General features: G+C 43.4%; 10 protein-coding genes and 1 pseudogene across 19 annotated transcripts; 4 read left to right on the forward strand and 7 right to left on the reverse strand.

Annotated features, from left to right (window-relative positions):
• The window catches only part of LOC121575814, a 25,183-nt pseudogene extending 21,819 nt beyond the window's left edge, over positions 1-3,364 (reverse strand).
• A 3,799-nt stretch (positions 3,365-7,163) lies between these two features.
• nprl2 (NPR2 like, GATOR1 complex subunit) lies at positions 7,164-14,967 on the reverse strand. Its single transcript, XM_041887492.2, has 11 exons — positions 14,282-14,967; positions 11,186-11,277; positions 10,925-11,093; positions 10,708-10,816; positions 10,487-10,623; positions 10,179-10,276; positions 8,835-8,871; positions 8,629-8,722; positions 8,424-8,541; positions 8,072-8,214; positions 7,164-7,908 (listed from the first exon to the last, which is right to left on the reverse strand). Exons 1-11 carry the CDS (start codon positions 14,354-14,356, stop codon positions 7,841-7,843), a joined length of 1,140 nt encoding a protein of 379 aa, XP_041743426.1. The 5' UTR covers positions 14,357-14,967; the 3' UTR covers positions 7,164-7,840.
• Positions 14,968-16,157: 1,190 nt separating this feature from the next.
• On the forward strand, positions 16,158-36,475 carry hemk1 (HemK methyltransferase family member 1). 2 transcript variants are annotated; one of them, XM_041887487.1, is made up of 12 exons: positions 16,158-16,473; positions 16,621-16,794; positions 16,912-17,003; positions 17,145-17,238; positions 17,771-17,908; positions 18,032-18,096; positions 18,217-18,266; positions 18,388-18,493; positions 18,613-18,708; positions 19,109-19,219; positions 19,335-19,406; positions 36,255-36,475. In XM_041887487.1, exons 1-11 carry the CDS (start codon positions 16,393-16,395, stop codon positions 19,396-19,398), a joined length of 1,071 nt encoding a protein of 356 aa, XP_041743421.1. In that variant the 5' UTR covers positions 16,158-16,392; the 3' UTR covers positions 19,399-19,406; positions 36,255-36,475. The 2 variants fall into 2 exon arrangements, with proteins under 2 accessions (XP_041743421.1, XP_041743420.1); XM_041887486.2 differs by lacking the exon at positions 36,255-36,475 and having other exon boundaries at positions 19,335-20,048.
• On the reverse strand, positions 20,084-39,597 carry cish (cytokine inducible SH2-containing protein). 2 transcript variants are annotated; one of them, XM_041887489.2, is made up of 9 exons: positions 38,890-39,597; positions 31,215-31,310; positions 30,984-31,087; positions 28,443-28,568; positions 28,123-28,273; positions 27,854-27,969; positions 22,811-25,803; positions 21,250-21,410; positions 20,084-21,047 (listed from the first exon to the last, which is right to left on the reverse strand). In XM_041887489.2, the coding sequence occupies exons 7-9, from the start codon at positions 22,828-22,830 to the stop codon at positions 20,551-20,553; spliced, it is 678 nt and encodes a 225-aa protein (XP_041743423.1). In that variant the 5' UTR covers positions 22,831-25,803; positions 27,854-27,969; positions 28,123-28,273; positions 28,443-28,568; positions 30,984-31,087; positions 31,215-31,310; positions 38,890-39,597; the 3' UTR covers positions 20,084-20,550. The 2 variants fall into 2 exon arrangements, with proteins under 2 accessions (XP_041743423.1, XP_041743424.1); XM_041887490.1 differs by lacking the exon at positions 38,890-39,597 and adding an exon at positions 36,305-36,376.
• A 2,624-nt stretch (positions 39,598-42,221) lies between these two features.
• Positions 42,222-46,340, reverse strand: LOC121574853 (WD repeat-containing protein 82). Its single transcript, XM_041887488.2, has 9 exons — positions 45,975-46,340; positions 45,424-45,521; positions 44,952-45,018; positions 44,727-44,826; positions 43,444-43,560; positions 43,109-43,264; positions 42,867-42,936; positions 42,509-42,651; positions 42,222-42,429 (listed from the first exon to the last, which is right to left on the reverse strand). The coding sequence occupies exons 1-9, from the start codon at positions 46,133-46,135 to the stop codon at positions 42,400-42,402; spliced, it is 942 nt and encodes a 313-aa protein (XP_041743422.1). The 5' UTR covers positions 46,136-46,340; the 3' UTR covers positions 42,222-42,399.
• Positions 46,341-46,458: 118 nt separating this feature from the next.
• On the forward strand, positions 46,459-50,807 carry glyctk (glycerate kinase). 2 transcript variants are annotated; one of them, XM_041887485.2, is made up of 5 exons: positions 46,459-46,599; positions 48,684-49,062; positions 49,154-49,305; positions 49,398-49,573; positions 49,700-50,807. In XM_041887485.2, the coding sequence occupies exons 2-5, from the start codon at positions 48,707-48,709 to the stop codon at positions 50,594-50,596; spliced, it is 1,581 nt and encodes a 526-aa protein (XP_041743419.2). In that variant the 5' UTR covers positions 46,459-46,599; positions 48,684-48,706; the 3' UTR covers positions 50,597-50,807. The 2 variants fall into 2 exon arrangements, with proteins under 2 accessions (XP_041743419.2, XP_045078787.1); XM_045222852.1 differs by lacking the exon at positions 46,459-46,599 and adding an exon at positions 48,017-48,420.
• Positions 50,808-56,251: 5,444 nt separating this feature from the next.
• On the reverse strand, positions 56,252-58,817 carry LOC121574849 (T-cell leukemia translocation-altered gene protein homolog). The gene is made up of 3 exons (XM_041887484.1): positions 58,293-58,817; positions 58,109-58,163; positions 56,252-56,816 (listed from the first exon to the last, which is right to left on the reverse strand). Exons 1-3 carry the CDS (start codon positions 58,501-58,503, stop codon positions 56,774-56,776), a joined length of 309 nt encoding a protein of 102 aa, XP_041743418.1. The 5' UTR covers positions 58,504-58,817; the 3' UTR covers positions 56,252-56,773.
• Positions 58,818-59,081: 264 nt separating this feature from the next.
• Positions 59,082-65,091, forward strand: LOC121574848 (vacuolar fusion protein MON1 homolog B-like). Of its 3 annotated transcripts, none has more exons than XM_041887481.2 (6): positions 59,082-59,213; positions 60,474-60,574; positions 60,758-61,339; positions 61,485-62,277; positions 63,175-63,322; positions 63,715-65,091. In XM_041887481.2, exons 2-6 carry the CDS (start codon positions 60,490-60,492, stop codon positions 63,934-63,936), a joined length of 1,830 nt encoding a protein of 609 aa, XP_041743415.1. In that variant the 5' UTR covers positions 59,082-59,213; positions 60,474-60,489; the 3' UTR covers positions 63,937-65,091. The 3 variants fall into 3 exon arrangements, with proteins under 3 accessions (XP_041743415.1, XP_041743416.1, XP_041743417.1); XM_041887482.2 differs by having other exon boundaries at positions 59,082-59,208; XM_041887483.1 differs by lacking the exon at positions 59,082-59,213 and adding an exon at positions 60,210-60,244.
• A 1,498-nt stretch (positions 65,092-66,589) lies between these two features.
• Positions 66,590-81,123, reverse strand: LOC121574847 (bromodomain and PHD finger-containing protein 3). 5 transcript variants are annotated; one of them, XM_041887478.2, is made up of 13 exons: positions 80,799-81,123; positions 71,725-73,288; positions 71,341-71,497; positions 71,101-71,232; positions 70,777-70,905; positions 70,345-70,657; positions 69,872-70,150; positions 69,153-69,713; positions 68,907-68,979; positions 68,660-68,799; positions 68,420-68,517; positions 67,980-68,134; positions 66,590-67,831 (listed from the first exon to the last, which is right to left on the reverse strand). In XM_041887478.2, exons 2-13 carry the CDS (start codon positions 73,239-73,241, stop codon positions 67,636-67,638), a joined length of 3,750 nt encoding a protein of 1,249 aa, XP_041743412.2. In that variant the 5' UTR covers positions 73,242-73,288; positions 80,799-81,123; the 3' UTR covers positions 66,590-67,635. The 5 variants fall into 5 exon arrangements, with proteins under 5 accessions (XP_041743412.2, XP_041743414.2, XP_041743410.2 ...); XM_041887480.2 differs by having other exon boundaries at positions 68,723-68,799; positions 68,907-69,027; XM_041887476.2 differs by having other exon boundaries at positions 68,420-68,550; positions 68,723-68,799; positions 68,907-69,027.
• Positions 81,124-81,919: 796 nt separating this feature from the next.
• LOC121574845 (glutamate receptor U1) lies at positions 81,920-86,760 on the forward strand. Its single transcript, XM_041887474.1, has 10 exons — positions 81,920-82,037; positions 82,218-82,303; positions 84,060-84,091; positions 84,219-84,398; positions 84,585-84,808; positions 84,921-85,018; positions 85,130-85,347; positions 85,515-85,734; positions 85,928-86,172; positions 86,290-86,760. Exons 2-10 carry the CDS (start codon positions 82,234-82,236, stop codon positions 86,392-86,394), a joined length of 1,392 nt encoding a protein of 463 aa, XP_041743408.1. The 5' UTR covers positions 81,920-82,037; positions 82,218-82,233; the 3' UTR covers positions 86,395-86,760.
• A 2,950-nt stretch (positions 86,761-89,710) lies between these two features.
• On the reverse strand, positions 89,711-106,559 carry LOC121575763 (1-phosphatidylinositol 4,5-bisphosphate phosphodiesterase eta-2-like). Its single transcript, XM_045223216.1, is given in 16 exon segments — positions 89,711-89,782; positions 90,036-90,115; positions 90,306-90,452; positions 92,594-92,678; positions 92,798-92,922; positions 93,284-93,392; positions 93,542-93,713; positions 93,866-93,964; positions 94,139-94,251; positions 94,854-94,928; positions 95,697-95,813; positions 95,983-96,154; positions 98,386-98,506; positions 98,651-98,690; positions 103,651-103,919; positions 106,433-106,559. Coding segments are annotated over 16 exon segments (1,923 nt in total).
• Positions 106,560-123,868: the final 17,309 nt, after the last annotated feature.

A 123,868-nucleotide genomic window follows, 5' to 3' on the forward strand; every position in this document is an offset into this window, starting at 1 on the left:
TGATACAGATGTAAGATCTTAATTTGAGCCAGTTTGCTACAACAGGAAATGTGAATTATTTTGTGGATTAGAATTCATGGAAATGTTTGTAGGAGTTCAGAAGCTTTTTTAAACCTCAAATACACTACACGTTTTACATTTCCTGCATTGGAAGAAAGTTATCCTGCAACAGGGTGACCAAATTAAGATCTTACATGTGACTCTCCCACCTGTCAGTATGATCAGTGATGTAACGCAGGACAGACAGAGCCTTGAGGGAAATTTCAAACTCTAGTGCTGCATTCTGCCCCTGCAAATCCTGCATCAGACACACAGCACAACAGAACATTTACAATCCACACCACCGACCAAAGCAACTACACTATCCTGACTTGCAATGGCCTGCCTATGTTGTAGTAACTGGAACCCAGACAGCTCCTGTAAAGAGGAATCCATCCTGTACCTGTACAGAGGATGAGTCCCCACTCTCTGTGTGACTGAGTCTGTCCTGGGTTGGAGTGTCATCCCTGGATGCTCTGCTGGCCGGGAGGGTAAGTTTGCGGTGGCAGTAGTCCACCATGTCCAGGACTGAGTCGTCTGCTGCCTCACAGGAGTCCTGTAACCAACACACATAGTCAAAAACTGTATTCAGGCCCTAACTATATGAGGACAGACCGGACCTCGGTAAATGTTTCTAATAAAAACATTTAAAAGATTTTGTACACAATAAACAAAATCAATTACGGGTCAGCATCTTAATATTGCTCCCAGCGTTGATCAAAGCTCAGAACGCTTATATTATTGATCTGACTGAGTTCGAATCGTGCCTTCCTCTTTGCAAACCAGTGGAATCATGAACAGCGGTTTGTTCGTTATGTTCGCCTGCGTCCCCAAGATTAGCCTTTTAAACAGCACATTCACCACTCTCTCAAACGGCTAACTCCGCCCTCTCACGGCACAGGCTGAGGGCCTGAGACGTAAAACAAACTACCCCAGCTCGCTGTTGGCAACTAGAGACTGCTGACAGTGTGTTTGCGAGATACCGGACAAAATGTTATTTTAAAACTGTCCTGTGACTCCTGCCGTGTCTACAGACATCCCCAAACAAACAAAAACCGACTCTCTGAGAATGACTGCACAACTGGTAAATAGTCGCTTATAGATATGTCAGTCAGTCAGGTGGCTAGCTTGCAGTAACGTTGAAGGGCTCTGGCAGGTATTACTTAGCAAGCTAGAAGGATGAAGTAAGAAGCTAAAGTTAAACAGTCCTTGCTATCCGAGATCCTTAGGATGTCCCCGCCCCATTGAAGTTGAAATTTTAAATGGTTAAGGTAAGAGTTATGGTTAGGTTAGGGGTAAAGGTTTATGGTAGGGATGTCCCAAGGATTCCGGATAGCACTGACCAACGTTAAACGGAGCCTACCTCAGCAGAAGCAAAAAATAGGCTACTAAATTCTGATAATAACTTTTCTTTACAGAGAGTAGGCTACTGAGACAGACAGTGATGTGACCCTCAGTGGTGAGGCTGGCAGGCTGCAATGCATGCAGGAGCAAGCAGAGGAGACAGAGAGAGAGGTTAGTACAGTGGTTCCCAAACTTGGGGTCGGGTCCCCTGAGAAAATCTGTATTAATCTTAGCAAACAAGTTAGTAAAAAAAAAATGTTTCAATATGAACATCTTCCCTATAGGCCTACATTGAAATGCAATAAAAATGCAAACAATACAGTTAAAAATATTTGTATACGTTTTTGTTTAAATAGGTGGTTGTTCGTCTTATCTCGATCGCCCACTGGAGTTTATAGTTTACCAATTGCCCACTTTTTTTTTACCATTACATCACTGATATTAATACAGAATCGTAAGTAACATTCTAATAATTCATGTGATAATACGATCATTTGTGTGCTCAATTGATATCTGTTTGTGCGGAGCTTGATTAGTGATGCCCTAGGAATACAAATTTGAATGCTATGTAATTTGAGAAAATAAATATATGTAAAGAGTTGATGATTTTATGCCATTCATCATTACGACTTACTGAACAGTCGCTGATGCTACGTGTCAGTGTGAATCATTTCTCATATTTCCCCCCTTTCATGGGGTATAACATTACAATTGTATAGCTAATAGGCTATGTGTTTGTAGATCGACTGAGGTGATAATGGTTGGGGCATTTTTGCTTGTTTTTGCTGTTCTCCAAATAGTATTTTAAAAAGTGTTTTAATTGTATAGAAATGCAGTAAATTAGCTTAAACTTTTAAGAAATGTCCTTCTGGACCTCACTAACTCAAACCCTGGTTACGCCGTTGACTGTATTTAGGACAAACTGTAGCCTATGTGATGTCTGAGACAGACACTGCAAACAGATTAATGGTGCTGGTACTGAGGCAAGGGTACAAATACGTTCTCACCTTGTGAAACATAATTGTCTCAAGCAGGTTAATGATTGTAGCCTCATGGTGAATCTGCAGATGAGAGGCGGAGATTAGATGGAAACTTCTAGGGAGTACAGGTACAACAAGCACTGCAGTATATCACCAGTTGAAATGTAACATTGTTGCCAATTATGCACTCATCACCATGTACATAGGAAAGGTGCTCTTCGGGTTGAAGTCCTGGAGCTGACAGAGAACAGGAAACACCTTCTGTTTCCAAAGCTCCACCAGAATCATCTCATGGACCAGGGTGGGGATCTAGGGTGAAGAAAACAGACAATGAATTACCTGTTTACATGTGCAGTAGCCTGCCCTGTATCTTTTTGGTCTACAAAAAAACGGAGCATGTAACAGTAACATACCTATACAGGTGACTTCACAGATACGTCATAAGACACTGTTATTACCTTTCCCAGTGACACAAGGAGCTCCTTGATAAACTCTTCCTGAGTGGCTGAAGCGTTCATTATCGCCTGCATGTTGAGTTTCTCTATGTCAGGGTTCTTCAATTCCGGTCCTGGAGGGCCGAAACACCTCTGTTTTTCATCCTCTCCTTCTAATCAGGGGCTAATTCAGACCTGGGACACCAGGTGAGTGCAATTAACTACCAGGCAGAAATAAAAAACAGAAGTGTTTCGGCCCTCCAGGACCGGAATTGAAGAACCCTGCTCTATGTAGTCATGTTGTCTGAACCACCTGTCAATCAAATAAGAAGCAACGAATGGAACACTGCAGCCACGAATCTGCTGTAGCGCGAGCTAGCTTGCAACTTTTGGCTAGCTCAGAGGATATTTGTTACCATGGTTAGCTACCTAGCTACAGTAAGTTAGCTAGCTAATGTAAGCTCCTAGACAGACATACCTTGGAGGGCCAATGTTCCTGAGTGAGAATGTTTCCAGATTTTGGACATATGCTTCAGCCTCTCCAGGAAAAATAACAGAGGTTTCCATATCCACGACAATCAATGTTTGTACCAAAAAAACACTGAGTTGAGAGAAACTGTGGAGACTGAGGCACAGTTTGAGGTGCTCACTCACTTTACAAACTGTTACAGAGTGGCGCAGTGGTCTAAGGCACTGCATCGCAGTGCTAGCTGTGCCACTAGAGATCCTGGTTCGAATCCAGGCTCTGTCGTAGCCGGCCGCGACCGGGAGACCCATGCGACGGCGCACAATTGGCCCAGGGTAGGGGAGGGAATGGCCGGCAGGGATGTAGCTCAGTTGGTAGAGTATGGCGTTTGCAACGCCAGGGTTGTGGGTTCGATTCCCACGGGGGGCCAGTATGAAAAAAATAAATAATAATAATAATAATGAATGCACTCACTAACTGTAAGTCGCTCTGGATAAGAGCGTCTGCTAAATGACTAAAATGTAAATGTTACCCGCGGTTGGCATGGTTACTGGATACACACGCATGAGCATTATAGGCAGCATGATCTACGGCACAGAGTGTTGCCAACTAATTTTCAGGGGAAGTTGCTAGAGGCAGGTCAATTTGTTGCTAAAAGTTGCTAAACGTCATTGCGTGATGACGTCAATGTGTAATAATGTAAAACTGCATCATTACGTAGAATACGCATTAACGTTACTGAAATTGACTGGCCATCTCGGCGACAAATATGATTTGACATTTGTTAGTTTAGATTTGTTTGTTTATTATCACATATTTTTATTTGTAAAGTAATATAAACACAACACATTTTATAAGATCAGATATATATTTTTTAAACACAACACATTTAATTATTGAACAATTACACATTACACATTATTGAACAATTACATTTTATTTATTGTCTTATTAACTAGTAAACCTACACATTCTGAACAATTATAGTTTTAAGCAGTGTATTGGTAGTTAGTTAACATGCTACCTAACTGATCAACAATTATAGGTACAAGCTAATAACAAGGTATATATGATATCTCCTCCCGAGTGGCGCAGTGATCTAAGGCACTGCATTGCAGTGCTAGCTGTGCCACTAGAGATCCTGGTTCGAATCCAGGCTCTGTCGTAGCCGGCCGTGACCGGGAGACCCATGGGGCGGCGCACAATTGGCCCAGCGTCGTCCAGGGTAGGGGAGGGAATGGCCGGCAGGGATGTAGCTCAGTTGGTAGAGCATGGTGTTTGCAACGCCAGGGTTGTGGGTTCGATTCCCACGGGGGGACAGTATAAAAAATAATGTATGCACTCACTAACTGTAAGTCGCTCTGGATAAGAGCGTCTGCTAAATGACTTAAATGTAAATGTAATATCTTATTGAACAAGCAACTTAACTGAAATAATGATGTGTGCGCTAGTCATCTCTCTCCAGCTCTCTCTAGGTTGTTGTGCTGCTTGGCTGGCCTGCTGGTGCACGAGCTGAGCGCCTGCTGCTGACATCACTCACAATGCACTTTTGCAGCCAGCAGCGTTTTTGTGTCATTTAGAGGGACAATGCGTGCATTTTAGCGTTTAAGTCAATTTTCAAAAGTTGCTAAAAGTTCCAAATACATTTTTAAAAGTAGCTAAATCTGTTGCTAGGTGCTGTTTGAAAAGAAAGTTGCCAGGGTAGTCTGAAAAGTTGCTAAATCTAGCAACAAAATTGCTAAATTGGCATCACTGGGTACAAAGACCCCTGTGGTAATCCTCCAGTGCATTCAGAAAGTATTCACACCCCTCGACCTTTTCCACATTTTGTTGTGTTAGTCTGAATTTAAATGTTTGTCACTGGCCTAAACACAATACACTATAATGTAAAAGTGAAATGATGTTTTTCGAAATGTTTACAAATTAATAAAAAATGAAATGCTGAAATGTCTTGAGTCAATAAGTATTCAACCCCTTTGTTTTGGCAAGCCTAAATAAGTTCAGGAGTAAAAATGTGCTTAAGAAGTCACATAATAAGTTGCATGGACTATGTGTGCAATAATAGTGTTTAAAATGATTTTTTGAATGACTACCTCAGCTGTACCCCACAAATACAATTTAATTATCTGTAAGGTCCCTCAGTCGAGCAGTGAATTTCAAACACAGATTCAACCACAAAGACCAGGGAGGTTGTCCAATGCCTTGCAAAGAAGGGCACTTATTGGTAGATGGGTAATAAATAAATAAAAAAGCTGACATTGAATATCCCTTTGAACATGGTGAAGTTATTAATTATAGAGGCGAAAGAAACGCACACCTATTTAGGCGAGGTGCTGGCTAACGGAGTAAAACACTTGAAAAAGAAAAGGAAAGCCGCACACTCTAGGAGCTCAGATGCAATAATTTAATATCCTAATAACCAACGTTTCGACAGACAAGCTGTCTTCATCAGGGTATAATGACAAACACTGCGGGTCACTAGTTTATATAGTGTCAAAGGACACACACATGTGTCTATAATCATGGCTGGGTGTAGCCTAACAGCATTGGTTAATTCACAGATAAATAGAACATACAAAAAACATGGATAGCATATGATCATATATACAACTTGGCTACATAGGCCCACAAACATTTACAATGAATAGCAAAATCACAATAATGGCTTCAAATCAAAGTCTAAGTTGAGACCGAAGGGAGGAAGGGTCTTTAAATTAAAGATCCAGGCAGCCTCTCGTTTTAACAATAAGTTGTCGAGGTCATTAATTACACTTTGGATGGTGTATCAATACACCCAGTCACTACAAAGATACAGGCTTTCTTCCTAACTCAGTTGCCAGAGAGGAAAGAAACTGCTTAGGGATTTTACCATGGGGCCAAAGGTGACATTAAAACAGTTACAGAGTTTAATGGCTGTGATAAGAGAAAACTGAGGATGGATCAACAAAATTGTAGTCACTCCACAATACTAACCTAAATGACGAAGCCTGTACAGAATAAAACATATTACAGGCACAAAAGTAAAACTGCAAAGAATGTGGCGAAGAAATTAACTTTATGTCTTGAATACAAAGTGTTACGTTTGGGGCAAATCCATCACAACACATCACTGAGTACCCCCTTCATATTTTCAAGCATGGTGGTAGCTGCATAATGTTATGAGTATACTTATCATCGGCAAGGACTAGGGAGTTTTTTAGTATAAAAAGAAACGGGATAGAGCTAAGCACAGGCTAAATCCTAGAGGAAAACCTGGTTGTCTGCTTTCCAACAGACACTGGGAGACAAATTCACCTTTCCGCAGAACAATAACATAAAACACAAGGAGTTGCTTACCAAGACGACATTGAATGTTCCTGAGTGGCCTAGTTAGTTTTGACTTAAATCGGCTTGAAAATCTATGGCAAGACTTGAAAATGGCTGTTTAGCAATGATCAACAACCAACTTGACAGAGCTTGAAGAATTTAAAAAAGAATGTGCAAATATTGTACAATCCAGTCTTAGAGACTTACCCAGAAAGAATCACAGCTGTAATCACTGCCAAAGGTGATTCTAACATGTATTGACTCAGGGGTGTGAATACTTATGTAAATGAGATACTGTATTTCTGCATTTCAATGTCAATAAATTAGCTAACATTTCCAAAAACATGTTTTCACTCACATTACAGGGTTAAGAGCAGTCTTACCGGATAATGTGAGTGAAAACATGTTTTGGGAAATGTTAGCAAATGTATTTGAAAAACACAGACAGTGTGTAGATGGGTGAGAAACAAAATAAATTCAATCCATTATGAATTCAGACTGTAATATAACAAAATGTGGAATAAGTCAAGGGGTATGAATACTTTCTGAAGGCACTGTAGGTGAAGTGAGCAAGATACACAGTCAGACAGTGGGTCATTCAAATCGACACAGCATCTTTATTATTGCAAGTTGGAGTTGGTATTAATATAATTTTTTGCACATTAATAAGCACATTTGAGTCATTTAGCAGACGCTCTTATCCAGAGCGACTTACAAGAGCAATTAGGGTTAGGTACCTTGCTCAAGGGCACATCGGCAGATGTTTTACCTAGTCTGCACGAGGGTTTGAACTAGCGACCTTTCGGTTACTGGCCCAATGCTCTTAACCACTAGGCTACCTGCCACTTTCCTTGTTTTTGTGGTCTTTATGAATTCCTCCATTCATTGTTCTGAATGAAACTATTACACAATGATTGATTCAAAGTCTGGATGGAAAACCTGAGGAAGATAACAGGTGACATTGGTGACATACTAGTAGTATAGAAATTCCTACATGTCTCAGCCTTTGAATACACAGATAATTTCCAGAACATTTCAGATGAAGTCCACAGACAACAATAGAGATAGGAAGAAGTCAGTTTAAGGCATCTTTGGCCGGGGTTGATCCACATTGTCTCTCCTGGACATCAGGCTGTTGTGTGGGTCAGATGAGACGAGCAGGAGGCCTCTGTTTCAGTACAATGGGAACCTCATGTGTCTCTGTCTGTCTTTGTTAGAGAGATGGCTTGCTCTGCATCAAAGTCAGTGTGGTTGCTGATTAAGCCAGGGTATCACTTCCAGCACACAATTATGTTGGGGTCATTGTCCAAGCGCTCGTCCAGCTCTTTGTAGCTCATTCCTGCAAAGACAGGGAAGGGCGCTGCCGTGAGGGATCACAGAGTATAGAATGATTTCTCAAAATACTTATCCAGCCCTCTGTAATTTTTAATCTTCCTAGACACATTCGTCATCACTATAAAACCAGTAATGTGTCTGGCCATCATAAACGCCTTGAAACCTACCCGTCTTGCAGCAGATTTCGTCATAACTATGGCAACCAGTGTAAAGGCGTGGTGGGCGGCTCCTCTCGTCTCGGGTCACCTTAACAGGATACTTCTGCAGACGGCGAATGAGAGCCTTCATCAGTCCATACTGGATCAGCCTCCTGTTGAGCATCACATGATATCAACAACAACAACACTATTCTCTAGACTTCTCCGCGTAGATGAAGATTAGCTATCTAGCTAAATCTGGTGCAATGGCATATTGTATATGGTCCCTGACAAATAAACAAATAAATAAATAGATATGCACTTTGAGGTCCATGCCAACCACTTAAACATCATGAGTCAACATGGAGGATTGGTGACTCACCTCTCATCCACCCTCTGCAGCTGCTGTGAGTAGCGGGAGCAAAGATCTCGAACGGTGGTGCCTGGAGTCAGACCGCAGTAAAGCTGGAACACATCCCTTAAACAGGCTCTCTTCTGTCCTGAAACACACAGACCGCAGAACTTATCATTCACTGACTGTAACAAATTCAAACTTTCTGACTACAACTTTCCAAACTGACTTTTACCTTGCTTGGTGACATAGCTGAGACACTCCTCCTGAATGGACCTGTCATCTATCAGGCTCTGGACTGTAGGGGTTGTGCAGTACACATTGGAGTACTGGAGAGATACAACATACAGTGTGTAAACAGGACTGTACACACACACACACCACATTTCAGATGAAGATTACATTTTGTAAAGAAGGTATTGTTACTGAGGGTTTCATTACCTGAAATATTGATACCAAGGTTACAACACCGTAATACCTGTGAAAAATAATGTTCTCTTAGAATCTACTCCATGGTTTCATAGGGCAATGTTACATCATAAAGAATGTTCTCTTAGAATATATTCCATGGTTTCATAGGGCAATGTTACATCATAAAGAATGTTCTCTTAGAATATATTCCATGGTTTCATAGGGCAATGTTACATCATAAAGAATGTTCTCTTAGAATATATTCCATGGTTTCATAGGGCAATGTTACATCATAAAGAATGTTCTCTTAGAATATATTCCATGGTTTCATAGGGCAATGTTACATCATAAAGAATGTTCTCTTAGAATATATTCCATGGTTTCATAGGGCAATGTTACATCATAAAGAATGTTCTCTTAGAATATATTCCATGGTTTCATAGGGCAATGTTACATCATAAAGAATGTTCTCTTAGAATATATTCCATGGTTTCATAGGGCAATGTTACATCATAAAGAATGTTCTCCTAGAATATATTCCACGGTTTCATAGGGCAATGTTACATCATAAAGAATGTTCTCTTAGAATATATTCCATGGTTTCATAGGGCAATGTTACATCATAAAGAATGTTCTCTTAGAATATATTCCATGGTTTCATAGGGCAATGTTACATCATAAAGAATGTTCTCTTAGAATATATTCCATGGTTTCATAGGGCAATGTTACATCATAAAGAATGTTCTCTTAGAATATATTCCATGGTTTCATAGGGCAATGTTACATCATAAAGAATGTTCTCCTAGAATATATTCCATGGTTTCATAGGGCAATGTTACATCATAAAGAATGTTCTCTCAGAATATATTCCATGGTTTCATAGGGCAATGTTACATCATAAAGAATGTTCTCTTAGAATATATTCCATGGTTTCATAGGGCAATGTTACATCATAAAGAATGTTCTCTTAGAATATATTCCATGGTTTCATAGGGCAATGTTACATCATAAAGAATGTTCTCCTAGAATATATTCCATGGTTTCATAGGGCAATGTTACATCATAAAGAATGTTCTCTTAGAATATATTCCATGGTTTCATAGGGCAATGTTACATCATAAAGAATGTTCTCTTAGAATATATTCCATGGTTTCATAGGGCAATGTTACATCATAAAGAATGTTCTCTTAGAATATATTCCATGGTTTCATAGAGCAATGTTACATCATAAAGAATGTTCTCTTAGAATCTATTCCATGGTTTCATAGGGCAATGTGGCATCATAAAGCATGTTCTCTTAGTATCTATTCCATGGTTTCATAGGGAAATGTTTCATTATCTGTTGCATCATATTACCAGTTTCAAAGTACTCACAGTAAATTCTGTACGGCGATCCGGACTAGATTAAGTTCAACATCCGCTTCTGCAGATATCTTCTGGATATGCCTGAACCCATCAATGTAGGCCAGGATCTACAACAGAATTCAACACATTTCTAACATCATTTTCATCAGCGCTTTAATCTGAGACAGGTGCATGATGACATTGCACTAAGTATAGACAAATCATTGTTTCTCTGAAACCCTTGATGGGATGTCAGCCACACTGTAGGTATGCTTCCGGTATGGATGAGCCGTGGGTTCTATCTGTGTGAGCCACTGTCGGTGTGGTGGAAGGCCTACCTGTTGAGTGGTGAGATCCCACTGGGATTTGATGAAGTGGTCCTTGCACTGAGTGAAGACAGGGACGTCGTACTCCTGCACGATTAGAGGGTCCCTGCGCTGCTCAATCAGCTTCAGGTTGATTGTATTGGACTCATCTAAATAAGAGGGAGGGAGCAAATGGTGTATGAGAGAAAAATAAAAGAGTCTTGACACATTGCTGAGTGCAAATGCACACATACCGATGGGTAAGGTGCAGGCTCCAGTAGCATTGAGCTCCTCTAACAATGTGGACATTATAGGTAGCAGTTTCTGTTTGCTCTCCTCGTTCGATATGAACCCACTCTCCAGCTGCAAAATAAAGAGAAATATGAACACTTTGACCTATATATCCCATAAGACATTCAGATCTTGTGATGTTTTGATAAAGAGCACTAGCCTCAAGGGAGATCCTTTTACCTCCAGCGTTGTGAGGTACCCAGACAGCTTCTTGACAATCGGTTCAAGGGCACAGGTCTTGGTCCGTGCATCGCATACAAGGCCCAGGTTAAAGAGCAGAGCATTACGGCTGTACTTCTTGTGCTCGATGCACACCGGACAACCAATTAACTTCTTCCCCATGGCCGTTCTACATCAATCAAAGAGGAGAGAGAAAAATACCTGTTCTTAAACTTGTCCATGAATAAGGATATCCTAATGTAAATGCCCAAGTGTACGTACACAGTTATGAGTTTGTTCTGCAGTTCTGGTTTGGTAATGATGTACACCTGTACTGTGTCAAAGAGCTCCCGGGATATGTACTCCTCTGGAACCTGGAGAGGATAGAACACAGCACAAAGATGGGAAAAGATAGAACACAGCCCCAACAGATCCACAGATGACGCAATCTCTATTGCACTCCACACTGCCCTCTCCCACCTGAATGCTGTTCATTGACAACAGCTCAGCGTTCAACACCATTGTGCCCTCAAAGCTCATCACTAAGCTAAGGAGTCTGAAACTGAACACCTCCCTATGAAACTGGATCCTGGACTTCCAGATAACCCGCCCCCAGGTGGTGAGGGTAGGCAATAACACATCAGCCACGCTGACCCGCAACACGGGGGCACCTCAGAGGTGCGTGCTTAGTCCCCTCCTGTACTCCCTGTTCACCCACGACTGCATGGCCACGCACAACTCCAACATCATCACTAAGTTTGCCGACGACCCAACGGTGGTAGGCCTGATCACCGACGACAATGAGACAGCTTATAGGGAGGTCAGAGACCTGGCAGTGTGGTTCCAGGAAAACAACCTCTCCCTCAATGTCAGCAAGACAAAGGAGCTGATCGTGGGCTACAGGAAACGGAGGGGCGAGCACGCTCCCATCCACATCGACAGGGCTGTAGTGGAGTAGGTTGAGAGCTTCAAGTTCCTCAGTGTCCACATCACTAAGGATCTATCATGGTCCAGACACACCAACACAGTCGTGAAGAGGGCACGACATCGCCTCTTCCCCCTCAGGAGGCTGAAATGATTTGACATAGGCCCTCAGATCCTCAAAAAGTTATACAGCTGCACCATCGAGAGCATCTTGACTGGTTGCATCACCAGTATGGTAACTGCTTGACATCCGACCACAAGGCGCTATAGTACTGTGCAGAGCTTCGTGCCATCCAGGACCTCTATACCAGGCGGTGTCAGAGGAAGGCCCAAAAAACTGTCAAAGCCTCCAGGCACCCAAGCCACAGACTGTTCTAGCTGCTACCGCACAGCAAGCGGTACGAATGCACCAAGTCTGGAACCAACAGGACCATGAACAGCTTCTACCCCCAAGCCATAAGACTTCTAATCAAATGGCTACCCGGATTACCTGCATTGACCTTTTTTGGCACAAACTCTTTTGCAGTGACTCATTGCACACACACTGGACTCTACCCACACACACTTACTGACACCCCCGACACACACACGCAAACTGACGCCACGCACACACACACTTTCATACTCACCACATAGGCTGCTGCTAGTCACTTCACCCCTACCTATACAGTGCATTCGGAAAGTATTCAGACCCCTTGACTTTTTCCACATTTGTTACGTTACAGCCTTATTCTAAAATTGATTCAATTCAATGTTTTCCTCAATATACACAAAATACCCCATAACGACAAAGTGAAAACAGGTTTTTAGAAATGTTTGCAAATGTATTAAAACTAAAAAACAGAAATACCTTATTTACATAAGTATTCAGACCCTTTGCTATGAGGCTCAAAATTGAGCTCAGGTGCATCCTGTTTCCATTGATCATCCTTGACATGTTTCTACAACTTGATTGGAGTCCACCTGTAGTAAATGTCAGAGCAAAAACCAAGCCATGAGGTTGAAGGAATTGTCTGTAGGGCTACGAGACAGGATTTTGTCGAGGCACAGATCTGGGGAAGGGTACCAAAAGATTTCTGCAGCTTTAAAGGTCCCCAAGAACACAGTGGCCTCCATCTTTCTTAAATGGAAGAAGTTTGGAACCACCAAGACTCTCCCTAGAGCTGGCCGCCCGGCCAAACTGAGCAATCGGGGGAGAAGGGCCTTGGTCAGGGAGGTGACCAAGAACCCGATGGTCACTCTGACAGAGCTCCAGAGTTCCTCTGTGGGGATGGGAGAAACTTCCAGAAGGACAACCATCTCTGCAGCACTACACCAATCAGGACTTAATTGTAGAGTGCCCAGACGGAAGCTACTCCTCAGTAAAAGGCATATGACAGCCCGCATGGAGTTTGCCAAAAGGCACCTAAAGGACTCGCAGACCATGAGAAACAAGATTCTCTGGTCTGATGAAACCAAGATTGAACTCTTTGGCCTGAATGCCAAGCGTCACGTCTTGAGGAAAACTGGCACCATCCCTAAGGTGAAGCATGGTGGTGGCAGCATCATGCTGTGGGGATGTTTTTCAGCGGCAGGGACTGGGAGACTAGTCAGGATTGAGGGAAAGATGAACGGAGCAAAGTACAGAGAGATCCTTGACGAAAACCTGCTCCAGAGCGCTCAGGACCTCAGACCGGGGCTAAATTTCACCTTCCAACAGGACAACGAACCTAAGCACACAGCCAAGACAACGCAGGAGTGGCTTCGGGACAAGTCTCTGAATGTCCTTGAGTGGCCCAGCCAGAACCCGACTTGAACCAGATTGAATATCACTAGAGACCTGAAAATAGCTGTGCAGCAACGCTCCCCATCCAACCTGACAGAGCTTGAGAGGATCTGCAGAGAAGAATGGAAGAAACTCCTGTGCCAAGCTTGTAGCGTCATACCCAAGAAGACTCAAGGCTGTAATCGCTGCCAAAGGTGCTTCAATGTGATATTTTAGTTATTTCTATTTTGATAAATTTGCACCAAAAAATCTAAAAACCTGTTTTTACTTTGTCATTATGGGGTATTTAATGTAGCTTGATGAGGGTAAAAAACAATGTAATCCATTTTAGAATAAGGCTGTAACGTAACAAAATGTTGAAAAAGTCAAGGGGTCTGAATACTTTCCGAATGCACAGTACAGTACATACCTACCTCAATTACCTCGTGACCCTGCACATTGATTCGGTACTGGTACTCCCTGTATAAGCCATGTTATTTTCTACCCTCTATATATAGCCATGTTATATTTCCTCGTTATTCACTGTGTCACTATTTCTATTTTTGATCTTATCTTTAACTCTGCATTGTTGGAAAAGGACCCCTAAGTAAGCAGTTCACTGTTGGTCTAATAAAATGCTATTTGATTAGGAAGTTAGCTTGGCACTCGTTGCAAAAACGGTCAAAAAATATACTGTACTGTACACCTACCTGGTAGGTAATCTTTGGTCCCAGTGTGGGGTGAAACTCACTAAAGAATATACACTCTATTCGACTCATCCCCATGACGTTGTAAAAGGACTTTAAAGAAAGAAAGCAACTCCAACTGCGTCAATCTCTCACCCAGTTCCCAGAAAATGTGAATGCTCAATTGAAGATCAGTATTTTTGAAGACCTGCAGTAGCTATGTTATCTAGTAGTTGTAAGTCACTCTGTTGTTACTGTAACTAGCTAGTAGCTATATGATGACTCCCAATTCCTGACAGAGCAGGGAAGGGAAGGGAAGGGTTGTTGTTGTTGTTGACGACAGTCTACTCTAGCTAGCTAGTCCTGCTATATCTAGCTAACTTAGCTCTCTGGCTAATGTGTAAGGCTACAACTGGATTCTCTTGTATTTCCTTGCTAATGACGACCTATCTGTTTAAATGTCATGCAAAAAAATATACCACCGCGTAGAGCGTAAACACAATTGAACAAGTTGTATGCTAGCTAGCTATGTGGCGAACAACAACCTTGCGCTATCGATGAAACATGGTGGTGTTCCCGAACATCATATCTTCTTCTTCTTCAGTGGGATTTATTGGTGATTACCGCCACCTACTGTACTGGAGTGTGGGCCAGCGAAAGGGAGAAACAAAATCCTACCTGCTAGCCCCGTTTCTCTTAAAAAAGATAACAACATATTTGAGACTATATCTAATTACGTTCTACTCAATGTACTCTTTAAACTAATTTACTGTATCCCCTTCTCCCTCATTCTAGATCTCATCCTCTCTCTTTCCCTCTGATACTTCCCACACTGTAGCAATACATGCTCCACGGTCTCTGTTTCCTGACAATAATCACATTTTCCTTGGATGCTTTCCCATCACATTTAATGTGTTTTTCAACTGGCTGTGTCCCACCCTTAATCTTGTAAAAAAAAATAGCCTCCTCTCTTGTCCCTTCCTGCCGTCATCCCCTCCCCGACTTTCATTTTACATTTACATTTTAGTCATTTAGCAGACGCTCTTATCCAGAGCGACACAGTTAGTGAGTGTATACATTTTTCATACAGGCCCCACGTGGGAAACGAACTCACAACCCTGGCGTTGCATGCGCCATGCTCTACCAACTCAGCTACACTTTCCTCTGTACTTGAAATAAATGCCTTCCCTTATTATCTCTATTCCACTGCTACTGCCATCTCTGCACCATCACTGTATATATCAGTCTTTTTGCATCTGCCTTGCTCATTGAAACTTCAACATCAACATCCCCACTACTAATTCTTGTTTAGCCGTATATACAGCCAGATGATCTGTAATACGTTTCCTGACTTCTACCCCACAATCCTGCACTACAAATGCTGACCCAGTACGTCCTGTACTTAGATGTTTTGAACCATCTGTGTAAATGGCCACAAAATCCTGATACACCGTTTCCAGACGTCTCTTAAAGAAATCAGCTAGATCAACACCCTCCCTATCTTTCTGTAGTCTCTCCAACACTTCTAAATCAACTACTGAAGGCGGGAGTAGCCATGGTGGATTTACAGGAATAACAACCAAGGGGACTAAACTCCCTTCCATACAGTCCCATCTCCTTCGCCCCGATCATCATTTACCCGTGCTGCGCATTACTAATAAGTACGTTCCAGGACACGCCAAACAAGTTGATGGAGGTCAGATTTGGGAAATTAAATCTTTATAGTAAATGTTAAATATATGTAGATGCAGTATGAATTAATCTGATGCATGTGATGCAATTTGCTTCTTAAATGAATTTAACGTCATTCTTATTTTATGGATCGACATAATATAGTTAACTTTTATTCTGGAAAGATTTATGAATTAATCTGATGCACTTTTATTCTGAAAAAGTGAACGATGCCCGGAAGTGAATACCCCTAACGAATGATTGAAATTGTTTTTTTATTTTGTATTTAATAGTTAGTACAGTCAATTTACTTAAACCACATTAAGCTGGTTTTACATAATATTCATTAATATAGAGAAAAGATTATACCGGAGTTTCACATTAGCTACAATCTTTTTTTTTTGTACCTTCTTTATGTCAACTGCTGCAAGTGTTGGTATTGTGTCAAGAGAAAGTGGAATATCATGTGGATAAGATTACGAAGACCATTGAATGAGGTTTATAACTGCTTTAAACCACTTAAAGACCGATTTATTGGACACAAGGTAAATGAAGATGACCTTTCCTAGAAAGTGTTGCACGTGGATTGCAGGGAAAGGACGTCGTTTACAGTATAACCACAACTGGAATGATTTATTGAATGAAGGATAGTAGCCTCGTAATATTCTCTGTCTCTCCCTCCCTTCCTCCAGTGGCTGTGCACGTCTCCGGGTTTGGCTGAATGCCTCCCAGCCTTACCTACAGCTAGCAGACTCACGGTGCAGCAAGCGGTCAAGTTATGGACAGGCCATTTCCAGCAGAGAGGTGTCTCAGAGCCACATCTCTCCAGCCAGTACATAATTGCACATTTGCTTGGTGCTAAAACAGTGAGTTTCTGAACCCAAAAAGGTTCACCTTTCCACCTTTTATCCTTCTCAGTGTATCGGTCTCGCGCAGAAGGAATTGTTGCCCTTCATCTAACCTTCAACCTCTTCCCCTCCCAGTTAGAGGGCATTGGACAGGACAGGCTGGCTGAATTCCTGACACAAGAACAGACAGAGCAGACATGGGAGCTCTGTTCCAGACGTCTCACCAGGTACATACAGGCTTAGTCTTAACGTGCTACAGTCAGTGATGGTGCACTTGACCTATTCTTCTGTCTCTGTGAAACGCTAAGAATTCCATTGGAAAGTGTAGCCTACATTGCATTAACATGTGAAATGTGATGTGTGTTCAGAATGCCAGTGCAGTATGTGATTGAAGAGTGGGACTTTAGAGATCTGACGCTGAAGATGAGACCTCCCGTGTTTATCCCTCGGCCTGAAACTGAGGTGCGGGAGAGTACACACACACACACACTTACACACGCATGCATGCACACACACACACACACACACACACACACACACACACACACACACACACACACACACACACACACACACGTGTTATTTCACAGTTTTGATGTCTTCACTATTATTCTACAATGTAGAAAATACTAAAAATAAAGAAAAACCCTTGAATGAGTAGGTGTTCTAAAACTTATGACTGGTAGTCCCCTGTAGCTCAGTTGGTAGATAGAGCATGGCGCTTGCAACGCCAGGGTTGTGGGTTCGTTTCCCACGGGGGGCCAGTATGAAAATGTATGCACTAACTAACTGTAAGTCGCTCTGGATAAGAGCGTCTGCTAAATGACTAAAATATTGTGTACTATAAAACAAGTTGTTTGAAATACAAGGGACCATAATATCTTGTAATAATAAGAGTGCATTTGAATATCTTTCATTCTGTGACTGTCATCAGAATTTCCATTGCAGAGACATGACCTTGTATCAAGCTGTGGTTGCACGTCTGTCTGTGCAGGAGCTGGTTGGCCTAGTGCTTACAGATCTCCAGATGATGCAGGGGACTGGATTAAGTGAGGAGACCAGCTTCAGGTGCCTGGAAGTGGGCTGTGGCTCTGGTGCCATCTCCCTCAGTCTACTCAAGAGCCTCCCGCAAGTGAGCTCTCTTACTCTTTTACTTTCTCCCTTTCTTTCATATCATGTTCCTTGATCTCTGAGCCCCTTCACTCAAACAACACTAACATTTTAGTTTCTCTCGCTCTCTCACTCTCTCTCTCAGCTCAGAGCGATTGCTTTTGATAAAAACAAGGATGCTGTGAATCTGACAAGAGAAAACTCACACAGGTAATCATGAAAACACAGGATATCAATTTAACTTTGATTAGCTGACTTTGATTAGCAACATTAATTTAGATGTTATGTTTTGTGAATATGTGTGCAAACCTGATTGGCTGTATGTTACAGTTTGGGGCTCCAGGACAGACTTGAGGTTCACCATATGGATGTGATGAGAGGTAAGGTCAATAGGAACAGTGGGGGGAGGGATATTATACAGTCGATAAAGAAAGATAAACCATACAGATATTACATTCATATTGGCCAATTTCAAGGGTGTGATTTCATGTTATGTTCTAGATGCAGACATGATTGTGAGCATGTGCAGTCCAGTCTCAGTTTTGGTCAGCAACCCACCGTACCTGTTCTCAGAGGATATGACATCACTTGAACCTGAAATCCTCAGGTGAGACGAGCAGTCGCACGCACACACACAAACGCACACACTTTGTTCCTCTATTTTCTTAAGTCTCAGAGTTCAAACGGAGGTATATGAACTAAAGTGTTCTATGTTGACATCCTCAGGTTTGAGGACCATGCTGCTCTGGATGGGGGGAAAGATGGCATGCAGGTGATGAGGCACATTCTGACTCTGGCTCCAAAGCTCTTATCAAACCATGGGTAAGGCACTGGGTGTATTGTCTGCATCTAGAACATAATATAAAATCACACCCTTGAAATTGGCCAATATGAATGTAATATTGCTATCTGTATAATATCCCTCCCCCCATTTTTCCTGTTGACCTTACCTCTCATCACATCCATATGGTGAACCTCAAGTCGGTCCTGGATCCCTAAACTGTATTGTGTGTGTTTATGCAGGCCACAGTGTGTTTTTAAGGGAACAGTCACAGTAGGCCTATATTATTTTAGATGGACCATTTTATGGCGCACACTAAGGTTTCTGTCTAGTCACTCTGGTGGATCTATTGTAAAGCAGGTCTCACCACTTCAATCTCTGTTTTACAATGGTTTGAGAAGTCTCACTTTACTATGTTTTCGTTTTTTTCCTGTCTTGCAGTCGCATATACTTGGAAGTAGACCCACGTCATCCACATCTCATCCAGCAGTGGGTAGAGGGAAGTGTAGAAGGGTTACAATACTTGCACACGCATCGTGACATCACTGACAGGTCAGGAGTAAATCAGACTGCTATATCTTTGTTAGATAACTCCATTTACAAAATCTTTGATCAAGGAATGTATTAACATTGAACGCCCAATTCATATTCTCTCTGTCCCTTATAGGCCTCGTTTCTGCATCCTTCAAAAAAGGGAGTGCGGCACAGATCAAGACCAGGACCAGCGTTGAGAGACTGTGTGAGATATGGAGCCTGTTTCACTGGCTTCAGGCCAGCCTGCTACAGCCCTAACACCCCCATCCATCTGCCACGTACTGTACACACTACTGATCTCGAATAATGTATACATTCACAAACGCGCACAAATACATATCGTAGATAGGCTACATTTATACCTGAGGACATTGTAGGCGCTAATGTGTGTTTGTGTGGCAATAAGGGAGGGTGAGTGTGATAGTGACAGAGCGAGCAGTAGGCTGAAGGTAATTACTGAGAGGCTTTTCTTAGAACCCTCCCTCTCAGAATTTCACCCTCCCAGAAGGCATTCAGTAGTTCTACGAATCAAGGGATTCGCCCTCCCCTCCCTGCTGACTCAGATTCACTCTTACACAAAAACACATTTAATCCAGCCTCTACTGCCTTGTCGATTCTGCTGTGTACACACTTATACCTGAGGGGGAGGGGGTTTAGTCGCTTTGTTATAAAGAGAACTTCAGATAACAACCGAGATTAGGCACACTGCCCACACAACCCTTTTTTTTTTTTCTGTGGATGTAGGCTATAAAGCTCTTTGTGGCATTTGACCCACAAAAAGACAACGGGACATTGAAGACAGAAGCAGTACGACTCATGTTGAATATTAAAGACAGAAGCAGTACGACTCATGTTGAATATTGAAGACAGAAGCAGTACGACTCATGTTGAATATTGTTTTAATAGAAAAAGGGATATGTACAGAGTTGGGGGGTAAAAAATGACAATGTTGACTAAACAAAAAAAGTAAACATTGAAAATACATCTGACTGAAAAACAATTCACTGCTCAGAAACAGAAAAAAAACCAGTATCCCTCATAGCACGAGGATACACTACAGTTAGCACCACATTGTGTTTTCCAGTGAATCACCTCTGCGAAGTGGGGTGGTACGCAGAATTCCATTTCCCTCTGAGAAATCCAAAACCAGGCACCATTTTCTGGAAGGTTCTTTCCCAAACATGGTCTCATGACCAACCATATGTCTGATGTGGCTCCATTAGTGGCCAGTGCAGTGATGTGGTTTCCAGCTGCCAGGGACCTCTTTCTGACAGCGCTGCTCAAGGTTTAGTTGAACTGTTTCGTTTAATTCAGCTCTGCCTTCCATGGGAGTGTAGACCAGAGGACGCTCACACATGGTAGGGGTAGTCCTGCAGGTAGCGCACCAGTGGGCGTGGTAGTGGCAACTGGTCGGGACAGCATGTGCTGCAGTTGATGGTGAGGCGTGTGAGGTGCTGGAGGGAGGGGAAGGCCTGGGGCTTGTGCACAGCCCGCTTGAGCTTCAGCACTACTGTGCTCTCCTGAACTGTCCTCTGGGCAGGCTGGGCGCCATGAGTCTCCTCCATCTTGCCCTGCTGCACCTTACTCGTTGTTCCCACGTAGTACTGCACCATGCTAGGCACGTCAGGAAAGGACAAAAGGCTGGGTCGGGCTGGCGAGCTGGAGTCTAGCAGAAACCGGGCTCCACTATACTGGATGCGTATGCTGGTGGGGCCACGGGCAGTCCTAACAGACAGGGTCAGCATGTACAGGGGATGGCTGCTGTCTCGAATCAGAAAGGCCCCTTCTGACGCTGCCTGGAGAACTGCATGGGCCTGACCTGCTGTGATGGCTCCCCAGTACCAGCCTGCAGAGAGAGATAGATCAAAGGTTATTAATTTATTCAATGGTTTAGATTTGAGTAATAATCCTGTAGTAAACAGTCAGCTGGAGGAATTGAAACGCAAGTAGCTCTTGTTTTACGAAAAACATTAAAACAAGAAACAATGACAGGGTTTCAGGGAGCCTGTTGGACTGAGTTCACAGTTTGAATATTCCATTTGCATTACCTGAGGTATCAAGGTAGAAGAAGTTGTTGGCGATGGTGCGCAGGTCTTTCGTGGGGTCCCACTGTGGAGGGGTGCTGTGAAGGCAGTGAGGGGAGGAGATGCTCCCTGTCCGCATGCCCAGGGGGCCCTCTGTGGGGCTGCCAGACAGCAGTGGTCTGGGGCTGTAAACAAGAGACTACAACAATGAGTACAGGAGAAGTGTAGGAGACCGTATGGAACAACCAGGTGAACCTTTCATTACATTACGGACTATTGTGTTAAAGGATAAGTCCTAACACTGTCATAGGCCAATTAATCAGGGGCGGACTGGGACCAGAAATCGGCCCTGGCATGGCTAACACACCGGCCCATTTTTTCCCCCCACGCCCCCACACCAGCCCATTATTTCCTGGAGGTCCCCACTATTAGCCAAATAATTGTCTGAAATGTCAGATGGCCAGTCCACCCTTGGCCTTAATGTTTTGTTGGGGGGAAAAGTTTTTGCAGGAACAAAGCTCATAATTTGGGAGTGGTGGCTTTACAAGACCTCAAGTCTCAACATTAAATCTCGGATGGCTCCCTTCCTTGAACATTGGCCAGACAAAGAGCCCTGACATCAAGCAGTGTCACTGACTGTTAGTGTGAATTGATTCAGATGCTCAGTAACGGGTTAGACTGTCACAATTGGAAGTATTACAATATGAGTTCACATCAGGGTTGGGGTCGATTCCAATTTAATTTGAAATTCCAATTTAATTATTGAATTCACGCATGAAGTGGAGAATCTGTTGAATTCAATTAGAATTTAAACAATCTTCAAGTTATGGATTTAGAATTTAATTGGAATTGTGAAAACATTTCATCTTTGGAATTTAATTGGAATTAAATATTTGTACATTTCCCAGTTGGGAATTTAATTGGAATTAATTAACCTAGTAACAAATGTATTGCAGGATTTGTTTTAAATCATTTCAACTCCCAGTATAGCTAGGCTATCTGCACAGCAGAATTTGTGGCATTGTTTTTTTTGTGTGTGTGTGTCTTATCCAGAGCGACTTACAGGAGCAATTAGGGTTAAGTGCCTTGCTCAAGGGCACATCAACAGATTGTTCACCTAGTCAGCTCGGGGATTAGAACCAGCGACCTTTCGGTTACTGGCACAACACTCTTAACCATTAAGCTACCTGCCGCCCCTGTTAGTGATAATATTGAATTGGGAATTGAGTTCTTGGAATGTACCTAACATTGGAATTGACAGAAATAGAATTATCTCTGAATTCAAATAATGACCTGGAATTTTAATTGAATTAAATTGAATTTACAGGGAGAGGGGATTGAATTGCATTTGTGGAATTAACCCCAACCCTGATTCACATAAGTACATAAAACAACTTCCTATGACAACATCACAAATAGCCACCCACACGTATCATATGGTTGATATTCTACAGTATTGTAAAATTAATTATTTTAGGTCACTAAGATAAAACACTACTTTTGTCTTTTCCATTTGGTTTTAAATATCAGGATCAAAGCATGATGAACTGTTACATCAAACAGGGACAAAAGAATGTGAACTTACCCTTGAACACAAAGAATCATGATGGCGAGTCTTCAATATCTCTAGAATAATTCCACAGCGGTTTTTGCGAAAATATAGCCGGTCGATACGAAGGAATGTTCTTATTTTATTCCAATTAATGTCCCACGCAACTGTTCAGTGAATAGAGACGCATCCGAATATCCCCTATGTTAATAAACTAATAATCTCATTCAAAAGCACAAAAATAAATGTGAAATGTAGAAAAAGAGGATACAGAGCAGCAGATGAGTGTTGTCTCTAAAAATGGGTTCATAGCATGTGCGGGAGGGTGTGTGGGTTCGGCTTTTAAAATGAACCAATTCCAAGAATTCTACTCTGATTCCATTCTAAGAACTGTTCAGTACACCAGAGCTTCTGACGTCATGCGCACCGCCACCGAGCCTGTCCACATTTTATTATTTGAAATCTGTTACTGTGAATGCCAGTGTAAAAAAACAACTAATTGCTCATTCCTGGTGAGTCTAAATTAATCATAGTAATTCAGTCTTGCTGCTCTGCCAGGAATCAGACCGTACCACTATACCTTCCCCCTAGTCACTTGGCACGAATTCTGATGCGATTATCTCCGCCCACTAGACCTGCAGCCAGCTCTCTACACATTCTGGGAATTGAGTCACTAGAATAATGGGTATGCGGAACGAATAGGGTTTTTCCAAATAATCTTCGTCAGCTGAAAATACTTATGAAAGTGGATTTAATTTCTTACCGCTACGGGACATCCAAGTGCGCGCACGCATTTTTTGAATACTACAAAAAATACAGGGTAGCCTACTCTGCTGACACTGACAAACAGATCAATAAAAACGATGTTGTCTGATCCATATATAATTGGCCTACGAAAAGGGGAGACACAAATACAATATGACGTCCATCTAACCTGGAGGAGGAAATTATTGTCCAAAAACAAACAAAAGTGGCACTGACCCAATGACAAAGTAATTAGGCATACACTAGCCTGAATTTATGCATCCACGGTTGTCCACGCGCGCCTCGGTCTCGGCCACTCATCTCTGCCTTGGCAACATGTAAGTGTTCTCCTCAAACCACAACTCAATTTGGAGGGTATACCACCTGGTTTCCAGTCAATTCGCTAATTTTTCATACGGTGACACGAAGTAATGTTAAATAATGGTGTAAAAGCCTATAGTGTTTTGGGCATGTTGTATTAATTGTGATAGGCTTACGTTTTACAGGTATGGCGTACCCCACTATGTATTTTGCCGGGACGTCGTACCGGACTATACTGCCTTACGTTCACCCCTGATTATAAACAAATGTGATGTTAGGTGTGGTGTGTGGTAGCCTAACATTCATTTGCCACAGTAAAATGGCTCGTTATTTGTATGACAGACTCGTTCGGTAGAGTAAGGCAAGCTTTCAAACAAACTGTTGAAAAGGTTATTGAATTCGTCTTCCAGCTGGTCTGACCTGGCTGGGAACCAACTGTTGTACAGGCTTTTGTCCCTGACCAGCACTAATACACCTGTTTCAATTAATCAAGGGCTTGATGATTGAATCAGGCCAGTAGCAGTACTAAACTGGAACTGTGTGTCCCAATGGGACCAGCATTAAATTACAATACACTGTTGAAGAAGTGTAATGTGCAATATGTCATCATGTGATATGGCTTTTTGGGGTGCCTTTACCTTATGTTAGTCTAAACGTGTAAACAGTGTCTGTCATCAGATGTTTTAATGAACCTGCTCTCAAAGGCATGTGGGCTAATAGGCTACTCACTAATTCAATTAAGAAGGAATTCCTTACAGATCTTAATTAACAGGGACTCAGCTCTGTTGTAATTATGCATGGCTGCCTGCGCATGTTGACAATCTGTGCTTACAGTATGTTAAAAGATGGCCATTTGCTCCCTCAACAGGCCAGTCAGTGCTGCAGCCTTCACGAGTCTAGTCAGAAGTGTCCTCCCTGTCCCCTCTGTGTGTCCTTCAATAGCTGCCACAGGAGACTTTCTCTTGTAATGATGCATCATCGGTCCCATGCAGTTTGTGCTGTTTTCTTTAACTTATAATTTCAGTGATAAGAAAAAGACACAACATACACAAAAAAAACTACATTTTATTTGGAATTCCTCTCGTTAGTATCATCTGTTTTTACAAACATGTTTGATACAAAACATTTAGTGGCAACAGGCAAGATATGGACAACTAGGGTAGCAAAATTCCGGTAACATTCCCCAAATTTCTTGGATTTCCAGAAAAACTGGTTGGAAGATTCCTAGAGTTACAAGGGAATAAGCAGGAAATCCTCTAACCAGGATTTCTGGAAAAACTGAATTTGGGGAAAGTTACTTGAATTTTGCAACCCTATGACAACACATCAGATGGACAGGCTTCTTCTGTATGCCAATGTGACATTAGCAATAGAGAAGTTTGGCTGAGGTATCTGTAAGACCACCCATTGGTCTTTCATTTTTGTCAGTCCATCTGTCTGTCCATCTGTGTGTGTATGAGAGCGTCTGCTAAATGACTAAAATGTAAAATGTAAATGTATGTTTAATGTTTTTAAGAGAGAGAATGAGAGAAACACATGGATTTCCTTCATTTTATCCTATAGTTGATGTTCATGAATAGCATGTACAGTAATGACACTTTGTTAAAACACAAGCAAAGGGGGGTGAAAATAAAAATGCCAGGAGAAATCCATGTTCTTCTCCTTTTCCTTCCTCGTGGCCAAACAAGCTGCCAGATGCCATGGCAACAGGAGGAGGAGGTTTGAGGGCAGGGCTGGGGCAGGCTGGGGATGGCTTGGGCTGGGGTGACGACAACGCTCTTTCCCTCTCTCTATTTCTCCGGCCTGCCCTCCCCATCCGCTGGGCTCTTGATGAGGAGCATACTGCCTCTCTTCCCTGCTGGTCCACGAGGCTTGGCGAAGGCCTACTGCAAGGCATGCTGTTTAGGATGAACCTCATCATACACAAACTCCTCTGTCAACTCATCCCCATTGTCAATTTCCATCTGCACACAGACACAATAACACAGAGTAATCACACAGAGTAGATACAACACACAGAGAAGATACACTACACAGAGTAAATACAATAACACAGATTAATAATACAGAGTAAATACAATAACACAGAGTAAATACAGTCATACAGAGTAATAATACAGAGTAAATACAACAACACAGTAAATACAATACACAGAGTAAAATAAGAGAGTAAATACAATAACAGAGTAAATACAACACACAGTAAATGCAATAACACAGAGTAAATACAATAACACAGAGTACATACAATAACACAGAGTAAATACAATACACATAGTAAATACAACAATACAGAGTAAATACAATTACACATAGTAATAACACAGTGTAAATACAATAGCACACAGTAAATACAATACACAGAGTAAATATAATAACACAGTAAACACAATAACACAGAGTAAATACAATAATTCACAGTAATAATAAAAGAGTAAATACAATGACACAGAGTAAATAAACTCAGCAAAAGAAGAAACGTCCCTTTTTCAGGACCCTGTCTTTCAAAGATAATTTGTAAAAATCAAAATAACTTCACAGATCTTCATTGTAAAGGTTTCCAATGCTTGTTCAATGAACCATAAACAATTAATGAACATGCACCTGTGGAACGGTCGTTAAGACACTAACAGCTTACAGATGGCAATTAAGGTCACAGTTATGAAAACTTAGGACACTAAAGAGGCCTTTCTACTGACTCTGAAAAACACAAAAAGAAAGATGCCCAGGGTCCCTGCTCATCTGTGTGAACGTGCCTTAGGCATGCTGCAAGAAGGCATGAGGACTGCAGATGTGGCCAGGGAAATAAATTGCAATGTCCGTACTGTGAGACGCCGAAGACAGCGCTACAGGGAGACAGGACGGACAGCTGATCATCCTCGCAGTGGCAGACCACGTGCAACAACACCTGCACAGGATCGGTACATCCGAACATCACACCTGCGGGACAGGTACAGGATGGCAACAACAACTGCCTGAGTTACACCAGGAATGCACAATCCCTCCATCAGTGCTCAGACTGTCCGCAATAGGCTGAGAGAGGCTGGACTGAGGGCTTGTAGGCCTGTTGTAAGGCAGGTCCTCACCAGACATCACCGGCAACAATGTCGCCTATGGGCACAAACCCACCGTCGCTGGACCAGACAGGACTGGCAAAAAGTGCTCTTCACTGACGATACACGGTTTTGTGATGGTCGGATTCGCGTTTATCGTAGAAGGAATGAGCGTTACACCGAGGCCTGTACTCTGGAGCGGGATCGATTTGGAGGTGGAGGGTCCGTCATGGTCTGGGGCGGTGTGTCACAGCATCATCGGACTGAGCTTGTTGTCATTGTAGGCAATCTCAACGCTGTGCGTTACAGGGAAGACATCCTCCTCCCTCATGTGGTACCCTTCCTGCAGGCTCATCCTGACATGACCCTCCAGCATGACAATGCCACCAGCCATACTGCTCGTTCTGTGTGTGATTTCCTGCAAGACAGGAATGTCAGTGTTCTGCCATGGCCAGCGAAGAGCCCGGATCTGGGACCTGTTGGATCAGAGGGTGAGGGCTAGGGCCATTCCCCCCAGAAATGTCTGGGAACTTGCAGGTGCCTTGGTGGAAGAGTGCGGTAACATCTCACAGCAAGAACTGGCAAATCTGGTGCAGTCCATGAGGAGGAGATGCACTGCAGTACTTAATGCAGCTGGTGGCCACACCAGATACTGACTGTTACTTTTGATTTTGCCCCCCCCCTTTTGTTCAGGGACACATTATTCAATTTCTGTTAGTCACATGTCTGTGGAACTTGTTCAGTTTATGTTTCAGTTGTTGAATGTTGTTAGGTTCATACAAATATTTACACATGTTAAGTTTGCTGAAAATAAACGCAGTTGACAGTGAGAGGACGTTTCTTTTTATGCTGAGTTTACAATAACACAGAGTAAATGTGCACTTCCACTCAGGCACAGAGCAATATTGTAAAAACACAAAGACCACATTGTGTATGCAATATCTGAATTTCAGTGGATTACCTTCTTGGCAACTTCCAGATCTTTCTCCACCTCATCCAGCAGTCGACTCTTACAACTGGAGTACAGCATCCGCTCTTTAATGCTACAGCTGTACCCGGGCATGGAGTAGATGAACACTGAGAGGAAGAGAAAGAGAGGGGGTTGGACCTGCTGCTCTTTGTTCAGTATTTATAACATTATAATAGTGCACCATTATATTTTAATGTAATTGAATGAAGGGAGAGAGAGAGTAGAATGATTAGGGCAGAAAATCAATGACTGAGACTGACCCACAGATTCCAAGTAGTCCCCTTCATGGGAGTGTTTATAGAGGAAGAAGTTGTATCTGGGCGTATCCGTGGGAACCCTGCAAGGCATCTCATGGGCCTATGTCGGGTCGGAATGGACCAGCTCTATCGTCTCTCGCTCTGTGTCCAACTTCTGCAACACACAAATATTACACACTAACCACTGATATGACTGTGTATGGCTCAGTCAGTGTGCTTTGGGTCAGAATACATTGGTCAGTCATGGCTATTATCTCTGAGATTGTGGCCGCTAGAGATATCAATCATTTTTATTTGGCTAATGGCATTTCTATATGGCTCACCAGGTGTATGTAGTTGATGTGTTTCTGTGCAAGTTGTTGTAGAACCCGTTTGGCGTCCTCCTGCAGTGGGAAAGCAAGGCCCTGCAGTGCTTGGCGCTTACTCGCTACGCTGGTCTCTGTTTTCACCTGCATGGGGCAGCATATACACAGACACAATATGACACACACATTATTACTTAAAGGGATACTACAGGATTTAGGCAATGATGCCCTTTATCTACTTCCCCAGAGTCAGATGAACTCTTGGATACCATTTTTATGTATCTGTGTCCAGTAGGAAGGATGTTAGAAGTAGTTTCATGAGCCAATGCTAACTAGCAATTTAGCTAGCGCTAGTTAGCAACTTCCTTCAAAATGCACGCAGAGACATAAAAATGGTATCCACGAGTTCATCTGACTCTGGGGAAGTAGATAAAGGGCTTCATTGCCAAAAAACGAAGTAACCATTTAAAAGAAAATGCAGAAGGGTGACTGACCAGGGTCAGACACAGAATAAAATAAAATGAAAATGTGTATATGGTAGTGTTCACACAGGTACATACAGTGAGGGAAAAAAGTATTTGATCCCCTGCTGATTTTGTACGTTTGCCCACTGACAAAGAAATTATCAGTCTATAATTTTAATGGTAGGTTTATTTGAACAGTGAAAGACAGAATAACAACAAAAAAATCCAGAAAAACGCATGTCAAAAATGTTATAAATTGATTTGCATTTTAATGAGGGAAATAAGTATTTGACCCCCTCTCAATCAGAAAGATTTCTGGCTCCCAGGTGTCTTTTATACAGGTAACGAGCTGAGATTAGGAGCACACTCTTAAAGGGAGTGCTCTTAATCTCAGTTTGTTACCTGTATAAAAGACACCTGTCCAGAGAAGCAATCAATCAATCAGATTCCAAACTCTCCACCATGGCCAAGACCAAAGAGCTCTCCAAGGATGTCAGGGACAAGATTGTAGACCTACACAAGGCTGGAATGGGCTACAAGACCATCGCCAAGCAGCTTGGTGAGAAGGTGACAACAGTTGGTGCGATATTTCGCAAATGGAAGAAACACAAAAGAACTGTCAATCTCCCTCGGCCTGGGGCTCCATCCAAGATCTCACCTCATGGAGTTGCAATGATCATGAGAACGGTGAGGAATCAGCCCAGAACTACACGGGAGGATCTTGTCAATGACCTCAAGGCAGCTGGGACCATAGTCACCAAGAAAACAATTGGTAACACACTACGCCGTGAAGGACTGAAATCCTGCAGCGCCCGCAAGGTCCCCCTGCTCAAGAAAGCACATATACAGGGCCGTCTAAAGTTTGCCAATGAACATCTGAATGATTCAGAGGAGAACTGGGTGAAAGTGTTGTGGTCAGATGAGACCAAAATCGAGCTCTTTGGCATCAACTCAACTCGCCGAGTTTGGAGGAGGAGGAATGCTGCCTATGACCCCAAGAACACCATCCCCACCATCAAACACGGAGGTAGAAACATTATGCTTTAGGGGTGTTTTTCTGCTAAGGGGACAGGACAACTTCACTGCATCAAAGGGACGATGGATGGGGCCATGTACCGTCAAATCTTGGGTGAGAACCTCCTTCCCTCAGCCAGAGCATTGAAAATGGGTCGTGGATGGTATTCCTGCATGACAATGACCAAAAACACACGGCCAAGGCAACAAAGGAGTGGCTCAAGAAGAAGCACATTAAGGTCCTGGAGTGGCCTAGCCAGTCTCCAGACCTTAATCCCATAGAAAATCTGTGGAGGGAGCTGAAGGTTCGAGTTGCCAAACGTCAGCCTCGAAACCTTAATGACTTGGAGAAGATCTGCAAAGAGGAGTGGAACAAAATCCCTCCTGAGATGTGTGCAAACCTGGTGGCCAACTACAAGAAACGGCTGACCTCTGTGATGGCCAAAAAGGGTTTTGCCACCAAGTACTAAGTCATGTTTTGCAGAGGGGTCAAATACTTATTTCCCTCATTAAAATGCAAATCAATTTATAACATTTTTGACATGCGTTTTTCTGGATTTTTGTTGTTGTTATTCTGTCTCGCACTGTTCAAATAAACCTACCATAAAAATTATAGACTGATCATGTCTTTGTCAGTGGGCAAACGTACAAAATCAGCAGGGGATCAAATACTTTTTTCCCTCACTGTACACCACACACAGGTGTGCAGTGTGCACAGACACATTTATGCACATTTTCTATGCTCTCTCACTTACACTCTCTCTCTAGACAGTGCAAGTGACTGCGGTTCAAAGAGGAGAGTTATTAATTCCCCTCGAATAATGAATAAAAAGCATGGTCATTATTTGAGGTAAATGTGTGAGCCTCCTTATCTTAGTTGATGAGGGATTCCACCATTCTGTCATCCGTATGTGAAAACACACATACACGATAATAATTAACCTGCTTAACCCTGCCCTGGAAAGGCGGCAACAACAAAGTTATAAACTGAAACTGAAACTGCACAAAAACACTGAGACATTGGGTGAATAATGTACACATACGCAGCAATAATCCCTGTAGTCGATGCTTGTCCTCTCACCTTTTCATTTTGATTCTCCGCAACTCCTGTTCAGCAGCTGTGAGTGGGGCAGTGCAGGAGCTGGAGGACACATGGCGCTGGTACCCTTCCAGACAGATGTCCTCCTAGTGAGAGAAAACAAGAGGTCAGCCATTTAGGGAAGGCTGAGAACCAATAGGTCTAGCCCCATCATTAGTCAGGTGAGAGAATAACCAGAGTACGTCAGAGGGGTTTAAATGGCTTCTACTGTACCTCCACTGTGCCAAACATCTCGTCCTTCACATGACCACCACCAAACTCCTTCTTCACTGTGGCTCGGGTGGCAGAGTACAGCATCTTCTGTCTCACCTGTAGTGAACATGAATGGGTGAATGAGACATGGATCTGAGTAAAATGTGTTTGCTGTGAACATGAGAGTATGTGTGTGTTGCACACAAGGTCATTATAGTTTTGTGATTTAATATTCGTTTTTATTTCTATTAGTTTATAGATTTTTATTTGAAATTCTGTTTAGTTTGTTAGTTTTCAGACTTTATTTGCTAGTTTTTATTTAGTTTCAGTTTGATAAAAACATTTCTATTTTGTTTTTATATTATTTAATTTTAGTTTTAGTGTTAGGGACAGGAAGTAGCCTATGCGTGGGACAGGAAGTAGCCTATGCGTGGGAGCCTATTATGCATTGTAGGTGTATAGTTATTTTTTGGGGAATGTCCCTTCTTGCCACTGGGGGGTAGTAATACATGGGCCAGGACCATAGACTTGGATAGACATAACATCTCTGTATCTGTGTCATGATGGCGTCTTTGAAAGCATGGGCAGCACCATTGAGGCCATCTCCATCTTGAAATAGTCCATTTTCTTCTTCACAAGTAAAATTCATTGGCTGATCCCTCCTAATGACCCAGCTACAGTATCATGACTCCAACCGGGTCATCAGGTCATGCCAACTGGGTCATCAGGAGGGATCAGCCAATGAAGTTGGAAGTCCCGCCCAGTTGACTAAATCAAAATGGCGAGTCCTCAATGGCGCTGCCCATGCTAACACAGGTTTTTGGCCACTAGAGGCCTCCATACAACTCCATGGCCAGGACATAGGTTTGGTTAAGTTTAAATTATAAATCAATCCTAATTTGACTTGGATTTAAAGGATAAGCGCCTAGACTGGTACAAGAAATATGGTGGAAGGAAACTCTCTTGTCCATCTTTATACCAATCCAATGCTTTTTTATCTTTAGTAAAAGTACCTTTATCTGACAGAAAGAGATAGGAAAAAACAACAAATGAAGTCATGGCACATTTGACATGTTATGTTTATGTAGCTCGCCCCCATCCACATCGATGGGGCTGTAGCGGAGTGGGTTAGAGTGGGTCGTGTTTACCCATGACTGCGTGGCTTTGCACGACTCCAACATAATCATTAAGTTTGCCGATGACACGACGGTGGTAGGACTGATCACCGACGACAATGGAGGTCAGAGACCTGGCAGTGTGGTTCCAGGACAACAACCTCTTCCTCAACGTCAGCAAGACAAAGGAGTTGATCGTGGACTACAGGAAACGGAAGGCCAAGCACACCCCCATTCATATCGACAGGGCTGTAGCGGAGCGGGTCGAGAGCTTCAAGTTCCTCGGTGTCCACATCACTAAGGAATTATCATGGTCCACACACACCAACACACAGTGTGCAAAGCTGTCATCAAGGCAAAGGGTGGATACTTCAAAAATATATTTTGATTTGTTTAACACTTTTTTGGTTACTACATGATTCCATATGTGTTAGTTTTGATGTCTTCACTATTATTCTACAATGTAGAAAATAGTAAAAATAAAGAAAAACCCTGGAATGGTAGGTGTGTCCAAACGTTTGACTGGTACTGTATATCACTGACTAACCCCTTCAAATAGGGTTAATGAAAACAGCTGCAACAGCAAAAACATAAGCAATACAACATTTCTTCACAAATCTATCAGTTCACAGCCAGCCAGCTTGTGTGTGTGTGTTTGTGTTTTTGTTCAACCAAACAAGATTTTCTGGTTTATCTTCAAGAAGACTCTGCGTTCCAGAGAGGTGGTCGTTCTGTTTCTCAAGCCTGATGACAGTTGTCCACAGACAGAGAATATTGTCTCAATGAACGCTTGGGATGCAGGGGTAGAAACCAGATCCAGTGCCACAGGGCACAGCTTTGGATAAACAGCTATCCTGCCAGAACTGGTACTGTCCCCCCTTTACCTCTTCCAGGTATTTCTGCAGCTCACACGGGGCACTTAATGCCCAGCCAGGTTGACCCGCAGGCTGGACAGTGACCTCAGACACAATCTTCGATGTGAGAAAGCTATTGTTCTGAAGCACTGTGGTCGAGATGCTTGCAGGATTCATCGTGCTGGCATCTTCCTGGGGCCCTGCTGCTTCACAGCTGTACTATCTGATTTGCTGATGTACAAAAAACTCTGCTTCCCTCATCAGTGGCTACATCTCTGTTGAGCGAAGTGCCAGAGACACACTTGGGTCCATCAGGCAAGCTGCTGCAGGGGTTGTATCATAGTTGGCTGCCAGATAATTCAGTATGCATGCGAAGCTTTCACGCAGTGACTTCAGGAGGACCTGTGCCAACTGTTTTGCAACAGAAGTTGACTGCAATTGTGCCTCAAGGTTGAGAAGGCACGGCACCACATCAGACAGCGACTGGCTGTCAGATTGAAGTTGGTCGGTGTGGATTACGAACGGGTCCAGCAACTTCAGAAGCTGTTCTAGCTTGGCCCAGTCATGCTCCATGCTCACCCTTGGATTTCTTCCCTGTTAGCTAGTGATAGTGATGCACAAGCAAGGCCCATTTGAAACATTGGCATCTACTGGCAGCATTTACCCGCCAGATTATTATTATTATTATTATTTATTATTATTATTAGATTCAGAAGCTCAAAAACTCAATTAGAAAAAAAAGCTTGAAAACCCCATTCGATTTTTGCCCAAAGTTTAGAAGAAAAAAAACTACAACTAAACATACAGTGGGGAAAAAAAGTATTTAGTCAGCCACCAATTGTGCAAGTTCTCCCACTTAAAAGGATGAGAGAGGCCTGTAATTTTCATCATAGGTACACGTCAACTATGACAGACAAAATGAGGAAAAAAAATCCAGAAAATCCCATTGTAGGATTTTTTATGAATTTATTTGCAAATGATGGTGGAAAATAAGTATTTGGTCAATAACAAAAGTTTCTCAATACTTTGTTATATACCCTTTGTTGGCAATGACACATGTCAAACATTTTCTGTAAGTCTTCACAAGGTTTTCACACACTGTTGCTGGTATTTTGGCCCATTCCTCCATGCAGATCTCCTCTAGAGCAGTGATGTTTTGGGGCTGTCGCTGGGCAACACAGACTTTCAACTCCCTCCAAAGATGTTCTATGGGGTTGAGATCTGGAGACTGGCTAGGCCACTCCAGGACCTTGAAATGCTTCTTACGAAGCCACTCCTTCGTTGCCCGGGCGGTGTGTTTGGGATCATTGTCATGCTGAAAGACCCAGCCACGTTTCATCTTCAATGCCCTTGCTGATGGAAGGAGGTTTTCACTCAAAATCTCACGATACATGGCCCCATTCATTCTTTCCTTTACACGGATCAGTCGTCCTGGTCCCTTTGCAGAAAAACAGCCCCAAAGCATGATGTTTCCACCCCATGCTTCACAGTAGGTATGGTGTTCTTTGGATGCAACTCAGCATTCTTTGTCCTCCAAACACGACGAGTTGAGTTTTTACCAAAAAGTTATATTTTGGTTTCATCTGACCATATGACATTCTCCCAATCCTCTTCTGGATCATCCAAATGCACTCTAGCAAACTTCAGACGGGCCTGGACATGTACTGGCTTAAGCAGGGGGACACGTCTGGCACTGCAGGATTTGAGTCCCTGGCGGCGTAGTGTGTTACTGATGGTAGGCTTTGTTACTTTGGTCCCAGCTCTCTGCAGGCCAATCACTAGGTCCCCCCGTGTGGTTCTGGGATTTTTGCTCACCGTTCTTGTGATCATTTTGACCCCACGGGGTGAGATCTTGCGTGGAGCCCCAGATCGAGGGAGATTATCAGTGGTCTTGTATGTCTTCCATTTCCTAATAATTGCTCCCACAGTTGATTTCTTCAAACCAAGCTGCTTACCTATTGCAGATTCAGTCTTCCCAGCCTGGTGCAGGTCTACAATTGTGTTTCTGGTGTCCTTTGACAGCTCTTTGGTCTTGGCCATAGTGGAGTTTGGAGTGTGACTGTTTGAGGTTGTGGACAGGTGTCTTTTATACTGATAACAAGTTCAAACAGGTGCCATTAATACAGGTAACGAGTGGAGGACAGAGGAGCCTCTTAAAGAAGAAGTTACAGGTATGTGAGAGCCAGAAATCTTGCTTGTTTGTAGGTGACCGAATACTTATTTTCCACCATAATTTGCAAATAAATTCATTAAAAATCCTACAATGTGATTTTCTGGATTTTTTTTCCTCAAATTGTCTGTCATAGTTGACGTGTACCTATGATGAAAATTACAGGCCTCTCTCATCTTTTTAAGTGGGAGAACTTGCACAATTGGTGGCTGACTAAATACTTTTTTCCCCCACTGTAATTTATTATGGTTTTTATTTTATTTTAGTTAGTTTTGCTTTCAAAGATAGTTTCAATATAGTCTTATTTTTTATATTTTATTTTTAAAATTTTTATTTTATCTTTTGGGGGGAATGGATCAGCTTAATATTGCAGATAGATTGTATCTTCTATCAATGTAATTGTCTGCATCACTTCCAATCCCCCATGTTTTTTTATTTATTTTTATATATATATATACTCCCCTTTATTACTTTTCAACCCCACCATCCTTTCCCTACTTGGAGTAAATTAATGAACAACAATGCCCAGGCCTCTACTTCCGGTCTATACTTACTATCTACACCTTATGGACAGAGTTAATTTTACAATAATTCTATTATATATATATATTTTATTTATTATTTATTTTTTGCTCCTGAACTTCTTCTACTCTCAACCTCTCCGATCATTTTCATGATGTCCATCCGGTTTGCTTCTATATGCCATATCTTTCTAACTGTGCTCTTTCCCAAAAGCTCCCAACATACAACCTATATACTTATTATGGACACAGTATGCTTACATTATTAGCTATCTTTGTTATTATTTGTTGTTATTTGTTATTAGTCCCATCCTTCAACTCTATTCAATACCTCCCTAGTTTTTTGTTTTAATTTTTATTTCAGTTTACTAAATTGTTTTTCAATTATTTTTCTGTTTCAGTTTTCATGTACTATAATAACCTTGGTTGCACAGTTACAACTTGCACATACTGAAGATTGGTCAGGAGACCAGGAGATGAAGATCCACTCGTATCCCTGTGCATTCTGGGAGTCGAGTCAAACTGGCCGTGGTGGAGTCGAGAAGGCCCACAAGATGTCCCAAACAAGATGTAAACATCCCAGATGTACTTCATTAAATATCTGTATAACCTCACAGGCCAACCTGTTGTCTCATGGTCTGTTTCACACATGCATAGTTTGACACATAGAGGAAGATAAATCATGATATCTAATGAATGTTAGACTTATTTTGTGTGACACCTCAGCTCATGGATGGACCTATGAACATTACAGTGTGTGATAGTTCTGGCCATTTGAGTGTTATGCCTGAGCCTGATTCCCGAGACACCTGGATGAACTCTCCGCAGTGGTTTAATGCATGTAGCTGGCTGGTTATTGTTGTGGTAATCTAAGTGTGTCTTATATTGAAAAGCTACCCTGAAAGGATTATCAGAAAATAAGAAGCCCCCTTGTATCTAATCATGTTATGTGAACTGACTGTAAAGTGAGTTTCTGCTACAGGTGCTGTCAGCGACTCATAAGGCGCAATCAACAGTCAGGTTTTGTCATGATGAGTATCATTAGACAGTGAGTCCAGTGAGAGCTCAGATTATATTTTCCACTAACCCTTCTGAATGGGAGTTTAATGTAACTTGATATCTCGACTGGATCATATACAGTGCCTTGCAAAAGTATTCAGACCCCTTGGATTTCTTCACATTTTGTGTTACAAAGTGCTATTAAAATGGATTTAATTGACATTTTATGTCAACAATCTACACAAAATACTCTGTAATGTCAAAGTGAAAGAAAAAGTTTTATTTTTTATAAAAACTATTCTGAACTAAAATAGTCGTTGTATAAGTATTCAGTCCCTTTGTATACGCAAGCCTAAATTAGTTCAGTAGTAAAATTTGGTTTAGAAAATCACATAAATTACATGGACTGACTCTGTGTGAAATAATAGGGGTTGACATGATTTTTGAATGACTAACCTCTCCTCTGTCCCCCATACATACAACATCTGTAAGGTCCCCCAGTCAAGTATTGAATTTCACGCACAGATTCAACTACAAAGACCAGGGTGCTTTTTGAAAGCCTCAAAAAGAAGGGCAGTGATTGGTAGATGGGTAACAATAACAAATCAGACATTTAATATATCTTTAAGCATGGTCAAAATTAATTATTATGCTGTGGATTATGTATTAAACCACCCGGACACAAAGATACAGTCATCCTTCTGAACTGAGCTGCAGGACAGGAATGAAACGGCCCATGAGGCCGTTTCATTAAAACAGCTACAGAGTTCAATGGCTGTGATGGTAGAAAACTGAGGATGGATCAACAACACTGTAGTGACTCACAATAATGACCTAAATGAGAGAGTGAAAATAATACAAATATACAGAATAAAACATGCCTCTTTTATGCGACAAGGCACTAAAGTAATACTGCAAAATACATCATAGGAATACACTTTTTGGCCTAAATGTGAAGCTTTATGTTTGGGGCAAATCCAACACAACACATCACTGAGTAACTGCCTTCCTTATTTTCAAGCATGATGGTGGCTGCATCATGGTATGGGTATACTTGACATTGGCATATACTGGGGAGTTTTTCAGGATGAAAAGAAACGGGATGGCGCTACTGTAAGCTCTGGCAAAATCCTAGAGGAAAACCTGCTTTACACCAGAGACTGGGAGAGGAATTCACCTTTCAGCAGGACAATAACTTACAACACAAAGACAAATCTACACTGGAGTTGCTTACCAAGAAGACAGTGAATGTTCCTGAGTGGCCAAGTTACAGTTTTGACTTAAATCTGCTTGATCATCTATGGCAAGTTTTGAAAATTGCTGTCCAGCCATGATCCCCAACATCTTGACAGAGATTGAAGAATTTTGAAATGAATAATGGGCAAATATTCCACAATCCAGGTGTGCAAAGCTCTTAGAGACTTATCCAAGAAGACTCACAGCTGTAATCGATGCCAAAGGTGTTTTATTTATTTATTTCACCTTTATTTAACCAGGTAAGCCAGTTGAGAACAAGTTCTCATTTCTAACATGTATTGACTCAGGGAGCTGAATACTTATGCAATGACTATATTTTAGTTATTACATTTTTATTAATCTTTTTTTTAAAGTATATGTTTTCTTCCACTTTGACAGTAGAGTATTTTGTGTTGATTGTTGACAAAAAATGACAATTAAATCCATTTTAATCTCACTTTGTAACACAATAAAATGTCTGAATACTTTTGCAAGGCACTGTAAACCTTGACAACTTGCCCACCATCACAAAGTTGAGTAAAGCAGTCAGTCTCTCTTGCAATCCCTTTCAACAGACTGAATGCATCATCTGACCAAACATTGTGAAATGTTTGTTTTTATTCAACTCAATGACATCTCCACCAGCAATCAAGTGACTGTACAGCAGAACAACAAACATGGATAACTCACATCATCATACAACACACACAGTTTGATCAGTTTAATCACTTAACACTGGAGATTCAGGAGAAATCATTCAAGACATCAAATTAATATAAATCTTATGTCGCGCTGCCTTACCAAGACCCCTCCCGTCTTAGATCCCTCCACCGCTGTCCCCTGGGTCACTCACTGTCCTGGATCCGCACCTGGATGAGGCGAACAGCTCCATCCCTTGCCCTGTCCAAGAACTCTCTTAGTTCCGGCGTCACGATGAGAACTAGAAACATGTCGGTTCAGCACAAAGTCTGTTCCGCCTGCCGTGTGCTGTAGGGGGTTGGGGGAGGGGGTTGAGAGACAGGGACGGTAGAGCCAAGCCAAGTCCCAGAGCAGACGGTGGAGATTCAGCCCAGCCAAAAAAGAGACACTATGGGGTAACCTGCAGCAATAACTGCACTAATAAAGCCTGTGTGACTAAGCACTGGTCTGAGAGTGACAGTATGAGAGGGGGACACAGCTCGGGTAACTCAGGCAGGATCATGTGTGTTCAGAGGGAACCTGATCCCCTCTCTCCCAAATGTAGCTGCTACTGACTGTCCAGCCTTGGGTATCTTCCTCCCCACCCCCAGCCCACCAGGGTCTGCTTGAGAGATTAATTAGTGACCGGAAAACCTTATAAACACACTCACCTGAGCCTCTGACCCAGTCACATTTCTGTTAAACTGTTTTCAACAGTGTTTGATTGTAATTTGGTGCACTGTTCAGTGGTGGAGATAAGTAAATGGAGGACTGAAGACTATTGACAAAGACATGTGTTTAATGGACGTGTATGGCACACGGTCTGTCACAAGGGAACATTTGTGTAAATGCACAGTTACCAACAATGAAGAATAACAATGGTCCAAGTATTGAACCTAGCAGCATCAGCTGATTGAACTTAATACCCTCTTTTGTAACACTGATTTCTATTATTATTCAGAAAACCAATTCCAAGGTCTTTGTGCAAACCCAAGCATTTTAGTTTATCTAAGAGAATGAGAGGGTCAATTAGATCAAAGGCCTTGGTAAAAAAAATCAATATGGCCCCTGTGACATAAACAGTTTAGCTGAGTTCAGCTGTGGCAGGCCATTCCCTGGTGCGTGTTTGTCTGATACCGAAAGGAATTCAGATCAAACAACAATCCCATGCTTCTTGCACAATGAGTATTAACTGCATTCAATCCCAGTTTACTTGCTACTAATGTATGTCCAGGGGACAGTTTTTAAATATGTTTAATCCAGATCAAAACAACCACGTGTTGAGTGAAATCCTGTTCATCAATTGGATTCTGTTTCCCCATAATTGTAAACTTTACGACATACTTTTTTTCTGGACATATTGTGCGTGCTATTAGGATTTAACTAGACATCCTCTACTAGTCTAGCAAATTCGCACACGCACATCTCTTGAACGAGCCAGGAAGGATTTTGTTTTTGAATGACCGTTTCTTTTGTGTTGGCATCAAACAGAAGTCAAGTAGTTGTAATATGACCTACTGTAGGCTGACAGATTTTGATGACAGTATATTTTCTTAGGAACATTGAGATCATGTACTTCATGGACTACTTTTTTGATTTGAATAGAAGTAATTAGTTTTTATAAATTAGGAAGAATATAGGTATTTTTGTGAAAATAACAACTTGGCTGTAGTGACCTATTGTTGTCAAAATCTAATTAGGGACACAGTAATAAACACAACACTGGAACATTTTCATCCTAATCCAATGTTCTGAGAAACTGTCCCACAGTTAAATCTATTTCAAGAACGCTATGTTTGAATTCCCTGAAATGCCTCAGACTACCATTACTCCTAATGCAATTCCAGAATTAGGAACCAAGCGCCTTTTTGTGTTCCTTGTAAATGGTAATTTCTCTTTCCAAGAATTGCATGACTGCTTCAATCACGGACCTCTTCCTAGTTTGTTGCAGCTAACAACTAACTAATTTCCTCATCTGTGACTTCAAGCAGCAGGTTTCAGAGTATTGCTGCCAATTGACCTTGTTCAGAGGTAGACATGCTCCTTTCCAAGAAGACAGTGGTAATGCAGTCTAAAGTAAATATTTTGGTTTTATCACCACTGGAAAGGTTGAATTTTACTGTGGACACGTGCTTACTTGTTGAATCGGACCTCTGGCCTAGTAGCCTTGCTTCAGGGGCTTTCAGTAGATGTTTATGACATATTTCCATCTTCATTAAATGCATGTTAACCTTTATTTAGACAGGGAGTCCCATTGAGACCAATGTCTCTTTTGCAAGGGATCCCTGCATGACTTGGTTGGTCAATCATTCCCATGTTGCTGCTTGCCTTGTCATAATTCTTCCATAACTTCAGTAATGTGCACTGTCCTTTGAGTGGCTGGGCAAGTATTAAGGGAGGGGGTCGGGAGAGCTACTGAATGTCAAGAGGAAAAGGGTATACTCCAAAATCTTTCCACGAAAGTAAGACCACTAAGTGAGGAATTTTTGTATGGAAGTCAACGAGTGTCGAATTTGGTCAACAAAAAATGTAATTGCTCATTTGCTACGTGAGGCTTATTGAATATACGTTTCATAATAATGGTCAGGTTGTTACGAATGCACAGATATAAATTGGATGCACGTGGCATTTCGGCAAAAAAAATTAACTTCTCTCTGCCCTTTCATTGGCTAGAATGGTCCCACCTGATCTCGCATCCTCCTGCCTGCCTTACATTTTTGAGGACGTGTATTTCCATTGTTAGAGCGGTCACGCGACGATCTTGTCAATATAATAGATCATATTTGATAATGTGTAACCCTAAGATTTTTAACCCACAGGTCAGGTAGAAATTGATGTGTGCCAGAGGTTAGGCATACATACACAGATAACACTTCACCAGCTGAACACACCCTCCTGTTGATATTAACCCATCAGTTGAGACGAGTCTACAAATTTCCCATTAGGAATGCACTGTGGTAGTACATTATAAAATCACCAGGGGTGTATTCACTAGGAACCAAACTATTCAAACAGAACATTTTTACATTTACATTTTTTGTCATTTAGCAGACGCTCTTATCCAGAGCGACTTACATTATTTGTATTTATTTATTTATTTTATGTTTCATACTGGCCCCCCGTGGGAATCGAACCCACAACCCTGGCATTGCAAACGCCATGCTCTACCAACTAAGCTACATCCCGAAATAGGTAGGGACCTACCTGAATTTGTCCAATTGAAACTCTGGTTTTTGTTGCAAAAACAATTTCAGTTTGGAGTAAAAAGTCTCAGTTGCGAAACGTTTTGCTATGGTCTTGGTCTGAATAAATACACCCCAGCTGTCCCAGAATAGGCTAGACTAGCCTGCTAGTGCTAATGATGCTGTGTGGTTCACTGACTGGGTGTAGGTAAACAACCTCTGATTAGGAATAGACACACATATCAACATTCACACATAGAAGTCCAACACTTGTTAGAAAATGAAAACATTTAATGTTACAAAAATCTGACAATGTATATTCCTGAAGTCCTACATATTTACAATCAACTTGAATTGGCCACACACACACAGAGCTGGATGTGCCTACACCTGCTGGTTTTAAATGGGATCTCACGTTGCCAGTGGCCTCCATAGCATCTCTCTCTCTCAATCAATCATCAATAGTGGGGAGCCAGAATGCCTGCAGAGGACAAAATACTTACTGAGCATTCATGTACTGTATGTGAGATTGCGTGTGTGTTCAACACAACTAATCTTACCATGTTTGAACAGGCACTAGAAAAAGTCATGAATTTGGGGTTGAACTGAAGGCAGGTGACGGGACCCGTGTGCTTCCCATCCAGAACCGCCACCTTCATCCCACCCTCTGCATTCCACACGTGGATCTTCCCATCCTCAGAGCCTGAGAGACAACCACCCGTCAGACCACGGGAAAATGAGAGGGAGCTGAACTACTGTTTTAGTGTGTAATGTTTCCAGGTTAGGTTTAATTTGCAGTTTCAAATTATTACTACCAAATTATTCTGTGGTAGAATGGGAAGACAATTGGAACTGTCCTGTCTTACTTTACAGAACATAGAGCATGTTACCTCACCTTCCCAGTCTCTGTGGACTTACCGATCATAATAAACTGAGAATCAGGAGTGAAGGAGGCCTCCAGCGTCACAGCTTTGCTGTTGTTGTAGCCCTGTAGGATAAAGTAGAGTGTCTATAAGTATAGGCCTATCATTTCACTTATTGTGCAACTTGCTCGTTGTGAAATGTATGTCAGTTCAAGAGTCTTTGCATTAAGTATCAAGAGTATTCAACAGTGTCCGTCTAGGTTTTAAGTGTCTGCATGAATGTGTATGATCTCTCACCCCAAAGGAATGCATCACAGCTCCCTTGAAAGCATCGAGGAGGCGGAGAGCACCCCCATTGGTTGAGACAAGGATGAGCTTCCCATCGTTGCTGAACTTGAGTCCTGTCCACTCACACGTACGGTCGTATTGTAGCTTGAAGGTAGCAAAAGGACCCTAAAGAGAACCCAACAAGAAAAGTTAATCTGAAGACAACCATCTACCACTGACCCGCATTCACAGCTCTCAATACACATGCAACTATAATACAGAAAGCAGAGAAAACACTACAATCTGTACCACATCCTACATCCTTTCCTGAAAAGTCCAAAGTCAGCCCTGAAAATTACTGTTACCTTGTCAAAGGATCGCAGGTCATACAGTTTGACCATCTCGGAGTTCACTCCAGCAGCAAAGATCAGACCCTCAGGATCAAAGGAGCAAACTGGCTTCCCCTGGAGGTGCATCAGGCCCTGGTAGTGACAGAGACAGTCACAGACAGAGCAAAGGCACATCTAGAACAGGGACGCGAACTGGCAAGGGTCCAAAATGAAGACTTTTTTTGTGTGTGCATATAATTTGCATATTTTCTGAGAATGTTCAAATATGTATTATTTATTTGTTAATCTCAATACTCTGGAAACATGTATATGGTGGGCTGGCATTGCTTAAATGATTACGTGGGTCAAATTTAATCCACAGAAGTGTATTGTGCCATATCATAACGTGTTGCTGTACTCATGAGCGGCATGATTTTCCATGTCTGAAGCAGGCCTTTAGGCCTATTTGTTTGGCAAGACAGCTGTGCATGGCTGCATCTCACTGTAGTAGGCTGTGTTTTGGTTATCTGGATCTCCATTCACCTTTTGTTTACAGCGTTTGTTTAACATTAATGCAACTAGCCTAAATATAGATGGTGTCATGCCTTTATCGATGGGATATTTTGTTTACTAGGCCAACTTGGTACCGCTGTTTTGTTCTGTTTGCATTCGCAGTTGTCAGTATTCTATGCCAAACTGCTATCCATTGGAAGAGAAAGCCAGAGGTCCCGCCCATCTGACCTTATCCTCCAATGGGTTTTGAGAAGGAGGCGAGGAGAGAGGACGTGAGCAGTATGCAATTGAGATTCTCCCAGGGAGAAGATTTGTTTGCACCTCTTTTATAGCTCAATGGGTGATACACTGTGTCTGTGCACTGTCAACCCACCCCCTCCATTTTTTTTTTTTACGGATCTACAAGATTCACATGGATTACCTATTTTGAGATCAAAACGGCAAATATCACGGAAAGTGGCAAGCGTGCATCCCTGATCTAGAGTCAATTGATCATCAATGTCAAGGAGAAGTAAAGGTAGACAGCAATATGACGTAGATGCAGAAAGTAAACAGCATAGTGGGTACATTTCCGCATTAACTAAGAGCGTTGAAGCACAAGGCTAAAATTGTCCGCTGTTTTGGTCCCGTGGCTACCACATTGTTAAAGCGTGAAGCGAACCCATGCACATGTGCAGATACTGTGTGTGACTGTGTGAAAGCAAAGTTGTGCATCTCGTCCATCGCAATATCTGCAGTGCTACTCGTGGCAGCATCATTTTGCTGAGTCAACCTTTAACAAGACCTAGTGAGTGAAGGGAACCCACCTGGCAGTTTGGAGACCGCAGGTCCCATAGCCGAATTGTCTTGTCTAAAGATCCTGAGATAAACGTGTCATCCACAGGGGACATGGAGAGAGCCGTCACTCTGAAACATTAATGTTAAAGGTATAAAAACATCTACCTTGATGAGAGACAATACTCAAGTAATAGTACAGTAATGTAGCCTAAACTACCCCTCAGCCAATTGTGTTTCTCTGACTCAGTCCTCACCTTTTGTTGTGTCCGGGGAAGTACCGGATGTACTTGTTGTCATGGAGGGAGAGGTACCGGATAGTGTCTGCAATTATCATAAAGGCATGGGGTTATGGGCAGAAGACAGCATGGCATTCCCATTCATCACCGCATCAGACAACTAGAGAGCAAGTAGAGCTTCCGATCCTGGAGGCGATGGGCACTGGAAAGGTCGGATGAGCAGACCCCACCCTAGGCAAGGCAGTGGCTTGTACAGTTAGCTCCTGTATCGGGCAGAATCACGGACCCTCAAACTGTACAAACAACTACCTCAGACCAGAGTGAGCATGGTCGACCGCCCCAGGCTGAGGTTAACGCATTCAGACTCTGTCAGGAAATCCCTATGAACAATCTGAAAGGTGCCAGGCAAGAGTTACATGGACAACTACTTATTGGCAGGTATAGGCCTACTGATTACAAATCGCCTCTTTGCCTTTAAGCACTAACATACCATCAATTTTGTTGGAGCTGTAGACCACGGTGTTGGCTGCATGTGTGTACCTGATCAGATCCACTCCATACTTCTTACTGTAGAGGGTCCGCTTGGGTCTGGACCAGCACAGGATGGGGGAAAAAAATTAAGCAACCATGTTAGATTGCTGGCACAGAAACTTCTAGCAAAGCCAACTGCCTCTGAAATCTCAACAACGTAATCATAATCAGGACGGTTACAGCAGCCACATATAGGGCTAACCTAGACTAGCACATACAATTGTTATATATTGTTATTTATTTTACCTCCACAATACACTAACTACACCCTTGTGTGAAATTAGATGAAATACAAGTTATAGTTTTGTTATCCAACTAACAAGCCAGACCTGCATCCGCTCAAACTCCGCTAGTGTCTTAACTCGAGACCGAGGATTTTGCATACCGCAGTAGGCCTCACTAGTACTACTAACGGAGCAGATGCTAGTTACAGCGCGGGGGTCGGCCTACCCTAATAGCATGCAGTGCGGAAAAAACAGTCGATTAATATTAATTGAATGTATGTCTTACTTTCCCTCCTGGCAGTCGTATAAAACCAGGGAGTCATCGTCGCTGCTAGAAATTATGGTTTCGCCGTTTGAACTGAAATCAAAACAGTTGATTTTGTCTGAATTTTCTCGGAAAACCTTTGCAACCCTGAAGCTCCGCAGCACATTGTCCGTCAGCTTCATGATGGGCTCTTTGAGGGGGCGCAGACCCTCGTTTTCTACTTGAATTTATTATATGATAATCTAGTTCTGTGCTTTTTAAAATAGGAGCTTTACTACTTTGTAAAAATATAACTTTGTGTTTCAAAAACTGTAAAGAAAGCCCGCCTGGGATACTTCTTATACGAGTCATGTAAAACCACTGCCTTCGATACATCCGCTACCCACAAGTTCCACAGACACGCGCATTAACTCTCGCGATACATACAACAACTATCGCGGTACAGTCAGTTAATGTTTTGCGCACAACCATCAGAGCACAGAATAAAAACAAGGAAGACGCATTTATAACGCTTTTGGATACATACAAAAAGGGAGCAGAGCAACCTTTTTCAATCCGCACGTTTACAATAATTGTAACTACTTATCAGACATACAATAACACGTGCTCTGACTGTCAAGAAAGAATAACCGAAGTAGCAATGCAGGTGAGTTTGCAGTCATTGGTTTCTATAAATCGACCCCTAGCCCTGGGGTGTATACATTACGCCAATTGTTGCAAAACGTTTCGTCTGTTGCAACCGCTTACTCTAAACGCTGAGTTCTGTTTTGTTAAACGGAAGTTGTAGTTCAGCCATGTCTCTCTTTAAAAAAATAAGTGTCTGAAAGTAGTTGGAAGGAACCCCGGGGACTCCACTCCACTTTAGAGCAGGGAAGCATTTTGCAACAGATGAAACAATTGCAACCGAATCGGCGTAATGAATACACCCCAGGGCAAAATCCACCTATCCAATCAGAGGGCAGGGTGGGGTGATTACCATAATATCTATCCAATCAGTACCTATACATTTTTTGTTTTTTAGTTGTGGTAGTTGTCACTCAGAAAGAGAGACATTTACCTTTCCATCACATTACCAGCTTGCAGGTTATAGCCTACCCAAGGACAGATGATGAGCACATGGAAAAAATGAGTGTGCTTCCCATCTTACATTTACGTCATTTAGCAGACGCTCTTATCCAGAGCGACTTACAGTTTGTGAGTGCATACATTCCTTTTACATACTGGCCCCCCGTGGGAATCAAACCTACAACCCTGGCATTGCAAACACCATGCTCTACCAACTGAGCTACATCCCTGCCGGCCATTCCCTCCCCTACCCTGGACGACGCTGGGCCAATTGTGCGCCGCCCCATGGGTCTCCCGGTCGCGGCCGGCTACGACAGAGCCTGGATTCGAACCAGGATCTCTAGTGGCACAGCTAGCACTGCGATGCAGTGCCTTAGACCACTGCGCCACTCGGGAGACACCCGCAGGGCTTGGAGCACGAGCACAGGGGCTGGACACTGATGTCTTCCTCGTCAACAATGATTCCTTCACCTTCTTTTCACGCCTGTCTGGTGGGCAGCGGCTGCTCCTAATCTTGACGTTAGCAATGTACAAGTAACTGCCAAAATAAATGAAACACTTGAGTAAATGATGGATACAAACTATATTGAAAGCAGGTGCTTCCACACAGGTGTGGCTCCCATGAGTTCATTAAGCAATCATCATGCTATATTGAAATGCCCAGTTGCCCATTATTTTGGTTTCCATGGTTGAATAAACTTAACTTGAAGAAGTGATCTCATTTACTTTAAAAGAGTGGTCTCAAATGAACAAATGGGGTTTAGAGGGTGGGTGTGTGTCTCAAGTCACCAGATCTCAACCCAATTGAACACTTATGGGAGATTCTGGAGCGGCGCCAAGACAGCGTTTTCCACCACCATCAACAAAACACCAAATTATGGAATTTCTCATGGAAGAATGGTGTCGCATCCCTCCAATAGTTCTAGACACTTGTAGAATCTATGCCAAGGCACCTTGAAGCTGTTCTGGCAGCTCGTGGTGGCCCAACACCCTATTAAGAAACGTTATGTTGGTGTTTCCTTTATTTTGGCATTTAGCTGTATGTGAGTGAGAGAGGTTTGAATATTCAGCACTCATCCATCCACCCTGCCACAAGGTGGATCTGTCCTCATTCCAGTCAATATGTTTTATACCTATTCGCTCAAATTGAATATTACTGTGTGTTTTGACCCTGGGTAGTAGCTGATTGTACATCTGAAGACACAAACACGCAGACTGCTCACTTTTCCTGCCCTATGGTCAAGCTTGAGTCAATCATTACACAGAGGGTACACATTCAACTTGAGTTGAGCTCTGTCCAGATTTTGCCACACTGCCTTAGCGCTGATCCTGACTCTGCAAGTACACAGCTCTCACACGGAGCACGGAGGAAATCCAGAGGTTCCCCATACCCTGTGTACAGGTAGGCAACCTCTGTAGGATTCAGTCATAATGACTTGTCAACTAAATGCAGAAAGACTATGGGTTTATCCGATGTGTTGTGTGGGCATCTCAAGGCAAGTGACAGAAGGTCAACTAGTAGGCCCCTTTCTATCTGGATTATCTTGGGTGTGTCCCTTTTGGTAAATAACCAGTAAAATCAGAACAGCAGAAACGTCAAAGGGGGTGGTCGTAATTGACAGGACATCCTGTGATCCATAAACATGGCCTTTCTCCTTGCCCCAGGTGCTCCCTGTAAGGACAGCCTGATGGCTCGTGTTGTGTCCCTGTTCCGGCCTTTATCTTTACTGGCCCCTGTGGGGGTGAGGCGAGCCACAGTTTGCAGAATGTCACTGGACATGCGAGCACGGGAGGTGTTTTCTACAGCTATCGAAGCTGTGCAACCAGACATTGTGGTGCGGCAGGGTCTGGAGCGTACAGGAGACGCCCTCCTAGTGAATGGACACAGCTTCACGCTAAAAAACAACCTTCACCTGGTAGGCTTTGGCAAAGCTGTGCTGGGCATGGCTGCCGAGGCGGAGAGGATTGTGGGGGACCACTTGGTGAGAGGAGTGATCAGTGTGCCACACGGCATTCAGGAGACACTACGGCAGCATGGAAAAGAGTAAGCAACTAGAACCAAATTGTTTGTGGGTGGGATCGGGTTGGTGGGTTGGTTGGTGGGTTGGTAAATTAATTGCTCAATTCCTCCTCAGCCAGATGTTGTTGAAGGATGGAAGTCACATCACAGTGATGGAGGGCGCTAAACACAACCTGCCAGATGCTGATGCCCAGAGGGCAGCTGACTGTATCAAGGAGCTGGCCAGCACACTGACAGAGAATGACCTGTTGCTTGTACTCATCTCAGGTAAACTGATACCTAACTACTAAATAATGTAATTATGTCAAACAAACTAGGTTGTCCGTAAATATTTACATACTTATTCGGTGTGTGTATAGGAGGAGGATCTGCACTCTTGCCTGCACCAGTCCCACCAATCTCTCTTCACGAGAAGCAGGATGTTACACGCAGACTGGCTGGTGCTGGTGCCACCATTCAGGAGCTTAACTCTGTACGCCGTGCCCTGTCGTTATTGAAAGGAGGAGGACTTGCACACTGTGCTCACCCTGCTCAGGTAAGAACACAACTGTACTAGCTCATTATAGAGTTTTCACCCAAAGACCTGAACTTCTTGCACATTAGCTTTACATTCTGGTCGTATTTGGTAAAATAAAATGTTCCTGTTTACATTTTCTAATAGGTGGTGGCCCTGGTTCTGTCTGATGTAATCGGAGATCCCCTGGACTTGATAGCCAGTGGCCCCACAGTGTGGACGGAGGTGTGGCCTGAGGAGATTTGGTCGGTCCTAGAACGTTACGGGCTGTCCTCCTCTCTCCCTGTCTCAGTGAAAGAGGTCCTTGGACGCTCAGCTCCACGATGGAAGGAGGCTGGAGAGCAGTCAGACAGGGCGGCACATGTTCTCAATGCTGTGATTGGCTCCAATAGCATTGCTCTGGAATGTGCAGGGAGACGTGCGCGGGAGCTCGGATTCCGTCCAGTTGTGCTGTCGCCAGGGGTGTGTGGAGACGTACAGTCTGTCGCCCGCCTTTATGGTCTACTTGCTCGCTTTGCCTGCTCCCGTGATGAGCCCCCTCCTGAGTTGCCTGCTGAGATTCTGAAGCTGGGGCCAGAGACAGGCGTGGAAAGCTGGGACTTGTGCCGTGCAATGCAAGTGCTTGGTGAGGGACGTGGGGAGGGCTGGGGAGCCACCTGTCTGCTGGCTGGGGGAGAGCCCACTGTGCAGTTGACAGGCAAGGGGCGTGGTGGGCGGAACCAGGAGCTGGCCCTGCGAGTAGGGCTTGAGCTGGGAGGCATGGAGCTCCCTCCGAAGGGTCCCCTGTTCCTGAGTGGTGGGACCGATGGTCAGGACGGGCCAACTGTGGCAGCAGGGGCGGTAACAGACGCAGGGCTTGGAGAAGAAGCACGAGCACAGGGGCTGGACACTGATGTCTTCCTCGTCAACAATGATTCCTTCACCTTCTTTTCACGCCTGTCTGATGGGCAGCGGCTGCTCCTACCAGGGTTAACGGGGACCAATGTGATGGATGTGCACATCCTGCTCATCCCACCAATCCCCATAGTCGTATCTGGTCGTTGATGAAGACGAGGGCATGAAAGCCGTTAATTACACATTTCAGTATGAATCCATACAGAGTAGCCCATGAGTATATTCATAGAGCTGCTTTTCAAAGCTGACCATGCCCATGATACCTTTTCCATCAAGCCCTTCTGGAAATCCATGTTTAATTTAAAAAGCAGCAGTCAGTTATGGCTATGATAAATAAGAATAAATAATACAGTAAATTGTTTACTTTTGTGTTATTTGTGAAGAGATTGTTTCTGTACAGAGCAGTTAGAGTCCAGCGGATAAGAACCATATACCCAAGATCGTTCCACTTTATGATACAAGTATCAAACATAGTACACTAATACTAGATACCTTAAGGAACATTTTTGAAGATTGGATGCAGTCTGGGAAGCATGTAAGTCAACCATTCGGATTTCCTGTTAGAAGAAAATAGGGTAAAATCATTCCAAACAATATCAAAATGACTTTGTAACGTTATCTACCCACTAAATAAACCCCACAGATAATATAGACGACAAAATACTCTTAAGACCTTCAAGGGGGTTATATTGAGGTCATTTTGACCATAGTCCAATGACTACGGGAAAACGTTTTGGACTTTTTGATAGAGCCACAAAATTTCACACAGCTGGGGCATGTCTAAAGAAGTATTCTTGGCTATAGTGCCATCACAGATTTGGTCCACTACCCCCCTGGCTACCATTTCCCATATGACCACCAACCAGCTGCATGGGGCCATATTGGACAGGATTCACTTGGCCATATCGCCATAAATAAGTGGTACTTACAGCCCAATGATAACTTAAAATGTTTGAGGGGGTCTGGAAAACAAATTGGCCCACAAACGCCATATATACTTATCCTTTAAACTTGTAGCAGAAAAGTGGTGAAAACGTGTGCCAAATGAATGTTTTCATGACTAGTTCCAATAGTTTTACATGTAAACACTCTAAAAAGTAATATGGGTGTTCCCTGAAGTCTACTGACTGCAATGATATATAATATGACATTCTGTTTTGTGTCAATTTTAAAAAGAAAAATGACAGGAAACCTGCCCTGTACACGTCACTTTAGGTAAAACCCCATAGGAATGCATTATGTCCAGCAGAGAGACAGGTAACCCATTATGATGAGACCTTTCAGTTTTTACACAAAGTGAGTAAAAGTCTACACAAAGACGTCTAGCTATTTTGCCATTGCAGATTTAACCTATTATACTCAGTGGTGTAGTGATATATTTTGAGGTGCCGGAGGCCCCCCCAAAAAATTACATAGTAATTTCTCAATCAACATTTGCACCATAGCCTGTTAAATAATATCCATTTATATGCATAAAACACACCATCACCATTTTTTTTTTTTTTTTTTTGGAGATATGGCCATGTGAATCCTGTCCAATTAGAACCAATGTAGCTGGTTGGCGGTCATTTTGGAAAACTGGTATTTTAGAGTATAATAGGTTATGAAATCTGCAATGGCACTGTAGCTAGACATGTGTATGTAGTAGTTGACTCACTTTGTGTAAACACTGAAAGGTCTCATCATAATGGTTTACCTGTCTCTGCTGTAAACTGTAAAGTGGCACACATTTTCTATTAACATTTGAAAGGATACATATATATGGCATCTTTGGGCCATTGTGTTTACCAGACCCCCTCAAACATTTTAAGCCATTATTGGGCTGTATGTACCAATTATTTATGAAGATATGGCCATGTGAATCATGTCCAATACGGCCCCATGCAGTTGGTTGGCAGCTGTACAAAAGCCCTCTGTGGAGCAGCTTACTGCCACAGATTATCCATTATATTGACCAGATACTCAAGTGGCTGCTCTAACAATGAAAATAAATGTCTTCAAAAATGTAAGGCAGTCGGCAGGAGGCAAGATCAGGTGTGACCATTCTAGCCAATGAGAGGGCAGATACGCGCATGAACAACAGGCACAACTCTGATATAAAGTGGTATTTCTCAAAGTTGCTAGGATGTCATGTGTCCTACCTATATCAGCACACTCGTAACAACCTAAGCATTACGAAACTTCTATTTGATCAAATAAGCCTCACGTAGCAAATGAGCCATTGTTATCCTGGCCGTGTGGTGCCAGGATAACAACCTCTCCCTCAACGTGATCAAGACAAAGGAGATGATTGTGGACTACAGGAAAGAAAAGAGGACTGAGCACGCCCCCATTCTCATTGACGTGGCTGTAGTGGAACAGGTTGAGCGATTCAAGTTCCTTGGTGTCCACATCACCAACAAACTATCATGGTCCAAACACTCCAAGACAGTTGTGAAGAGGGCACCACAAAGCCTATTCCCCCTCAGAAGACTGAAAAGATTTAGCATGGGTCCTCAGATCCTCAAAAAGTTATACAGATGCACCAACGAGAGCATCCTGACTGGTTGCATCACCGCCTGGTATGGCAACTGCTCGGCCTCCGACCGCAAGTCACTACAGAGGGTAGTGTGTACGGCCCAGTACATCACTGGGGCCAAGCTTCCTGCCATCCAGGACCTCTATACCAGGCGGTGTCAGAGGAAGGCCCTAAAAATGATCAAAGACTCCAGCCACCCTAGTCATAGACTGTTCTCTCTGATACCGCACGGCAAGCGGTACCGGAGCACCAAGTCTAGGTCCAAAAGGCTTCTTAACAGCTTCTACCCCCAAGCCATAAGACTCCTGAACAGCTAATCATGGCTACCCAGACTATTTACATTGCCCCCCCACCCCACCCCCCTCTTTTACGCTGCTGCTACTCTGTTTATTATTTATGCATAGTCACTTTAACTCTACCCACATGTACATATTACCTCAATTACCTCGACTAACCGGTGCCCCCGCACATTGACTCTGTACCGGTACACCCTGTATATATAGCCTCCCTACTGTTATTTTATTTTACTGCTGCTCTATTTTTTTACTTAACACTTTTTAAAAATGTTTTCAAAAACTGCATTGTTGATTAAGGGCTTGTAAGTAAGCATTTCACTGTAATGTCTACACCTGTTGTATTCGGCGCATGTAGCAAATACAACTTGATTTGAAGCCATTCATTTTTTTGTTGACCAAATTCTACACTCTCATTGACCTCCATACAAAAATTCCTTGCTTGGTGAGAGAAACAATATAAAAACGCCTGCACTTTGGATCTTCTTCCTCTCTGATACTACTGAGATGAATTTAATCAACCAAGTTAATTTTCACCTGTTGACTCTCTCTCTCTCAATGCCACACACTTGTCACTAATTCTCAGGACTGCCCTGATAGGATTTAAATACAAACTGAAGGTGTGAATGTGCCTGTCAAGCCATTCCTCAGTTTCTTTCCAGTAGTGTGTTAAAAGTACGATTCCCATTTCCATGTATATTTTAGTTAAGTAATAATTTTCCTTATTTGAGATATATTGGTTTAATATATTCGTCCTTATCACCTTTAATGTTATGCAACCTGCTTATTGTTCATAGAATGTCTAAGCAAACAGCTGGAGGCAGGGCTTTCTCCTATAGAGCTTCATTTTTATGGAATGGTCTGCCGATCCATGTGAGAGATGCAGACTTGGTCTCAACCTTTAAGAACTGACGATTCATCTCTTCAGTAGGTTCTATGATGGAGTGTAGTCTGCCCCAAGGGTGCGAACGGCAAGGTACTGGAGTGACAAACCACCGTTGCCATCTCTGCCTGGCCGGCTCCCCTATCTCCACTGGGATTATGTGCCTCTGACCCTATTACGGGGGCTGAGTCACTGGCTTGCTCACACTCTTCCATCCTTCCGGTCCTCGAGCTCGTGCGGTAGGGTGATCTTTGTGGGCTATACTCGGCCTTGTCTCAGGGTAGTAAGTTAGTGGCCCGTTGATGTCCCTTTAGTGGTGTGGGGTTTGTGCTTTGCCAAAGTGGGTAGGGTTATATCCTGCCTGGTTTCCCCTGTCCGGGAGTAACTTTGGACAGGGCCACAGTGTCCCCCGATCCCCCTGTCTGTCTCCTGTATCTATGCTGCAATAGTCTATGTGCCGAGGGGCTAGGGTCAGTCATTTATATCTGGTGTAATTCTCCTGTATTAACTGGTGTCCTGTGTGATCTTAGATATGCTCCCATCTCTCGCTTTCCCCTCCCGGAGGACCTGAGCCCTAGGACCATGCCTCAGGACTACATGGCCTGACTACTCCGGTCTGTCCCTGTCCGACCCTGCTGGCTTCTATCAATGTTTGAACATCTTGAAGAACAATCTGGCCTTAATGGCCACATACTCTTATAATCCCCACCCGGCACAGCCAGAAGAGGACTGGCCACCCCTCAGAGCCTGGTTCCTCTCTTGGTTTCTTCCTAGGTTCCTGCCTTTCTAGGGAGTTTTTCCTAGCCACCGTGCCTCTACATCTGCATTGTTTGCTCTCTGGGGTTTTAGGCTCGGTTTCTGTATAAGCACTTTGTGACAAAAGGGCTGTATCAATACATTTGATTGATTGATACCCCTGGTGACATCTATCCAACCAGTTACCTATCTTCGGTTTCTTAGCCTATTTTTCAGCGGCCATATTGGAAATGACCGCCAGGGGTGTGTAATTTACTAAATCTGCGTTGGCACTATAGCCAAAATTACTTATTTAGACATGCCGTAGCTGTGTGTGAAATTTGGTGGCTCTATCACACATTTTTTCACGTAGCCTCTGGACTATGGTCAAAATGACCCCTATTAAGGCCATACAAGTACTTTATGATCAGAATTATTGTCTATATTATCTGTGGAGTAATATAGTGGGTAGATATCAATTACAAAGTCATTTTTTTATATTATTTGGAATGATTTTACCCTATTTTCTTCTAACAGGTAATCCAGATGGCAGCCATTTTATTAAAATGGCCACCCTAGTTGACTGACAGACTCCCCAGACTGCCTAAACTTAAAAATGCTCCTTAAGGTATATACTTGTATCATAAAATGGAACAATTATTTCATCTATCTGCTGGACTAAGTTGTGTGCTAGACATCGTTTTAGACAATGGAAAAAAAATACATTAGGAAATAAGTACCAATCAATTGCACAAGACCCTAACTTAAATGTACAACCAATTTGCCTACTCCATTGGACTGCTACAGGTACTAACATGTACCTGAGACAATAAAAAGCGTTATTGGACTTCACTGTTTAATATTTTCACAGCAATCAGAAGACAGGGCTGCGTGCAGTGCAAAACAAACATACTCCAATGTTCAAATAAATGGAAATGGTGCTGTTCTGAACGACCTGTTCAAAAACGGGGAGGGGTTGTGGAAGGCTGTCAGCATGGCCGCTTCCCTTAAAATACGTCACTCACTTGCTTCAAGCCTCACCCCGTCACACCCACCAAACCTACCTCAACGTCTGTCCAAGAAAGTTGAAGAATGTTTTGGGGAAACGTGTCGTTCAGCACAGATACACAATGTAGCAAACATTAAATCAAACTGAACGCACCCCAGTCTTCACTGTTTTACATTTTCATAACAATCAAAAGATGGTCATAGAGGGCTCAGGCTGTCAAGAATAAGAAATATAAGTTTGAGGAAAGCTGCTGTTTGATGTAAGGCCTCTATCTCTGACCATTCTCTCCACAGTAGCCTTGCTCCAGCGCAATCTTCATGGATTACTATGTAGCCTTGCACCAGCGGAAATAAAAACAGAAACCATCTCCTTTCTGAACAGCTCCTTATTCATACAATGTTTTTAACATAACTGCAGTCACAACCACCCACAACTCTCAGAGCATACAGTTGTTGAGTCTCTCCAGATTCTGTCTCCAGATTAGAATAACATTTCATTTCAATCTACATCCAATCAGTGGATTTGGAGCCAGACGTATATTTTAATGTCTCACCAATCAAAGGAGCTAAAAATTAACATGAGCCAGAGGAGCTAAATTAAAAAATATATGATATTTAAAAAGATATGGCATATGAGAGAATATCTTAGCATATCACATGGTGTTTATGTGTGGACGCAAACTGAGCCTAATAACGTTATATTGTCATGAAAACCGACCAGGAGAAACTTCTTCAGCTCTGAGTAAGGAAGCCTCCACAGGCCCACATCATCAATGAACTCCAGTCCATTTGAAAAGGCACAACATTAGCAAGTCTGTATCCACTCAGCAACCCTGTCTGATAAGACAGAGAGCAAGTCCTATGTAGTCCAACTTGTTATGTCCTGTCTGTCACTCACGATGTGTCTTGAGGTTGTCTCCTGCCGCACTCTCCCTGACAGATAGAAAACATTATCACAACCACTCACTGATGAGACAAGGAAAGGTTCACACCTACAGTTTATTTAAGTGATAATACCCAATAAGCCTGTGAATACCGGCTTCGAGGGCATTATCACTTTTATACAACGGGTTACCAACATATTCAAATAATGATTGGCATATTTTCATTAAAAACTTTATTTTGATTAATTTTTTTGTACTATTTCTTCCTTCCACAAGATATAGTCCCGACACAAATCTAGGGTTGCTAGAGACGCCACCCAGTCGTTCGTTTTTTTTGTTCTGTATCTATGGACGCGAGCTACCCAGTCGTTCGTTCTAAATGTTCCATTGCCATACTGGCTGGCAACATTCTTATCTCTTGCTTGCTAGCTAGCCAACTACGGCTAATTTACAGTCACGTCAAAAAGTTTCGCCAGGATAACAGCAAAGAAGCCGCATTTGCATTTGTTTAAGCTGTTTTCTAGTGACATTTATTTGGATACATCCATAACAATGAGCTACTGAGGCGCGATTTCGCCTGGCATAGAGAATGTGCTTACTCGTCAGGACACTGTTGTTCAGAGGAGCTAGCCAACAACACAGCTACAGTAACACAATCACTTCAAACGGAAGCTGGAAAGACTGCAGATTAGCTGCGTTTCGTTTGACCTTTTTTCAATAGACTTTAAAATTGTTTTTTTTATATATCCATAAAAATGATGCCAACTGTTTAATGATTTCGACCGGCTGAGATACGCTGCCTGTCTGTCTCGTCCCTTCTCCCGACACGTTCAATACTATGGGACAGCAGGAGATCGAATTTGAATAATGAAACAATGTTGCAAATGTCGGAGACAGACAGCAAAGTTTAAACAAATCTCCCATGTTGAAAACTAATGTTAGTCTAAAAGAAATGTGAGATAATGTCTAGATGCTTTTTATAGTGGAGATCAAGTTTATAAAGTGCCTGACTGGGCTGATGAGACAGTGCATTGCGCAGTCAGATGGAGCAGTGTAAATAGGCATTTTAACGTCATAGATTTAGCTGGTGGTAACTCGTGGAATAGACACAGGCTGGAATGCGGTTTTAACCAATCAGCATTCAGGATTAGACCCACCCGTTGTATAAAACAGTAGGAAGCACACATCATAACGATTAACCAACCATATTCAGAATGGACAAATAAAATATATGTCCAATCCAGTTAGCTAAAGAAAACGAGACTGTATAGTGACTGGGGAGAATAACAGTCAGTATTTCGGGGTACCTGGAGGGAGACACAAGGATGCTTGGACACCTACCATCCGCTCCGGTGAGGTGCAGTGTCAGGTGTGCCTCCATTCTTTCCACCAGTACCTTAAACGTTAGAGGACAACAATACAAGTTAGCTAGCTAGCACTTCATGGCAGCATGCCTTTCAGACATAGCTAGCTAACGTTATAGAAATAAACGTGATGATGAATAACTAGCTAGTTTAACACTCACCTTGTCGGTAATACATATCGTTCACAGTGTTTCCGTAAATTTTCCAAGCGAAATGGATGGCAATGAGACTGACAACGAGCCAGCTAAACAATATCTTGAATATTGACACTCTCATATCATTAGCCAGCCAGTCATCAACAAATTCGGAAAGAAACGACACAAACCCGTCCACAATGCGGGATAAAAACTCGAAATCCCAGGGCTCTTCCATTTTATAAAACACCCAAAGTGTATGCTTTGTCAAAAAACATATTTTTTCTAAACCAGCTAGTTAACGTTAGGTAATATGATCAAGGCTGAGTAACTGTCTAAACCACTGAGGTTTACTATAGCTAGCTAACGTAAATGAACCGCGGCTAAACGCGTAGCAGCTAGCCAACGGGTGATGCGCTGACTTTTTCAATTCACCCCATTCGTCAAACAGACTGAGGAGGAAACTTTCATAGTCACAGATGAAATAATCTTTGCTTTTGTGTTATGTCATGAAATACTTTTCAATTAAAATAACCATACTATTATAATGACACTAACCTTATCTCATATAGCTAGCTCTTGGTGCAGTTAGCTACCTATTTTTGGGGAATAGAATCCTCCGTGTCAAATCTGAAAGTATATTTTTTGGTCTAGGTTTTAGGGAATCGTGTCTGTATATGGTTGCGCATTGACGGCAACCAGCACGACTCGTAAAATAAATAAAAAGAACGCTAAAAACGCGCCCTGGAACGTACCCTGTGTGTGGGGGAGGGAGTTTCTCCCCTCATTGGTTTATTACTTGCTCCATCTAAATTACTATTGGACACCATTGGGATTCTGGATGCGCTGTTGTGAGTGAAAAAAACTTGTTTACCAGTTAGTTATATGGCCTAAATTTACGTTATACCTTTCCCCCGATGATTTAACAACGGAATATCCAAACGTAAGGTTTGTTTTTTTGTACATTATTTTAAGTTGTCTCAGTGTTGTAGCTACATTGATAAAGTTAGCTATTTGCTAAAGCGACTATAGTTAGCTGGCTGCTTTATTGTGTGCAGCAAAACTGGGGGTTGTGGAGTACTGGAATGGATTTAGCTGGATGTTATGTAGTGAGGGTAGCCTGCAATAAAAAACAAGAAAAGCTAAATCAACTAGCTAGTTAGCTAATTTTATTTGTTCGCTAGATAGGTAACGTTAACTCATTAGCCAGCTAATCGGATTAATCCAGTTAGCTAGATAAAGGCGTTTTAATTTATTATATTATTATTTATTAATGTAGAGCTAACGTTAGCTGTGATGTGTTCTGTATAGCGATGCATATTGGCTTCAGTTGTTTTAGGAAATTAACTTAGCTAGTTAAGTTGAAGTTCAAAGCGTAGTAAATAAAGCTAACGTTGCCAGTAACAAACGGCTACTTAAATATGTTCTTACTGATCAAGATGCCGGTCAGTGAGTGTTTGCTACCAAAGCTAAAGCCACATACACTGAGTGTACAAAAAAATGACGTAGACTGACCAAAGCTATGATCCCTTATTGATGTCACCTGTTAAATCCACTTCAATCAGCGTAGATGAAGGGGAGGAGGCAGGTTAAAGAAAGATACATGGATTGTGTATATGTGCTATTCAGAGGGTGAATGGGCAAGACAAAATATTTAAGTGACTTTGAACGGGGTATGATAGTAGGTGCCAGGCGCACTGATTTGAGTGTGTCAAGAACTGCAACTCTCAATTGTAAAAAATAAATAAAAAAGAACTACAACGCTGCTGGGTTTTTTACGCTCAACAGTTTCCTGTGTGTATCAAGAATGGTCCATCACCCAAAGGACGTCCAGTCAACTTGACACAACTGTGGGAAGCATTGGAGTCAACATGGGCCAGCATCCCGGTGAAACGCTTTTGACACCTTGTAGAGTCCATGCCCCGACTAATTGAGGCTGTTCTGAGGGCAAATTGGGTGCGCAACTCAATATTAGGAAGGTATTCCTAATGTTTTGTTCACTCTGTATATCCTCTGACACTCTCCATAATGACCCATTTTAGGCTTGTCATCTATCTAGGGCGTTAGCTACTTGCATTACATGTTTGTGGCTAGCTGCGTAGCTCGATCTCTAGTGGTGTGCTGTTGTATGATAACTGTTACTGTTAACTGAATATCAAATGAATTACTAGTATGTCAATGAATGCTTCCTTTTTCTGTGATTTCCAGTGTCTGTGATGTCAACATGGAGAGAGATGACGATCAAGAAAAGGGAGAGATGGAGATAAAGAGTTGTGAGATTCCATCCTCTGACTGCACGCTGTCAACTGGTAATGAAATGCCTTTCTAATGGCGTGATATCTAATCTATAATGAAAGTTAGGTCATCTTTAATGACATCCAACTGATCTTGACATGCCTTCACTCAGTAAAGTAAAGGGATCTGCAGTGTTTGTGATCCTGAGTTAATTTCTGCTGATCTCACTCCTGCTCTGCCCTCTGAAAATCACACAGTTCCTGGGCCTGCTGGGCCAGTGGGAGGAGACAACAACACCAATGTGACTTTAGAGGAGCCTAAGAATCCACCTCCATCAGATACTATGGGCGAGGAGGAGACCCTGGAACTAGAAGCGGCCCCTGACCAGGAACTAGACCTGGCCCCTGTCCAGGTAAAAGAGGAAGAGACTGATGAGTGCAGTACGACGGAATTTCAGAACAGTTCAGGTAGTCAACCAGAGACTGTGCCAGAAGAGGCTTCAGCTTCAGCTGAGAATGGGCAGGATGACTCAGGGGAGTTTGTGGTCACTATGTTGGCCAGAGGTAAACTGGAGGAACAAGGTGTGGGAGTGAAGGGGAAGTCCTCTCCACTGTCAGAGACTGGCACCCCAGAGGCCCCCCCATCCCACCGTGAGGAAGACGTGACAGCTGAGAGCTGGAGGCAGCACAGGAAGCATGTGTTTGTCCTGAGTGAAGCAGGGAAACCCATCTACTCCCGCTATGGCAGTGAAGAGGCCCTGTCGTCCACCATGGGAGTCATGATGGCACTGGTGTCCTTTGTCCAGAGTAGTGACAACATGATCCGCTCTGTCTACTCAGGTGAGAATTTCTAGAATTTCCTTACATTCTTGACCATGACAATAAGTTACTATAGATGTTTTTGCATCATACTTTGCTCCCTCTGTACAGCTTTACATCATATTGTTTCACTGTGTGTCTACTCTCTACCTCTCCTCTCCCTCAGATGGGCACACGGTGGTGTTCATGCAGAAGGGTCCTCTGGTGCTGGTGTCTGTGTCGAGCAGCCGTCAGTCAGAGCAGCAGCTGCGTGGTGAGCTACTCTACGTCTACTACCAGATCATCAGCATGCTCACCCAGGCCAGCATCGCACGCATATTCGAACACAAGAAGAACTATGACCTGCGGCGACTGCTGGCCGGCTCCGAGAAGATCCTGGACGGCCTCCTCAACCTGGTGGACACAGACCCCAGCTTCCTGCTGGGAGCGGTGCACTGCCTGCCCCTTACTTCCTCTCTCAGGGACTCCCTCAGCCAGATCCTACAGAAGGCCATCACCCCCAACCTGGTCTTCTCCATCCTCATCGCCAAGAACCAGCTGCTCACCATCGTCCAGGAGAAGACTGTGATTGAGGACGCCAGGCTGGAGCCTGCTGACGTCCACCTGCTACTCAACCTCATTGGGGCCTCCTCTGCCTTCCAGGCCGGAGAGATCTGGACTCCCATCTGCCTGCCTCTCTTTAACCCTGACTGTTACTTCTATGCCTACATCTCCTACCTGGACCCTCCAGAATGCACTGTGTGTCTGCTGCTGCTCTCCACGGATAAGGAGGCCTTTTATGCGGTGGCAGAGTGTAAGAGGAGGATAGAGGAGGCCATGCTGGCTCAGAGCTCCCTGAGCCTCATAGCCAAGGCCCACTCCTACAGCGTGAGCCAGGTGGGTGTCTCAGACCTCAGGCACTTCATGTACAAGCCCTTTGATGTCCCAGACAACCACAAGCAGCTCACCCAGTTCACCAGGTAGGTGGTATATTTTTGTTGTTGTGCCTGTGTAACCTTCACCCAGTGAATGATTATGAATGATTCACGTCTTTGTCATTTGACTACTTTCTTGCATGTTTTAACTTAATAGTGGTTCTGCATTTTTGTGTTAATGTGTAGAAAGAAAGATTAGCCTACAAACATAATTACTCCAAAAAGGAATGTCAAAGGGGAAATGTGTAGCACAGGAGGCTGCTGAGGGGAGGAGGGCTCATAATAATGGCTGGAACGAAGCGATTGGAATGGCATCAAACACATGGAAACCATGTTCTAAGTATTTGATGCCATTCCACTGATTCCACTCCAGCCATTACCAGGAGCCCATCCTCCCCAATTAAGGTGCCACCAACCTCCTGTGGTGTGTAGTACATTCAAATATGTGCCTAATCAGGTCAGATCACATGCATCCTCCAGTAGGCCTATTGCTTATGATTGCCATATTAATATTACGGAATCATAGAAATTGAAAGTGCATGATATCCATGATGAAACTGATAAGATTGTATCACTCACTGTAAGCGAAGCATGCCAAGTGACTTCAATTATTTCTTATTTATCTTGATTGCTATCTTTTGAGTTTCTTATTAGACGAGCTGTACCAGTGAGCACAAACTTGCAAAATCTAATAAAACTGGGAAAATAAATACTCACCATGCAACGCTGCCTCTTGCAAACTCCGAGTTATCGAAAGGCTAACAGTCTGACTTACTTTAGAGGAGCATGATCAAAGTGGGAAAAGCAAACATGTTTATTTAGCTAAAAACACTGTTCTATGGCTATTTCTTTCTGATGTATACAATTGGCCGATATGCACTGCATAATGTCAGGTCTTGCTCTGTCCTTGTTTAAAGACGTTTGATGTGCTGTTGATTTCAGCCCAGAAATGGAGGCTCCCTACAGCACCGAGGAGGAGAGGATGAGGCTACTGGACCTGTACCGCTACATGCACGGTCGCATCCACAGCTCCTCCCGGCCCCTCAAGCTCATCTACCACGTAGCAGAGAGGGAAACCCTGCTGGCCTGGGTATGTCACTCCCACTGGGAATACACGTAGAAGTGTTACTATGGGCAGCTCTCTTTACTGGATCCTGTTTTAATCTGGAGGCTAGGTCTCACCAACCTGCATTCTGTTGTAGATATGAAGTTCAAGGGTTTACATTGCAGTATGTGAGCTATGTTGGATTGTTGCTAGCGTTCATGTTGCATACTTTTCAGCTCAATTGAACACAACAGTAATTTCAAAGAATTTGAAACTGTTATATTTAAGGTTTAGTTTATTGTTATGATGTACAACATTGGCAGCTAAGAGCTGAATTGCAGTATACAGTCCATACCTAAATGAATAGACAGATAATAATAGTTGAAATGGACCTGCTAAGTCAACTAATTGCATGCTCTCTGTCTATTTCTCTATAGGTCACAAGTAAATTTGAGTTGTACACTTGCTTCAGCCCCCTGGTGACTAAGGCCCGTGCCATTAACGCCATAACCAAGCTTCTACGTTGGATCAAGAAGGAGGAGGACCGTCTCTTTATCCGATACCCACCCAAGTATTCAACCACCCCCAACCCCAGCAAAAGCTCCCGCAAGTCTAACCAGCAGGACTCCACAGATAATGGCTTCATGTCTCTCCTATAGAGCTGCTCTAGCCCTGGCTATTCCACTCTGTCAACATAGTTTATACACTGGTTCTACTAGAAGAGGTGTTTGGCACTGGCCACATCCTACATCTTTTTGGACTTCATTGAACTTTGACCACTGGACCATTGAAGGATGACTTGCCTTCTTGAAACTTTGACTCTAGTATTACTTCTGTACCTTTATAAGAAAGCATGTACAGTAATTGCGTTAGTGCTTTTAGATTACAGTTGAACAAGTTGGTCTGGAAAACTGTAAGGAGAAAGCAAACATTTTAAAATTGGCTAGTGGTGGAATTTTCAATGATATCGAATTGTTTTTATATTGTTTTATTCTATTGTAACAAAGGTGAGCGCTCTTCTTGAAGGCATCATATCAGACTCGTTACATACAACTATTGCAATTCAAGCTTTCATGGGCATTGACACTGTAGCACATGACAAAAATGAATGGAAGGATTACCTAGAACTACTCCTGAATATATTTTCAACTGCCTTGCCACCATACGTATTGCTAGAAACCTTAGATGTTGACAGGCTGGCAAATAGGAAATTAATAAAAAAAAGTTTGGTTATTGGTGGGATAAACAGAAAATTAAAATGTATCAATGTCTGATTTTGAAATCGCATCCTCTAGAATAGGAAGGGTTACCAATTGTATGGATAGTCCATGACATGACCTCTACGTGTGAATTGTTCTCAGTTGATACAATTGCTCAACAATTGTTTTACTGGCATGTTATCTTTGCAGTTTAGATTGTAAATAGTGTCAGTGTTCATACTAAGTTGTTTAATTATGCTCTGGTAATATAAACACAGTTACATTTTCTATCCTTCGTAAAAAAATCTGTATTGCTGGGAGCCACATTTTCCCCTAGTACCGGTAATCCTCAAATAATGAATATTAAAGTACCTGATGGTTAAATGCTTTGTCCAGCCCACAGAGATCCTACATTAAGAGTTCTAATTTGTGGAGTTGTTTAAAGTCACCTGCTGCAAATTCTCCCAGCGGATACCGGGATCTACTATGATGGACTGATGTGTGATTTCATGAGTGGTGGCGGTTCAGTCTTACCTGATTTGACTGTTAGGAATATTTTATCCAGAGTGTTAATGTTCATTGAGTTCCTAAATAAATCACAGGTTGCACAAACCACCTAATGTGTCATTATTTTATAACTGCATGTTAGATTGAGACTGAAAACAAACAACAGTTTTAAACAATATTTATTTGAGAAAATATTGTTTCAGACAGATTTTAGATCTTGTGGTAGAATTAAAATGACAAGATCCAGAACTCCTCTGTGCCACCTAATAAAAAGTGTAGTAGGCCAGTGCACTTATGCCTAGACAACTACAGGGTGTTGTGCCAACTGACCACTAGGACACATTATCTGATACAAAGAGCTACAGAGCTTCCTACATCTTTTTCAATATTTATTTTTTAAATAACAGACTCAATTATTGTCACAATATAAATTAAAATCTAATATTTTGATTTTTTTTGCATTCCTTAAATTACTTAGTGTATTATAAACACAGACATTTACATATATACAAAAATATGTGCATATGCACATAACCAAGTTTTTACCATTTTTTTTCATACCTATGGCTTCAGAGCTCAATCTACAAACCATTTCAAACTAACATTGTGCTTTTCAAGTCATTGGAGGGTTTGCAAATAACATCTTGCCACTGACTGGAATCCCAAGTTATTGACCTTATTGAAAAGTGGTTGCAGTGACCCATTTCTTATGTCATGACTAGACATTCAAAAGTCCTGTTGTTCCATCAAATAGCTGCAACAAGCACACCATCACCATTTCATATAAAAAAGAAATAAAAACCGAAATAGCGTCAATGTGTAAAAATGTATAAGAAGCATGGTATTTCAATGACAAATACAATCTGAATATGCTTTGAATCAAGCAAATCCCTTTTGAGGATAAAATATATACAATTACTTTCTTTGTCTTGATTCACTTTGGGCTAAAACAAATGTTATATTATTACTAAACTCATTGCAACAGAGTGGTTGTGTAAAGTACTAAAAAGTAATCACAATGAATAATCACATTTTATCACAAAAAAAGGAACATTAGGAAACTCCTCCTTTCACATTTCCCCCAAATTCCAAAATGATAACATTCAACCTAAAGGTCAGAGTCAACCAGACCATCACTCATTTAGGTAGCTGCACCCAAATATATTGGCACCCTTGCACTTTTCTTAAAGAATTCTCTATTTCTTCTAAAATAAACTGAAATTACCAAAGAAAATGTTGGTCTCCAAACGTTATTGGATTGTCAACATTGGGCGGAAACTTAAGTTAAACATTTTGATTTTGAATATAAAAGCAAAATACTATGGACAACATTATTGGCACCCAGGAGCTAATACTTGGTTGCACAGCCTTTGGCCAAGTTGACTGCAAAAAAAAACAACATTAATGAGCTTGCTGCACCTTTCTAATTGCAATATGGCCCACTCTTCAGCTGCAAACTGCTCCAATTCTTTCATGTTTGAGTGGTGCTTTCCACCAACTGCTGTTTTCAGATCTCGCCATAGGTTTTTGATCTGGACTTATCGCTGGCCACTCCAGAACATTCCAATGCTTATTCTTGAACCATTCCTGGGTGCTTTTTGGTGTGTGTTTGGGTTGTTGTCCTGCTGGAAGACCCACAACCTTCAACAGAGACCCAGTTTTTGGACACTGGGTTGAACATCGTACTCCAAAACACCTTGCAAACGTTCAAGGCCCCACATACCAGAGGCAGCAAAGCAACCCCACAGCATTATCGAACCTTCCCCACGTTTGATTCTAGTGAGGGTGTTCTTTTCATTGAATGCTTAATTTGGTCATCGGTAAACATAGGAAGACCCCACTGCTGAAAGAGACAAGAAAGCCCCATTGAACTTTAAAAATAAAAATAAAAAGCCTGGGGTTGCTTTGCTGCCTCTGGGGTCCTTGAATGTATACAAGACATCATCAAATCAGAAGATTATCAGGTGTTTGAGTACAATATTCAACCCAGTGTCCAAAAACTAGGTCTCTGTTGAAGGTTGTGGGCCTTCCAGCAGGACAACAACCCAAACACACATCAAAAAGCCCCCAGAAATGGTTCAAGAATAAGCACTGGAATGTTCTGGAGTGGCCAACGATAAGTCCAGAACTGAATCCCATCAAAAACCTATCGCGAGATCGGAAAACAGCAGTTGGTGGAAGGCACCACTCAAACATTGAAGAAATTGAGCAGTCTGCAGCTGAAGAGTGGGCCAAATTGCCAGTAGAATGGTGCAGCAAGCTAATTATTTTGCCGTTAACTTAGCCAAAGGCTGGGCAACCAACTATTAGCTCCTGCCAATAATGTTGTCCATGCCATTTGCTTTTATTTTCTGAATTAGAATTGTTAGCTTAAGTTTCCCCCCTTAAAAAAATGGTGTACGGCAATGTTGACAAACCAATAGGAACGTGTGGAGATCAAACTTTTTTTTTTTCAATTTCAAATTATTTGAGAAGAAAGTGAATTATTTAAGAAACTGTATATCGAACCACTCAAATTCCATGTCCACCTTCTAGTAAATTAATGAAGAGAATGTTGTTCTTTTCTCACTTATGCTTTTTGTTATTGGTGAGGGTTTGATCGCTCCTAGCCAGACAGTTTGCAGTGGATTTGCTGACTGACACTAAAATCCTTCATATAAAATTGGAGGGGTTGAAACTGAGGTTCCCCTTGACGTGGTTGATAACGTGGTTCAGGTGTACCATGGCACGGTCGTATGCCGTGTGTACAGACTTGCGGACGCTAGGCTTCTTGCCCTCCATCAGGCGCAGTTTGTCCACCGTGTCATCCATCCCCATTTGCAGCAACTTGTCCCGTGGCAGCCATTGCCTGAAAGGAAGAAAGAGGGTTCAAAAGAACACAAAAACATAGAATAGGAGCAATCAATAGACACAAACATCAACTATCCAAAAAAACTGCCTCAGATAATTAATATGAGACTCAACATTCAGCAGAACACTTGTCTTGAATTTCTTACCAGGTCCTTTTGGTGTCGAAGAACAGCACAAGGTAGTGCCTCTCCCCAGTCTCCTTCTGCCTTCGCTCCCCCAGCTTGAGCACGTCCCCAGGAGGCACGGGGATGGGGATGCCGTTGTGAAGAAGCCCTTCCTGAGGCATGTCAGGGTCAACAACCTGGGGAAACCCATTGGCAGTTTATGTACCCTGTTAGTCGCTGTGGTACAACAATGGACGAGTTTGTTTTGATTCGGTTGGGCAGAGTTTGCACATTTTAGACCATTCCATTGCTCGTAAAATGAAAACTCCACCCACCACGGGCAACGAGCCATGCAAAACGAACTCACTCAATGACCGGTGAGGTCATCATACACTACATCTAAAAGGAGGGTTCTAACTTGTGCTTGTGCTTGTGCCAACCCTCTTATTGCAATGAATAAGTGACTGAATTCATGTTCTCACCATTGCTGGATAGGATGGATATCCACGACACTTAGCCCAGACCAGGTCGAGTGGTGTGAGCTCTGTGTCACGATCAAAGGGCAAAAGCATACTCCCCCCTGAGCACAAACACAAAGATGGGGGATGTTGAACTGGAAAAATGGAAATGGTTGAGATGGGAAAATTATTTTCTATAATGTTATACAGAATTTGACAGGATTTACTATAATGTATACATCTATTTGCCAATACATTAATTACTGGAAGTTGAAATTGTAGCTCTTTTGTCTGACCCAAAGGTCTGTGGTGCCTGAACACAGTCACCTGAGCCTCCATTCTGGCTCTCTGGGACTTTAGCCAAAGCTGGTTTACCACGGCTGCGTTTGGGTGGCGGGGGGGCACTTCATCCGTAGACAGACAAGGGAAGAGAGATGTTATTTCTGAACATATTCCACCTTAGAAATCAAAGTACATTTCAGAGGTATCAGGTGTTCATTGGGATCCTCACCTGTGTTTTTGGTCGTTGGATGCTAGGTCTGAGGAGTCATCTTGGTGCTTTCCTAGCCCATTTGTAAAGCCTACTAGAATACACATTCTGGATGTCATCATCATTATCTGCCCTCTCTTCCCTTATGCAACTCACAAATAAAAAGGGTAAAGACATTGTTTCCTTCATAGCAAGTATGTTATTACTCATCGCCTACAGCTTTAATGAAATGACAGAGCAAATGTAAATTACATTTTTCGTATCTACCTTCCACTTTGACGAGGGGGAGGGGCTTGTCTCCCTCGCTGTCAGAGCTGGGCCCTCTGGACCTCAGGCGGTGGGATGACGGTGAGGAGGGTGTGGGGGGAGGGGTGGAGGTGGAAAGGTCACTCTCACTGGGAGGGTTTGTAATGGTGAGGGAACTGTCCAAGCCATTGGTTTTACCCTCATTGGTCCCTACATACTGTAACTGAGCTGCTCTGATCTTTGCCAGTCTCGCTCCATTTTTAGCTTTCTTGAACAGAACAGATGTGCGCCGGCCAACTCCAACCAAAGGACAGGCGTTAGTGGGGGGACTGGGAGTCTGTAAAGGAGAGACCTTTTGAGAATCCTCCTTCTGTTTGCACGGTGTCGCTGTCTCCCCAACTTCAGCATCATCGTCACTCAGCCCTTTGCCCCCACTCAGGGAGGATCTCTGCCGCTTGTAAGAGCGTCCTGGTGACCTTCGCCCTGCGGCCACTAGGCCCAGTACAGGTGGCTCAGGTGGGGCATCGCCTGGCAGGGGGGACGACGCTGGGCATGAAGGCTCTAGTGTTGGTGGAGAGTCATCTACAACAAGGAAACACACATTCACTTTGTTAGGGTAAGAACATCAGAATTGCACAACAGCAAATCATTAGCTAATTAAGCGAACACATCCATACCAGAAAGATTAGTAGAGTTGGAAAGCAACAAGCCCATGAACAAGCAAAGTAAATCCCTTGTACCTTTCCCCGGAGTAGAGGCTGATGTTAAAGGACCGTTCTCCACATTGTCCTTCTTTCCCTCCTCCTCCTCTTCTTCATCTTCTTCTTTCCCATTGTGCGACAGTGAGCGCTGCTGTTTGTGCGTGACCGTGTTGATCTCTCTACGCAGCAGCCGGATGCGTTTGGTTCGTCCTCCACTGGAGCGCATGGATGCCACCATGTCCAGCTTATCCAGCAGAGCCTTCAGCTGCTCCTCTGTGGATAGGTGGAGCCTGTTGTCTGGATCCAGGAGGGAGTCCACTGTGGAGAACACAAAGGCCGTAAAAGAGGAGACAGAACAGGTAGACGAGATGAAGGACGAGAACAATGTATTTCTGCAATGAAAAGCGCTATAGAAATTCAATCAAATTTTTCTTATGTGTTTGCGATTGTGAAAGGCAGATTTTTCACCGAAAGCCATTCCAAGGCCCACCCAGCCGGTGTACTCTGCTCACCGTCCTCCCAGGTGCATTGGTAGAAGCCCTGCTTGTTGGGAGAGTCTGGGAGGTGCATGCCCGTGCTGGGGTCCAACCCGATGGTCTGCGCCTGTCTGTGGGCGTGGCGGAGGACGGCTCCTCCCACCTCCCGTAGGTGCAGGGCGGCTCGGTGGAACGCGGTCTCCTTGGAGTTGTACCTCAGGCAGTTGGACACCATGAGGTTAAAGTCCCCCTCCAGGTCGGCTGTGGAGCAGTAAGCATGGGCTTCCAGTTTGGCACGCATGCTGGATAAGTCCATGGGCTTGGAGATGAACTCCAGATAGTCCGGCACCTTCAATTAAAAACATACAAATTAACAGACAATTTATGAAAAGAAGGTGACAACTGCAGTACTACTGGCTGAATTTTAAATAAATGCAAAAAGTGACCCATTTATCTAACCCTACTAACCTCTGCTAGATTGACAGGTTGAGAGAAGATCTGTGCGGTGTCCTTCTCCTGAAGCTGGTCCAGGGTGGAACGCAGCAGTATTAACGCAGGGGTCAACTTCAGCTCCAGAGCAGCCTGCTGAAGTTTCATCTGGAGGGAGAGAGAGAAAGCGAGAGGGGGAGAGAAAGAGGGAATATGAAAGGGTGCAGAGTAATTTAAGGAAAGACATAAGAACGATACAGTGATTGTAAAAGTTAATTATTTTCGTAAGGTATATGCAGATGGTAACTCATGATTATATAGTATGTCGACATTTTACATGGCGTCCTCCTACTGAAACAGTACCTGCTCTCTCTTTAGTCTCTCTCTCTTGCGGACGAGTTCCACCAGGAGCCGGGCTCTCTCCAGGTCCTGCCGCAACTTCTGCCAGTAACGAAGCTCCTCCCTCGCCGCACTAAGCTTCTCATCTGGCTCCCTCTGAACACATGCACACACACATTCAGCATAACTATTAAACATTTCACCATCAACATGAGATCTATAATTGACTTTAGGTCTCCCTCTCCCTCCCCGTATCTTCCTGACCTGCTCAGCAGTCTTCTGAGCCTGCAGATGGGAGTGCAGGCGGCGGATGAGAGGCATGCCATTTCGGGACTGACGTTTCAGCAGCCAGTAGTTGTGAAGCCTCTGCATGAACTGGTTCTTCCTCTGGACAGCAACCCCAATGCAAATCTTGTTCAGCCTGTTTACGACATAGCAATAACTTTTGTTATTCATATTTTGGCATCCTTCCACTGTATAGGTTGTGTATTAACAGTTGGTATAAGGCAGCTATACTGTTACATTAAACATGTTAAATACATAAAAATATGCTTTCTACACTGGAGATTACTACAAGCAAATATAGTAAGAAGGAGAACAATGCTACTGAAAGTGGTGTGTTAGGAGAAGGGGTGTGTGAGGTCGGACCTGTGAGAGGGGATCTGAGGCACCAGCAGCACAGGCACAGCGGCACGGCGGGTCGTCTGACCAGCAAGGCTCTTCTTTCCTTTCTTCTTCTGGCCTTTGGGAGTCTTTTTACTGGGCGGTGCCGGGGGGCTCTGAGTGTATGACCTTTGACCCCTGTTCCCCCTGCCTCCTACCAACCTTCCCTCCACCGCCTCATCACCTGACCCATCTCGCCGTGACCCGACTGGGGAGTGATTCTCACAGAAGGCAGTCTTCTTCACAGAGAAGGTGGTTCCGTTGACCCCAGTCTCCCGGACCGGGTCGATCTTCATGAAGAGGCCAGCTTTCTGGGCACAGCTGACATGGAAGGCCCGGTAGCAGTTGGCCTTGTGGCACTGGATGGACGCGCCCCTGCCTTTCTGCTTGCACAGGTAGCAGGTGAGCTTCCAGCGGGCTGAGGGGATGTTCTTCACCCCCTCCACTGGCTCCAGGAATACCGTGTTGGCAAAGCACACCTCTGGGATCCATATGGCACAGACAACGTGGGCCCAGCGTCCATCACTAGTCTGTTTGAAGGCACCTCCCCGGTTGGGGCAGAGCACACAGTCCACGGGGCGCGAGGGGGACTGCAGACAGCAGCGGCACAGCCACTGGCCCTCAGGGATGTACGGCACGCCGTAACACTCCTGGTGGACGGCCAGGTTGCAGATGTCACAGAATAGGATGACGTTGCTGTTGAGACACTCGTCGTCCAGGCAGACGCAGCAGAAGGCGTCCTCATCCATGGCACTCTGGGACAGGGCCTGGCTCCGTGACTCCATGATGGACTCCCTCTCCAGACGGTCGATCAGCAGCTCAAAGGTGTCTGGGGAGACGGACGCGTGGCCATCAGATACCCTCTTCTGGTTGACCATCTCCAGCCAGGCCAGGTCCTCCTCATCCATGTCGTACTCTGCCTCACAGTCCTGCTCCTCCCCTGACTTCTCTACGAAACGGTAGTAGGCCACAGGGAGGGGAGGTGTGTCTAAAGGACACGGGCAGTCAAGCACACGGAAGGTGGGCTCGGGGAGAGGGCTTTGGTGGGAAGGGTGTTGGGAGGAATTGGTGTGGCTTTGAGTGTGCTGCTGACTGCCAGAACGTCGGCTCTGGTGAGATGAGGTTTTGCTTTCCCTCCTGCGGCCCTTTGGGTTGGGAGGTTTACGCCCTGGTCTGGCTCTGCTCTGGGTTTGTTCGCTGTTCTCTTTGTTACTGTTGCACTCAACAATGTCCTGAGCCATCATCTCATCCTCTGTGATGACTGGGAGAGGGTCAGTGATGTTGATCCTGTGAAGCCTTCCATCCAGGTCCACCTCCACCATCTTCTGGGCCTGAGCATAGGTCAAAGTTTCTCTAGATGGAGATAGCTGCAGTCTATAGGGGGAAGGCGGCCGCAGCTGAACACTGGAGCCCTTGCCCCTCCCCCTCCCCCTGCCTCGGCCCCTGCCCATCTCAAGGCCAACTACACCTGCCCTGCATCCCCTCCTCCGCAGCCTCCTCATGGGGGTTTGCACTAGCTTCCTAGATTGGAGAGGGCGAGGACGGACTTCTGCAAAAGAAAGAATGAAAAAACCTAATCTTCTAAATTCTGAATTGCACAATAAGTCAAAAGAGGAACTAATTAGAAGATATCATTCATGACATTTCAAATGTAAGCAGATTACATATCGCATTAGGAGTTGACAGATAAGGAAAACCCACCAGAGTAGATTTGAAACAGTCAAACACCAACTCATCAACATAGCTAATCCACTCTCCAGTGCCAGCCAATGAGATGGAGATCCATCTATCTACAGCACATTCGGAAAGTATTCAGAACCCTTGACTTTTCCACATTGTTACGTTACAGCCTTATTCTAAAATGGATTAAAATAAATGTTTGTCCTCATCAAATCGACACACAATACCCCATAATGACAAAGCAAAAAAAGGTTTTTAGAAATGTTTGAAAATGTATTAAAAATAAAAAACAGAAATACCTACAAGTTTGGACACCTACTCATTCAAGGGTTTTTCTTAATTTTTTACTATTTTCTACATTGTAGAATAATAGTGAAGACATCATAACTATGAATTAACATATGGAATCATGTAGTAACCAAAATATATTTTATATTCTTTGCCTTGATGACAGCTTGGCAAACTCTTGGCATTCTCTCAACCAGCTTTATGGAGGTAGTCACCTGGAATGCATTTCAATTAACAGGTGTGCCTTGTTAAAAGTTAGTTTGTGGAATTTATTGCGTTTGAGCCAATCAGTTGTGTACTGACAAGGTAGGGCTGGTATACAGAAGATAGCCCTATTTGGTAAAAGACCAAGTCCATATTATGGAAAGAACAACTCAAATAAGCAAAGAGCAAAGAGAAACGACAGTCCATCATAACTTCAAAAGTTTCTTCAAGTGCAGTCGCAAGAACCATCGCCACAGGAAAGGAAGACCCAGAGTTACCTCTGCTGCAGAGGATACGTTCATTACCAGAGTTACCTCTGCTGCAGAGGATACGTTCATTACCAGAGTTACCTCTGCTGCAGAGGATACGTTCATTACCAGAGTTACCTCTGCTGCAGAGGATACGTTCATTACCAGAGTTACCTCTGCTGCAGAGGATACGTTCATTACCAGAGTTACCTCTGCTGCAGAGGATACGTTCATTACCAGAGTTACCTCTGCTGCAGAGGATACGTTCATTACCAGAGTTACCTCTGCTGCAGAGGATACGTTCATTACCAGAGTTACCTCTGCTGCAGAGGATACGTTCATTACCAGAGTTACCTCTGCTGCAGAGGATACGTTCATTACCAGAGTTACCTCTGCTGCAGAGGATACGTTCATTACCAGAGTTACCTCTGCTGCAGAGGATACGTTCATTACCAGAGTTACCTCTGCTGCAGAGGATACGTTCATTACCAGAGTTACCTCTGCTGCAGAGGATACGTTCATTACCAGAGTTACCTCTGCTGCAGAGGATACGTTCATTACCAGAGTTACCTCTGCTGCAGAGGATACGTTCATTACCAGAGTTACCTCTGCTGCAGAGGATACGTTCATTACCAGAGTTACCTCTGCTGCAGAGGATACGTTCATTACCAGAGTTACCTCTGCTGCAGAGGATACGTTCATTACCAGAGTTACCTCTGCTGCAGAGGATACGTTCATTACCAGAGTTACCTCTGCTGCAGAGGATACGTTCATTACCAGAGTTACCTCTGCTGCAGAGGATACGTTCATTACCAGAGTTACCTCTGCTGCAGAGGATACGTTCATTAGAGTTACCTCTGCTGCAGAGGATACGTTCATTACCAGAGTTACCTCTGCTGCAGAGGATAAGTTCATTACCAGAGTTACCTCTGCTGCAGAGGATACGTTCATTACCAGAGTTACCTCTGCTGCAGAGGATACGTTCATTACCGAGTTACCTCTGCTGCAGAGGATCGTTCATTACCAGAGTTACCTCTGCTGCAGAGGATACGTTCATTACCAGAGTTACCTCTGCTGCAGAGGATACGTTCATTACCAGAGTTACCTCTGCTGCAGAGGATACGTTCATTACCAGAGTTACCTCTGCTGCAGAGGATACGTTCATTACCAGAGTTACCTCTGCTGCAGAGGATACGTTCATTACCAGAGTTACCTCTGCTGCAGAGGATACGTTCATTACCAGAGTTACCTCTGCTGCAGAGGATACGTTCATTACCAGAGTTACCTCTGCTGCAGAGGATACGTTCATTACCAGAGTTACCTCTGCTGCAGAGGATACGTTCATTACCAGAGTTACCTCTGCTGCAGAGGATACGTTCATTACCAGAGTTACCTCTGCTGCAGAGGATACGTTCATTACCAGAGTTACCTCTGCTGCAGAGGATACGTTCATTACCAGAGTTACCTCTGCTGCAGAGGATACGTTCATTACCAGAGTTACCTCTGCTGCAGAGGATACGTTCATTACCAGAGTTACCTCTGCTGCAGAGGATAAGTTCATTACCAGAGTTACCTCTGCTGCAGAGGATAAGTTCATTACCAGAGTTACCTCTGCTGCAGAGGGTAAGTTCATTACCAGAGTTACCTCTGCTGCAGAGGATAAGTTCATTACCAGAGTTACCTCTGCTGCAGAGGATAAGTTCATTACCAGAGTTACCTCTGCTGCAGAGGATAAGTTCATTACCAGAGTTACCTCTGCTGCAGAGGATAAGTTCATTAGAGTTACCAGCCTCAGAAATCGGCAATTAACTGCACCTCAGATTGCAGCACAAATAAATGCTTCACAGAGTTCAAGTAACAGACATCTCAACATCAACTGTTCAGAGGAGACTGCGTGAACCAGGCCTTCATGGTCAAATCACTGCAAAGAAACCACGACAAAAGGACACCAATAAGAAGAAGAGACTTGCTTGGGCCAAGAAACACGAGCAATGGACATTAGACCGGTGGAAATCTGTCCTTTGGTCTGATGAGTCCAAATTAGAGATTTTTGGTTCCAACCGCCGTGTCTTTGTGAGATGCAGAGTAGGTGAACGGATGATCTCCGCATGTGTGGTTCCCACGTGAAGCATGGAGGAGGAGGTGTGATGGTGCCACTGTCAGTGATTTATTAAGAATTCAAGGCACACAGCATTCTGCAGCGATACGCCATCCCATCTGGTTTGCGCTTAGTGGGACTATCATTTGTTTTTCAACAGGACAATGACCCAAAACACACCTCCAGGCTGTGTAAGGGCTATTTGACCAAGAAGGAGTGATGGAGTGCTGCATCAGATGACCTGGCATCCACAATCACCCGACCTCAACCCATTTGAGATGGTTTGGGATGAGTTGCACCACAGAGTGAAGGAAAAGCAGCCAACAAGTGCTCAGCATATGTGGGAACTCCTTCAAGACTGTTGGAAAAGCATTCCAGGTGACTACCTCATGAAGCTGGTTGAGAGAATGCCAAGAGTGTGCAAAGCTGTCAAGGCAAATTGTGGCTACTTTGAAGAATCTAAAATATAAAACATTTTGATTTGTTTAACACTTTGACACATGATTCCCTATGTGTTATTTCATAGTTTTGATGTCTTCACTATTATTTTAAATGTAGAAAATAGTAAGAATAAAGAAAAACCCTTGAATGAGTAGGTGTCCAAACTTTTGACTAGTAGTGTAAGTATTCAGACCCTTTGCTATGAGACTCGAAATTGAGCTCAGGTGTATCCTGTTTCCATTGATCATCCTTGAGATGTTTCTACAATTTGGAGTCCACCTGTGGTAAATTCAATTGATTGGACATGATTTGGAAAGGCACACACCTGTCTATATAAAGGTCCGACAGTTGACAGTGCATGTCAGAGCAAAAACCAAGCCATGAGGTCGAAGGAATTGTCTGGAGAGCTTCGAGACAGGATTGTGTCAAAGCACAGATCTGGGGAAGGGTCCCAAAAAATGTCTACAACATTGAAGGTCCCCAAGAACACAGTGGCCTCCATCATTCTTAAATGAAAGAAGTTTGGAAGCACCAAGACTCTTCTTAGAGCTGGCCGACGGACTAATCTGGGTTTGGCGATGCCAGGAGAACGCAACCTGCCCCAATGCAAAGTGACAACTTTAAAGTTAGGTGGAGGAGGAATAATGGACTGGGGCGGTTTTTCATGGTTCAGGCTAGTTCCAGTGAAAGGAAATCTTAACCCTACAGCATACAATGACATTCTAGATGATTCTAAGCTTCCAACTTTGTGGCAACAGTTTGGGAAGGCCCTTTCCTGTTTCAGCATGACAATGCCCCCGTGCACAAAGCGAGGTCCATACATAAATGGTTTGTCGAGATCGGTGTGGAAGAACTTGACTGGCCTCGACTTCAACCCAATGGAACACCTTTGGGATTAATTGGAACGCCAACTGCGAGCCAGGCCTAATCACCAAACATCAGTGCCTGACCTCACTAATGCTCTTGTGGCTGAATGGAAGCAAGTCCCCGCTGCAATGTTCCAACATCTAGTGGAAAGCCTTCCCAGAAGAGTGGAGGCTGTTATAGCAGCAAAAGGGGGACCAACTCCATGTTAATGCCCATGATTTTGGAATGAGATGTTCGACGAGTAGGTGTCCACATACTTTTGGTCATGTAGTGTATATATAGATAGATATATAGAGATATTAAAATATGGAGAGAGACAGTGGACAGTTAATTAGGTACACCTATCTAGTACCGGGTCGGACACCCCTTTGTCTCTAGAACAGCCTGAATTCTTTGGGGCATGGAAACGTTCCTCAAATGTTATCAAGGGACCTAACGTGTACCAGGAAAACATTCCCCACACCATTACACCACCAGTCTGTACCATTGACACTAGGCAGGAAGGGGCCATGGACTTATGCCAAATCCTGACACTGCCATCAGCATGACGCAAGAGGAACCGGGATTCGTCGGACCAGGCAATGTTTTTCCACTCCTCAATTGTCCAGTGTTGGTCATGGCATGCCCACTGGAGCCGCATCTTGTTTTTAGCTGATAGGAGTGCAACAGCCCATCCATGACAAGGACCGACGACTTGTACGTTCCGAGATGCCGTTCTGCGCCATAATTTTCCTGTTTGTCGCCCGCCTGTTTGTTTGCATGATTCTTTCCATTCTCCTTCGACCGCTCATCAACGAGCTGTTTTCGCCCACAGGACTTCCGTTGACTGGATAATTTTTTTGGTCACACCATTCTCGGTAAGACACTGTCGTGTGTGAAAAGACCAGGAGGCTGGCCGTTTCTGAGATACTGGAACCGGCAAGCCTGGCACCGACGATCATACCACACTCAAAGTGGGTCTAGGGTTTCCGGGATGATGGTGTTGATGTGAGCCATGAAGTTCTATGAAAGGCTGGTCATGGCTCACATCATCATCCCGGAAATCCTAGACCCACTCAATTTGCATACCGCCCAAACAGATGACGCAATTTCAATTGTACTCGACTGCCCTTTCCCACCTGGACAAAAGGAACACCTATGTGAGAATGCTGTTCATTGACTACAGTTCAGTATTCAACACCATAGTGTCCTCAAAGCTCTAAGCTAAGGACCCTTGGACTAAACAGCTCCCTCTGCAACTGGATCCTGGACTTCCTGACAGGCCGCCCCCAGGTGGTAAGGGTAGCCAACAACACATCTGCCACGCTGATCCTCAACATGGGGGCCCCTCTGGGGTACGTGCAAGGTCCCCTCCTGTATCCTCTATTCACCCACGACTGTGTGGCCAAGCATGACTCCAACACCATCATTAAGTTTGCCGACGATCACCGACAACGATGAGACTGCCTATAGGGAGGAGATGACCTCTACCGCAACGTGAGCAAGACAAAGGAGCTGATCGTGGACTACAGGAAAAGGACGGCTGAGCACGCCCCCATTCACATCGACAAGGCTGTAGTGGAGCGGCTCGAGAGCATCAAGTTCCTTTGTGTCCACATCACCAACAAACTATCATGGTCCAAACACACCAAGACAGAGGGCACAACAATGCCTATTCCCCCTCAGGAAAGATTTGGCATGGATCCCCAGATCCTCAAAAAGTTATACAGCTGCACCATCGAGAGCATCCTGACTGGTTGCATCACCGCCTGGTATGGCAACTGCTCGGCATCTGACCGTAAGGTGCTACAGAGGGTAGTGTGTACGGCCCAGTACATCACTGGGGCCAAGCTTCCTGCCATCCAGGACGTCTATACCAGGCGGTGTCAGAGGAAGGCCCTAAAAATGGTCAAAGACTCCAGCCACCCAAGTCATAGACATCTCTCTGCTACTGCACGGCAAGTGGTACCGCAGCGCCAAGTCTAGTTCCAAAAGGCTCCTTAACAGCTTCTACCCCCAAGTCATAAGACCGCTCAACAATTAATCAAATGGCTCCCCAGACTATTTGCATTGGCTATTTGCATTTTTTACACTGCTGCTACTCACTGTTTATTATCTATGCATAGTCACTTTATCCCTACCTACATGTACATATTACCTCAATTCCCTCGACTAACCTATACTCCAGCACATTTGACTCGGTACCGGTACCACCTGTATATAGCCTCGTTATTGTTACTTTATTGAGTTACTTTTTTAAAACTTTATTTAGTAAATATTTTCTTAACTCTTATTTTCTTAAAACTGCATTGTTGGTTAAGGGCTTGTAAGTAAGCATTTCACAGTAAGGTCTACACAATTTCATTTGGAGGTCACTAGTTTCGCCCATTCTAAAGTTAAATCGAACAGTAACTGAATACCCCGTTGCCTGTCTGCCTGCTTTATATAGCAAGCCACAACCACGTGACTCAATGTCTGTAGGACCGAACCATTTTCGTGAATGTGGTGGTTGTACCTAATAAACTGGCCACTGAGTGTATAAATACACATCATTGGTGCCAGCCTGCAGCAAGTTTGTGCAATACAAGATATTCACAGGAACGTGTGCATTGCATTCTATTTCTGGACAAAATAGCCACACAGCAAAAAATATATTAGGCCTACTGATATTACTACTGATCTGCAATCTCAAACAAATTATCACATAGTGTTTTTCTGATATGTTATTAATCTAAAACTCATTTGGTATTACAGTACAAGTTTCTCTAACCTGCGAATTTACACTCGAGAGTACATCTCCGCATCCAATCACGGCTCGAGAACATTGCACACGTATATTTCTTACCAATCAACTGCTCGTATTATTTTCTTCCAGCTGAACAGACATAGTTGGGTTGCGGGGCGCTAAATACCAACCAGAGTATCCCGACTGTCAGCCATTTTATCCGTACAACAACATTTGCAGTCAACACTATTATTGTGAACTGATAAGCAACCGATAAAACAATGTCAACAGCACAACCGGGACACTATAGCCGGGTTAACACTGTGCATAACTGTACAATTACCATGTCGGCTAGATTGCCGCAATATGTGCGTCCTCTCGTATGTGTACGCAGGCTACAGACCCTCCAATACAACTCTAGGTTAGCGCAAGCTAGCTTGCACAAGGCACATAACTAGCTCGACATGACGAGAGCCACATCTTATGAAGCAAAAACAAACAAGTCAGCCAAAATGTCGGAAGTGTTTACCTTGTTTAACGTGATCCTATGGTATGCGCGAGCCAGAGAAAGGTAATATTAGGTAGCTAATGTTGAAATACGACCGAAACGGACCTCCTAGTAATAAGCTATGGCATTACTAGCCGGTAATTTCAGGGGCGACAGCGTCATCTTCAGCACTTCAGTCCTCCATGGTGACTTCGGACAAATGCTCAAACTCGACCTGCTTACATATCTGTGATTTAGACGTTTTCAACTGGAAATACATACACTAATTGTTACATAAAATAATGTAAGATGTGTCAGGTTGATGTACCTTGGGATGTAGCTAGCTAGGTATTCAGTCAAGATGGCTTGAAAAATACGCCCCTTTGGGAAAAAAAAAAAACTAGCACAGCCAATTGTGCGTCGTATTTTTGCCGCGTACACAACGCGCATTCGATTATGGTTGGCCAACACAGAAAACCCATTGCATCGAGTTGTAACGGTAGCACATATTAGCGCAAAGCGTTGAGAAAAGCTCCTCGACCTTTCTTGCGCGCCTTAACTTCATTATCGATGCACAACAGTACTTGACACCTGTTACGTCCAGTGCAGTCCTCACAGTAGGCTACGGTTACAAAATAGGTGAACAAGGTGCATAATGTAGGCTATGCCTGAATGCATAACCTTTTTCTGCATAGTTACTCAACTTGTCACAATTTATTCCATATACAAAACAAATGATATAGATTCATGAAGGGGGAACATATCTGCAGCCAAGAGTTTGACATTTAAGAGGAATAGCGCCATGCAAGTGAACCAGCCAGCTCTCTTTACTGTTTACACTACACACATTCGTTTGTCAAAGTTTTTTTTTTTTTTTAAACCTTTTCTTTATTATTTGTTCAGGAGCCTATAGCCTTGCTCTGTAAACAGGTGTGAACCTGAGGCAACTTCAAACCAGTCACAAGCAATTTGGCAGATTATAAGATTTTTTTCTCTCAATTATAACAGCCTGTGATACAGGCTTGGATGTGGGTGATTCTGTGTTTGAATCTTCCAAACATATTATTAAGTGACACAGTCACAGGGGACAAACTCTTTGTCTGTCCCCACCCCCCTTTAAAATCTAATTCTCCACCCACAAAAAGTCCATTGGCTGATTTAGCAGCTCTGTTGTGTTGGGATGAAAATTTCTCATCATCATTTGCCCTAGTTCATCAGGATCAGTCTATAGCTGGAAGGCTCAACACAGCAGACTCACTTTACAGCTAACAATCCTGTCAGGTATGGAGATATTTTTCATTTGTCTATTGTCATAGATGTAATATGTCCATGCTTCATACCTATGGTATTTTTAGTCAGCTGTTCAATTTTATTCCTGAATTTGTTTCCTGAGTTTTTTTGTTCTCTGAATGAATTTCATCGTTTGTAATATCAATCACATTGATTGTTTTACATCATTAGGATCATAGGTGAAACCATGAGGGTGCTGGTAGGTGTTGTAGTGTGCACCGTGGTGCTTCTACTGTCCCTAAGGAGCTGTGCTGCAGGTACTGCAATGTTTAACATACATCCGACTGTGCTTAGAAACCCAGTGAGTGGTTTGTCTGTTTGTCTGTCACTTAAGCAATCAAAATTGTGTAAAACAGGAATCTTGACATGCATGGGATTCACCGTAACCTGGTCCCAGATCTGTTTGTGCTCTTACCAATGCTGTTATTGTCTGGCTTTACTACAAAACATTCTATTTTTAATAACCTCTAATGAGCTGGAGCAGAACATAGCGGATTTGTTTGGTATGACAATGAGTGACAAGGAGTTGGCATCAGGGGCAGACATAGCGATTTGGGGGCCCGTTTCAAAATTCTGTTGAGGGGCCCCCTAACACCCAAAGGAGACATTTACCCCATAAATGTACTGCTTGATTATTATTATACCACAATTAAAAATGAAACGTATAGGTCCTATAAAGATGGTGAATGAGTGTCTCACTGACATTTGTGTGAAAAATATATAACCAAAATAGTCCAAAATCAGTCAGTGTGGGGACCTTGGGCAGCTGGGGTCCATTTCATCTGAAACCTATGAAACATAGTTAAGTCCACCTATTGTTGGCATGATGACACAAACAGACTGGGACTCAGGCTAAATTCATGTGAAAACATGAGAAAGTGTAAATTGACATACAGTATCTGTACTTTAGATGATTTTCTTTAGCCGTTTGACCAGTCGTTGCACTTGTGTCCCTGTCTGGTGGCAGTGTGGCAGTGTGACAGTGAATATGCTCATTTTGGTGCCAGACTCTTCATGTCCTCTCTGCTTGACGTGGTATAGTTTCTCAGGCCTTAACGAGTCATAAATGGGGAGACTGTCAGCTGGGCATAGCATCAAAGTGAGGGTTCGCATCCTGTCTGGCACACACACCATACCCCACTCAGATAGAAAAAGAAGAGAGCCAGTTGACACGCTCACAAAAATGGTAATAAATCAATTCAATGCAACAAACAAGGAGCCTTGTGTTTAAGTGTAGCCAAATAGTGACAGGGCCATTGAGAGCTTGTATGTGTGTCATATTTTGAATAGGAGGAGCTGATGTGTGTGTCAGGATCGCCCTATGGCTTTTGATACTCTTTGACTGCCCTCCCACCCCACAGTGCCATGGCTTTGTGATGGCTTGTATTAACTCACTAACTGGTTTATGGCTGTAAATAGATCTTGGGGGTTTTGAACATTTTCAAGAGAGAAAGGAGAGTGGCCAGATCTCTGGGATGCCGGAAACCAGTGGTGATGAGTAAGAAGGCATCAATGCACCCCCACATTCACCTCTCACTATCTGCAAAGGGGTCACTGACTCAGGGTATAATGGCTAAAGATGGCCACAGCACAAAGAGCTCTTTGATTCCGTCTGCTAAATTTGGAAGGCACTCCAATTGCACTCAGAGTGAAAGAAAAACTCAGAGATGTTGAACCAGTGGGACTGGAAAGACGCTTTGGCAATACCTCAATGCCGATGGAGAAGGTCTGCTAAAGCCTGCTGCCGGTTCCCTCTCCTCTGTCTCTTCAATGTGTCAGCATGTATGTTGTTGTCCTCATGTGTATATGCCTTTATTCAATTGGAATGATGTATTGATGCATTGATGCACTTAGAAAGCACTCAAAATGTTCCACTGTTGGAGATGCTGCGAATCCTAATTGATTTAACTAAAGATGTCATTGGACATGTTCAAATACAACTTCATTTGGATGTGGGTGCTCTGAATCAAGAGTACCTCTATATCTCACTAATATCTATTTTTCCCTTATCAGTGCGACCAGACTTGACAATCACTACAATAAAGGTAATTAGATACCTGTTTCTGACACTCTACTTTATTGCCTGAAAGCATTTTTTACTCAAATTCAAATCATTTGCTGCTGTATAAATATGATTAAATTGGAACGGTTCCTTTGTGTCCAATCTTTCAGCAAGATCCATACACAATGTCCAAAGGCTCACAGCTGGAAGGGTACTGCATGGACCTGCTGTCTGAACTGGCCAAGAAACTGGGCTTCAAATACAATGTGCACCTGGTGAAAGATGGGTCCTATGGCAGGCAGGATGAGAGTGGGGCCTGGAATGGGATGATTGGAGAGGTGGTGAGAGGGGTGAGGAAAGCTCACAAGTTCATAGATAAGTGATTACAGTGCAGAAAATCTACTTACACATCTGCTTATGATTGATACTGTACAGATGTGACTATAACCATGTGTGATGTTGTTAATGCAGATAAAAAGCAAATGTATAACATGTGCTAGTCTATAAAATATGAATATATATTCTTATCCCTGTAGGAGGCAGACCTAGCGATTGCTCCTTTGACCCTCACTGCTGCCCGGGAGAAGGCTGTGGGGATGACCAAACCCTTCATGCAGACAGGCATCAGTATTCTCCTGAGGAAAGACATCTCAGTAGAGGCTGGTTTCTTTGACTTCCTGACTCCCTTCTCAGTAGAGACCTGGGTGGGGATCCTCGTTGCATACCTGGGGACTGCTATCTGCATCTGTGTAGTAGCCAGGTGAGTTGTTATTATGATGAAGTTTCATCAGAAAATACATTTATCGTGTGCCTGACAGGAGCCTTTTACAAGTAGAATTTAAAGACTGTTACACAAAACTTTTTCAACACAGACTCAGCCCATGTGAGTGGAGTCAACCCCAGACTGAGAAAAACAGCTTCACTCTCAGCCATAGTCTGTGGTACACCGCTGGAGCCCTCACTTTACAGGGTAACTAACAGCATTTCAACCAATAGCTTACCCACACCAGTACAACACAAGAGCTTTATATGGGTCTGTTGTCTGGTGTTCTGATTTAGTATTCTTTTATCTTATTCTCAGGTGCCGGTCCACACCCCAAAGCTTTATCAGGACGCATCATCTGCTGCACCTGGTGGTTGTTTGGTCTGGTCCTCTTGGCCTGCTATTTCTCCAACCTCAGCACCTCTCAGGGCTCAGACTCCAATTCACTGATGGTGAAAGGGTTTGAGGACTTGGCCAACCAGCAAGGGATTGAGTATGGGACCCTGTCTAGCTCCTCTACGCTTGCCTTCTTCAAGGTGAGGCCAGTGCACCCCATCCCCTCCTATACCCCTCTTTTTCCCTTCACTCTTTGCGCTCAAAGGAATTAGGCTCACGTGTCAGTGTCTCAATTCTGTCAGTTCTCTCAGCAGCATACTGACTTTCTCTTCCTCTCTGTCCATGGTTTTTATTTTCCTTGGTGTAGAACTCTAACAACCCAACCTACCGCAGGATCTATGAGCACATGGAAAGAACCAAGAGTTTTGTGTTGTCAATGGATGAGGGTGTTCGCCGGGCAAAGGAGGGCAACTTTGCCTTCATTGGCGAGTCTGTGTCACTGGACTTGGCGGTGGCACGTCACTGTGAGCTGATCCGTGTCCATGAGGTCATCGGCATGAGAGGGTACAGCATCGCAGGCACCCTGGGTGAGCCATGTAGTCTAGGCCGATAGTAAGATCTCATGCAACACATATTGACTGAAACTTCTAAAAACAGTTCCTGTAATCAAAATAGCAAGGCACCCAGATAGTCATGCGATCCAAATATTGGCTTATGGCTGATCTTATGACCATATGACAAGCCAGATAACTTGCAAATTGTACTGTTTGTGTCATCCAGGCTCTCCCATGCTGAAGAACCTGAGTGTGGCCATCCTGCAGCTGAGTGAGGCAGGGGAGTTGGCCTACCTGCGCAGTAAGTGGTGGGCCAGCAGCTGCATGGCAGACCCAGCCAAGGCCTCCCCCCTGCAGCCCCACAGCCTGAAGGGCATGTTCCTGGTGCTGGCCCTGGGCCTGGGGCTGGGGGTGCTGCTGGCTGTCCTGGAGCTCACCGCCAAGTCCCGGAGCAGTGCTGGGGAGCAGAGGGTGAGCTAGTCACTGTTGGTTTAACAGTGGTGCATTGTGTGAATATTTCATATGGATGGATAAGCAGATATCCTGGTCAAGATCTCTCTAAATATCCATACAATTTTCTCCCCACAGAAATCATGTTGCACAGTGTTGTCTGAAGAACTGAGTCAGCGTTTGAGGACCACCACCACCAATGAGAAGAGAAGCGAGGAAACCGCAGACAAAGAAAACGCATGAGGAGACATGACAGTATACGCTAATATATACGGCCTAACAAAGCAAATGTCTCTATGCAGGTCTTGACATGAGTCATGGCCTGTATACTTATTTGAATTTTCAATACTATCTAGCACAGTGAGACAGAGTGTATCAGAAGGGCTTCCAGACTGTTACATGATATATGTTAATTAACAGTGATACATAACATACTGAAGTCAATTAACAATACTACTAAAGTATTATGTTTAAAAATAAATATCTGATAGCAGAGCATTTTACTGAGAAAACCAACACGTATATTTACTGTTACAAAACATGTAATGTGTACTGATTTAGAAATATTTAAGGGAAGTGCAAAAATAGAAATTAAACATGAAGATCCAAGTCAAGTCATCTGTAAATTATGAAAAATCCTCAGTTTCAAAGTTTACATTTCAGTACTTTTTTTTACATTTACGTCATTTAGCAGTCGCTCTTATCCAGAGCAACTTACAGTTAGTAAGTGCATACATTATTTTTTATTTTTCATACTGGCCCCCCGTGGGAAATGAACCCACAACCCTGGCGTTGCAAACGCCATGCTCTACCAACTGAGCTACATCCCTGCCGGCCATTCCCTCCCCTACCCTGGACAACGCTGGGCCAATTGTGTGCCGCCCCATGGGTCTCCCGGTCGCGGCCGGCTACGACAGAGCCTGGATTCAAACCAGGATCTCTAGTGGCACAGCTAGCACTGCGATGCAGTGTCTTAGACCACTGCGCCACTCGGGAGGACTTTGGTTCGGAACAAATACTGAGAACAACAGATTACTGCTATTAATTAAATGAAGCAGTACATTTGTTTCAAAGTAGATTAGACATTTACATATTGTAGACACTATGTATACTTAACTGTTTTTGTACCATTGGCAGCACATATTTTGCACATTCCTTTCGAAACTATAAAACCGTTAGTTAATTTTTTAGTTACTATAGAACTCAAAATACATAAAAAAGCATTATGTCATAGAATGATGGTGATGTAATACGGCACATCTTTCAATAAAACCAGTCCAATAATGAACGTATGTTCCATTCTCTTTCATTTAGAACTATTTACCACTTTGGTAATACATTCTATTTACAATACATGCATCTTGATGCAAAATCAAAATACCCACATCAAAAAGTAGGTGATTACCTTATACTAATGAACTTGTTTGGTCTCAAGATGTGGAGATGAAAACTTCGATGCACCTGTAATGATCCTGCTTGTGTAGCTGACAGTACAGACCACGGTGGTACATTTTGTAAATACACTACCATTCAAAAGTTTGGGGTCACTTAGAAATGTCCTTGTTTTCGAAAGAAAATACTTTTTTTGGTCCATTAAAATAACATCAAATTGATCAGAAATTCAGTGTAGACATTGTTAATGTTGTAAATGGCTATTGTAGCTGGAAACGGCTGATTTTTAATGGAATATCTACATAGGCGTACAGAGGCCCATTATCAGCAACCATCAGTCCTCTATTCTGGTTAGAGCCAGTTTGCGCTGTTCTGTGAAGAAAGTAGTACACAGCGTTGTACGAGATCTTCAGTTTCTTGGCTATTTCTCGAATGGAATACCCTTCATATCTCAGAACAAGAATAGACTGATGAGTTTCAGAAGAAAGTTATTTGTTTCTGGCCATTTTGATTCTGTGATCGAACCCACAATTGCTGATGCTCCAGATACTCAACTAGTCTCAAGAAGGCCAGTTTTATTGCTTCTTTAATCAGCACAACCGTTTTCAGATGTGCTAACATAATTGCATAAGGGTTTTCTAATGATCAATTAGCCTTTTAAAATGATAAACTAGGATTAGCAAACACAACGTGCCATTGGAACACAGGACTGATGGTTGCTGATAATGGGCCTATGTACGCCTATTAGTACAACATTAACAATGTCTACACTGTATTTCTGATCAATTTGATGTTAATTGGATTTTCTTTCGAAAACAAGGACATTTCTAAGTGAACGGTAGTGTACATCTAGAATCTAGATACATACAAGATAATGCTATATGTTTAGAGTGTATTTCGTACTCCTATGTTTATTCCAAGGCTGCTCACTGCTGTGGTTCTTGTAGTGGCTGATTACTATAACGTGGAGTAATCTGCAAATAAAACACAGCAAATAACATCGTCATTACGATCATTCCAGGTCATCAATCAACATCGATTTTGTACTGTCGAATGATCTGAGCATACAGGTACAGATTACTACTAAACACATACTTTGTGACTCAATCAAAACAAAACATCTTTAAAACTGGCATGCTCTCTAGCTGGGATACAATAAGACAATATAATAAGAGTCACTCTTACCGTCAAAAAAGAGTGGCGATCTACAGCGGATCTCCCTTATCTTCTGGTTGAAGAGGGTGTTCATCCCTCTGCTCACCGACTGGCACGCGGGAGGGCAGGAGCTCCAGACTCAGACTGTCTATACTGCCACCACTGCTGGAGTCACTGTCAGACAGGCAAAGGCCATTGGGTACAGGCTTCACCTGGTGGCCATAGCTGCCATGGTTCTGGGTGCGGTGAGGGGGAGGAGTCTGAGGCTGCCAGTGCACAGCAGCCCTGCGGTTAACCGCCGGGGTTAGTGGCGAGACATGGCTTCCGTGGAACACTGCAAGAGTGGGCCTTTATCCATAATGTACTGGAGGGGAATTGGCTGGCTGGGGTCTCCAGGGTCCGTCTGACTGACAGGGGAGGATGATGGGTGTCGGGTCCGGCTCAGGGTGAGACTGGAACTGGGCCTGGGGCTGGGGCAAGGACTGAGGTTGGGGGTGGAGCTGGGGATGGGGCTGGAGCTGTGTGTGGTGTTGGGGCTGATTCAGATGTTCTGATACAGCCTGGGGTGCAGGTTCACTGATAAAGCCTATCAATGGTTCTCCTTTTCTGTCCTCAATCTCAGGCGGGTCTGGCCACTCAGGCTCAAATGCCTGAGTGGCCAGACCCGCCTGGGTTGTCCTGGCTCGTCCAATCTGCATGGAAAGACTGAGGCTGGTCCTCCAGATCTGGCCAGGCTGCCTGAAACGTCTGCATTTTGCGCTCTGGTTCTGCGGCTGAGACGACTGAAACACATCCTCCAGCTCTGGGCTTGTTGCTGTGATGCAGGGGATGGACGCCCCAGAGTTGGGGATAGTGGAGGATATGCGGACGAGGATGCCCTTCCTTTTCCCCTCCTTTTTCTCCTCCTTCGGAGAGGCACCCTGGATTTCCTCCTCCAGAATTTGCACCCTGTGAGCTCGCTTCAGTGGTTCGCTCTGAGCCCTTCTGTGGAGGTAGTCTATGCCTGCAGGTGTCAGTAACATGCTGCCGTTCCCGCTGCTCTCCTGGGAGTCCAGGTCCTTACATTACCGCTGACGAACGTCCTCTGATGAGTAAGTGGAGAGGTCCATAGAGACGGTCTTTAGCTCCTTGGTTGACCCTGTCTTTGTAGCTTTTTTCAAAAAAACCTTTACAGCATTACTTGATTTAACCTACGTGACAAAAAACAAGACAAGCTGTCATCAACTGTTGAATTCAAGAGAAAGTGAGTTGTGAATTTACTTATATTTAAAGAAAATATAAACCTTACTCTTTAACTACAGTAATACAAGTAAAGTAATACCCAGCCCAGTGTTGACCTTTCCTGTGATGTCATTTACAGCAACATGAACAAAGATGGAGGCCTCCTCCATGCCCTCAAGATATACATTGCGTTAACCTTAAATAAATAAAAATAGATAACGTAAAAATCAACCAGTTATCACATGAATCCAAAATTCACATGCATTTTGTTTTAACAGAGCAATCCATGATGATGGCACACTTGATATGTTGACGATCCAAATGTCTTCTGTCTAATGAAGTAGAGACCTGATTGCTCCATTAAATAATATCTCCAGCTGCCTTACCTGGCATCATGCTGACGAAGGCTATGGTCCTCTGTCCAATGAAGGTTCGTCCTATCGGATCATGGTCAAACACCTGGAAATGCACCAGTGCAATCTGTGACATGTGAAGGGTGAAGACCAGGGTCTCCTCCAACATGGGGTTGAACCCTGCAATGGTACAGAGAAAGAAGCAGACGATTAACTTCAATTGCATTTCCATAACATTTGATGTGCTTTTCATTCAACAGAAATGTAATAGAACATGCTTACTTGAATGAACATCTTGTTAAAATAAAATACAGAAAATACAGTTGAAGTCGGGAGTTTACATACACCTTAGCCAAATACATTTAAACTCAGCTTTTCACAATTCCTGACATTTTATCCTAGTAAAAATTCCCTGTCTTAGGTCAGTTAGGATCACCACTTTATTTTAAGAATGTGAAATGTCAGAATAATAGTAGAGAGAATTATTTATTTAAGCTTTTATTTATTTCATCACATTCCCAGTGGGTCAGAAGTTTACATACACTCAATTAGTATTTGGTAGCATTGCCTTTAAATTGCTTAACTTGGGTCAAACGTTTCGGATAGCCTTCCACAAGCTTCCCACAATAAGTTGGGTGAATTTTGGCCCATTCCTCCTAACAGAGCTGGTGTAACTGACTCAGGTTTGTAGGCCTCCTTGCTCGCACACGCTTTTTCAGTTCTGTCCACACATTTTCTATAGGATTGAGGTCAGGGCTTTGTGATGGCCACTCCAATACCTTGACTTTGTTGTCCTTAAGCTATTTTGCCACAACTTTGGAAGTATGTTTGGGGTCATTGTCCATTTGGAAGACCCATTTGCGACCAAGCTTTAACTTCCTGACTGATGTCTTGAGATGTTGCTTCAATATATCCACATAATCTTCCTTCCTCATGATGCCATCTATTTTGTGAAGTGCATCAGTTCCCCTGCAGCAAAGCACCCCCACAGCATGATGCTGCCACCCCGTGCTTCATGGTTGGGATGGTGTTCTTCGACTTGCAAGCAACCCCCTTTTTCCTCCAAACATAACGATGGTCATCATGGCCAAACAGTTCTATTTTTGTTTCATCAGACCAGAGGACATTTCTCCAAAAAGTACGATCTTTGTCCCCATGTGCAGTTGCAAATCAGTTTTGGAGCAGTGGCTTCTTCATTGCTGAGCGGCCTTTCAGGTTATGTCGATATAGGACTTGTTTTACTGTGGATATAGATACTTTTGTACCTGTTTCCTCCAGCATCTTCACAAGGTCCTTTGCTGTTGTTCAGGGATTGATTTGCACTTTTCGCACCAAAGTACGTTCATCTCTAGGAGACAGAACGCGTCTCCTTCCTGAGCAGTATGACGGCTGCGTGTTCCCATGGTGTTTATACTTGCGTACTATTGTTTGTACAGATGAACGTGGTACCTTCAGGCGTTTGGAAATTGCTCCCAAGGATGAACCAGACTTGAGGAGGTCTACAATTTTTTTTCTGAGGTCTTGGCTGATTTCTTTTGATTTTCCCATGATGTCAAGCAAAGAGGCACTGAGTTTGAAGGTAGGCCTTGAAATACATCCACAGGTACACCTCCAATTGACTCAAATTATGTCAATTAGCCTATCAGAAGCTTCTAAAGCCACTTTCTGGAATTTTCCAAGCTGTTTAAAGGCACAGTCAACTTAGTGTATGTAAACTTCTGACCCACTGGAATTGTGATACTGTGAATTATAAGTGAAATAATCTGTCTGTAAACAATTGTTGGAAAAATTACTTGTGTCATGCACAAAGTAGATGTCCTAACCGACTTGCCAAAACTAGTTTGTTAACAAGAAATTTGTGGAGTGGTTGAAAAACGAGTTTTAATGACTCCAACCTAAATGTATGTAAACTTCAGACTTCAACTGTAAATAGCTGTAGAGATAGATCCCTTTCCTGCAGTCAAATTACATAGTGGCCTCATGGGTGGAATGTTATTAATATTTGTCATAATTTCATAATTAAAAAAAGTTGTATATTTTTTTTAACGCAGAAAATCCAGTGTTTCAAACAGTTTTATTATACATTATTTCAGTTTTATGTTATGTATATAAAGTGTAATATTGGGATACAAACTTAAAATTGAATACTTTTCAACTATACCTGACATGGTACAGGTGTCTTCTTTTTTTTAAGCCCTTAACCATGTGTGTGAGATATATACTTTTGTTTCAAAGCAGAGTTGTTTAAGACTACCAAGAAACACTCTGTGTGACCCTGATTTAGCCCACTGCAGTAAAAGGTTGGTCAAGTCAATGCTCACCATTATCGTCCACCACCTTTGTCTGCTGCTTACAGCAATCAATAGGCAGACCGACGATCTCCACCTCTACAAAAGGATCAATAATCTACAACAACAACAACAATGAAGAAACATCTTCACATACAACACACAAGTGACAAGACTAAATACCTTGTAGTCTCCTCACATACAAGAGGTCAATTGAGGTTGTAAGATATGTCTCACCTCCCCTCTATCCCCCAGCATTGAGTCTTTAGGCTTTGGCAGCTGCTGCCCACTGATGATCTTCAGCACCAGTTGAGTCTTCTTTTGTCCTGGCAGAGGGTCCTCCAGCCTAGGGTTAAAGAAACCTGAGCAACACAGAGGGTAACATTCAGCCAGCAAACTCTTAGTCCAAGAATCAACTGCTGTATATTTATAGTGTTAAACTGGTCATATACTTTAAGGACAATTATAAACTGGGTGGTTCGAGCCCTGAATGCTGATTGGCTGAAAGCCGTGCTACATCAGACCGTATACTATGGGTATGACAAAAACATTTGTTTTACTGTTCTAATTACGTTGGTAACCAGTTTATTATAGAAATAAGGCACCTCGGGGGTTTGTGGTATATTGGCCATATACCACACCTCCTCATGCCTTATTGCGTAACTATATGGCCTCAACTATACAGCTAGTGGCAGCTACCTGTGTTTTCTAATAGTACCCAACCTTTATTCATGCACCTGGGCTTCAGTAAGTAGCCACAGTTGCCATTTGTTGAAAACTTGGCTCTGTTCAGTTCAAGCATGCGTCCCTCTGTTTGGTAATTCAGTGCAACTGAAAAGATAAGATAAGATAAACCACAGGAAATACATTTTGGAGTATGAACACGGCAGTAGGTTTAGATGTTTGCCTCTAAATTGCCTTGTTGAATGCATGCAAAAAGCAAAGCACTTTTAAGGTATTGTATGAGCAGGGTCTCTTATCCATATGGCATCCTGTGTTCCAGAAGGGCTGTGGGTTGAAGTTTCTGGAGTCCACACGGTAGTTGGAGGGGTAAACACGAATCAGCTGTCTCTGGTTGAAGCGCACCAAATTAACTGGCTTCAGCGCCATGATCTGGTTCACAATGCTCTCATTGAGGGAAGACACTAGCCAACTGGTCATATACACTGCCAACCAGAAAACACATACGTGCAGGTTCACACACACTGACAACCAAGAGGTAGAATGACTCCCATGCTGGAAGAACTTGTGATATTGCTGTGCATGTTGAATGAGGCAGAAATGATTTTGTCTGAATATGGATACTCCTCCCCACTTTGTGTTTCAATGTCATGGACCTGGACAGCCTTGGTGTAGTTGACGAGGTCAGACAGGGCTCGGGATAACCTCATCGTCTTCCCTTTCCTGAGGGCCAATAGGGCATATTGGCCCTCAGGAAAGGGAAGATGATGAGGTTATCCCGTGCCCTGTCTGACCTCTTCAACTACACCAAGGCTGGGCAGACATAGCTTGATGCAACGGTCAATCTAACACACCAGTTTCAAAGTTAAAGTAAATGGTTTGATAACAGTATGTCACGTTCGATTGGCTTTACTGTGGTACACAATTTGTGTTTTGTCTCTCATGATGGGGTTCTCCTGGTCCGCATCGTCTAAATGGAGCATTAGATTCTTTTTCTTCTTCTTTGTCCTCTAAATACAAGATATGAACAGTCAGCGTTTAGTGCAACAAGGGTCTTCCAGAAGGCGACATTTCTATTATAACCAGAACATGGATAGACGTTAGAGCAGTAGAACATGTCTCTCAAAGCGATGCATTGCACTGCCAGGGAATCACACAGGAGAGCAAATGTAGGCTGTAGGGGTTTTGTACCTGTGGACTATATGTAAGAAAGGTGCTATCTTCTCCCCTAAGGTACACTATATGCTATTTTAAGGTACGAACTGCAACGGTACAATTATGTACCTGTAACTAATGGTACAATGGACGCACCTTACAGGGTACCACTATAGTGACAAGCGTTTGTACCCCTTTAACTACAATTCTGTACGTTTTTTTCTGAGTGTGTATGATGATAATGACTACATTCACACACTAGTGTTAGTAAAGGTGGGTGGTGAAGGGAGTTTGTGATTTGCATTTATGCTGGTGAGGAAAGTCTAATTTGCATGCTGGAGGGAATGGTGAAGAGGAGAGATGTTAATTTGCATAAACATGATTGGAAAGCGTGGTGTGGTGAAGCGAAGACCGGGTGGAGAGGGAGGGAGGGAGTTGTATGAGAGAATCAGCTGACCTTGCGTCTGAAGCTGCCCATGATAGACCTGTGTTTCTTGGGTTTGGACTCATCTGCAGTGCCAGCAGCGTTGCCCTGAAATAGTAAAACATATTCCAGATTCTAGATTGCCTGACGACTCAAACTGAATTATTCTGCTGCTCTATGTTAGCTACATACTTCAGTCTGAGACTGCCATCGTTAATGTTGTTTGTGGTGACGTCAAAATGGGCTGTTGTACAAAACAAAGTCATCAGCGATTGGACCATCTCTAACCAGTCAGAGTATCAAAGCCAATGGCACATTTTCAAAATGCCGCTTTACCTAAGTATGTTCTGGCTCTGGGACCAATCAGAACAGTTAAAATGGGTTTGCATTCTAGAAATCATCTGGGAGGTAATCAGATCCAGACTCATGGCGGAGAAGAAACTAACGTCTGTGGGCGTGGTGGAGCGTTTGGCCGGAGCAAGGAGTTTGGGTAGCCAGGCAAGACTCTAGACTCCCTGCAGACACAATCAATCAGCCACCAGCTATCTCACTGTGGGATGATGGATTACCCAATGGCTTCGGCATCATCTTATGACAGAGCACCTGATAATATCATGAGGTATAAGATATAGCCCCCCACTCCCCGCCTGTCCCCGCCAGATCCCTCCCATCCACTGCAAAACAGCCATGAACTGAAAAAGTTTCAGACATCCGCTAGGCTTACGGTAATGAGACACTCAATGATGCCTCACATTGGGCTATTATGCCACCTAGAGGGGCTTTAGAAACATAACAAATGTCCTGGGATATTTTTACTCAAAACATTGATATTTTGCCCTTAGTCTATTTTAGCCTAAACAGTAGTAATGGTCTTACATCTGTGTTTATCTGGTTGTCATCTTCATCCTCCTCCTCCTCCTCTTCCTCACTCTCTTCTTCCGACACATCCCCCTCCTCTGCATCATCGTCAATGTTAGCTGGGAGCTTCTTTCCCTGATGAATAACAAACAGTCTGTTTACTACCTTATTATTTCAACAGAAGGTGTTCAGTAATGTTGTGTTTATTTGGGTAACGTTTCATGATTTGGAAATTGTCGCTATGAAAATGACTGAGTGCTTCCATTGGTTGAACAACAAATTGACAAAGAAAAGACTGCTCTACCTTGACTAGAACTTTCCCTTTCCGGAGCTCCGGGGAGGGCAGCTTTCTGAATTCATTCATATTGACTGTAGACAGGTCCACCTTGTCCTGGAGCACCTCCATCAGATACTCAGCCATTTTCTTCTGCTGGGGCACTGTGCAATGGTTCTCTATGGATAGGATCACTGGGTACCTGGGGATGTATGACACAACCATAGAGATAGATAGAGGACTCTAGTGCCCAAAAGCATGTTTTAGCATGCAGCGCCATTGAGGACTTTCACAATTTTTAAGTAGTCAACTGGGAGGGACTTCCTATGGGTTAAAGAAGGATCACATAATTCCATCCAGGTCATCAGGAGGGATCAGCCAATGAATTATGTATGGGAAAAAAAAGAAAATGTATGCACTCACTAACTGTAAGTCGCTCTGGATAAGAGCGTCTGCTAAATGACTAAAATGTAAAATGTAAATGTAATTGTACTTTTAAGCAAACATTCCACAACTGCAGGTGGCAGTAAATCGCAAACCTTGGCTTTATACAGTGAGGGAAAAAAGTATTTGATCCCCTGATGATTTTGTACGTTTGCCCACTGACAAAGAAATTATCAGTCTATAATTTTAATGGTAGCTTTATTTGAAAAGTGAGAGACAGAATAACAACAAAAAAATCCAGAAAAAGGCATGTCAAAAATGTTATAAATTGATTTGCATTTTATTGAGGGAAATAAGTATTTGACCCCCTCTCAATCAGAAAGATTTCTGGCTACCAGGTGTCTTTTATACAGGTAACGAGCTGAGATTAGGAGCACACTCTTAAAGGGAGTGCTCCTAATCTCAGTTTGTTACCTGTATAAAAGACACCTGTCCACAGAAGCAATCAATCAATCAGATTCCAAACTCTCCACCATGGCCAAGACCAAAGAGCTCTCTAAGGATGGGACAAGATTGTAGACCTACACAAGGCTGGAATGGGCTACAAGACCATCGCCAAGCAGCTTGGTGAGAAGGTGACAACAGTTGGTGCGATTATTCGCAAATGGAAGAAAGACAAAAGAACTGTCAATCTCCCTCGGCCTGGGGCCATGCAAGATCTCACCTCGTGGAGTTGCAATGATCATGAGAACGGTGAGGAATCAGCCCAGAACTACATGGGAGGATCTTGTCAATGATCTCAAGGCAGCTGGGATCATAGTCATGAAGAAAACAATTGGTAACACACTATGCCGTGAAGGACTGAAATCCTGCAGCGCCCGCTAGGTCCCCCTGCTCAAGAAAGCACATATACAGGGCCGTCTGAAGTTTGCCAATGAACATCTGAATGATTCAGAGGAGAACTGGGTGAAAGTGTTGTGGTCAGATGAGACCAAAATCGAGCTCTTTGGCATCAACTCAACTCACCGTGTTTGGAGGCGGAGGAATGCTGCCTATGACCCCAAGAACACCATCCCCACCGTCAAACATGGAGGTGGAAACATTATGCTTTGGGGGTGTTTTTCTGCTAAGGGGACAGGACAACTTCACCACATCAAAGGGACGATGGATGGGGCCATGTACCGTCAAATCTTGGGTGAGAACCTCCTTCCCTCAGCCAGGGCATTGAAAATGGGTCGTGGATGGGTATTCCAGCATGACAATGACCCAAAACACACGGCCAAGGCAACAAAGGAGTGGCTCAAGAAGAAGCACATTAAGGTCCTGGAGTGGCCTAGCCAGTCTCCAGACCTTAATCCCCATAGAAAATCTGTGGAGGGAGCTGAATGTTCGAGTTGCCAAACGTCAGCCTTGAAACCTTAATGACTTGGAGAACATCTGCAAAGAGTAGTGGAACAAAATCCCTCCTGAGATGTGTGCAAACCTGGTGGCCAACTACAAGAAACGTCTGACCTCTGTGATTGCCAACAAGGGTTTTGCCACCAAGTACTAAGTCATGTTTTGCAGAGGGGTCAAATACTTATTTCCCTCATTAAAATGCAAATCAATTTATAACAATTTTGACATGCATTTTTCTGGATGTTTTTGTTGTTATTCTGCCTCTCACTGTTCAAATAAACCTACCATTAAAATTATAGACTGATCATGTCTTTGTCAGTGGGCAAATGTACAATATCATCAGGGGATCAAATACTTTTTTCCCTCACTGTACCTGTTCAAACGACACACTCCAGGTGGCAGTATGCACCCATTCAGTTTGTTTACCAACTCATAGAAGTAGTAGAAGAAATGGACTACTTCAAAATGTAGATGGCCTCAATGGCACTCCCTGTACTCTCACAGACTGCAGAATGAGACGGATACAATGTTGCGTCCTCTAACTATCTCCATGGGCACAACATATTGGAAAATACAGTGAGTTGCCCATGAACGGTTTGCTATTGCTATCTATACCTGGGCAGGATATGGTGACAAAATGAAGGTACTTACTGATTCCTTGTAAAGGCATATTTGTTAATGGTTTCAATGACGTCTTTGAAGAGGATCTTGGATGTCAGGGTGTAGCCATGATGAATAGTAGGTTCCCCGTCTGGTCCATCCCAGCAGTCCACTGAGAGACACAGAGAAAGAGTGAGTTAGTGATCAAGTGAGTGATCGAGTGAGTGATGACGGTGGTAAGTACTGATAGGAGAACAGCACTGAAATGTTTTGGGTAGGGAGGCAGTTAAAGGGTCAGGATAGTGTCTAAGCTCACCTTCCACACAGCGACAGCCAGCCTGGAGCACGAAACAAAACTGTGTTTGACATGAGGAGTTAAGATAGACAGAAGACAGGTAATGCAATGGAACCCACTGCAAACAAAGTGCCTCAGCATGGATTACTGGAGCATAGTGCTGAACACATACATTTTTACAACCACAGCCATCTGTTCTGTTCAGCGGTGGCCATATGCCCTGGTCTTCCTCTAGCATGCTCCTCCTGTACAGCAACCAACCTGCGCTCTCTCAAGTTACGGCTAGGAAACCCTGACACACGACAACACATCCATCATACTGGCTCCAAGCTAGGATTGGAGATCAAGTTGTCAGGCCATGATCTTTGACCCATAAAACCCATTTGGAAGAGTCTTGTCACAGTAAAACCCTGTTGCTGACTTTTACAGTAGCCTAGGGCAGCGGTTCCCAACCTGTGTTCCGGCGGGGGTATCAGTCATTTTTAGTTGTTATTGTATTTTATAACATTTTAAATAATGCTTTTCTTTAAAATATAATATTACAGTTGGTAGTATAAATGGTATCATAAGCAATTTTGCATTACTTTTCACAATGCAAATTGTTTATAATAATAATAATAATAATAATAATAATAATAATAATAATATGCCTTCAATCTGTTAGATTCACTGTGAAAACTGACTCTAAATTTACCAGCCAGGATATTTTATGTAAAGAAATTAGGTGACTCTAAAATGGTGGTTCTCAAGAGTTATGACAGTGATTTGGTGGGGAACCGCTGGTGGTTAAGCCCTCTTCTCTTTCAGACAGAACTATGGGATAGCTATAAACGACACGGTACATTGTGTGACAAACCATGGATGTCACGCTCTGGCTCCGGGACTGTGTATTTTGAGCCAGGGTGTGTTCATTTTGGTTGTGTTTCATTGTTTGGTCGTGTGACTCCCAATCAGTGGTAACGAGTGTCAGCTGTCGGCTCGTTATCTCTGATTGGGAGCCATATTTAAACTGTCAGTGTTCACCTTAGTGTTGTGGGTTTTTGTTCCTTGTCAGTCATTGTAACGGAGGACTTCACGTTTCGTCATTGTTTATTGTTTTCGTGCTTAGGCTTTAATTTAATAAAGTCATGTTCACCTTCAACGCTGCGCATTGGTCCTCCTCATTAAACGATCGTGACAGAAAAACCCACCAAGATGGGACCAAGCAGCGTGTCCAGGAGCCGTCGCCAGGGAGATCCCTCACAGATCTCCTTCGCCTCCTGGACTGGGTCAAGCCGAGTGAGGAGGAGAAGGGCTTGACACTATGGCAGAAGGGCGAGAGGCTGGCGGGGGATATGGAGACCTGGTCCACGGGTAGGAGAGACGGCCCGAAAATTTTTAGGGGGGGGCTCACGACGTCGGACCAGCAGGAGGCCGCGATAGAGCGGTCCAGTGGGTTGCCGGAGAAGGCCGCCGGGTTACGGGGGCCACTGGTCGAAGAGGGGATGGAGGAAGTAGAGGCACGGCGAGAGGTACTGGCGTGTGTTGCCAGTCCGGTCCGGCCCGTTCCAGATCCCGGTGTAGGACCAGTGGTGTGTGTCCCCAGTACAGTCCGGCCCATCCAAGCTTCCCGCACCAAGCCAGTGGTGTGCGTCGTCAGCCCGGCTCTGCCCGTGCCTGCTCTCCGCATCAAGCCTGTGGTGCGTCTCGTCAGCCCGGCTCTGCCCGTTCCTGCTCTCCGCACCAGGTCTGGGGTGCGAGTCGTCAGCCGGATTCAGCCCATTCCTGCTACTCGCACCAAGCCAAGGGTGCGAGTCGTCAGCCGGATTCAGCCCATTCCTGCTACTCGCACCAAGCCAAGGGTGCGAGTCGTCAGCCGGATTCAGCCCATTCCTGCTACTCGCACCAAGCCAGGGATGCGAGTCTTCAGCCTGGTGAGGCCTGTTCCGGCTCCACGCACCATGCAAAGGGTGCGTATCGTCTGCCAGGTCCGGTCCATTCCTGCCTCACGCGCCAAGCCAGGGGTGCGCGTCGGCAGTCCTGATCCAGCTAACTGGGTCAGATCGGACTGGGGACACTGCGGGGGGATTGTAGTAGGGTGGTGGTCAAGCCCGGAGCCGGAGCCGCCTCCGAGGAGCAATACCCACCCAGCCCTTCCCTATTTGGGGTGTAGGCGCGGTCGGAGTCCGCGCCTTTAGGGGGGGGTACTGTCACGCTCTGGCTCCGGGACTGTGTATTGAGCCAGGGTGTGTTCATTTTGGTTGTGTTTCATTTTTTGGTCGTGTGACTCCCAATCAGTGGTAACGAGTGTCAGCTGTCGGCTCGTTATCTCTGATTGGGAGCCATATTTAAACTGTCAGTGTTCACCTTAGTGTTGTGGGTTTTTGTTCCTTGTCAGTCATTGTAACGGAGGACTTCACGTTTCGTCATTGTTTATTGTTTTCGTGCTTAGGCTTTAATTTAATAAAGTCATGTTCACCTTCAACGCTGCGCATTGGTCCTCCTCATTAGACGATCGTGACAATGGAAGGAAACCTGAAATGCAAGCTCTTCCAAACTAGTTTATAATTGATGCTTGGTTTTGTTTTATATATGTTTATCCACATGATAAATATAATGACCTTCTGTAAAACTACTGTATTGTAAAATATGACAATTTCTTGTTATTGTATTTTAAGATGTAATGAGAAACATGAGAAACATTGAGATACAAGAATAATAAGTTGACTACGTACTCACTCAAACCGTTAGACACGGACACGAATGATCTGCTTGGCGTGTTGACACACTGGTGGTTTGTTGTAACCGAGTATTGGTGCTAAACCGTGTTATTGGAGGCTGGCATGCTAGTTGGCTTTGGCGTCATAGGATTCGGTGTACCAAGTTAGCTAGCTGAATAAACTAAGTTAGAGTCTATTCCTAGAAACATTGAACTGCTGTAGTTTACAACAATTATAATTTCTAAAGTGGAAGTTGGGAGAGTTATATTTGAGTGTTTCAGTGAAACGTAAGTGAAGGAGGCCCCCCTCTCTCGCTTTCCCAGATGTTTAGTTCATTTCATTCAGATCTCCTTTACATTATTGTAGCCTTTCTCTGTAGCCTGTCAACTATGTGTCTGTCTATCCCTGTTCTCTCCTCTCTGCACAGGAGTTAAGGATGAGACACAGAGACCAGTGACCAATTACATAAAGACATTACTTTTAGTGTGTACAGTGAGGGAAAAAAGTATTTGATCCCCTGCTGATTTTGTGCGTTTGCCCACTGACAAAGAAATGATCAGTCTATAATTTTAATGGTAGGTGTATTTGAACAGTGAGAGACAGAATAACATCAAAAAAATCCAGAAAAACGCATGTCGAAAATGTTATATATTGATTTGCATTTTTATGAGGGAAATAAGTATTTGACCCCCTCTCAATCAGAAAGATTTCTGGATCCCAGGTGTCTTTTATACAGGTAACGAGCTGAGATTAGGAGCACAGTCTTAAAGGGAGTGCTCCTAATCTCAGCTTGTTAGCTGTATAAAAGACACCTGTCCACAGAAGCAATCAATCAATCAGATTCCAAACTCTCCACCATAGCCAAGACCAAAGAGCTCTCCAAGGATGTCAGGGACAAGATTGTAGACCTACACAAGGCTGGAATGGGCTACAAGTCCATCGCCAAGCAGCTTGGTGAGAAGGTGACAACAGTTGGTGCGATATTTCGCAAATGGAAGAAACACAAAAGAACTGTCAATCTCCCGGCCTGGGGCTCCATGCAAGATCTCACCTCGTGGAGTTGCAATGATCATGAGAATGGTGAGGAATCAGCCCAGAACTACACGGGAGGATCTTGTCAATGATCTCAAGGCAGCGGGACCATAGTCACCAAGAAAACAATTGGTAGCACACTTCGCCGTGAAGGACTGAAATCCTGCAGCGCCCGCTCAAGGTCAAGAAAGCACATATACAGGCCCGTCTGAAGTTTGCCAATGAACATCTGAATTATTCAGAGGAGAACTGGGTGAAAGTGTTGTGGTCAGATGAGACCAAAATCGAGCTCTTTGGCATCAACTCAACTCGCCGTGTTTGGAGGAGGAGGAATGCTGCCTATAACCCCAAGAACACCATCCCCACCGTCAAACATGGAGGTGGAAACATTATGCTTTGGGGGTGTTTTTCTGCTAAGGGGACAGGACAACTTCCCCGCATCAAAGGGACGATGGACGGGGCCATGTACTGTCAAATCTTGGGTGAGAACCTCCTTCCCTCAGCCAGGGCATTGAAAATGGGTCGTGGATGGGTATTCCAGCATGACAATGACCCAAAACACACGGCCAAGGCAACAAAGGAGTGGCTCAAGAAGAAGCACATTAAGGTCCTGGAGTGGCCTAGCCAGTCTCCAGACCTTAATGCCATAGAAAATCTGTGGAGGGAGCTGAAGGTTCGAGTTGCCAAACGTCGGCCTCGAAACCTTAATGACTTGGAGAAGATCTGCAAAGAGGAGTGGGACAAAATCCCTCCTGAGATGTGTGCAAACCTGGTGGCCAACTACAAGAAACGTCTGACCTCTGTGATTGCCAACAAGGGTTTTGCCACCAAGTACTAAGTCATGTTTTGCAGAGGGGTCAAATACTTATTTCCCTCATTAAAATGTAAATCAATTTATAACATATTTGACATGCGTTTTTCTGGATTGTTTTGTTGTTATTCTGTCTCTCACTGTTCAAATAAACCTACCATTAAAATTATAGACTGATCATGTCTTTGTCAGTGGGCAAACGTACAAAATCAGCAGGGGATCAAATACTTTTCCCCCTCACTGTATCAAAATGCATCCTATGTGACATGACATCCCTGGAATTACATGTGTTGCTACTCATGATTTTACACAAACGTTAGAAATGATCCTATCCTAATCTAATCAAATACCCACAGGCTGATGATATTCAGGTCCTATTCTATTAGTCAAATGGGTGTGTTATATGCTCTTTTAGGCGGGTCCATAGTCTATATTCACCAATCGGTCATGAGGCCACAGGTGCCCTATGAGTGACATGCTCCACAGTGACAGAGTAAAGGATATTGGTCCCTTTTGCGTTGTCTCTTCGCCAGACTGTCCTCGTCACTGATGCCAGCCTTGACGTATTTCAGGCCAGTAATCCAGGTGTGGGCCTCATCTCCGTTAGCGGAGACCAGGTCAAGAGACTCCACGTGGTCGCCATGGTAAATACTGAAGCAGCAGTTGGGGTCAAAGCGGTTGTCGGCAAAGCGCTGGAAGATCTCAGACCTCTTCCTGTCACACACCTCATGGATGGAGTCAATGGTTACTTGGGAGTGGGGAGAAACAACATTAAAATGAATGGGAATTAAATCCAGGTCGTTATTGTAAAATAGAATGTGTTCTCAATGACTTAGCTGGTTAAATAAAGGTAAATAAATAATAAAAAAATAATCCAGCAGTAAATTAGCTGTAAAACCTACAGTGGGGGAAAAAAAGTATTTAGTCAGCCACCAATTGTGCAAGTTCTCCCACTTAAAAAGATGAGAGAGGCCTGTAATTTTCATCATAGGTACACGTCAACTATGACAGACAAATTGAGATTTTTTTTTCCAGAAATTCACATTGTAGGATTTTTTATGAATTTATTTGCAAATTATGGTGGAAAATAAGTATTTGGTCACCTACAAACAAGCAAGATTTCTGGCTCTCACAGACCTGTAACTTCTTCTTTAAGAGGCTCCTCTGTCCTCCACTCGTTACCTGTATTAATGGCACCTGTTTGAACTTGTTATCAGTATAAAAGAAACCTGTCCACAACCTCAAACAGTCACACCCCAAACTCCACTATGGCCAAGACCAAAGAGCTGTCAAAGGACACCAAAAACAAAATTGTAGACCTGCACCAGGCTGGGAAGACTGAATCTGCAATAGGTAAGCAGCTTGGTTTGAAGAAATCAACTGTGGGAGCAATTATTAGGAAATGGAAGACATACAAGACCACTGATAATCTCCCTCGATCTGGGGCTCCACGCAAGATCTTACCCCGTGGGGGCAAAATGATCACAAGAACGGTGAGCAAAAATCCCAGAACCACACGGGGGGACCTAGTGAATGACCTGCAGAGAGCTGGGACCAAAGTAACAAAGCCTACCATCAGTAACACACTACGCCGCCAGGGACTCAAATCCTGCAGTGCAAGACGTGTCCCCCTGCTTAAGCCAGTACATGTCCAGGCCTGTCTGAAGTTTGCTAGAGTGCATTTGGATGATCCAGAAGAGGATTGGGAGAATGTCATATGGTCAGATGAAACCAAAATATAACTTTTTGGTAAAAACTCAACTCGTCGTGTTTGGAGGACAAAGAATGCTGAGTTGCATCCAAAGAACACCATACCTACTGTGAAGCATGGGGGTGGAAACATCATGCTTTGGGGCTGTTTTTCTGCAAAGGGACCAGGACGACTGATCCGTGTAAAGGAAAGAATGAATGGGGCCATGTATCGTGAGATTTTGAGTGAAAACCTCCTTCCATCAGCAAGGGCATTGAAGATGAAACGTGGCTGGGTCTTTCAGCATGACAATGATCCCAAACACACCGCCCGGGCAACAAAGGAGTGGCTTCGTAAGAAGCATTTCAAGGTCCTGGAGTGGCCTAGCCAGTCTCCAGATCTCAACCCCATAGAAAATCTTTGGAGGGGAGTTGAAAGTCTGTGTTGCCCAGCGACAGCCCCAAAACATCACTGCTCTAGAGGAGATCTGCATGGAGGAATGGGCCAAAATACCAGCAACAGTGTGTGAAAACCTTGTGAAGACTTACAGAAAACGTTTGACCTGTGTCATTGCCAACAAAGGGTATATAACAAAGTATTGAGAAACTTTTGTTATTGACCAAATACTTATTTTCCACCATAATTTGCAAATAAATTCATAAAAAATCCTACACTGTGATTTTCTGGATTTTTTTCCTCATTTTGTCTGTCATAGTTGACGTGTACCTATGATGAAAATTACAGGCCTCTCTCATCTTTTTAAGTGGGAGAACTTGCACAATTGGTGGCTGACTAAATACTTTTTTCCCCCACTGTATTTCATCAACCCGGACTCAGGGATAGATGTAACATAGTAAACAAAAATCTGGGACACTCAAATTACATTTGGTATGGTACGTATTAATTTGTGGATGTCCATCATCCATTTCGTATGATATGTTATGAATTACAAATCATAGGATATGCTACAAATTTCAATTCGTACAATATGTTACGAATTTGCAATAGGTATGATATATTGCGAATTCCAATTTGTTGTGCTAACGTTAGCTAGGTGGCTAACACTAACATTAACTAGGTGGCTAACGTTAGCGAGGCTAGGGGTTAGGGTCAGGGGTTAAGGTTAGGGTTAAGGTTAAGGTCAGGATTTAGGTTAAACGGTTAAGGTTAGGGTTCGGGAAAGGGTTGCAAAGTAGCTAAAAAGTAGTAAGTAGTTGCATAGTTGCTAATTATCTAAAATGCTAAAGTTGTCAGTGATGAGATTCGAACACGCAACCCGTAATATACGCATACCCATCCACCCCAACCAACACACCCTCCTTTAATTTCTGCCTTAACTAACCTTCTGTCTTATGTAACCATACCATATGTAACATATCATACTAGTCTAGTCTATATGAGTAATTAGGTGGTAGCTAATACACATGCAGTATTGTCATTTGCACATTGTGTTCGAATATCAAATGGAATAGGACTGGTAAACAGTTGAATGTAGACAAAGTGGAAATACAAGAGTATTCCTCAAAGTACTAGTCTGAAACCCTATCTGAAACATTCCTTGTGTGTCTCACTTTTAGCCTTATCGTGCTTCCTGGAGGGCCTCCAGCAGATGCAGGACTTGTGTTCATCCAGGTAGAAGAACCTGGCTAGACCCTTTTTCTTCCCTTTCAGTTTGGTCATCTGGGTGCCAGTCTGCATGGTGCACATTCACATCTCCACTGCAGACACGCCACAGAGAGGGAGGAGCACACACAGGGTTAACATCAGATGGCCTTTGTGCTCATACAGTACAGAGCTTTCTGTCCCTGTACTGTACTTGTGTGCCCTAAAAGAATAGCATTTCGGCCCACCCTTACAAAAAAAACACATCGCATTTTCACGTGAAATAGCTGTTTTCACATGTTGAGCTTAAATTTCACGTGAAACCATATTTTCACATGTATTCAATTTAGAGTTCACATGTTAACCCCACCCTTTCACATGTGAAAATAAAAACTTGTTTTCACCTTATGTGAATAGCAGTTTCACGTGAAAAACTTTATCATGTGAAATTGCATTTTCACATGTTACAAACAATCACATGTAAAAATCACATTTGCAGTTTCACATGTAAGAAAACTCTACATGTGAAAATCTCACTTTCACATGTGGAATTGCAAGTTCCCATGTGAAAAACAATCAAGTTCACATGTGGTGGTGAAATAATGTTATTGTAGCGGGTGATGTTGGACGGAGTCAGACGCAGGAGAGTAAATAACGGAATAAACTGTTTAATCAATAAACAGAGGTACGCAGCAATGCGTAATGCACACCAGTGCGGACAAACGGCGCACTGGGGAAAATAAGGCACACGGGTGAAATAACCCAGAGATACACAATGTAATCGAGCTCCACCAAGCTATCATCTCCTCTACAATAAACAATCACACACAAAGACCAGGGGGCAGAGGGAACACTTATACAGGTACTGATGAGGGGATATGAACCAGGTGTGTGTAATAAACAAGACAAAACAAATGGAATGAAGATATGAGGAGCGGCAGGGGCTAGAAAGCCGGTGACGACGAACGCCAAAGCCTGCCCGAACAAGGAGAGGAGGCAGCTTTGGAGGAAGTCGTGACAGTTATTCTCCTCACATGTGAAAAGGTGGTGGAATTGCAAATTCTGTAACGCCATTCTGTAAAAAGGTAACTTAAACGCCATTCTGTAAAAAGGTAACTTAGACTACCTGAGTATAATAATTGAAGTGTGTTAAAAATATATAATTTCTGAGCCATCCATTCGGAGTGTTACTGCTGCAGGCACTATCTTCTTCATGCATTGGTCAGTGACTGTTGGAAGAAGCCCAGTGAAAAGAATAGAGAAGCTAGCGCTGTCTCCTTATTGATCCTGTTTAACATACACTACATTACCAAAAGTATGTGGACACCTGTTCGTCAAACATCTGATTCCAAAATCATGGGCATTAATATGGAGTTGGTCCCCCCTTTGCTGCTATAACCAGGGGTGCACATACCTGGTACGCAGGTACGCAAGCGCGACAAAAATCAGGAATGCGTAATGCCACTTGTGTTACTACGCGCCTTTGCGTACTTGACCGATCTTCTCATCTAACTTTACACATGACATGTTGCTTGTCAACTACTGTCAGGGATGTCCAAAAAGCAACAGACATTAAGCAGGTTCTTTGGCGTTTCGCCACTTACAAAGAAACGCCAACTGGAGCCAGAGCAGAAGAAAATACTTTTTTCGGAAAAGTGGCTCCAAGATGTGCAGTGGCTTGAAGCTAACGATGAGCGCACTGAAATGTGGTGCAATATTTGCCGCTCAAATCCACATCTAGCAGACAAAACAGGTGCATTTTATAAAGGCTCAAAGAATGTCAACCATCCTTTATTTGACAAACATGAAAAGAGCAAGGAGCACACGAATGTGGCGCAAGCCATTGCTAAAAGCTAGCCGAGAAGAAATGTCCAGTCGCCCACTTGCCAGATGGCGAGACAAGCTGAATGAAGAACAGCGGCAAGCTCTGTTTAATATTTTTCTCCTCGCCTTCCATAAAGCTAAACACGCACGTCCCATGTCTTCCTATTCTGAGTATGTTCCTTTACTGAAGCGGCTAGGAGTAAATGTCGGAGGTGCATATCATTCACGTGAAGGGTGCACACGGATCATGCAGAGCATCGCTCACACCATCAGCGGAGAGTTACGAGCAAAGTTGCAGTCTGCTGAATTTTGGGGGCTGCTTTTTGATGGATCTGAGGACATCACAAAAACTGAGCAGGAAATCGTTTACATTGTGTCTGTGTCCAGCAACGGAGAGTTTACTTCGGACTTTATTGGACTGATTGAATTGGGTGCTGACCGAACCGCGCAGGCCATAACAGACGGACTTGTGAGACTTTTCCAGGACACAGGCTTGGATGACTGGACAACAAAGTTGGTCGCTGTGTGCACATACGGGGCTGCTGTCAACGTAGGTATCTACAACGGCGTTGTGCCAAAACTCCGGCAACTTGCTGCGGTTGGAGACTCCCTTGTGCACATTCTGTGCACCGCACACACACTGGAGAATTGCGCGAAATCAGCTGATCGCAATGTTCCTTACTGTGAGACATTTAATCGCTCTGTGGTAAAGCTGCTGCTGTTTAATTTACAAAAGCAAAAAAAACTGCTGCACTGAATAAGCTATGTGAAGAAAATGGGATCTCCTTTGTGAAACTGGGTAAGTTTCATAATATCTGATGGTCTGCATGGAGGCATGAAACACTGTTAAAAATATCAAGACTATTGCCAGCCATTAAAATGCAACTGGTTACGAGTGATAACAGTGACTTGCAGCATATCTGCACAGAGCGTTTTCAGTGCTTTCTGTCAAACATGCTTGACATTTGCAACATTTTGAAGACCACATCCATTAGGTTTCAGAAGGAAAAGCTGACCATTGGAGAATGTAAGGATGAACTCATGGTGGCCATTGGACAGTTCACACTTCTGCTTGATGGTGAAAGCCACAGGGCACACACTGTTTCCAATGCTGATGCTGACAGAGACAAGACACACGTACTCAGGGGGTAAATTGAAGAGTTTGAAATCAGATATGACTCCCTCAAGTCATGTGATCATTTCTCTGTATTTGTTAGGCTATGGTTCAACCCAGCACTCAGAGAAACAAACACGACAAAGGGAGTGGAAGAAACAAAAATATTTAATAAAAGTAAAAATTGTCTTAGTCCAAAAAACAACTGAAGTAAAGGAACAGAGTGGGCTAGTCGGCTCCGGAGGAAGGAGAGGCTGAGGCAGGCAGGCAGGCAGGCAGGCAGACCGACAGGCAGGAAGGCAGGCAGGTTGGGAGGTATGTCCGAAACGCTCTGGTAAGAACAACGATCTGGCGCCGGTGGAGAGCCATGCCCCGGAATAAGTAGTGCAGGTTGATTAGAGAATAGGATGCAGCTGCGTAGGCAGGAATCACTGGAAACAACCCGCAGCTGCACAGGAGAGGCAGATCCTGAGCACGCCCCCTGATCCACTCCAGACACACCCACATAAAGGGGACAAACACACATACAGATACAACAGACACAGAGGGGACAAAACAAGGAGGAAGGGAAACAGAAAAGGGAGAGACAAGCTGCCCACATAACAGTATTTGATCCTTCAACATGGCCTCAGGAAACGCAAGACCTCCACAGTTTTGGAAACACAACAGTTTGCATCATTCTCAAGAAATATGAGGCCACCTTGCAACTTGACAAAGATACCACTGTGACAGAATGGATGCGCTTAAAGCAGGCAGGAAAACGCCTGGGAGCCTCTTCTGTGTATGACTTGGTCCAAATAGTAAATACAAGTAACCCAGATGCTTACTCCAACATCAACAAGGTGGTTAAGCTGTCTCTTACACTGCCTTTAAGCAGTGCAGCTTGTGAGAGGGATTCTCACATCTCAACATAATAAAAACCAAGTACAGATCTCGTCTGTCACATGCTCGTCTCTCAGCCCTGATGCACATTCACCTGTCAAAGCAGACCACAGAGACATTTGACCCAAAGCCTGCTGTTGACCTGTGGATGGAGACAGCTAATTGGAGGCTCAACCAAGGACAGGGAGGTGCATCTGCAGCATCTTCATCATCTACCATGCAGGAAGCTGAAGCAGAGGACAGTGGGGGGCGACACTGAGGAGGACAGTGGGGCGACACTAGGAGGACAGTGGGCGACACTGAGGAGGACAGTGGGGGCGACACCGAGGAGGACAGGGGGGGCGACACCGAGGAGGACAGTGGGGGCGACACCGAGGAGGACAGTGGGGGCGACACCGAGGAGGACAGTGGGGGCGACACCGAGGAGGACAGTGGGGGCGACACCGAGGAGGACAGTGGGGGCGACACCGAGGAGGACAGTGGGGGGCGACACTGAGGAGGACAGTGGGGGCGACACTGAGGAGGACAGTGGGGGGCGACACTGAGGAGGACAGTGGGGGGCGACACTGAGGAGGACAGTGGGGGCGACACTGAGGAGGACAGTGGGGGCGACACTGAGGAGGACAATGGGGGCGACACTGAGGAGGACAGTGAGGAAGACTGCACTTATTAAGACCATGCTACATATGGGGTGAGTACCAGACACCATCTGCTGGAACTCACCTGAGTAACTCACTGAAAAAGTTATGTGCACCCCTGTCTATAATAAGTATATAGGTTATAGGTTGAGAGCTTTTGTGAAAGAGCACAGTTAGAAAGATATGGCATATAGAAGCAAACCGGATGGACATCATGAAAATGATCGGAGAGGTTGAGGGTAGAGGAAGTTCAGGAGTAAAAACAAACAAAATAGAATTATTGTAAAATTGACTGTGTCCATAAAATGTATATAGTATGTATAAGCTGGAAGTAGAGGCCTAAGTGTTGTTGTTCACTAGTTTACTCCAATTAGGGAAGGGGTGGTGGGGTTGGAAAGTAATAAAGGGAAATATATATTTTTAAAGGATATGTATATATGTATGTATATGTATGTATGTGTATATGTATGTATATGTATATATAATTTATATATGTATATATATATTTGCGAGAAAAAAAAAACATATGGGGAATTGGAAGTGATGCAGACAATTACATTGAATGAAGTTAACATCTATCTGCAATATTAAAGCTGATCTACCCCCCCCCAAAAAATAATAAAAATAAACTATAACAAAATATATATATAAAAAAAGTCCCCGCAGCAATGTTCCAATATCTAGTGGAAATCCTTCCCAGAAGAGTGGAGGCTGTTATAGCCAGGGGTGCACATAACTTTTTCAGTGAGTTACTCAGGTGAGTTCCAGCAGATGGTGTCTGGTACTCACCCCATATGTAGCGTGGTCTTAATAAGTGCAGTCTTCCTCACTGTCCTCCTCAGTGTCGCCCCCACTGTCCTCCTCAGTGTCGCCCCCACTGTCCTCCTCAGTGTCGCCCCCACTGTCCTCCTCAGTGTCGCCCCCACTGTCCTCCTCAGTGTCGCCCCCACTGTCCTCCTCAGTGTCGCCCCCACTGTCCTCCTCAGTGTCGCCCCCACTGTCCTCCTCAGTGTCGCCCTACTGTCCTCCTCAGTGTCGCCCCCACTGTCCTCCTCAGTGTCGCCCCCACTGTCCTCCTCAGTGTCGCCCCCACTGTCCTCCTCAGTGTCGCCCCCACTGTCCTCTGCTTCAGCTTCCTGCATGGTAGATGATGAAGATGCTGCAGATGCACCTCCCTGTCCTTGGTTGAGCCTCCAATTAGCTGTCTCCATCCACAGGTCAACAGCAGGCTTTGGGTCAAATGTCTCTGTGGTCTGCTTTGACAGGTGAATGTGCATCAGGGCTGAGAGACGAGCATGTGACAGACGAGATCTGTACTTGGTTTTTATTATGTTGAGATGTGAGAATCCCCTCTCACAAGCTGCACTGCTTAAAGGCAGTGTAAGAGACAGCTTAACCACCTTGTTGATGTTGGAGTAAGCATCTGGGTTACTTGTATTTACTATTTGGACCAAGTCATACACAGAAGAGGCTCCCAGGCATTTTCCTGCCTGCTTTAAGCGCATCCATTCTGTCACAGTGGTATCTTTGTCAAGTTGCAAGGTGGCCTCATATTTCTTGAGAATTATGCAAACTGTTGTGTTTCCAAAACTGTGGAGGTCTTGCGTTTCCTGAGGCCATGTTGAAGGATCAAATACAGAGAAATGATCACATGACTTGAGGGAGTCATATCTGATTTCAAACTCTTCAATTAACCCCCTGAGTACGTGTGTCTTGTCTCTGTCAGCATCAGCATTGGAAACAGTGTGTGCCCTGTGGCTTTCACCATCAAGCAGAAGTGTGAACTGTCCAATGGCCACCATGAGTTCATCCTTACATTCTCCAATGGTCAGCTTTTCCTTCTGAAACCTAATTGATGTGGTCTTCAAAATGTTGCAAATGTCAAGCATGTTTGACAGAAAGCACTGAAAACGCTCTGTGCAGATATGCTGCAAGTCACTGTTATCACTCGTAACCAGTTGCATTTTAATGGCTGGCAATAGTCTTGATATTTTTAACAGTGTTTCATGCCTCCATGCAGACCATCAGATATTATGAAACTTACCCAGTTTCACAAAGGAGATCCCATTTTCTTCACATAGCTTATTCGGTGCAGCAGTTTTTTTTGCTTTTGTAAATTAAACAGCAGCAGCTTTACCACAGAGCGATTAAATATCTCACAGTAAGGAACATTGCGATCAGCTGATTTCGCGCAATTCTCCAGTGTGTGTGCGGTGCACAGAATGTGCACAAGGGAGTCTCCAACCGCAGCAAGTTGCCGGAGTTTTGGCACAACGCCGTTGTAGATACCTACGTTGACAGCAGCCCTGTCTGTGCACACAGCGACCAACTTTGTTGTCCAGTCATCCAAGCCTGTGTCCTGGAAAAGTCTCACAAGTCCGTCTGTTATGGCCTGCGCGGTTCGGTCAGCACCCAATTCAATCAGTCCAATAAAGTCCGAAGTAAACTCTCCGTTGCTGGACACAGACACAATGTAAACGATTTCCTGCTCAGTTTTTGTGATGTCCTCAGATCCATCAAAAAGCAGCCCCCCAAAAATTCAGCAGACTGCAACTTTGCTCGTAACTCTCCGCTGATGGTGTGAGCGATGCTCTGCATGATCCGTGTGCACCCTTCACGTGAATGATATGCACCTCCGACATTTACTCCTAGCCGCTTCAGTAAAGGAACATCCTCAGAATAGGAAGACATGGGACGTGCGTGTTTAGCTTTATGGAAGGCGAGGAGAAAAATATTAAACAGAGCTTGCCGCTGTTCTTCATTCAGCTTGTCTCGCCATCTGGCAAGTGGGCGACTGGACATTTCTTCTCGGCTAGCTTTTAGCAATGGCTTGCGCCACATTCGTGTGCTCCTTGCTCTTTTCATGTTTGTCAAATAAAGGATGTTTGACATTCTTTGAGCCTTTATAAAATGCACCTGTTTTGTCTGCTAGATGTGGATTTGAGCGGCAAATATTGCACCACATTTCAGTGCGCTCATCGTTAGCTTCAAGCCACTGCACATCTTGGAGCCACTTTTCCGAACAAAAGTATTTTCTTCTGCTCTGGCTCCAGTTGGCGTTTCTTTGTAGGTGGCGAAACGCCAAAGAACCTGCTTAATGTCTGTTGCTTTTTGGACATCCCTGACAGTAGTTGACAAGCAACATGTCATGTGTAAAGTTAGATGAGAAGATCGGTCAAGTACGCAAAGGCGCGTAGTAACACAAGTGGCATTACGCATTCCTGATTTTTGTCGCGCTTGCGTACCTGCGTACCAGTTATGTGCACCCCTGATTATAGACACAGTATGCTTTACATTAGTTCTCTTGTTGTTATTAGTTGTTGTTAGTTGTTATTAGTCCCATCCTTCAGCTCCATTCAACACCTCCCATCTATCTCTTAACACCATCCACATTGGATTTCTATTTGCCATATATTTTTCAACTGTACTGTGATGTTTCACAAAAGTTCTGAACCCTTCTATTCTCATTGTTTCTACAGATTAAATTGAAAATAAACATTTTTGCTAAAAGTATTATTATATTATTGATCGATTGACTATGACTTTTCAGATCACCCAGTAGTGTTATCTGCAGGGTTAGCTCCAGGTAAATATTGCAATACTTCAGCCATTCCTGGACCTGTGACCAAAAACAAGCTACAAATGGACAGTACCAAAACAAATGATCTAATGATTCTGTCTCTTCGCAGCAAAATCTGCAGAGCTGGGTAGATTGTATCCCCCATATAAATAACATTCTATTGGTAGCAAGAATTTTGTATAATAATTTAAATTGAAAAATTTGAAGTTTTAAATCTGGCGTCGTTTTGAGTATCAGTTCATAAACATTATGCCATGGAATCGGTACGTCAAAAATATCTTCCCAACTTAGGTTAGAGTCATTAAAACTTGTTTTTCAACCACTCCACAATTTTTTTGTTAACTATAGTTTTGGCAAGTCGGTTAGGACATCTACTTTGTGCATGACACAAGTAATTGGGTCAGAAGTTTACATACACTAAGTTGACTGTGCCTTTAAACAGCTTGGAAAATTCCAGAAAACGATGTCATGGCTTTAGAAGCTTCTGATAGGCTAATTGACATAATTTGAGTCAATTGGAGGTGTACCTGTGGATGTATTTCAAGGCCTACCTTCAAATTCAGTGCCTCTTTGCTTGACATCATGGGAAAATCAAAAGAAATCAGCCAAGACCTCAGAAAACAAATTGTAGACCTCCACAAGTCTGGTTCATCCTTGGGAGCAATTTCCAAATGCCTGAAGGTACCACTTTCATCTGTACAAACAATAGTACGCAAGTATAAACACCATGGGAACACGCAGCCGTCATACTGCTCAGGAAGGAGACGCGTACTTTGGTGCGAAAAGTGCAAATCAATCCCAGAACAACAGCAAAGGACCTTGTGAAGATGCTGGAGGAAACAGGTACAAAAGTATCTATATCCACAGTAAAACAAGTCCTATATCGACATAACCTGAAAGGCCGCTCAACAAGGAAGAAGCAACTGCTCCAAAACCGCCATAAAAAAGCCAGACTACGGTTTGCAACTGCACATGGGGACAAAGATCATACTTTTTGGAGAAATGTCCTCTGGTCTGATGAAACAAAAATAGAACTGTTTGGCCATAATGACCATCGTTATGTTTGGAGGAAAAAGGGGGTTGCTTGCAAGCCAAAGAACAGCATCCCAACCGTGAAGCACGGGGTGGCAGCATCATGCTGTGGGGGTGCTTTGCTGCAGGAGGGACTGGTGCACATCACAAAATAGATGGCGTCATGAGGAAGGAAGATTATGTGGATATATTGAAGCAACATCTCAAGACATCAGTCAAGAAGTTAAAGCTTGGTCGCAAATGGGTCTTCCAAATGGACAATGACCCCAAGCATACTTCCAAAGTTGTGGCAAAATAGCTTAAGGACAACAAAGTCAAGGTATTGGAGTGGCCATCACAAAGCCCTGCCCTCAATCATATAGAAAATGTGTGGACAGAACTGAAAAAGCGTGTGCGAGCAAGGAGGCCTACAAACCTGACTCAGTTACACCAGCTCTGTCAGGAGGAATGGGTCAAAATTCACCCAACTTATTGTGGGAAGCTTGTGGAAGGCTACCCGAAACGTTTGACCCAAGTTAAACAATTTAAAGGCAATGCTACCAAATACTAATTGAGTGTATGTAAACTTCTGACCCACTTGGAATGTGATGAAATAAATACAATCTGAAATAAATCATTCTCTCTACTATTATTCTGACATTTCACGTTCTTAAAATAAAGTGGTGATCCTAACTGACCTAAAATAGGGAATTTTTACTAGGATTAAATGTCAGGAATTGTGAAAAACTGAGTTTAAATGTATTTGGCTAAGATGTATGTAAACTTCCGACTTCAACTGTACCTTTCCATTGTAGCAAGATCTTATCTATTTTTGCTAACTTTCTATTAAAATGTATTGGAGTGAGATCATTTATTTCATTTGAGATATGTATTCTGAGTATATCCACATCACCATCAGACCATTTTATTGGTAAACTACATGGTAATGTAAAATTTAAATTTTTTTGTGATCCAATTCGTGATATAGTACATTTATCATAATTTGGTTGTAATCCAGAGAGGTTAGAAAATGTATCTAGATCCTCTATGAGGCTGTGGAGGGATTCAAGTTGTGGATTTAAAAGAAAGCATGAATCATCAGTGTACAATGACACCTTTGTTTTTAATCCCTTGATATTATTGTTGGATCTGATTTTAATAGCTAACATTTCGATGGCCATAATAAATCGATATGCCGATAGTGGACAACCTTGTTTTACTCCTTGACAGTTTAAAACTTTCTGAGAAATAGCCATTATTTACTATTTTACACCTAGTGTTACTATACATGATTTAAACCCATTTTATAAGAGATTCTCCAAAATTGAAATGCTCCAGGCATTTATATATAAACTCCAGTCGTACTTTATCAAAATCCTTTTCAAAGTCTGCTATGAATAGCAGGCCTGGTTTCCCAGATTTTTCATAGTGTTCTATTGTTTCCAGTACGTGCCTTATATTATCTCCAATGTATCGCCCATGTAAAAAACCTGTCTGATTAGAATGAATAATGTCCGACAATACCTTTTTAATTCTATGCGCTATACATTTTGCTAGAATTTTTGCATCACAACACTGAAGTGTAAGGGGCCTCCAATTTTTTTTATGGACTGGATCTTTATATTTCCCACTTGTATCCTGTTTCAGTAATAATGAAATCAGACCTTCTTCTTGAGTGTCTGATAATCTACCATTTACATAGGAGTGGTTAAAACATGCTAATAATGGTCCTCTGAGTATATCATAAAAGGTTTGGTATACCTCGACTGGAGTTTTCCTGGACTTAAAGTCTTTAAATGCATCCAGAAGTTCATCCTCTGTAATTTCACCTTCACATGAGTCTTTCCGTATGGCTGTTAATTTTACATTATCAATAGAAAAAAAATCCCTAAAATTAGCTTCAGTTAGAGGAGATGGAGGCGACTGAAACGAAAACACATGCTTAAATTACTTTGCTTCCTCCTTCAAAATATAATTTTGTGAATCATGGGTGACTCCATAATTTGTAACCAGTTTCAGTAAATTATTTTTGGTAGCATTTCTATGTTGAAGATTAAAAAATAATTTGGTGCATTTTTCCCCATATTCCATCCAGTTTTTTAAAATGTTTATAATATATTACACTTGATCTTTCTTGAATAAGTTTCTCCATTTCTTTTTGTTTTTCCTCTAATTTATTCTGAGCCTCTATGTTACAGTTTTTATTGCTATCTATCTGTTCTGTTAGACCTTCTATTTTCCTTGAAGATTGGGTACAGAACTTTGCACCGTTCTGCAATCTCCCTCGGGAACGGATCATTCATGCCTATTTTCGTGCCAGCAAGTCTTTTACCTAGGCTTTTAACCATTACGTTATCCTTAAAGAAATCAAATTTGGCAACGATTGGACGCTCATATCTCTGTCCTCTTTGTCCGAAACAGTGTACACATTCGAGTTGGATTTTATCGACAGCATCGAGTGGGATTTGAAGCATTGTAAGAAAGAAGTCCTTCACAAATTTTTCGGTAATCTCTCCTTTTTCTTGGATACCCATAAGTACTAGATTTTCTCTCATCGATCTAGTCTGTATGTCTAGTAAGGCTTCTCTCAGAAAGTTGTTCTCCTTTTTAAGTTCCTTAAAGTCCGTTTCTATCTTAGTGACTGTACCTTTTAACTTTTTTGTATCTTTATCCATTATCACAGCTTTTTCGTCACTAATTTCAAGACTCGCCTTCAACTCCTTTACATCCTTACTGGCCAACTCTAGTATGCCCAGTTTGTCATTTATCGACTTCAACAGATCACTTTCCACACTTACCAGTCCCAGTGGTGAAAAGCATAAATCATCTGTATCCGTCGAGGAGTCGCGTTTTCTCTTGGAGATTGATTCTCCTCGTTTATCCTACGTAATGTTTGAGTGTTGCTTGTTGTTGTAATATTTGTCGATACATTTCTCTAGCCTTATGATTTGTTTTGTGTTATTATCCAGATTGAATGTTATTATCCACGAGTATATGAAGTGCTAATATTTAGTCTAACTTACTGAATATTACGTTTTTATCTTGAGGTGAATCGCACCGCTGTGTGTTCAATACGCCATCTTGTCACGTAGCTGCGGGGACTTTCTTTAATTCAGCCACAAGAGCATTAGTGAGGTCGGGCACTGATGGCCGATTAGGCCTGGCTCGCAGTTAGCGTTCCAATTCATCCCAAAGGTGTTCGATGGGGTTGAGGTCAGGGCTCTGTGCAGGCCAGTCAAGTTCTTCCACACCGGTCTCGACAAACCATTTCTGTATGGACCTCGCTTTGTGCACAGGGGCATTGTCATACTGAAACAGGAAAGGGCCTTCCCCAAAGTTGGAAGCACAGAATCATCTAGAATGTCATTGTATGCTGTAGGGTTAAGATTTCCCTTCACTGGAACTAAGGGGCCTAGCACGAACTATGAAAAACTTTACAGTTGGCACTATGCATTCGGGCAGGTAACGTTCTCCTGGCATCCGCCAAACCCAGATTCGTCCGTCGGACTGCCAGATGGTGAAGCGTGATTCATCACCCCACTGCTCCAGAGTCCAATGGCGGTGAGCTTTACACCACTCCAGCCGACGTTCGGCATTACGCATGGTGATCTTAGGCTTGTGTGGTGCTGCTCGGCCATGGAAACCCATTTCATGAAGCTCCCAACGAACAGTTGTTGTGCTGACGTTGCTTCCAGAGGCAGTTTGGAATTTAGTAGTGAGTGTTGCAACCGAGGACAGATTATTTTTATGCGCTTCAGCACTTGGCGGTCCCGTTCTGTGAGCTTGTGTGGCCTACCACTTCGCGGCTGAGCCGTTGTTGCTCCTAGACGTTTCCACTTTACTATAACAGCACTTCCAGTTGACCGAGACAGCTCTAGCAGGGCAGAAATTTGACAAACTGACTGGAAAGGTGGCATCCTATGACGATGCCACGTTGAAAGTCACTGAGCTCTTCATTAAGGCCATTCTATTGCTAATGTTTGTCTATGGAGATTGCATGGCTGTGTGCTCGATGTTATACACCTGTCAGAAACGAATTTGAAGAGGTGTCCACATACTTTTGTATATATAGTGTATTAAATTAGCGCTGTCAGAGTTAATCACTTAATTCAAGTTAACTTTTTGTAATTTTAGTGCAACATTTTTTTTATCGCATTGTCTGAAAGCGTTCAAAATGCACTGAAAACATCCAACATAAGTTAAAGCTCAATTTGAGCAAATTATGTTTTTTCACATATGCTTTTCACTTGATTTTTGTATGTGTTTTTTTTGTAAGGGCATATACAGATGTATGATCTTAATTTGATCAACCTGTTGCAAAGGAACTTGCAGGAAATGTCAAACTTGTAGTGTATTTAAAGTTTTAAAAGGCTTTAAAGGCAATTTCCACTTTGAAAATCTTATGCTCCTACATTGACTAATTGATTTTGTCTACTGTAATTGATTGTGTCTACTTCCATTAGGACCTCCTGTCACGTGGGCTTTGACATGCTTGTATAGTATGTATGTTTGTATTGTAATGTTGAGCATGACAGTAAGAGCAGGTAACCTTCCTCAGCGATCTGGTGTAGAGAGAGACACGTACTGCCCGCTAGTCTGTATCACTCAGTCTAATCTCCAAGGATTGTCTGGAGTCCATATAACCATCATCTATGCATGTTACCTGCATTTTCACTCTATTATGATGGGAACCCCCAGATTGTTGGTGGCAATTGAAAGTGTTATAATATACAGTGCCTTGACTTTTTCCACATTATGTTGTGTTACAGCCTGAATTTAAAATGGATTAAATTGAGTTTTTTTTGTCATTGACATGCACACAATACCACATAATGTCAAAGTGGAATTATGTTTTTAGAAATGTTTACAAATTAATAAAAAATGAAAAGCTGAAAAGTCTCGACTCAATAAGTATTCAATCCCTTTGTTATGGCAAGCCTAAATAAGTTCAGGAGTAAAAAGCTGCTTAACAAGTCCCGCAGGTAGCCTGATGGGTAGGAGCGTTGGGCCAGTAACCGAAAGGTTCTGCCTCTGAGCAAGGCAGTTAACCCACTGTTCCCCGGCCGCCGATGATGTGGATGTCGATTAAGGCAGCCCCCTGCACCTCTCTGTTTCAGATGGGTTGGATTAAATGCGGAAGACACATTTCAGTTGAATGCATTCAGTTGTACAACTGACTAGGTATCCCCTTTCCCATAATAAATTGCATGGACTCACTCTGCAATAATAGTGTGTCACGACTTCCGCCGAAGTTGGAGCTGTTTGAAAATCTATGGCAAGACCTGAAAATGGTTGTCTAGCAATGATCAACAAACTATTTGACAGAGCTCGAAGATTTCTGAAAATAATAATGGGCAAATGTTGCACAATCCAGGTGTGGAAAGCTCTTAGTGACTTACCCAGAAGCCAGCTGTAATCGCTGCCAAAGGTAATTATAACATGTATTGACTCAGGGGGTTGAATACTTATCCAATCAAGATACAGTCTATTAGTGTTTTATTTTTCATATACAGTGGGGGAAAAAAGTATTTAGTCAGCCACCAATTGTGCAAGTTCTCCCACTTAAAAAGATGAGAGAGGCCTGTAATTTTCATCATAGGTACACCGTCAACTATGACATACAAATTGAGAAGAAAAAAATCCAGAAAATCACATTGTAGGATTTTTTATGAATTTATTTGCAAATTATGGTGGAAAATAAGTATTTGGTCACCTACAAACAAGCAAGATTTCTGGCTCTCACAGACCTGTAACTTCTTATTTAAGAGGCTCCTCTGTCCTCCACTCGTTACCTGTATTAATGGCAGCTGTTTGAACTTGTTTTCAGTATAAAAGACACCTGTCCACAACCTCAAACAGTCACACTCCAAACTCCACTATGGCCAAGACCAAAGAGCTGTCAAAGGACACCAGAAACAAAATTGTAGACCTGCACCAGGCTGGGAAGACTGAATCTGCAATAGGTAAGCAGCTTGGTTTGAAGAAATCAACTGTGGGATCAATTATTAGGAAATGGAAGACATACAAGACCCCTGATAATCTCCCTCGATCTGGGGCTCCACGCAAGATCTCACCCTGTGGGGTCAAAATGATCACAAGAACGGTGAGCAAAAATCCCAGAACCACACGGGGGGACCTAGTGAATGACCTGCAGAGAGCTGGGACCAAAGTAACAAAGCCTACCATCAGTAACACACTACGCCGCCAGGGACTCAAATCCTGCAGTGCAGACGTGTCTCCCTGCTTAAGCCAGTACATGTCCAGGCCCGTCTGAAGTTTGCTAGAGTGCATTTGGATGATCCAGAAGAGGACTGGGAGAATGTCATATGGTCAGATGAAACCAAAATATAACTTTTTTGTAAAAACTCAACTCGTTGTGTTTGGAGGACAAAGAATGCTGAGTTGCATCCAAAGAACACCATACCTACTGTGAAGCATGGAGGTGGAAACATCATGCTTTGGGGCTGTTTTTCTGCAAAGGGACCAGGACGACTGATCCGTGTAAAGGAAAGAATGAATGGGGCCATGTATCGTGAGATTTTGAGTGAAAACCTCCTTCCATCAGCAAGGGCATTGAAGATGAAACGTGGCTGGGTCTTTCAGCATGACAATGATCCCAAACACACCGCCAGGGCAACGAAGGAGTGGCTTCGTAAGAAGCATTTCAAAGGTCCTGGAGTGGCCTAGCCAGTCTCCAGATCTCAACCCCATAGAAAATCTTTGGAGGGAGTTGAAAGTCTGTGTTGCCCAGCGACAGCCCCAAAACATCACTGCTCTAGAGGAGATCTGCATGGAGGAATGGGCCAAAATACCAGCAACAGTGTGTGAAAACCTTGTGAAGACTTACAGAAAACGTTTGACCTGTGTCATTGCCAACAGAGGGTATATAACAAAGTATTGAGAAACTTTTGTTATTGACCAAATACTTATTTTCCACCATATTTGCAAATAAATTCATAAAAAATCCTACAATGTGATTTTCTGGATTTTTCTTCTCTCATTTTGTCTGTCATAGTTGACGTGTACCTATGATGAAAATTACAGGCCTCTCTCATCTTTTTAAGTGGGAGAACTTGCACAATTGGTGGCTGACTAAATACTTTTTCCCCCCACTGTATATATATATATTTTTTTACAAATGTTAGAATTTTTCTTCCACCTTGAAATTACAGAATATTTTGTGTAGATCATTTAAAAAAATAAGATAATTAAATCAATTTTAATCCCACAAAATGTGGAACAAGTCAAGGGGGTGTGAACTTTCTGAAGGCACTGTATGCTCCCATATGCAGGTTATAATCCTTATTTTGTCAATTTCGTTGACACTCAATGGCTAATGACTTAAAGCAGTGGGTTTCCCCCCCACAAATAAGTAAATAGCTCATTTGAGGGAAGACAAAAACAAAAATATTTCAAATATCATATCTCCATCAGTAGCTTACCATATTGACCCAGTCCCCATTTGGGTTGTGCTATAATGCTTCCACCAATCCAGAAGAACTCCTCTGCCAGTCTGGAGATGGAGGTTTTCTGCCACAGCTTTGGGGACGTCATGATGGATGGGCTGGGGGACCTGCAGGAGGACCTGCTGAAGGGGGAGGAGGCCCTTCTCCCCGGGATCAGAGAGGACAGAGAGGGGAAGAACAGTCCAGGAGACAAGGGAGATGAGGGAGCCATCACCAGGGTGGTGGTGAGGCTCAGCCTTGGAGATATCGCTGCCATCGGTGGGGTGTTGGTGGGACTCAGTCTTGGAGATATCACTGCCATCGGTGGGGTGTTGGTGGGAGTCAGCCCAGATAGAGGTGCCATTGGTGGGGTGGAGTTGGAGCTCAGTCCTGGAGAAAGTCCTGGAGATAGCGGTGCCATGGCTGAGTTGACGTTCATTCCTGCACAGATCATTTAGCTAGGTCTACACACCTGCTTCCTGCTCATGTCCTCTACCCAGCATCTGTGTCACCCTCACACAGCCTTCCTCTCTCCAGTTGGACTGTGGTTCAATCCAAAACTAATATCCTGAAGACAAGACAAACTCCCTACCATACCATAATCCAGGAAGTAAATCCATTTTCAGAATCCTCTTTCTCACGCATGGTTAAAAAGCTTATTAGGTCCACCACCTCAGTTTATATGTGTGTTTCCAGATGGACTAGACATAGGACAGGGAGTGAAGGCGCCTGTTTGCTCCATTCAATCCCATTCTTCATCAAACATTCCACAGCAGAGGTCCCAGTGAGGCATCCATTACGGTGCACACAAGTGCGTTATGCACTAAGTGGCAGTGAGAGGAAACGTGTGCAGCACGTGTCAACCCTTAAATCTTCCTCAAACTGTAATCCTGGGCTAAGGCAGGCCACTG

The sequence above is a fragment of the Coregonus clupeaformis genome, chromosome 10 (genome assembly GCF_020615455.1).
Source record: "Coregonus clupeaformis isolate EN_2021a chromosome 10, ASM2061545v1, whole genome shotgun sequence".
Taxonomy (NCBI): Eukaryota; Metazoa; Chordata; class Actinopteri; order Salmoniformes; family Salmonidae; genus Coregonus; species Coregonus clupeaformis.

What these genes read in the sequence shown, in the direction of transcription:
- nprl2 (XM_041887492.2), bottom strand. Translation starts at nt 14,356, where the DNA reads ATGGGGATGAGTCGAATAGAGTGTATATTCTTTAGTGAGTTTCACCCC. An exon ending in GACCAAAGATTACCTACCAG is followed by an intron (nt 11,278 to 14,281) that starts GTAGGTGTACAG and finishes TATCCTCTCCAG; the next exon opens with GTTCCAGAGGAGTACATATC. An exon ending in CCTTGGTATCAATATTTCAG is followed by an intron (nt 8,723 to 8,834) that starts GTAATGAAACCC and finishes GTATCTCTCCAG; the next exon opens with TACTCCAATGTGTACTGCAC.
- hemk1 (XM_041887487.1), top strand. Translation starts at nt 16,393, where the DNA reads ATGTGGATAAGATTACGAAGACCATTGAATGAGGTTTATAACTGCTTT. An exon ending in TCCCTCGGCCTGAAACTGAG is followed by an intron (nt 17,239 to 17,770) that starts GTGCGGGAGAGT and finishes CTGTCTGTGCAG; the next exon opens with GAGCTGGTTGGCCTAGTGCT. An exon ending in CCATATGGATGTGATGAGAG is followed by an intron (nt 18,267 to 18,387) that starts GTAAGGTCAATA and finishes GTTATGTTCTAG; the next exon opens with ATGCAGACATGATTGTGAGC.
- cish (XM_041887489.2), bottom strand. Translation starts at nt 22,830, where the DNA reads ATGATTCTTTGTGTTCAAGG. An exon ending in ATGATTCTTTGTGTTCAAGG is followed by an intron (nt 21,411 to 22,810) that starts GTAAGTTCACAT and finishes TCTTGTTTACAG; the next exon opens with CCCCAGACCACTGCTGTCTG. An exon ending in CTTCTACCTTGATACCTCAG is followed by an intron (nt 21,048 to 21,249) that starts GTAATGCAAATG and finishes CTCTCTCTGCAG; the next exon opens with GCTGGTACTGGGGAGCCATC.
- LOC121574853 (XM_041887488.2), bottom strand. Translation starts at nt 46,135, where the DNA reads ATGAAGCTGACGGACAATGTGCTGCGGAGCTTCAGGGTTGCAAAGGTT. An exon ending in TTCCCCGGACACAACAAAAG is followed by an intron (nt 44,827 to 44,951) that starts GTGAGGACTGAG and finishes TTAATGTTTCAG; the next exon opens with AGTGACGGCTCTCTCCATGT. An exon ending in TTCTCAGTTTATTATGATCG is followed by an intron (nt 42,652 to 42,866) that starts GTAAGTCCACAG and finishes GTTGTCTCTCAG; the next exon opens with GCTCTGAGGATGGGAAGATC.
- glyctk (XM_041887485.2), top strand. Translation starts at nt 48,707, where the DNA reads ATGGCTCGTGTTGTGTCCCTGTTCCGGCCTTTATCTTTACTGGCCCCT. An exon ending in CTACGGCAGCATGGAAAAGA is followed by an intron (nt 49,063 to 49,153) that starts GTAAGCAACTAG and finishes ATTCCTCCTCAG; the next exon opens with CCAGATGTTGTTGAAGGATG. An exon ending in ACTGTGCTCACCCTGCTCAG is followed by an intron (nt 49,574 to 49,699) that starts GTAAGAACACAA and finishes ATTTTCTAATAG; the next exon opens with GTGGTGGCCCTGGTTCTGTC.
- LOC121574849 (XM_041887484.1), bottom strand. Translation starts at nt 58,503, where the DNA reads ATGGAAGAGCCCTGGGATTTCGAGTTTTTATCCCGCATTGTGGACGGG. An exon ending in CGATATGTATTACCGACAAG is followed by an intron (nt 58,164 to 58,292) that starts GTGAGTGTTAAA and finishes CTAACGTTTAAG; the next exon opens with GTACTGGTGGAAAGAATGGA. An exon ending in GCACCTCACCGGAGCGGATG is followed by an intron (nt 56,817 to 58,108) that starts GTAGGTGTCCAA and finishes TCTATCTGTCAG; the next exon opens with GGAGAGTGCGGCAGGAGACA.
- LOC121574848 (XM_041887481.2), top strand. Translation starts at nt 60,490, where the DNA reads ATGGAGAGAGATGACGATCAAGAAAAGGGAGAGATGGAGATAAAGAGT. An exon ending in CAGCTCACCCAGTTCACCAG is followed by an intron (nt 62,278 to 63,174) that starts GTAGGTGGTATA and finishes TGTTGATTTCAG; the next exon opens with CCCAGAAATGGAGGCTCCCT. An exon ending in GGGAAACCCTGCTGGCCTGG is followed by an intron (nt 63,323 to 63,714) that starts GTATGTCACTCC and finishes ATTTCTCTATAG; the next exon opens with GTCACAAGTAAATTTGAGTT.
- LOC121574847 (XM_041887475.2), bottom strand. Translation starts at nt 73,241, where the DNA reads ATGAGGAGGCTGCGGAGGAGGGGATGCAGGGCAGGTGTAGTTGGCCTT. An exon ending in AGAGACTAAAGAGAGAGCAG is followed by an intron (nt 70,906 to 71,100) that starts GTACTGTTTCAG and finishes CTCTCCCTCCAG; the next exon opens with ATGAAACTTCAGCAGGCTGC. An exon ending in ATCCATCCTATCCAGCAATG is followed by an intron (nt 68,135 to 68,419) that starts GTGAGAACATGA and finishes GGGTTTCCCCAG; the next exon opens with GTTGTTGACCCTGACATGCC.
- LOC121574845 (XM_041887474.1), top strand. Translation starts at nt 82,234, where the DNA reads ATGAGGGTGCTGGTAGGTGTTGTAGTGTGCACCGTGGTGCTTCTACTG. An exon ending in TTGGAGAGGTGGTGAGAGGG is followed by an intron (nt 84,399 to 84,584) that starts GTGAGGAAAGCT and finishes TTATCCCTGTAG; the next exon opens with GAGGCAGACCTAGCGATTGC. An exon ending in CTACGCTTGCCTTCTTCAAG is followed by an intron (nt 85,348 to 85,514) that starts GTGAGGCCAGTG and finishes TCCTTGGTGTAG; the next exon opens with AACTCTAACAACCCAACCTA.